Source organism: Alligator mississippiensis, chromosome 16, assembly GCF_030867095.1.
Source record: "Alligator mississippiensis isolate rAllMis1 chromosome 16, rAllMis1, whole genome shotgun sequence".
NCBI lineage: Eukaryota > Metazoa > Chordata > Crocodylia > Alligatoridae > Alligator > Alligator mississippiensis.
Genome location: NC_081839.1, coordinates 25,486,345 through 25,627,730, shown reverse-complemented (window position 1 = coordinate 25,627,730; position 141,386 = coordinate 25,486,345). Strand labels below are relative to the sequence as shown.

The window sequence follows — 141,386 nt, the reverse complement described above, 5'->3', positions numbered from 1 at the left end:
AATACAGCAGAATAATGGTAACCACAAGCCTTGATGGGACAAGAGGATCAAGGGTTTCATTCCTAAGTCACTGCTTGACAGACCGGATGGGGAGTGATGCCAAGACCAGTTCTGCAACTGGTCTAGTTACTGTTGCCAAAAGCCACCACCACTTTAGTCAATAATTAAGCCCTGCCCCTGCTGGGAGATCAGTGGGCCACAGAGACAAGACTCCCATCGTGCCCTTAGTGTTACTGCCCCTGGTTTAGAGTGGCAGCCTGTTGGCTGCAGTAGGGTAAATTTTCATCACCATTGCCTGTGCATATCTGTACTGTTGGCACCTGGAAAGCCTAAAGCCTAAGCCTCTAGGGCAGTCAGTTTAGCACCTTTCCCAGCACTATGAAGGCAGCAAAGGATTGGAAATAATTAACTTCAAAGGAAAGATCTGCAGCTCGGATTTCTGCTGGCTGCAACACAGGCCGTTTCTGATGCCACCAGAAGCTCAGGCTGGAATTATTTCTACATCATCGCTCCTACTGCAGGGGTGTGACAGCACAGCGGCTGGGTAAGAAATGACCAAACTAGATTGAAATGCTGTGGATCTGAATGATAAGCTTCCATAACACTGAGTCCTGGGGCTCAGCTGCTGCACTTCTTGCACCCAAGTCTTTCTCCCCTTTCATCTGCATGAAGGACTCAGCTGATACACATCCCTTTCGGCACCTGCTCTAGCCCCCGGTAGGTAGGACTTGGTGCTCTTTGCCTGCCCCATGGGTTACACCTCCTGGACAGAGCCATCCCCCATCACTCTCTCATTCTTAGACATGGCCTTGCACTCATGTTCACACGTGGAGAGGAAGCAAGGCTGGTTTAGTACGGGGCTGGGACTTTGGGTTAACTCCCAGTTTGGTTTTCCTGTGGAAACTTGGCCAAGTGCCTGAAACCATCCTCTGCCTCAGTTCTCCCACGGTAAAAGGAGGGTAGCACTTCCCTGCCTCCCCAGAGTTATGAGGCTTAAACCCACAGATGAGCGTGGGCCACTCGCATGCTGTGCTAATGGGACCGTTGGGTGGAGGGATGTTGTGTTTCTTCACTGGCTGGTGCGCGCCGAGGAACGCAGCCCGCTGCTGCTACCCGCTAGTGGCATTGCTCGGTTAGCTGAAATGCCAGAGACCTGGTTTGGAAGTTGAAGCCACCAGATTCAATCCCTAGTGAAAACTCATAGCAGGGCAGTTATTACGCTTGCAAACAAAAGCAGAAAATACAGTGATTTAAGACTTTGTTTATTGAACCACTTCTACATCAGTAAAGAAAGGCTGTAATCTAGTGATTAGGGGCCAGGGGCTGTTGGATCAGACCTGTGGCTCTGTCCTGATTCTGCTACCAACTGCCTGAGTGATGTTGAGTCAGGCAATCTGATTGTGCCTTGGTTTCTCCATCTTGCCTGTGGAGATAATACGTACCCACATTTGCTAAGCTTTCTGAGAGCCTCAGATGAAAGGCACAGCATAATGGCAAGGTATTCCATGCAGAATATTAAAGATGCATCTGCTCATTAACGAACATCCAACAGCCTCAGATACTCAGCTTATTTCACATGGGTGCTGCTCCATCTGGGGGTACGTATTCTGTTTCTTTGTAGCCAGACAGGCCCTGACAGGTACAGAGGAATGTACAGAAACACACTGTCCACGGATATGAGAACCATCTGCTCTTTCCAGATGTTCAGTCCTCTTAGCATTTGTTAAATTCCAGGACAGGAACCTCTTCCACTGTGCGAGACACTTGCTCTCCTGGGGTGTCCCTGGGGTGTTAAGGGTGGGGCTAGTCCTCTGACGTCGGCAAGAAATGGAAGCAGACCAAAAAGCTTCATACTTTCTGGAAAATAGCTGAAAGGAGTCAGAGCTATAGCTGGTCTGCTCCCATGTCATCCTGGTGCAGGAGTTGAGAATGAGGTTGGAAAGGGCTTTGGCTTGTTCAGGAGAACTTGGCAGCGTTGGGAGTGGGCAGATGGAAAAGGCCACTGCAGAATCCAGGGTTAAACTTTGTGCAGAATTTAGACCTAGTCCAGAGGCGCTTCCTCTGTCCTCCTTGCAAGTCAGTGCACGAGCTTCAGCCAGGCTTTAAACATGCTCCGTCACAGTGGTTAAGCTCAACGCTGAGGTCTGTGTTGAAAGGGCAGTAACCTTTAGCTGCTGTTGAAGTCTCTGCAGAAGCCTCCATGCCCCAGTGGAGATTGGCAGCACAAAGGACGTGGAGCGGTGTGCTCCAGGTATGTCACCTCCCGCTGACAGCAGCAAACACCAGCAAGGTGACCAGAGGGAACCAGCTCTCGGGAGCCTCCCGCTCACCTTTGCAAACTCAAGCGTGTTGGGTAGCTTGTGTGAACCAAACCCAGCGGTGTGCGGACTGGGAGCTTCATCCCTCCCCTGAGAGCTGTCATGGAGATGTCTGTAGTGGGAATCCGTTCATTTTAACTGCTGTGGTTGGGAAGCCAAATCGACTTTGCCAACATTAGGGGTGCCGTATCTGGGACTTGAGTTTGTCCCCTTGTAAGACGTAACCATCTGAATGTTTCTGTGCTCCAGGCTACAAAGCTCTGCGTTGCAAAGCTGGCTAAGACCTGGGATCCCTTCCCCACGACAGAGGGGGAAACTGAGCCACGCCGGGGTGAAACAACTTGTCCTCTGCTGCAGAACTGGGTGGGGAGCTCAGGCTCCAGCCCTCTACCCCACCCACCAGTCCATGATACATCCCTAATACCAGCAAAGCACCAATCCAGATCTTGGTCTAAACTACGGCACGGTGGGTGCAGATCTGGCTTTTCACTCTTGGCCCCATATGCGATTTGAAATGTTCCTACGTGAAGTAGACAAGCTGCTTGGGGAGCGCTGGTGTTTTCTTTCTTCGGAGTGGGTTCAGACATGCCTAGTACAGAGCAGAGACACGGAGGAGGTGGTGTACGAGGCCCAGAAAGAGCTGGCTCGAGATCCACCCCTCCCATACTTTCTCCGCTCAGGAAGAACATGTAGCCGCCAGCTCCCCGAGTTCCATGTCAAATCGTCACCAACCAAACGCAGCTTGATTAAAAAAGTCATTTTCAACTTAAGTGCTTAAATGTTTTGTTCCTTACAGTGAGTCAATGATTTTTCCAGTCCATCCCCCACAATAAACAAGTGCAGGCTGAGTGTGGTCCAGAGGAAAATGTGAGTTACACATGTCCTTGCCACATGCTTCCCCGGTACCAATGATAACCATATGGCTGTGCTCAGACCCCTCTTTCCAACCAGCAGAAGTGCTAGCAAGGATTAGCACAAGCACGTACAGAACAGACACTTAACCCAGCCCTGGCCGCAGCCGGCTATGCGCGCCCAGGAGCCGCAGGTCCAACCTGCCATGCAGTTACGTGGTGTGACCTTGTTCTGCGTGGGGTTGGGTTATTCATACCTGAATGGGAGGCTCCTAAAGGGAAAGCCGTGTGGCTGCAGACTATGGTCACCTCTAAGGACCGAGAGGTGTCCCCATTCAGTGCAAGGGCACGCCTGTGCCATTTTCGGAGCTGAGTAATTTTGACTGATGGGTAAGTGTAGATCGGGTTGTTCTTTTCTTTACGATGTCAGCTGCCCTTGCCATATCTGTAGGGACAATCCAAGACATGCAGTGTGTGTGGGTCTATCCTGCAAGGAATTCAAAAGGCCAAGCCTCTCTTGCACTGGACATAAAGCCTGGTCTGCCTGTGTTTTGCCAGCATCTAGCTGGCAAAGCTCAATACCCAGTATCTGAGCTGCTTTTCCTGGACATCCAGAAGCATCAAAGAGTTAGACTGGAATTTGCAAAAGCATCTAAAGCAGTTGCCTGGGGCCAGCAGAAATTCACGGGGGAATTTTTAAAAGCCCTTAAAGGTGTCACTGATTTTACAAGAGACCTGCGCTCCTAAATCCCAGACGTGCTTTTAAAAATCTCTACCCTAAGGGGTGGGCAGTAATGGCAGTTTTTTTCAACAGGGCCTAAATAACTGAAAGTCCCACCAAAAGTTCCCAAGACTTGGGCTCCTAAATCACATCACTGGGTTCGGGCGCCTCTTTCCTTTGTGACCCTGTTATACTTCCCAAGCTAAGCAGGGCTGGGCTGAGTCCGTACCTGAACCGGAGACTCTTGCCGGAGGAGTGACACCGCAGCAGGGAGCTGGACTCGCAGCCTTGCGGCCTGCCCCCTCTCATGCTTGTCAGCTTTCCCGCAGCCTCGCAAAACTCCACAAGTGCATCTTGGTTTTGGCCTTGTAAGTAATATAAAAAGTGTGTGGCTCATTTCAGTGCTCCTTATGGTGACGTGCTGTCAAGTGGCTTTTGCATCTGGGCTGTATGGTTCTTTTTTATGACAGGCTGTTTATCTTTATTTCACAGATGGGGAACCTGGGACTGATTACTGACCTGCCCATATTATCCCGTAACTCCTGCATGCCTTTCTGGCTGTCTCGGTCTGCTCTGAGGTGACTATAAAATCCACCCCACTCACAGTCTTAAGTGCTTTCCCCTTATATCAGCCCATGAGTTCCTGTGGTTATCTCCATTTTAGAAGTGGGAAACTGAGGCACAGAGGATGAGGGCCTGAAAGGTAAATGAGTTGAGTCTAAGTGACTTGCCCAGGGTCCCATGAGCAGTCTGTGGCAGAGCAGGGAACTGGCCACAGGTTTCCCAAGTCCCAGGCTAGTTGCCTAAGCATTGGACCATCCTTCCTCTCCGAGCCCTGTGCTAGCTCACTCAACCAGTTTGGGAAGGGCTGCTTCTATGGGGTGCCTTGCTCCACTTCTCCCTGTACGTGTCCCTCTCTGTATGTTTGCCTGGCTATTCTTTATTGTTTCTGGCTGACTCCAGGGGAACAAAGTGAAAAGGGATCGTTGATTTAGCCTTAACATCTTAGCTAGGTAACATTTATTTCAAACCGAGCTAAACATTCAGCTGGTGCAAGCTTTCTTCAGGCAGTGGCTCGCAGGGGCTTGGGAGAGGCCTGCCTGGGTTGCAGAATCCTTGTCCTCTCTGTAGATGAAAGCCCTGCAGAAGGAGTTTGTTTTTCAGACAGAAGGCAAGCCAAGTTGGTGATTTCATCCCAAGGCAGGCTGTGTCAAGCTGGTCCTATTCAAACACGCAGGAAATCAACCTTGGAGCTCGTTCAGAAAAGAAGATGAAGCGGGGGAGACATGGATTCCTAAACTGAGCTCCCAGCAAGCAGGAAAGATGCCTTCTGTCAGCATGGCGCTCTAGGGGCTGGTCCCTCGTCCTTTGAAGGATTAGCTGGCAGTGTTTCAAATAACACATCTTAATTCCTAGCTATTCTGAAGAGCAATTCGATCCCTGTCCTGCTGGAACCGGGTAGCATCGTTGATAAGAGGTCAGAGGGCTACCACAGGCAAAAGCAGATTTTCCCAAACGGCTGCAAATCCCATGCATTTTTTCTGGGTATAGCAATCGTTGCCTAATTAAACCAGATGATTTCTGGACTTTAATGGGGATTACTGAGGAGGAGAGGGAGAGAGTGTTTATGGACAAAGGAGAAGGGTGGAAGGAAGGGGATTGCATAGTTATAGAAATTAAACAGAGGAAAGAGTCCAGCGAAATAGTACCCCACAAGTCGTATGGACAGTCTTTGCTTATCGGCGCTTTCAAGAGTCTGTGATGCAGACTGTAAAAGGGAGCAGAGAGGGGAAGGGGGAGAGCAGGGCCACAGGAGCTCTTGGTTCAGATGTTGGCTCTGCCGCGGACTCGCTATGCGGCCTTGTGCGAGAGACAGTCTCTGCCCCAATCCCTTGCAAAGGAGGATAATGTTCCTCTCCGTCACAGTGAGTTTCTATGCATTATGTGAACAAATATGTCTTAGTGGCTGTTGGTGCCATGATGGCCTTGCTGCTCTGCTATTCCTTGCTCTGGAGAACAAAATTTGGTTTCCATCTTCTGCTCAGTGGTCTGTCTGCTGCCCCTCCTAACTGGTATCACTTAAGGTGTGAGCATTAGAAACTGGACTTGGAGTCCCCATCTTTTTTCCTTTAGTCAACCAAGGAGCCTGTAGTGTAGATAGTACTGAATGAGGATACCCACTGGACCCAGAAGATCAAAGGCTCCATATATCAAAACCCATGTCATGGATACGTCTGAGTCCCATTCCAGAAGGAACCACACCTGATGGCAGGGATCCATATGGAAATGTGTTATGACAATCTTGGCAAGAGTGGCCGGGGACAGAATTCATCTTTGCCTCCACAGGCCGAGGGACAAGAAACAGGACAGCTTGCTGCTCTCCGCTGCCCACTCTGTACTCTATCACAGATCAACCGAGCACTTCTGACTCCAGTCAGGCAGGTCCCAAGTGGGGGGACTTTTTATTGCTCTGCCCACGCCTCAGGACTTAAATAGGCCAGTGCTAAATGCCTCTAAAGTCCCTGTGCAGTGGAAGGCTATGTGATGTAAAGGAGCATGGAAAACTGCAAGGTAGCGGGCTGGGTGGAATCCTCAATAAGGCATGATTTTGTGCGCAGGGAAGTGCTGCTGGTTGTATTTGAACAGGTTAAAAATCATTGGTTAAACCAATGGGAATCCTTGTGTGGTCATACACATCGGTTCAAAACTGTATGGACTCTCCATCACTGGAGATCTTCAAGAAGAGGTTGGGAACATCTGCAGCTATGCCTGTTCTACTATGCTGCTCGGTGTTGCTGGTTGCTATATAGGGCTGGGAGGATTTCTGCCCCCCCATCCCGATTTCTGCTACGTATGTCAGGGAGGTTTTGTTTTTAAGCCTTCCTCAGAGGCATCGGGTGTTGGGTGCAGCCAAGGATGAGGATTTTGACTGGGGTGTGTGAATGCTCCTGCTGGGGATGCAGAGCCAGAGGTTCCTGGCTAGAGGGTCTTGCCCCTGCACTCAGGGTCAGACCAACCACCACATTTGGGGTCAGGAAGCAATTTCACCCCGTGGTCAGATTGGTACAGACTGTGGGGTTTTTGCCTCGCTCTGTAACGGGGGCACAGCCCTCTACCCGGGATCTCTTGAGCATGTATTAGCAAGCTCTGACAGAAGCAGGATGTTGCCTGCTGTGGTACCTCGCTCTACTGGTGGCAGGTTAGGGTGTTACAGCTTGCATTGCATCAGGGTTGATGGTAGGTTTCCTAAGAGGTCAGATTAGGGATTTGTATAGGGTGGTTTGAATAGTGATGATCCTTCCTCAGGCACGGGGTTAGACTAGATGACCTCCGAGGTCCCTTCCAGCACGACCCCTCTATGATTCTAGGAAAAGTGGGTGTTGTGGTTGAGCTTGTGCCCGTAACTGTACTCATGAAGCTAAACCACTAAAAGACGCATTGAAATCCACTTTAATTGCAAGCACTAGTGTGTAGCAGTTTAACTAAATGGCTCTGAATCACACCATTATTGAAACTTGTGCCATTTTGTGCATACACCAGCCCTGTAGCAGAGCATTAGCCAAATCACCACTCTCCAGTGCTCTCAACCTCGGGTTGCCTCACAGCTGGGACTAATTTTCCACTTTGTGGCCATTTCACCCAGGAAGACAAAGATCAAAAGGGTCTTGGTTGTTCGCACCACTGATTCGTTCAAAGGGTGAAGTTGTTCACTGTGCTTAACCTGGACTTGAGTCAACCCCACAGAAGGTGCATTGGCAAGCATTTTGATCTGGTGTTGGCTGAGGCTCCTGGGCTGTTCTGTGGCCAAAAAGAGGACACTGGTTACCAGAGAAGTCAGCTCAACAGCTTTCACGGACATGCAGGATTTAAAACAAAGTGAATCCCTGGTTCATCAGCATGAAAACCCTCTGGGTTCCTTATGTGTAGGTAAATCCTAGAGGAGGCAGGCAGAGTTTGCCAAGGACTTTTCTTGTTGCTGCTAGGAAAAGATCACATTTATTGCTTCACAGCTCTTATAGGACACGGAAGGATTTCAAGGAATCCAGACTCTCCTTTCTTGCTTTAAAAAAACCCAAGTTCTTTCTGTTGTGAATAATGCAGTCAAATTGTTTGCAACTTGGCCTGGAGAATGGGAAAAATGCAAGGACTCAGCGCCAAGGCAGTTTCTCAATGTCGACACTTGTTAGGTACTTTTTCACTCCGCGGCTGGAGATGGAATCTGCCCACGCAAGCTGGAGGCAGCGGGACTAGAGTATGAGCACATCTGCTTTGGGAGCTGCTGGCAGACGTGGGGAGCATCTTGTGGCCACGAGGGCTATTTGTGTCCAGGACGTGTTCCCACCAAGGAGGTTCTGTCTTCTTCCCTGCATTTTTATTTTTATGAAGTCCAATGTTTCCTGAGCAATAACTGCCCCTTGCACTTATATGGCACCCCTTAGCTTAGGGATCTCAAAGGCGGGGTGCATGCCCTCTGCGTCTGGAAAAGGAACTTTGCTACGTTGCAATGAATAGATTGCTCTGTGGAAGCATGTGATTCCAAGTTCAAAATGCCTCCTGGCTCATTCCCATTCTTCTTTTATGTATCTTTATCTTGTCAAGTCAAAACCACAAACCTTATTTGCCTGCTTCATGTTCATGTCTACAGTGGCTGCCAGTGGTCTACTCTACATGACCACTCTCTGGTGCTTGTTGGCACCTCCTCCCAGGGTGCCACATTTCCTAGTCTGACTCTCTGGTCCTTTTTATTCTACCAAAATTGACACCAGACTTTAGGCTCAGCCCAGGAAGATTTTCATGCTGTCTGGTCTGAAGTCTTTGAGCGGTCCTCTAACCATACAGATGCAGCAACAGGCACCTGCACACTTGCACTAACAAAACCAGGCCATGGAAGAGGCAGTCAGGGAGGAGATATTAAAAAATAGGAAAGCCCAGGGCTGTGACTCTGTTTTTCTTTTGGCTCCTTGCCTCTTCTGCAGAGGCAGCCTTCCTCACTCCTGGGGGAAAAGCCAGTGTGAAGGGCACCCCTCTTGGTTTGCCAGAGCTCAGATAGACCCAGAGGCTGAGATGTATCAAGAGGTGTCAGTAAGGGGCAGGGAAGGGGCTGAGAAACAGCTGGCCAGGGCAAGGGGCTGCATCCAAGCAACAGCCACACCAAAGTTTCTGTGCTGTAGCTGAGGGAACTGTACTGCATGTCTGAGCACCATGCACAGGGCAAAATGCCAGTGGATGGTGCCCCCTTTGTGCTGTATTTCTCACTTCATGGTCAGGCACATCCTCAAAAGGCAAGCAGACATCCCTAATCAAGCAGAATGAGACCAAAAAGGCTGCGTGAGGGACGCATTACATTAAGCAGGTGCTTGTGAGCATCACTGGCCTCCAATGCTGGTCTCTGCAGCTGAAATGTGTCACAATTGTAATAGGGGGTTCTGCTGTTCTTCTGACTTGGATTGCAGGGGTGTCACAATCCTAATGGAGGCGTTGTTCTAGCCACTGGCCCATATTACCTCCAATGTCACAGCAGCCGCACCTGCTAGTTTAATTGACAGTGGTATGAATAAACCTGCCTTGCTTTGAAAGATCCATGTGTTATTACTGGGAGCATATGCAAAAACAAATATGGAGAGAAATGGTTTCGTGAACTTAAAACAGATACTGAAATGAAAGCAAGTTTGGGGCTGGGGAGCAGCTGTTTGCTTTATTTTCATCCCAAGCATTAAGCAAATTATGAAGGAAGTCAAACTGACCAAAACCAGTACCAGCCAAAGGAGAGACCCAAGAGGTAAAGGAAGAAGAGGACTGTCTGCATAATTGAATGTAAATCAAGTCTGGCTGTGGGTTTTGCTGGGTTTTCTTTAAAGCTTAGCCTGCCCAGAAAACTTGCTCTCACTCAGCTGAAGTGTAGAGCAGCAGGAAGTGTTGGAGATGAATGAAAGGAGAGAGAAAAGATGAAAAATAAGCCTGTATCTTAAATTTTAAAAAAAGTTAAAAGAAGCAAATATTTTTTCAAAAATAGAGAGTTTTGTATTTTAGAAGCAAATGTTTGAAAGGGAAGAGAGGAAAAAAGCATTTGTCCTCATGCCGTAACCCTTTTTGTTAACACTGCAGATCAGTGGAGGCTGATCCTGGCTTCTGGTAACCTCATGGGCAGAGCCTCACACCTGTGATCACTCAGCAGCAAGCCTGGCTTTCTCCTTCTGAGTCTCCTGTAGTGTGGGCAGGGGGTCTGCTTATTCTTCCCTCACCCTGAAGACTGCCTGAGGTTTTGGTGGGGCAGTAATCTTGTCTGTCAGCCTCTTTATCCAAATGCAAGGTGCAGAGGGAGCAGCACGTGGTGAGCAATGCATAGTCCAGGTGATGAAGACAGTTAGTTCAACAGACAATGGCACAAGGTAGGGTTAAGGGCCTGTGCGTGCCTAAAGCTCTTTAAGTGCTTTGATGTTTATGCTGTTTGATCATGGTGGGGCTGGTTCATTCTTTGCACAGAGTGGCTTTATTGGTGCTGTGATTTGCATGTTTTTAATGTAATCACAGTGTATAAAAATCAGGACTCTGGTTCCATCAGTGGAGATGGAAGATGGCTTGTCTGGCACTATGAGCTTCAAATTTGTTTCCCTTATTTGGGATGCATGAAATTGTCTTGAAGTTGTAGGTTTTCCAAGCCCTTCCAGACACAGCTGTGCATCCCTTATTGTCAATTTGTGTGTGCATCTGCTGCTTTCAACCTCCACAAACCAAAATGCTCAGAGATGGCTGCTGTGTGATATCCTGCATGGGTGATGTGGAGGGCCTCGGTGTATGGGGTGGAGAGAGGAGATTTCTAGCAGTGGGTCTTGGAATAGGTTGGAAAACGATGGTTGAAGTCTCAAGCTCACGCACAATATAGGGACCAAAATGTTTGTGTGGGACACTGAAAAAACTGCTGCTAATTTAAACTCCTTGCAAAGGGGTAAGTGGAGGCTGGGGTGATGGGGATGACGCTGCATACCCCCTGTGCATACCTAGCAGGTCTGATTGAATTCAGGCACCTGTGATCCTTCACCTGGGGAATCTGCCACCAAACCAGCTTCTTAAAAGCAATGTGTTTAGAGGGAGACAGGATTTTAAAGCAACAAACAGGCTAAACTCCTCTGTTACAACTCTAAGCTTGCCGGTGCCTGACAATACCCTAGGTGAGTGCCTTTGTCTCATCATGTTCGCTCAAGCAACTCTTCCTTTTCCTGACCGAGACCCAGTTTAGTGACTTTTTGATCCTCTGGTTACCAGGCTGTCGCAGCCCTGCACATTTTCCTCAATAACCCTGGCTTTTGTGGAGAAGTGGCTTATTTTTGATCCTCGCTCTTTTTTCCCTTATTCCTCTACTGCACTAAACCAACAGAGTCCTACTGTAAACATCTCAATTAAAAGGTCGCCATGCAGCATTCATAAGCTGTTGCCAAGTGGCTCCAATTTCATCACAATAGTAATAAATACAGGGGTTATGCTTAAATAAGGAGGAATACTCCTATGTTTTCTGAATCCAAATCAGTACTTTTAGCTACAGAGGAGTCCAAACTGTGAGGTCATGTTTGAATCCAAACTTTCGCACAGTTCTTGAGTTCTTCGTTTCAGTGTGGTCCTGCCTCAGCAACTATGAAATTCAAGTGACAAGCAAATGAGTCTGATTTTTTTGAGCTGAGGTTTGCATCGTCTCTGGAAGTTGAACAGGCCTAACCGTCCTGGCTGCAGGAAGAAATGGGTCAGTATGATTTGCATTAAAGTCACAGGCAGAATGATTTGCTGCTGTCCCTTCTGTCATCACCCAAAATCCCCTTTGAGAAGGGGGATATTAAGTCTCAAAGGAAGCATGATGTCATGTTCCTCCTAACACAGTACATTTCTAAAATGTTTCAACCATTAATTAATACCTAAACCTGCAGCCCATTATGGGATTTTTGGCAACTTGTTGCATTGCATAACTCAACAACTGGGAGGCTGCCGGAGTGTATGAGTAGGTTAAATCCCAGAGCTGCAATGAAGGCAGCTATCTGGTGTTAAATAGTAATTTGCTCCTCCTACGCCTATTTAGACTATCTACAGGGTTCTCGGAGCTGGGCAGTTGCATTCACCATATATGGAAGTGCATCTTCAAACAGCAGGCTGAAGATGGGAGGAATCTCTGTTTTTGTAAATCTAAAAATATAATTATTTCCAAAAATCGGGAACACAGAAAAAAATCTCTTTACAGACTCAGCCAAATGTTGCATTCAATGTGTCCTAGCTTTACGGCTGGACTTGTGCCATTGCTGAGCCCTTGTAGCCCAAGCAGGAACCTCTGGTGTTTCTCAAGCTGGAAGGTCAGGTTGAATGAAAGGGTGACAGCACCTTGTCCTGGCTACCACACTTTCCCACTGCTTAGAAGATGGGGGCACAGAAGGGGTCTGGGATGTAAAGCGTAGGACTGGGAGCCTGGGTTCCTTGAACTCAGTTTTGGAGCGAGTTCAACTTCTGTTTCAGCACCAAAAGGAGGGCTAGCTGAGCAGAGGAGCAGCTGTTCCTTGTTCTCTGCCCGCCTACCACGCTGGGGTCCTGGGGCTGGGGAGTGGGTGGGGAGGATGGTTCCCACTGCTCCCCTTCTTGAGACCAGGAGCAGCTGCTTACTGCTTGCTCTCCTCCTGCAGCCCCCTACACCTTCTCCAGCCCAGGATCCCCCCAGCATGGTGAAGGCACAGAGCGGGGAGAAGGGGCAGCTCCAGCCTGAATGCCTGTGCCCCCTTTCTTAGAAATTTCCACCGGTAGAAATGAGCATCTGTTCTTGGCCACAAACACTGAAGTGCTTTAGCTCTCTGACTGTGTGGGACCTGGGCCATGACCCTTACTCTCTTTGCACCCCATTTGCCTACCTATTGAAGGAGGATAAAAATATTTCCTTTCTCCCACTGGTTGTCTTGTGTATTTTAAAATGCACTCACTTGATCATAGTCATGGTGGGGGCTATGACAGAGCACGGAAATAAACCCAGAGAGAAACAGCCCATCGCCTGAACTAAAGCCTGTCCTCCCTCGGCTATCTGGACATGCTTCGAAAGGATGCTTAAGGAAGGGTCATTTAAGATAGGAGGCAGGCCCTTTCCTGGCTCTGACCACGAGCAGCTCACTTCACCTTCCTGCCTTAGTCTTTGTGAAGTGAGGCCGAGCAATGCACGTGCGGGGGGCTGGACCCGATGATCTGTAAGTCCCTTCCAGCCCCTAACAACTAAGAAATACAAGGATCAGCCTTAGGGACCTGCAGCAAAAGGTGTCATAAAAGCAAAACCTATTAGTTATTTAATAATCATTAGTAGGGCAGTTATTATCTTAATAAAATGACTGATTATGATGTTAAAATTACATTGAGGTTTAACGGCTGTAACTGATCCATTGAATTATATGTTTGTTAATCCTTGGTGAGGGTGTTCTGTTTCTCTGGCTGTTATTTATTTAACATGTAATAAGTGTCTTAGTGAATCTCTATTAAATTCATATGTGGAAACCTTAATTTGAAGCATTACAGAAAAAAAAGTGACTCTGTTCAATTCATAAAATCCTATCTAAACAATCTGGGCTCCAAGTCCACTCAGTGCCAAAGCAAACGGTGTCATATAAACCTCATGCCAGATGTCTCATGGGGCATAGCGAAAGTCTAAAGAAAATAAGGCCTGAGGAGAACAGTTTGGCTATTGAATCGCCAATCCAGCCTCTATAAAGGGGTCTCGTTTCCATTCAGGAAACACAAAGCTCTTCTATGTGGGATTGTATTCAAACTGCGTGTGGAACAATTCTCCCCAGCCACAGCAGCAGCTCCAACACCTACGCTTGTGAGCAGGAACCAGAGCCTGTGGAAAGGTTTTGGAAGTATCCTGAACCTCCACACACCATAGGGAGATGTGAGGCCCTTAAAAAACCATCTAAGGATGTGCTCGGCAGCATTAAATAACTAGCCTCTGAGCTACCAGCAGTCCTGATCCAGCCATGCTAGATGCACTTGCCTTTCAGCCCCAAGTGCAGGAGCTTGAAGATCTGCATGCTATTTGTGGCTGTTTTCCTTCTCGCTGCCTTGACTTAGTCCCTCATCTTTAAAATTGGGATAATTTTTCCCTGGCTCAGCAGAATATTGTGAGCAAGTGCTAATCTTTATGCGATTGAGGGGATGGAGACCATATAAATACATGCTTAGATAATGCCAAGCTTTGCAGTTGGCCCATCTTTCTACAAGAGGCTGAGCCAAAATCCTGAGTCTTGAACACGTCTGGGTTTTGGGGAAGTTGTTATCCAAACCAGAACCTTTCAGGGCCCATAAATAGGGATGTACTCTGTGTTCCACCTCTACGTGAATAATCCCACTTGGAGTGGAGGAGGGCTAGGTAGTCCAGGCTCTTACAGCTGGCTAAGACGCACTTATTTTAAGTGAACAAAAATCCAGTAACTGGATGCAGAGACCAACACTTAGAGCTGGGGAGAGAACCCAAGAGCCCTGTCATGGGTTCACTTAGTGACCTTGGTAAAACACTTCACTTCTGTTTTAAAAGGAAGCTGCTGCTTGCGTCAGAGTTGCTGCGAAAGCTAATGCATGTTCTGTAAATCATGCTGATGTCTTCCAACATCAGAAAACCTCACCGTCTTTTAGCTGGGAATTCAGAAATGCTTTGCCAAAGTGGAAAAAGCAGAAGGGTGAATAGGGGGACACATGGGGCAAAGCAAGTTGCTTAAGGCCACACAGGGAGTCAGCGGCAGAGCGAAGAGAACCAGCCTCCTGATGCTCTGCCCAGCAGCCCTCCGCTCTCCTGGTGGAAGGGGCAATATAAGGAGGAAGGATGGTTATTTTTTATTCTTGAATTTATCATCCCTGTTGCCTGTTGTGTTGACTCCTCTTATGTGGCAGGATGTATTCCTTCCAGTTTGGGATTTCTCACTGGAAGCGTTTCCAGAGAGAGGCCGACCTCACTTTCCATACCTAGGGGCAGAGCCCAACATACCGTTGGCTTTACTCGAGGGTGATAGCCAGGGTTGTGTTCCTGGGTCTATCCCCATTTTCTCCCTGCTTTCTGATCAGTGTCTTCATGTCGTGGCCCCCTTTCTGTCCTGTGCTTAGTGCCCACAAAGTGTCTTCAACCTCATTCTGTGCTTGAAACATCTACCATAGCCCCTCTCTGTTAAGCCTTCCTTGTTTGAATCACTCCCAAGTGTTCTCCTGTGCAGGGAAGCCCAGCTGCGGTCACAAGCACACGCTGCTCTGAGACACTGGTTATGTCTGGTTAACTCGGGGCAAGAATTTTGTTTGGCTTTTTGCTGAGCAGATTCTACCTGGAGTGAAGGGGCAGACTTCTTCATCATTCTTCTTCTGGCAAAACTCCCCTCTTGCATTGCAAACTCTCTAGGGAGCACCTATGCACACTCCGGGGTCGTGTATAGGGTCTGCCACAATGGGTGACCAAGCCTGGGTGAGCTCCTGAGTGCTATCATCACAAATATGGAATAACTATTTTGAACGATAACTATGGTCTGCAGGACAGGAATAAGGCAGGAGTTGGCAGGTGGGGAGCAGACAACAGTTAGATAATACAATCCATTCCCTCAGCTATTGTTCTTGGTATTCCATTCTCCATTGTGCTCTCAAATGCAATTATAAATGTACCCAGTGGTGGAGATTCCATCTTTGCTCTTTACAACATCTTCCGCAACCTATTAGATCTCGCCATCCGGAGTTTTTCCTGAAATTCAGCCTAAGTTTTCCTTTTCGGAATATCGTACCATGACGTCTACTAACATCCACCCCCTTGTATTGTTCTAAATAGTTCCACTCTCCATAATATTTACATGCTTCATATATCTGTAGGCGTTATCATGTTCCATCTCTCGCCCTTCTTAGTCATTCTCTCCTAAATCAGTCCCTCCAAACTTGGAGCTATTTTTATGGTACTTCTCGAAACACCAGTTGATTGCAGTGCTGGGCTGATTACAATAGACATAACTCAGAGGTGGTGTGCAGGGGTGCAATGAGTTTTTTGTGGCTGTCGCAACGCCATTTGCAATGCACTGCATCGTCCCCACCCAGGGGACAGGTGTGCTGGCTCTCTTCTGTGGAATAGCAAGTACCTCCGATATACCCCCAGCAATAGGTCATGGAGTTGGCGTCCCTTTGAAAATATACATCTGGAGATCCACTTTCTAACCAGGTGTCCAGTTCAGCCTTGACATTTTCACATCAGGTAGATGCCCTAGTAGACCCCATGAATGGGGAGCTGGTGAACCCAGCCAGCCAGCATAACATTCAAACGTCCTATTTAATGTCTCATGTCTGAAAATTGGGCCTGCCCTGCACAATAAAGGTATTTAAATAGTTAAGAGATGCAGTGTAGGTCACGCTGCCCTAACTCTGTGAAGATCTATTGGTAATATTTGGCACCTGACTATCTACAGGGGGAGCTTGTTTTGCAAGCATTCATTCAGGCTCCAAAAGAAATTGAGATTCAGCTGTACTCCTGACCCCACTGTGCTCGCTTGCTGGAAGGTGGGAGTGAGTTTTCCTAGAGAAAATGCTTTATTAAGGATACTGAAGCAGTAAGTAGGCTATTACCTTTGCCTGTTGGCTGACTAATATAGTTTTTCTGTGCACCTGTGTCCATCTATCTGTTGTCTCTTCTCTGTAAACCTGGATGCAGGCCCTTGGAGATAGGGACATGCTGTCTGTTTGGGGCTTGTATAGCATCTAGTGCAGTGGGATCTATACATCAGGCTGCTGGGATCTACCACAACACACATGAATAAACATTTTCAGAATGAATCTCTCATTTTACAAAGTATATTATTTTGCTGCAGTGCTCACAGCACACACTGTATTTCATCTTGTGAGTCTTCACCGGGGATTAGAAACAACATCAGGTGACCTACATAATTAACCAATGCTGCATGGATTTTGAAAGTCCAGTATTGATAAACTGCTAGCGAACTGGAGTGTCAAGGGAGCGTGTCTGTGTTGTCCACTTATAAATGTCCTTGTGACTTGGTAAATGCACAGTTGCAATCCATCCTCCATAGTCAAGGGATCTTTAACATGGCTTCAAGCATTCAGTGTGACGCCTTTTGGCTTTGCAGGGAGGCTGTGACAAAGCGATGGGAAGGGGCTCTACCTTAGAGAAATGATAGATTTGCCACCAGCAGAGTCATTGAATTGGGATGAGTCTCTGTCCCAAGGCTGCTGATGAGTTTTGGGACAGGGCAGGAAAACTGGAGCCTGAAAATTTTCCCAGCAGATGCCCAGGGAGAGGAAAGGGAATAGGCTCTTCTGACGAGCGGAATTCCCTCTAAGCAAGGGCCACCGGGAACGAGATAGTCAGGCCAGGAAACTGGAAGGGTGGCCTAGCCAAAGGGCCTGGAGTCAAGTCCTTGGCTTGCAAGGTGAGGAGGACGAGAAGGGGGTTGTGTTCAGGCATTTGTTTCCATGGATCAGTAACACCCATGTGCTGGTGTAAGAGAGAGAGGCTTTCCTTTCCTTTGCTTGTTCCATTGCTCTGCTGCGATGCGAAGGGTGCAGCTAGGACACTGGAGCTCCTGCACACAGGTAACGTGGAATGTGTGGACAACTGGGGCGAGAGAAGGGTACAAGACAGTCTGCACCAGGGCACAGGCTTGAGCTACCAGGGATTATCTGGATCCAGGGTGTTCAGAAGCACTTGGGATTCTGTGTTTGTATCCAAACACGACAGATTGACGTCCATCCAGAGAATGAGACAGCGCCAAATGGTGACAGATGGCTATTCGTTTGGGGTGAACCTCAATAATGTCAAATTCGCAATCCCTCCACCTGCTAATGAAATGGGAAGTATATGCAAAATGTACTTGCTGGGGGAGCAAGTGTCTGAATGGACTGGGGGGGCAGGAGGGAACCAGAGGCCCTGCAATAATTTGGGCACAGGTCGAGCAGAAATCCAATACAAACGATACGTTGTGGGGTTATCTGATGGAGCGGGATGTGGCAGCATCTCAGATCATAGGTAAATGTGCTTTTACTTTGTGAGCACGAAAAGAGTGGGAGGAGTCCGTGTTAGTGTAGAAAATGAAGAATGGAAATACTTTACCTACCCTGGCCTCCAACCAAGTAGGAAGGGCCTATCTTTCTGAGGTGATGAGCTTCTACCTCACTTTCCTGCTCTCTCTTCCAACTCGAGCAGCTTTCCTGTTTGCCTTGTCTGCCCGGGGTGATTTTGTAAGATTAATTCAGTGTCTAATAGCCATAAGCCTGTTTTACTTCACTGAGGCTATAAATTATCTTGGAATCAGAATTCATCCCCCTCAATACCTTGTTTTAACAAGTAGGTTGGCGCTTTGATGAAGCTATAGCAGTAATAAATTCCTGGCTTCTTTGCAAAGTGCCTGTCATAGGGAAGTTATTGGGGCAGGACTTCTTGTATGGGCAATGCCCTTGTTACAAATAACCAGGCAGACGCTGGAGGCTGCGGTTAACATCCTCACTGTAAAATCTAACAGCCCATCTGCTTGGCACTTGCAATAAACTATTTTGCGGGGAGAGGATGCCCAGTGGTGGCGAATGAATCCATACAACGGGGGGTATCCAGGCAGAGAACTGTGCTGTGCTGTCCCTACCTTGGCCTGCCATGGTGGATGAGATGAGTGGTCCATCCAGTCCAGTATCCTGTTTATAGACTACCTGCCCCTTCTGTAGCTAAAGAAAGCCCTTGGTGCATGCATGCCTTCACTGCACCAGGCCGCAGCCCCTCTTCTGCCTCCTCAGGAACCTCTTACTGAGTTTCTGGCTGCACTTTTCCCTGCACCTTTTATTTTATGCACTTAACACTATTTCCTGCGTGAAGTGCAAATTCAAGGGTAAAACAGATTAACATCCAAGCTTTGTGCCCATAGAATTTGAATGCAAATTTAAGAACCAGCAAAACTGCATATCTGTGACAACCCAAGGCAGTGGCTTTCCCCCTTTCTGTGGACAAGAGATCAGCCACCTCTTATCCGATGAGCTCTGGGTTTTCTTAGTAGATACTGGTGTCTTGTATTTCTCTCTACTGATTTGGGCTGATACCTACCAGCAGCAGGAGCTGCTCCAGAGTTGGCAGAGACCTCTGGTCAGCAATGTCTGCGGGGTACGCCCACATGGGAAGTCAAGATGCTCATTTCCCTGTGTGGCTCAGTATCTCATATGGAGAATGGAGATCAAATATTGGTTACATGATAAGCTCCTCTGAACAAGGATTTTCTCTCTTGCCTGTGTACAGAGCCTAATGCAATGGGCCATGAATGCTACTGTAATCCAAATGTAGATAACCACAATCTCATACCAATCCTGGGCACGTGGAAACGTCCTTGTGAAGGCAGCTTTTAGAAGATGCTTTGAAGATAAAAATTCACATCAGTGAACCAGTATGGCTAACCCCTCACTCCCCATCAATTCTTTGATTTATTTCCCATTATAATGTAGGGCATTCCCCTTGTTTCCAGTTCTGTAATCTCCCCTTTATTCCTGCTTGCCTCTTTTGACTGGGATATGATCACAAGCTTACACCACCCAAAAGAGGGTTGTGGTTTTTGTCTTAAACATTTCCAGACTTTTTTAAATGCCAGCCAGGACTTGGTGCATGGGAGTACTCTCAGATGTATGCCACTTCCTGATGTTAAAGGACCACTGGCTGCCTAATTTCTTGCTCCTGTCCATGGTTCCTCTGCCCTTGTCAAGAATGCATCAAGCTTTATGCGCTGGCTGACTGGTTCAGGTCTGTTGTGGATGGACTAGCTGGTGTAAAGTGTTTTGAGATGTTGGGGGAGAAACGTGATGGAAGTACAGGAAAGTATGATCATATTTGAATTGTTACAACTTCTTCCATGAAACATCAGAGCAACAACAGACCAGATTGAGAATTTCTGCCTTGAGCTGTTCGTGGTCTGCAAGCCATCCATTCTTTTTTGGCCTGGGTAAATTCCTAGGATCAGGGAAATTAGTGATGGGAAAAAACCTATGAGGTCATCTAACTCCTTCACCCCCTACAGGTGCAGGTTTGTTCCCTCCACTAGATTTTCCTGTACTTTTTCCAGTTTTAAGTGACTCAAGCAATGGGGCTTCCATCACTTCCCTTGGGAGCTTCTTCCGCAGGCGGGCAAACTTCTCACCATTAGCAAAGATTTCCTAGTGTTTGAGCTACCCGTTCCATTTCTTTACTCCATCTCTAGCTGGAACAGCAAGGAATACAAAGCATCAACATCATCAGAGATTAACCCCGTGAGGTTTCAAGCCTCTGTTGCTCCGGGTGCCAGTCATGCAATCTTAATTTACCATCTCTCTGCCATGCGAGAGTGGGCCTTTTGATTAGAAAGCAGACACCTCAGAGACAAATCCTTCAATATTAGCATCCAGTTGAATGAAAGCCACATCCGTAGGATGTGAGCGAAGATGGGCAAGTATGTTCTCCCCTAGTCTTATCAATACAAAAATAATCACTGCAAACAAAAGGAGGTTTGTGCTAATCAAGGGTTTTATCTGGGGGACCAGGGTAAACCAGAGTAACAACATGGGAGCTTCCAGGCCCCTGGGCTGAGCAACTAGGGTTGACAGATGAGTGATCGCTTGAATGAGTTGGCAGTAAATTGTGAACGAGACGGGGGTACTCGCTGATAGACCAGTGAAAAGGCACTTGCAGTTCAATCCCTGTCGCTCGAATTGTCCTAGAGCCTTTCCCCAGCCTAAATCAAACTCCCTTGAGAGACAGAGGTGAACTCTAGGTCACTGCTCAGGTCTTTGGCAGGTGAATAGCCCTTAGGCTCCCAGGTATCTGCTAGCTGCCACTTCTGCCCTTTTCAACTGGTCCCAGTGTTTTCACACCACAGCACCAATAACTTGCGGATGGTGATGCCATAAGGCAGTGTTCCCCAACTTTTGCCAGCCCAAGGCACACCTGTTTGTATATTAATCAACGTTTTCCATGGCACACCTGTTAAGGCATTCCCCATCCTCATACCTATGGTAGCTCATTGCCATGGCAAAATCCCGCGGCGCGCCTGTTCATTTCTGACGGCACACTTTTGTGCCGCGGCACACTGGTTGGGAAACACTGCCATAAGGTATCCTTCGGGCCAAGTGGTTAGTAGGATTTAATAAAGGATAACGAGTCAAAAGATTGTTAGTACAGTTAAAGACTAAAAAACTTGAGTTTTAAAAAGCTGCCTGCCTCAGGGTCTGATCCAGTCCCTAAACACTGACAGTCAGGAAGATTTTCTCTGTGAGCAGGTTTCTCTTAGAGGTGATCAGGAATCTTTTAATGACATGGATTTTTCTTTAGAAAATGCTAATGTAGCAAATGAAATGTTTTGCAGAAAGGGTCTGCTTTGAACTGTTTTGACTCCATGCTTTTGCAAAAGGCCTTGAAAAGGTTTAAATAAAGTGTTGATGTTTTTCAGTGTGCAAAATCCCCATTGGCTAGTTCAAAATTACCTTTTCTAATTTTTAAAAGTTCTCATTTTAAAATGACTAATGATAGGAAAAACAAAAAAATACAGTTGGAATTGAAGCAATTAACTTGGATCATTTTGGGTATGTATAAAAATTGAGATGGTTGATTATTTTTTTGTCCCAAGGTGGGAAGGGAAAACTTTTTGAAACAGTGAAAACTGTTTCTTGCTATAACAGCACAGGGTTTCTTTCGCAACAACTCGAAGTGCATGTTGTTAGCACTTTGTAGAGTCAGTATGTTGAATCAGATGAGCAGGGACTGATGGTATAGTTTGGCAAGTCCTGTGTTTTGTTTGAGCTTTGCTTCTGCCCAAGATCCCATCAGGAAGCATGTGTCAACCTTACCCTCTTTTCAATACTCTTTAGTAAACTGCTGCATGTTTGTCTGAGGGCCTTTTTTCTTCTTATTTTAAAATGTTGTCTCCACAGACTGACTCGATGCCTCCATAGAACTACAATAGTGTAAAACACAGCCTACTACAGGGATCAGTCAATATAGGATAAGGCAAGTTCCCTGTATCCAGGATCTAACTTTCATTCATTCTCTTCTTTTCAAGATACAATCTGTTTTATTTGTGCATTACATGAGAAATTGCAGTGTAACTTTCAGAAAAGCAGCATGCTTGAGCTACACAAGCCAGTGCAAAAGGAAGTAAAAACAGTGCGAATTTAAATCAATGCACATATCAGTTGAGCAAGGGATGAAACCAGAAGAAATGGGTAAATGTTGTAAGGCCCAAACAAAGGGTACATAAGTAGTTAGATTCCAAAGGATTGAGGATTAGGCCATATTTCAGAAAACTTCCTTTTCAGACCATTGTCTAATCTCTGTTGGTGAGTAGTAGCACGTCCATCAGCAGGGTTATTTCTAAATCATACTGGAGGACATAAAACAGGGAATAGTTCTGCATCGAGCACGTGGGGTGAAGCAGATGTTCTAGCAGGTCTCTTTGGCATTGTCCTCTCTGGTTTCTGTAACTGTTCTGAGATGCCGCATGTGACCGAGCGAGTTGTTTCATTCCCGGCGTCCGAGAGGGAATCTTCTGTTCCATCAAGTATGATCACAATCCGCACGTCGGGAGACGAGGCCAATGTCCGTGACTAATGGGCTTCGCAAAATAAAGAGCTACCTTCCATAAGGACAGAGTGAATCAGACATCGGGCACATTCAGACTTTCCTGCAGGGCTGTTTGATAGTGCAGCGCACACAACTGAGATCACCCTTTTGGCAAGAGGCAGCTGCGGTATGAGACCCAGTCATCTGGCAGCACGTTGCTTACTGCTGTCTCCGAGGCAACACTCAATGCCTTTCTTCTCTGGAAGTTGTATGTGTTGGTAATGAAGTTGTCATCCCTTTTACTGTAACTACAGCAGATGGGAAGGGCTCTACCCATCCCAGTGAACCCAAGTCTGCAGGACACTTCTGTTCTGAGAAATGGAACCACCTGATTCAAAGGATTTGCAGCTAAGGCTAGAAGAGACCACGAAGACCCTCTCATCCTCCTGTGTGTCTCGGGCTTTAGCCCTGTTGACATGCTTGTTACTAACCAGAATGAAAAATAGAGTGAGCTGGAGTCTATTCCTGCCTATACATTGTCTGCAGAATTGCTTACCCAGCCCCAGTCTGCTATGTCCTTGCAAAGCCTTTGAAGATATTGGGCTGGCACAAGTGTCTCTGAGGGCACACGTAAGCTGCGGAACCCTTTATTAATGATGTTGAAGCATGAGATGGATAGAACCTGGTTTCAATGTCAGATCTCAGGGTGAATTTGTAAGGCCAGAATGAGAGAGAAATAACTGCTTGTCAAGCCAAGCACGTCTGGTACAGAAATAACAGAACTGACAAACGTGCAATGCCAAGTCACAATTTGTACAGCCACTTAACTGCACACAAGCATTAATGCCCGTCTGGGCTGCTTATGATTAGGACTGCCAGCTCTGCTCCTTCTATAATTGGGCTCATCATCACCAAAGACAAGGATAGGGACCCAGTATATAGCTCAGTGATGGTGAGGGCTGATATTCAGCCCCAGGTCCTTGGAAGTGGAGAATCTTGTTCATCAATCTCCTGCATCTGGCCACAGTGGAAATGGTGGGCTGTATGGTCAGCATAGGAAGCTTGGGCTTTATTCCCACAACTGTTTCGGGCTCAGGCAATCTCCTCTTTCTCTGTGTTAGTTTTCCTATCTGAATAAATGGATGTGAATTCCTATGCCTTGTCCTAGACTGATTGCTGCTGCTCTTGTGATGCCTGAGGCTTTTGAGGCAGAGCAGAAGGCAATGATTAAGTGGATCAGAATGGGCTTGATGTCTTGTCATCCAGCCAAGCAACCAGGAGGTGAGAAGCTGGAGGATAAGAGATTCACCTTTCCTTTGTCTTCATGGGACTGAGCTGAGAGTAGACAGCGCCTAAAATAGTGCACTGCTGTTACGTACAAAACCTCAGATCATGCTGCTGCTTTGCCACGAAACAGTTGAGATGCAAAGATCCTTTAGAAGGGCACTGTTCCCCAACCGCTGTGTGATGTAGCTCTCAAGGTCTCTGCTGGCACAGAAATGAGAATATCTTCTTCATGGGGTGCCGTGGAGCTTAACAAATGTTTGCAGAGTGCCTGACGCTCTGTGGCTGCGAGGCGCTGTAGGAGGGCAGATAACTAACCAAATTCCCACTACTGATTAATCGTTCAGGCATGCATTGTGCCCGGCTGAAGTGGGAAGAAAAATAATAGTGACCTTTTGCACCGAACTCATGAAGGGATCCCAGTCTCTTGACAGCATCAGTATAAATAGGTAGTTTCTATCTTTGAAGAGAGAGGCCCATCCACTGTATCTAAATGGGTTCTCTGGTATGACTATGTCCTCCCGTCCTGGCACAAGCTCAGTGCAGCCACACATACCATCTGCAAGACTTCCCATAATCACCCCCCTTGCTCAGTTTAAGTCTGAGCGTGGGGGTGGGAAGATTCAGCTCTCTGCTCCCTCCGGGATTAGAAAACAATCTGATATTAAGCCTTGCAGTATCTATTATTCGTGCCTGTCTGTGATGAGAAGGGCTGGGGAAGGCAGAGGTGGTGCAGGCAGGAATGCACCAGAAGAGCTTCTGTGCTTGACGGAGCCAGCCTGTAACCCCATCTCCCGCGCTGGGCTCCTAACAATGCCTGGCTGGATGCCACGGAAAATCAGTTGCACAAGAGAAAAAGAGAGGCTGTAAAAATTCTTACATCCAAGTTAGAATTACAGAAACACAGAAAATGAGGGTTGGACGGGACCTCAGGAGGGCATCTAGTCCAACCCCTGCTCAAAGCAGGACCAGCCCCAACTAGATCATCCCTACCAAGCTGAAGTTGAAGTCATCTGGAAATGATGGGCCCAATCCTTGTAGGGGGAGGAGGGTGGTGGAAAGAGGACCCTCTGCTCCTAGCAGCAGCTCAGCACCTCCCAGGCCTTGGCTACATGTGCTCTGCTAAGCTACAGCTCCCCCAGCCCTTTGTGAATCTCCCAACAGTGGACTTCTGGCCTAGTTTGAAGTTTTGTCCGTGAAAAGAGCCATTGGATTTCAGAACCTAACCAGAAAGCATCCTGGACTGGGCCTAACGTGGCACATCAGGTTACTAATGCTTTGGCTGGGATCTTTATGGGGGTACTTGCTGTGACCCTTCTGTCGGACTCCCCCTCCCCAGCAGCTTGGCAAGGGTCTGGCCGCTGTGGGCCAGATTCTGCTCCTTTCACGCATGTTTGCTGCCTGACTTCATCAACAGTCCTATTATAGTCAGGGCTAGAATCTGCTGCTGCCTTTCACATCTCCTGATCGTGATTTAGACGAAGTGTCTGGCCAAGAGAGTAAGGAACTCCCCTCCCCTGTTCTCTACTCTTACACTTGCTGCGTAGGTCTTGGGTTCAGGAGCAAGCAGGGCTGCAGGCTTCCCAACCCCTCAGAATACCCAGCAGGGAAGGGCTGGGGACAGGCCTAGTCTGGGCTCCACTCATTGTCCTGCACAGGCAATGGAAGGATTTGCCATTTGCACCTGGTATTGGGTAGCTGGTATACACACGCGCCTGTAAGTTTTGCCTATTTGCGTCAAGGAGCATCTTGCTTCTCACTGGTCCCAGTGGGACTTCTCAGAGGAAGGCACTGATTGGGGTGACTAAGGATGGCAGGGTCTTGGTTTTGCATCTTAAGCATGTGAATGAGGGTTTCTTCTTGGTGAGAACTGCAAAATTTGCCCTGAGGTTGCAAAAGCATCCTAATGTCCCTCCCAGGTGACAGCTGCTCTAAACATGCAAGTAGAAACCATTCACATTCCTCCCTATAAACAGAAAAAAACCTGGCCATATAGGACCAGAAGGGACCTCCCAGACCACTGTGTCCAGTCCCCTGTGATCACAGGGGGCAATGTCATATGTCTGTGAGCATCAGGGTGCACAAACCTGAGTTGGTTCATTTGCATAGCTGCACCTGTTTATCTGGTGTTATCCTTAATGACTGTAGCTAGGGAAATCCTATCTGGGAGGTACGAGCCCTACTGCCCACCAAACAGCCATGGCTGTTAATTAGCTCAGTCCTGCACTCTCTGCACATGGCGCTGCCAATGCACCTTGGACCTCATAGCAAACACAGCTTTTCTAGCCATTCTGAGTACAGTCTGCCACTGCCCAGCACCCAATATGAGACATACGTTCTCCAAGAATTAAGCAAATGCTACCTAGTTCAGTCGGTGACCCACAGACTTCCATGTGAACAGCTGGCGAAAATGAGTCAGTCTTCCCTAAGAGATAGGTGAGAGCCATACTGAAAGGACAGATGAGGATCTCTGCCCTCAGCGGAGTGAAAAGAAGTCTGGTCAAATCCTCAGATCCAGAGTGGACGTGGAACTGGGCTTGAGCTGTGCCCAGGTATAAAGCAATGCACCTGGGCATGTGCAAGAATTTTCTTTCAGGGACCGGACTCAGTGGCCCAGGAGGCCTTGTGAAACAGTCCTGTGAAACTGGTGCTCTGAGCAGGGACCATCCAGAAGTGCAGCTCTGTTTCCTTGGCAAGGTACAGACAGTCAGAGAGCCCAGGGCTGAATTGATTCAGTCTTTGCAGATTAGTCTAAACTGCACAGGTTAAATTGAAACAGAAGTGAACTGACATTTGCCTTTTGATTCAGGAAACACAGCCACATGCCTGCAGTGGCTCAAGTCAGAAGCCGGGGAGTGCTAGAGCATGGCTCTCTGGCTGTCTGTTCACTTCTTCTTCCTGCTACCCCCAAGGTCTCTCAGATTTGCAGTCCAGAATTACAGTAACAGGACTCTGCAGGTTTGCTCATCACTTCCTCTTCCTGCTTCCAGGTGCCTCTGGGATTTGTAGTCTACAGTTGCAGCCAGCAGTAAGATTGAGCTGAGGAAGGGATATTTAACCCCCACTCCCTGCCACGGTTTGCCTGGGGGAGGGACAGCCTCCCTGCAGATTGGGCTGCAACCCCAGCCAGACTTACCTCCCCACCTTGTCAGCCAGCCCTCACTGCTCCAGCTAAGAGAGCAGAGGAGCAGACACAGCCCTGCTTTCTGGAGCAGACAGCACAGCACAGCACAGCCCAGCCCAGGGCTGGAAAGCATGCTGGGATGCTGGGGGACTGTAACTTAACTTGAACCAGGAAGGGGTCTGGGACAGAAGTTTCATAAATTAGTTTGGCCCAAATCAGTTAAGTCTGATAACTACATTCAACCAGGTTTATCTTAAACTCGTTTCAGCCATTTTGAAACTGGTTTATGTGCACTGAGCTTCTGTTCTGTTACAGGCTTAAACCAGTTTCTGATCACTTAAACTGCTTTACATGTAACTTCTGTCCCTAGCCCTTGAGAACAGCATTATGCTCCACCCCTGGAGAGAGCCCCACTCCCGCAGATGAGAGATGGAGCCTGCCAGGAGAGGCCCAGGTGCATGTGTCTTGGGGAAGGTAGGGGTACCTGCCAGTCCCCTCCTCAGGAGCCATCATTTAGTGGTGTAGTCTGGGAGACTGTCACTGCATGGGGAAGCCACTTGGGGCTGAAGTATGCAGCATTTACCACAACCCCCCAGCCATGATAAGATAAGAGACTGAGTATGAAATTACAGCTCTGCCTGGAGGGTTGAGATCATTGTTTGTGAGGGGTGTTATGGTGATCATCCACTTACATCTTGGCTGCCAAGGTGGCTTTGTTGCACACCTCCCTGTCGGCGGGCAGGAGGACACGTTCAGGACGCAAATGGCTTTCAGCGAGGAGGCCAACAGACAGTGCCACGTGAAGTCATTTGTGCCTCATAGGCCTGTTCCCTGGAGCGATGGAACCAGAGATTCTAATGCCCGAGAGAATTCCCCACGGCCTTGTAAACCCCCAAAACAAATGGGAAAGATGTGGCCTCCAGGCTACTGCTTTGAGCAAGGGATGTGCTGAAATAAGAGCTTGTGGTTCCTGCATGTCCAGCTGCTGCTTCTGAGCTCAGCGGTGAAAGACAGGAAAGGGGCAGATGCTGTGGCACGCATGGCTCTTGACACAGATGGGTGCAGGGGTACCTAAGCTGTGGGATGGTATGGTTGTGGCTGGCCCACAGATAGGATAAGAGACGTATGTAAGAGGTGTACTCCACTCCCTTGCTGAGGTGGCTTCTCCTTAGCAGTGCAGGTCTTTACTGCAATAGCAGAAGAATTGCTGTCCTATGTCCTGCTGTTGCCATGAAGTTCCACATAGCTAGGAAGCGCAGCTCACCTGTTGCCTGCCACCCCAAATGTGGCCCTTTCCTAGGTAGTGGGTGAGAGAAAGGGAGAAGAAGAAGGAGGAGGTGCTGGCTTTCAGTCCAGGATTATGGTGTCCTGAGTTTATCTTGGCACAGTTACATGAGTACCTAAAACACCCGGTGTAAACAACGCTGAAGGTCCTGCATAAAGTGGGCAAGAAGAAAGCAAGGCAATAGGGAAAGGCTAGGTGAGGTTCACTTGCAGATGGGCAATCATCCACACTGTGCTTGGCATCCACAATAAGTCCCATGTGCAAATGAAGAATTGGGTAATGGGTGTAAGATGAGTTGGACAAGGAGGGGCAAAAGTGTTGAGTCCAAGCTAGCAGGTGGGGGCAGGAGGCACTGGAGCCAGGGCTAACTAAGAATGCAAGAGCAGAGGAGCCAGGGCGAGCTGAACTCAAAGGAGGCGTGTGTCTGGACAAGGAGCAGTCAAGCTAACGGGCTGCAGGCATCATGCCACTTGTCACTGTGTGAGCTGCTGCAGAGGCACACAGAGCAGTGGCACTACAGTCACCCTTCCTAGGACAGTTAAGTCAGGCAGGGCATGGAGATGTGGGGACAAGGCATCCTCCTACTGCTAACTCAGCTCCATGCAGGGGTGTTCTTTCAGTAAGTCCGGTGGCTTTTCCCAGAAGCTTCCCCTCCTCCTCACATGTTTCTCTTTGAATTCCTCCATGTGACTCTCATTGATTGTCTGAGAGCATCAGTTCTGGGAATTAATTGAACACCTTGCCCCTCAACGGTTCCAAAATCAAATTTAGTTGGGTCAAATTCAGCAAGGGACTGAGTGCTTGCAGTATCCATTGATTCCAGCTGGGCTTGTGTAACAGGGAGCCAGAAGGCTCCTGTTACTTAGGAGGAAATTGCAGCAGGGTGAGCTGGCTCAGAGAAAGCTAACAGCTAAAGAATTAGCTACTTGCTAGCTGAGGTTTAGCCAAAGGCCAGCAATAGCAGGCACAAGGGACAGACAACCAGGGTACTTGGTGGGCTAAGAGCTGCAAACAGCAGCTAAGCAACTGCAAGGGAAAGCAGACGGGTCCCTTGGGTCAGAATGAAGACACCTGTGATGGCTGCTGAGTCACCTGACTGGAAGGGGTAGGGCTTAGCACAAGGATGGGCAGCCTGTAAGCTGGATCTGGCATGCGGAGGGACTTTGCCTGGCCCATGGCAGGTCCCTCGGTCCCACCTGGCCCAGGTGCTGTCCAGCCGCCCCCTAGTCATGCAGCTGGACTGGAACGGCTCTGCAGCTGACTGCATTTCTAGGCATCCCAGGCAGTGGCAGCTCCGTCCGGCTACTGCCACTGCTGTCCCCAGCCCCGTGGTACTGTACAGTAACACCTGCAAGGCATAGGCATGGCTGTAGGGGTGGTTTGGAGGCTGTGAATAGACCTTAAGGCTGCAAGTATCCTGAGGGGCTCAAGCAGGCTGGGATGCAAAGTAGGACAAAGACCATCAGAGTCTGGGTGGGACCTGCCGGTGGCCAGAAGAATGGAGGGCTCTGCCTAGGACCCTTAGGCAGCCTCCTTTTGTAACAGCCTCCCTTCAGTGGTTACATCCAGAGGCAGACAAAGTTCTTTGGGTAAATCCAATATCTTTAATTAGACCAACTCAAATAATTACATCAAGGCATGGCAGGCAAGAAGAGAAGGGTACCCAGAGTCAGAGTAGGGCAAGGGTTGCATGGCCACCAGGGAGCGTCGCAGCCACCCCTGGAGCCTGAACATTGCCACAGCTTGCAAGTGCCCAGAGCCCCTGAGGACTTGGTTCTTAAAATAGTATACAGCAGGCACTGGTGACACTGCTGCATTATTCCACATGGAGCTGACATTTAACATCACATTGCAATGCTGTGTGAGGGTTCAGGACCAGAAATAAGGTGACAATGAATTCTGTACCCAGTTGTTGGGAGCACCAAACTTGCACATACACCTAGACTAACCTTGCAATGAACTCCTGTGCGATCATTCAGCCTGATCAGTCCAAGATATATGAAAATCATTTCCAAATGATCATGTATGTGTGGGCTGTTTTCCTCAGTTTGATTCATCATGTGTAATTTCTCCCAAAGCCCTGGCAGGCGTTCCTGACTGCTCACAATCTGCTTGCCGTTTGCTTGCTTTCAGGACGTGGCTGCCCCCAGGGAGTGTTGCTGTGGCTCGCAGCCAAAGGATGTTGCTATTTCCACCTACAGCCTGTAGGCCTAGATAGGTTCTCTTACAGCTCCTGGCAGCCTGAAATGTCATCAGCTCCCCATTCTCTGACCCTTTTGTTTGCATGGGTTTTGGGGGTCAGAGGTCACACTGCTGATTGTTTTGGGATCCTTGATCTCTTTACTTTTCTCACAGTTTCTAAGGCGACCAGTGCCATGAGCGACCAACGTCAATGCTTCTGTCTGATTCTCTGCTTCACCTCTGTGCCCTGTGTTACGGAAACCCCTTGTATTCATGTTTCTCTGTGCTACCACTAACTATCTCTAGTCCCGCACTTGGCAAAGAGTCATATGACTTTGAAATACAAAGTGGGGCCAGATCCGTGCTTATGTTGCTGCTGATTTTTTTTAAAGATTTTGCAAGTGGGGAAATGACCCCCTTGAACGGCTGCTCCTGGGGCTAAGCAGTTCCTTTGCTTTACTGCATTTTTGGATTCGGTTTAGGAGTGGTGAAAAATCCAGAAGTAACAGCCCCAAGGACTCTGGCCTTCTCCCTAGCCACAGAGCAAGGACAGAGAGTAGCAGCAAGGCAAGTGTCTCTTATGCTGCACCACCAACATGCTTAGTGGATCCATCTCCACAGTTGCAAGGGTTTCTATGTCTCAGGAATATGAAGTTCACCTGAATCACTTCAAAACCAGAGAAAAGTCAGGATTCACCTTCCCGGAATGATGGGAAATGGGAACATTTGGAAGGCAATGAAGTAAGGATGTCTTAAGAGGCTGGATATGATGCATTGCTCAGCCTCTTTTCTCCAGGCTCAGGTTCAGCACCTCTGCCCTTTCCTCCACAGGCCTGGGCTGTTCAGACCCAGAATCAGCTCTAGTGGAAATAGAGCAGGTCAAGGTTGGGAGTGAGACCTTCTGGAAATGGTGCATTTTGCAATTCCCCAAACCAACCATTTTTGTAACGTTTTGAGGTAGGTTTGTGAGGGGATTCTGGGCCTATTCACACCAACGAGAGGGGGTGGTTCTACTCTTCTCATAATCACTCACCCAAGGGTGCCCAGGGGAGTTCCCTGTGCACTGGGCTGAGACAAGCACTTCCTGTGATGGGACAAGCCCTTCCAGTAACACGTTGGTGGGTTTATACACTTTCTTCAGGTCAGCCCCAAGCAGAAATAGTTCAGAGATTTCAGCAACAACCTTTTTAACTTTTCAGAGCTGGGGGCAAGCTGGGCACATGAGCTGTTTGCATGGCTCGGTCTGTCAACACGTCCCATCAGTGTGAACCTTGATCCTGGGGGAAGGGACTTTCCAGGCTGATTCAGATCTGCCCCCTCCACTCCCCCATTTACCTAACAGCTGTGGGAGGCTGTTGCAAATGGCATGTGTCCTTCCACCATCCAGCACTGCCTAGGCTTGCTTCCTTGTGCATCCACTTGTCCTTCCTCTCTGCCTTGCCACTGCTGTCCCCTGTGGTGGTGCCAACCCACTTTGGCTTCACAGAGATGGGGGCCTGGACAGCAGGAGGAGCACCTGCACTTACTGTTCCTTCCCCCTTGTCTGCACCCACCCAGAAGATGCTGAGCAGACGCGGTGCCCGGACCGCTGGATAGCTTGGCAAAGAGAGACCTCTAGCGGGGGTTCAAGGACAGAAGTTTGTTCTCCCAAATGCGCGTGGAGCAGGTGATTTATTTGTGGCCGAGAGCACGTGTGCACATCTGCTTTTTGGGTAGCTCTTCCCTGGCTGGCTCTCCTGATGCCTGTATAGCAAGGACTCCTGATTGCTTAGTTTCACTCATCAGCCCGAGACAGATGCTCTGGTTCCCTTCATCATTACCTCATTTTACCACCACAAGGGAAAACCACATCGGGGCCCAGCTATGGTATGCAGCTCTGAAGGGACCAAGCTAGGACCTGCCTTCCATGCTGGGCACTGACTGTAACCTGAATGACCACCGCAGTGACCAAGGGCTGTTGTCCTGTGACGTCCCTGAGTCTTGAGCCTGAGACGATTGCTGTGTTCTCTCAATGAGTATTATACAAGGACTAGACATCAATGTGAGGACATGGTATCTATGTTGCCCTCAGCTGGGGTGAATGCTACAAGGCCACTGCCATAAACCAAGCCCAACTGGAGACAGGTGTGTCCTCCCCACAGCAGGGCACCACGTGCAGGGGCAGGTGGCTGCATCTTTCTCTGAAACATTTGGGATTTGCTGCTCTAGGACGCTGGCAGGCTAGCAGGGCCAGCTGGCTTCCCCAGTTTGGCAGTCTCATCTGCTCTCGGATCTGTCTCATCCAAGACTGATGGGTTGTTTGGTAATTTCAGTTCCTCCCATAGCGCCTGACCAGCCTTTGCTGTGGTTTCTGTAGAAGTGATTTGGCAGACATCTTTGTGGAAGGGGATGGAGAAGAATCCATCTGCAGCATTTAAAAGTAGCTTCTGATAGTGCCTTGGACCTGTCAGTCTGACTCCAGCACAGGCACAGACCTATAATCTCCTGGTTCCCCAAAGACAGAGCTAATCTTTGATTTAGTGTTTGGGTCTTGTTGAAATCCTGTTCTTAGCCCTGCTACCACTCTCTCTCACGGGTTGCACATAACTAGGCTGAAGTGTGCCAGAATACCATCAGGGAATAACTCATGTGAAGGAAAAGATTTCTCTGTTCTCCTGGGAGGCTTGAGCATGTACAGCATAAATAACTTGCTCTGAACCTGGCTTTTGGCTTGGTCCCATCACAGAAGTCTGGAGACTTTGCCCTCTGGGCCAGATGGTGGAGTGGTATGGGGTACATGTAAGAGAGAGAGAGGTATCATCACATAGAACAGGGGAGGGCAAAATGCGGCCCTGGGGCCAGATGCAGCCCACCAGACCATCCTATTTGGCCCACAGGGCCCCTAAAATATTTAGAAAATTAATATTTATCTGCCCCTGGCTGCCTGTCATGCGGCCTGCGATGGCTCGCCAAAACTCAGTAAGCGGCCCTCCGCCCAAAATAATTGCCTTAGAAGCTGCTGCTTTTATAGCAACCTCTTGGCAGCTGCTTCTTTTATAGCAACCCCTTGGCATCCTGATGGCAGCAAGGTCCCCTCGCACTACATACTGTACAAGTCCACGGTGTGTCACGGTACATAACCTAAGCAGACAGAGAGAAATGTTATCCCCCTTTTATGAAAAGAAGTGTGTGGCTCACAGATGAAGCAGCTGGGTGAATTTGTGGGAGTCAGGCATTGAACTCACTTCTCTTGATCCGAACCCAAAGCTTTGATCGTAAAACCATCCTTCTTCTCAGACCCCCGTCATTGGTCTCTGCGTACGAGAAGGTGATGCCTGGCTGTTGAGAGCAGAAGCTGTGTAGCTGTTCTTTGTACCTAATTAATTTGGTGTAACTGTCTGTTCACAGGACAAACCTGTTGCCTGAATTTCATGCTAAATGGGGTTGGCCTTGTTGGGATGTGGCCTTGTTTACTGTTGCGCCCACTTGGAGACCTGACATTTCAGCTTGGGGGATGTTGGGGGAAGGTGGTTGGCAACAGAGAGTGGGAAGAGCTGGGACAGGTGGGCTCAGACAGGCACAGCAGAGAGTGGAGGGGCCAAAACTGAGAGCGAGCCTTGGCAGAGGGAAGTGGTTTTGCTGCATTGGAGAAGGGCACTTTCACATGCACTTGCCAAAAACTGTTTTCCAATCCCTTTTTCCAAGCACTAGAGAGAGGATCACAACAAACTCTTCCTGTAGGCTCTGATGCTTCTAAGGGAACAGATTGGGCTGCGCAGTTCCCTTTAACATTAACAAAGAGCCTGGTACTTATGCCCCTGTGCCATGGGCCGAGGAAATGTTCTCCAGGGACTTTCCTCAATCCACTAGCCAAATGTTTGCCATATTGCGGGTTGTGGGGCCCAAGGTGACTGATATCAGTGAAGGGACCTGGGAGAGGACAGTGGCAGAGTCCCCGAGGCAGAAGAAAACACTTCAGAAGGAAAGAATGACATGAAATCCTCTGGTGAGAGGCTACTCTAGCAGCCGGCTCCGCTCGGTTCATACCTAACATCCAAAAATTGAGTTTTTGTGAGAGGGTGTTTTGTGTACACCGATCCATGCCTCACCGAGAGAGCAGGGACCCTACACTGAGCTGACGTTTGTGCTTTGGCTGGGATTGTCTCTCCCACCAAGATTAATGCTCCCTGAAATTTGTTAACACATTCACAGTTAATGGTCCACGGCCACCAAGAGTCTGGTGTCAAAAAAAAAAAAAAGGTAGTAGATAACTCCACTGCTTTAAAAGCAAGTCACTCTGGTACCATCTTGTGTGTGTCTCTCACTTGAGTTGTAGCCTCATGTTGGCACTGGCTCCACTGGCAGCCTTGGAAACACAAGGTGTTTGGAGCCCCGTACTCAGGCACTCATCTGTTGTGCTAGGGCGATGGTGCATGTATGTTTGGTGCACAAAAAGCCTTTGACCTACACCAGTGTAGAGGCTGTGGGACTCAACACAGCATGAGAGACCCTTATAATGGCCCAGGGAGCACATTAGGACGGACAGACGTCTACACACGCACAAAATGGAAAGTCTAACCCGGGGGTGGGCAATTATTTGGGCTGGTGGGCCACTTAATGAGTTTTGGTGATGTGTTAAGGGCCACACCTCTCTCTCTTTCTTCTGCACCCCTATCCCCCCCCCCCTCCCAGGGCTGCAATCAGCGTGGAAGCCTGAACCCACCCACAGCTTTAGCATGTCCCAGCCCCCACAGCCAGAGTCTACCCACCCACACCTTTAGCACACCCCACCATCCTCCCCCCCACCCATGTCCAGACCCAGCAGCTGCCCAAATGCAGCCAGCTGCCTCCAGGTCAGGACTCCAGGCATGGGGGGAGCATGCTACAGCTGCAGGTAGGTTCACGCTTCCACTTCCACACTAGCGGCAGCCCCAGCCCAGAGAGACAGAGAGCTCCCAGCACCATGCGGCTGCTGGAGCTGGCTCCTGCCCGTGTGCAGACCAGATCCATTCACTTGGCAGGCACCCGCCTGCAGGCTACATTCAATCAGTCGGTGGGCCAGATTCAGCCCACAGGCTGTATTTTGCCCACCCTTGATCTAACCTTACCCCCTTCCTGGAGTTGGGTTTTACAAGTAAGGAACTGACAGCGGTCCCTGGTTCTGGCTGCTGCACTCACTTGCACTCACTGCCCCCCTTCCATGCTGCTCAGCATGCAGCTATGACCCTCTCTCTTAAGCCCACTCCCAGCTTCCTTGGGCCTAAGCTAAGGAACAAGTCAGCATCAGCCTCTTCCCTCTTTCCCAGGAGATTAACTGCTGCTGCTGGGGTGGCTATTACACTGCATGGCAAGAACCACTTCACTTGATAATGCACTGGGTGCTCTAGTTGGAGCTCTAGGCAAGGATCTGTGCAGCATCCAAGTAACTAGAGTCTATAAATGGGGCTTGGGTACCCCAGGGTGTGTGTACATTGTTTCTGTGGCACTCCTCAGAAGCAGCTGAGGACATCCCTCTGCCACAATGAGCATGCTGGAGGAAGCTTTCAACAGCCATGGCAGGGGCCACAGCAGGGCAGCTTCACCACCTCATTCCCAGGGCTGGTGTGTATGGAGCAGGAATGGATGGCTGGGGCTCCCAGGAGCCCTGTGGAAGGGTTATGGACATATCTGAATCACATGGGTGTTTCTGAATATCTTACTTATCACTCCCCACGCCCCTGGCTGCAGCACCAAGCAAATCATCCTTAGGCATCAAAGTGCACTTGGCCATTTCGTCTCTTATTAAAACCATTGATGACAGCCCCATTCAAGCCACAGCAATCTTTTGAAGAGGCCTGTTTAGTGCCAAGATGTCATATCAGAAACCACAGGACGGTCTGTCAATGACTAGCTCAGACTAAGGGCTTGTCCTGGAGAAGACCATCATGGGGGAGGGAAGACAAGTCTCCTCCTCTGTAACTTGGGATGGGATCTGAGCAATTCAGTTCTTATCTGTCCTGGATTAATTTGAGGAGGGGGATTTCTTAAAAGCCTTTTTGGCTCTGGGTCATGTTTATTCTTCCCATTGCCAACAGGTTGCCTTTGTGCTCTGAAAGCTTACGTGACTAAGATCGTATCATCCATGATGTGCGGTAGGAGACACACAGTGGGAAGGAGGTCTCTGTCTGTTCTTGATGATTAGAAGTTCCCTCTTTCCACTCTTTGCGGGCTTGCAATGCCATCCAAGTTACAACAGGGCTATTGTGAGTCTTGCGTAACATCATTTGCTATACAAGAGAAGTCAGAGAAGCAGAAACTCTCTGTTTGTTCTTGGCACTGCTTAGTACACATGCTTATTGTGTCTGTAACTCAAGAGGAGCTGGGTTTGGAACGGATTTCTGTGGGTTAGGGTTTGCCACAGTTGAGCTCTCCAGAGTTGTTCGGAGATGGGCTGAGAACATTTGAGGAGGAAAAGGGCAGCCGGCTGCAAACGCTGATATCACGTTAGGCCAGTTAGTAAATGACCAGGAATATTTGTGTGGTCTAGGAGACCTGGGGTGTTGCTACAAGTGTGATCTCTCACAAGCTTGCAAGGACAGGACCAAAGGGAAATGCTCTGTGAGCTGACACTGCTTTAAACAGCATTGTTAGTGCCTTGGGTTCTTCCTTTTGTTGCCACTGCATTTATGACCCAGATACGTTGTTTCGAGTGAACCCAAACCCTCAGACCAACCACTACCTCTCCATTCAATAATAGGTGAATTTTATTGATACACAGCAATAGCAGATAAGAATAATGCAAACAATTCTATATCTACCAGTCCTAGAGCTGTCATCAGAGGGAAGGTACATCTGGCCAGTATGCAAGCTTCACCCTGAATGTCAGATGTCAGCATCCTGGAGGTTGGAGGCCAAGGCCCACTCCCCCCAAGTGACTTGGGTGAGATGGGCTGGTGGTATGCCCTCTGTCCATGGTGGCCTCGGGTTCCCCTCTTGGACCCTTTTCTGCTCTGCAATCCCTCCATTTGTATTCTTTTCTCCTCCGGATGACTCTTCATCTTTGGGCATTGCTTGTTGGTCTCTCTGTAGTTGTCATACTGTCCACATTCTGTCCTATCAGCATATTCCTTTGTTTCACAAGCCTATCACATGCCCACGTCCTAATTTGGTCCTTTCCAGGTCTTCTCTTAAATTGGTTTATTCCCCCAAACCAGAAAGCCCAAGGCCCTGCAGTTGGACACTGTGACCTGGTGCCACTTTACCTCATGTTATGGAACAGTGTGGAACATGTCTTCAGTTTCCCAGCCTGTGTGCCCGTTTTCTTCTTGCCTGTCAGAAGCAGTGAGCCTTGCAGAAACTGTCATACACAGGCTCTTTAGAAATCAATAAACCCTTGTTGTTGCCCTGGACCATTATGCTAATATTTATCTACTTTACCTATAAGCCTATTTCCAAAAGTAAACCTCTAAATACCATTTTGTAGCCATCACCTCTCGCTTCAATTCCAGCCTGATTTGAGTATGCACTATCTCTGTACCTGCCTGTATCAGCCCAGTAGGTGGTGTATAGGTCGGGACTGCTCTGCGCAGGCTTGACCTTCTGTCTCCACTAGCACCCTGGTACATCAAACATTTCCCCTAAGGTGACCTCTCTCTGATCACCTGCCATGCCTTGACATTAATGGAAAGAAAAAGGCAGGCAGAAAGCCCCTGGCAATATGGAGGCAGGCAGCTCTGGGGAGTGGGATGCAGCCACATCCTGGCTGAGGATAGTGAACATATAAGCTGGGCAGAACCTGTGGAAGCTGAGATCCCAGCTTCCATTTGTTCATGTGCCATTGCGTTGTCCAGAGCACAGCCCAATTCATCCCTGCTGTGAATATGTTGACTCACAGGCAAGGCAGATTTAGTCCTGCGGGCTAACTTTCTGCACCAGTGGAGCGAGCAAAATGAATAAGCCCGTAGTCTGTGATAGCTCAAAGTGAAGGGAGCCAGTCGCTCTTGGTCATAGCAGCCTCTGCACTGATGCACACCACATTTGCTCCTCTCACATGCTGTATCTCTGATGCCAGCTTCTCCCAAGCTTGGCAACATCAAGGTTCCAGTGAACTATTTATGATTAGGGATGTGTCTCCACAGAACATGAATAACCTGTCTGGCATGTCCAGGTATTGGCTGGAGCCTGGCACTGACCCTCCCTGCCCCGCTCCGCTCCGCTCCCCACCTTTGTTCCTATCCCCAGCAATCCCTGCTTGGGAGCACAGGAACACCTCTGTGTCTTCTTACCCACCTTGCAATGCCTTGTGCCATTTCTTCTCTCTAGAAAAGACCATTGGGGGCTTCTGACCTGTTAAAGCATCTGCTTCAGGCCGATGAAAGGCTTCTTGTCCCCTCCTGATGGAGGTGACAGGGACCTGCATCCAAGGGAGTAGACAGAAGGCTTTGGGTGGGCCTGTAGTGCTTTCCAGATAGGCAGGGGAAAGCAGAGCTTGGGGCCGATTCTGCAGGGCCAGACTGCCAGTCACCATGGGGCTGGGTGGGGCTGTGGGCAGGCTGAGGGGTGAGAAGAGAGACAAGTGTGTTGGGTGTCAGCCTGGTTGCTATTCTCTTGGCAGCCAATCCAGGCCTTTGAAGCCTACAGGTGTCCTGGGGGCTACCTTGTCTGCACACACAACCTGTGTCTGCGCAGGGGGAAAACGGGTGCATTGGGTTATTTGCACTCCCTGATCAAGGCGTTGCCTGTCCATCTGTGGCCTGGGGTTCAGGGAATGATGGTGCATCCTTTCTGCTGACCTGGGAGCACTCTGTCAAGCACCTTTAGCCATTAATTACAGAGAACAGGACCTGAAACCAGTTGGAAACAGAGCTCCAAAATTGCTCAGGCTTCCTGGCAGCTCAGTTCTGGGAAGGGACTAAGCCTGACAAGTGAGAACACGGCTTCTGTGGGTGGTACCCCGTCCCCATCTGGAAGTGCTGAAGCCAACGGGAGCTGTGTAGTTGCGAAAGTCTTGGAGGTTTCTAACTCATTTGGCTGTTCCTCCATGTCAGAGAGGGAGACAGACAGGCAGGCAGACACGCAGGTCCAGACCCCAAGACTTGGGCTGGAGCAGAAAACTTCCTAGGAGGCAACAGGGTGGTTGTGCAGTATCTCCGGAGGGGCACTGTGCTAATAACAGGCCTGGTATAAGGCAGGAGTCCCCAGGGCAGGATTCTGCTCTCGCAGGAACTCAGGATCAAGCCCCAAAGTGAGTGGATCTGTGAGGAACGTGACCAAGAGCTTTGTCAGGGAAGGATTAACAGAGCCAGTAACAAGCCCAGGTACATGTGGGTGGCTGTCGCTGGGGGCTGAACAGTCTGCGTGTCAGACGTGATGAGGATGATCACACTCCAGCATATGTTGGGAGCTGTCTAAGTGGGGAGAAGGGATTGCTTTAGCAACCCCCAAATAATCATAAGTAACTAAATCAAAATGTTAAGTGCATAGTCAGCTCTTTATTATGTAGCTCCACTATGCTGGGTGGGGAGCGGCATTCATGGGAATTAATTGATATGTTTAGGAAGTTGTATATGTACATGCTGAAAGACAGTCTCTGACCCGAGGAGCTTATGTGCTAGAGACCCAATCGGCTTGCACTGGGCAGGTGACTGTACATAATGTGCCTCTTGTAGTGGTTTCTCAACATTTCCTGTAGTGCTATTCTCCTCCTGTAGCCCCTTTCCACAAGGGTCACGGCCTCCATATCTGCATGGAGCATTATTCCAGACCGGCTCTCATCACGGACTGTGACTTTTCTTATTCCACTGTAGATGTCTGACCAGGGAGTCCATCACGCTTGGTTATCCTACCTAGTTGGCATGAGCTTCCCTTGTGTAGAGAGCCATCCGCTGCCTCTAGGGCAGGGGTAAAAGTCTCCATTGCACAAATGGCATAACAGAGTCCTAGACTAGAGGGACCTGTTCCAAGTGGTTGTCCTCCTGCGACACCCTGTGCTGCGTACCAGCTGGACCACAGCCGCTTGCTGGTACAATAGTGACATCTACTGGAAAAACTCTTGTACTTTGGGCTTTACATTCGGTGAGGAGAGGCTGGGCAAGTGCAGCAACACCCCCACCTTGCATGGTGCAGGCCTGGCCCTGTTACCCTACTCTGTGCATCGCACACCAAGCTCTGTCCAGTTTGAATCTGACTGTCTAACCAATTGAAGGGGGCCCAGGCTGAACTCCTCAGACTTCAGGGTGTTTGGGTTCAAGAGCTAAACCTCCAGGTGAGGTCTATTCCTATCACGGGCACCCTGGTGTTCTGGAGACAGTGGTGTCCTGGGAAGGCTTTTGCAGGTTGGGCTCAGCTCTAACTACCCATAGGAAGCAGGAGTGGTGCTTGTACAAGAGAGAACAGCAGCAGGGCAAGCATCCTCATCCGGTGTATCCCACCAGGGCTCCTACCTACAGGTGAAGGAGGCATTGCCTCCCTGCCAGAGGCAAAGACTACTCCCCTTGGCTCATTTCATCCTTGGTGTCTCAGCCAAGTGTAGGGGCCAGTCCACTATGATGCTCCAGTCTCAGAATTGCTTTTCCTTGCCTGTAAGATTCACACCAAACCCAGGCTCCATCTCTCGAGAGCCTCACGCAGACCCCTGCTAGCAGCCAGGACTCTGATGGTGCCAGTTACTTTGGTGGGTTGTGACCATAGCTTGCTGAATAGGATCAACTTTTGAGAGGGCCCAAGAAGGTTATGGGGAAGACAGGCCAGGGTGTGGTCAGGATGGTGAGACCACGGCATGCTTCCTGCTTAGAAAGGAGCAGAGCTCAGCTGACCTGTGAGCTCCTTTAGCAATGGTTGTGTTGCACACTCAGATGCTACCTATAAAATCTCCACCCCAGGGGAGACCACTAACACACAGTGAATGCAAAGACAGTCCTGAAACAGAACAACCATAGGAAAAGCTGTGTAAAAGCTAGTATTGCCAGCATGGTGATAGTTTATCACTGGATCTGTCACTGGATCTTTTCTTGGGGGTTCCCAGACAAATGGTCTTTATTAATGCTTTTGTATCTGTTTCCTTTAGTGACACTAGTGATGACTTCAGGTTGCCCTAGCAATGTCCAGGAGCTCTTTGAGGGTGACTTGCTTCCTGGCACTGACAGCCCACCTCAAAGCTGCATTCAACTGAGGCACAATCAGGGGTAGGCATAATATGGCCCGTGGGTCGGATCCCGACCAGGTGATTTTATCTGGCCTGTGGTGGGTCCCTCGGCACCACCTAGCCCAGGTGTGGGAGGCAGCTTAGGCCATGGTTTGTGCACCTGGCCCTGCCATCCCCAATGTGGAAGTGCCACCTGGCTCAAACGGCTCTCAGGCATGCTGGGAGCAGTAGTCTGGGGGGCCACGTGGCATGGCAGCAGAGCAGGGGAGGCAGGGTGGTTGGACATGGCTTCCTGGCAAACCCCATGACAGCAGCTCTCTGCCCTCATGCTTTGGGCTGCTGCTGCCAGTGTCTCTGCCACTGCTGCCAACCCCAGCCCCACTGCCTGGACATCCCAACCCATCTGCCCTGCGCCCACTGCCAGAGGCGCTGGATGGAGCGGGCAGGCAGGCAAGTCCATGGAAACTGGCCTGGGACCCCTGTGGGCAGGGCATGCTCGTCCAGGCAGATGGGATGGGGCTGCGGATGGGTGGGGAGCAGATTATGGCTCTAGTCTGGACCCAGCCCCACGCTGTCACTGCCCTGCGATCCCAGCCCCACCTGCCCATCCTGCTCCCTGCCTGCCCCTTGCATGCCTGCTTCCCAGACTGCCAGTGGCCAAAAAGCCCCTTCCAGCATCTTCTCCACCAGTGGCTTATCCTCCAATGGATGGCTGAATAGGAGAGATCTCCCTGCAGCAGATCTCTCCTGCCAGCACTCATCTACCCTTGTACTCTGCTTCAGCAGCACATATTCAGAGCCGCTCGCCGCACATAGCAACATGTGTCCAAGCTGCAAGTCTGTCGATCCCAGATGAGCCTTATCAGCCATCTTCGGCCCCACAGATAAGACAATCGTCTTCGCCTGCGAGGGCTTGCTGATGTTGATGATGGTACCCAGGGGTCTGGACTTCTGTTTTGACGCTGTCCCCCATCCTGTGTGACTCCAGGCCCCTTACTCCCCCTTTCCTTATCCTCCTTGGTGAAGACACTGGGAGACTGCCACCACGACAGCACTGCCACCACTAAGTACTGGGTACCAAAATATCAAATGGAGGGAGGGCTATGGGGGCAAAGAGTTTCCTGTACGGGCCAGTAAACCTCCGTGCATGCTTCCTTTGTGAGTACCAAATATTTGCTCAACCGTTAACACCACAAGTCCGAGCTGCAGGGACCGGTTTGGGATGCCTGGAGACAGCGGTCGTGTGCTGCAGCCAGGTGTGTGCCCACAACCCACGCTGCATGGCTGCCTGTGTTTGCAGAGAGTGAGGGGAGGCCTCACTTGACTTTCAGACCAACTACAAAGCAGCTCCCGGTACGTAATGAAGGTTGAGCTCGCCTCACCACTGTTCATGCCTAGGCAGCTGCCTCGTTCAATCCCCTTCTGTCTCTCTCTTTCTCCCTTAATTTATTCATCTCGTCTGCATGTTTAACAGCCACTCGGAGAGAGGAAACAATAATCCTCAGTCTACAATGGGAGCTTGTGACTCTCACTCTCCTAATGGGCTGCTCTTTGGACCCCTTACAGTTCAGGGGTTGAAAAGAGGAAAAGCCCTGGTGTTGAAAGTGCAAAAAAACCCGCTGCTGCTCAAGCCGGGGCTCACATGCCTTTCCCCCCCCCGCACACCCTTGACTGGGCTCGCACAGGAGCTGGGACCCCGCGGTGGTCCCTGCTGAGCAGCCGGGGAAAACCGGTCCCTGCAGTTGGGGGGGGGCGGCGGTGGCGTGCATGTTGGCTTTCTCCACACAGCTCCCCGCGGCTGGAAACAAAGGCAGACCTCCTGGCCTCCAGCTCGACCTCTCCGGACTCAAGAGGAAGGGCAGCTGAAACAAGTCCTCTCCAGCACTGCAAATATGATGGCCCTTGGCCTGCAGCGGCTGGGCAAGCACCGCTGGGGGAAGCAAGAGTGAAAGCTGGGCCCGGAGGATGCTGGCCCTGTGCAGAGTTAAACCCACAAGCCCTGCCTGAAAGGACAAGGCCTTGACCACCAGGTCATGCGGTTGGCTGGTGCCACAGCCTTCCCGAAGCTCCCCTTGTAGGGGAGCCAGTGCACGTCTGCATGGAAAGTATCAAGGGGCCCAGAAGTGGGGCTTGAGTCAGCTGGGCCCTGTGGTGCATGGTGCAGGGCCCTCCCTATGTGGGTCCTGAGGTCCTGGGTTCAAGTCCTGGCCTCTCCCTGTTTTGCGGGGAGGCACTTTCCTCTTTCAGTGGCGGGGCCCGGGTGCTGTGCCTCAAGGGGCCCATGGCCAGAAGAGCTCTCAGCCTTCCTCAGTAGTCTGGTGGTAAGGGTGCTACCCTAGGTGGCAAAGGTGCTGGGTTCAATCCCTGCCCTGGCTGGAGCCCTCAGGCCCCTTGCTCCTCGGTGAGTTCCTTGTACCCTGGTGCCTGTGACCAGGTGTCCCCAAGGAGGCTGGGCTGGGGTGTGGGGAGGTCAGTGGGGGAAGGCTGGGGTGGGGAGGGGGCCTGGCAGAGAAGCTGAACTGAACCCCTGATTGAGGAGGGGGGGGGGGGGTTTTTGCACTTTGAAGCCCAGGGTTTTCCTGGCTTCTGGCCCTGCGCCCCAAAATCAAGGCAAAAAAAAACCCGGCAAGCCACCGGGTGGTTCAGGACATTCTTCCAACTGAGCTGCACATTCAAGTTCCCTCCGTCTTGCAACTGCGATCACCCCTGAGCTCCAGCTAGTAGGCAAGCGCCGGAGGGGGAAACGGTTGCGTAGTAGATGGTGACCAGGGGACTCAAGCCATCGGGGACTTGAACCTGCAGCCCCTGCCACCGCTGACAGTGTCCCGAACCACCCTGCCAAAGGGCCAACCTGACAGCACCCCTTCCCGCTGGTCTCTTGACTCGCCTCGCCATCCGCCCTGCAGGCAAACAGTCACCAGGGGCCTGCCCCGCAGCTTAAAAGCAATGTGCTGCTGGCACCGGGACTTGAACCTACAACTCCGAAGCAGGCAAGGCTCCACCACCCTGCGCCACCAGCCAGCTCTGCTAGCCCCTCTCCACCCGGCCCCTTGACCCACCAGCTGCACTGTGCACTGGACCCATAACAAAGAAGCCCCAGGGCAGCTGCTCCCCCATGCCTCAGGGCCCAAGGCAGTGGTCCAAGGGCAGTGGTTTGACCCCCCCTCCCCGAGTACAGCCTCTCCACCTCCTGTGTCGGGTGCTGTGGTGGGCTTCACTGCATGGGTGGGCTCTCCCCTCCTCTTGCCTGCCTGGGCAGGGCCCTCCATGCAAAAACTGCAGCAACAAGCCTTTGCAACCAATGTTGCCTGGCTGAGCCTGAGCCCGGCTGGTGGCAAAAAAGGGACTGCCAGGGTAGGCGACCGCCCTGTGCTCACCCTCTCTGGTGTGTCCTGGGGTAGACATTTATGTAGTGGGGAACAGCAGCCCTCTGCACATTCCCAGCATCATCCACAGCCGCAGGGCTGGGGAAAGACCACCTAGCTGGGTCCATGAAGGCACTTTTCCTTAAGCTCTCCAGGCAATAACTGTCCTTCTGGTGTGGTTTAGCACCTGCCCAGGTGATGGAGCTTAAAGCCCACTGTATGGAAATGGGAGGCTCCTCCCTAGCTTCCTCCTGGGGCATTTAAAAATGCCTTTTCAATAAAAACAAGAGAGAGTTATCGTCTAGCCCAGCTAAGGGCTTACCTTCTCCTTACTCTAAACCCTCCTGCCTTGATGAGCGCGCAGACCCCCGGGGCGTCTCCCCCCTGGCAGGCAGTAACACGGCTCGTGCTCACAGCCAGGCTTCTGGCAAGTGAGCCTCTTGCTCCTGTCCTGCCCCCCCGGCACGAGGCGATTGCCTGCCGACCTGCCTAACCCCCGCTCGGCTTGAGGCCGCCTGGCAAGCCCAACCCACGTGGGGCACGGAGCCGAAGCCGGCCCCGGCCCCGGCCCTCCCCCGGGGCAGCAGGACGCGGCTGCGGGCGGGCTGGGGGCGCTCCCGGCCCGGCCCGGCCCGGCCCCGCACGCCTGCCTGCAGCGCGGGCTGCACCTGCCGCTTGTTACGACCCGGGAGCAGCTCCTCCCAGCAATCACGGCTGCAGGGGCCGGGCCTCATTAGCACTGTTTGGGCTCAAGCCCCGGGCGGAGCCGGGCTCCGGGCCGCTCCTGCTCCGCCTGCATCCCGGCCGTGCCGGGGAGCCCGGGGCAGCGCCGGGCGGGCGGAGGCTCCGGGCCGTGCGACGCCCCGGGCCCTCGGGGCTGCCGGGCTGCACTGGGTCCTGCGAGGTCCTGCTGCGCCGGGGCTCGGGGCGGTGCCCGGGCGGGGGAGCGGGGAGCCCTGCCGGTGCCCAAGCAGCCCCCGGAGCCCGGGCAGCGGGCGGGTTGGTCAGGGGGCTGTTAGGCAGGTCGGCAGGCAATCGCCTCGTGCCGGGGGGGGGCAGGACAGGAGCAAGAGGCTCATTTGGCAAAAGCCTGGCTGTGAGCACGAGCTGTGTTGCTGCCTGCCAGGGGGAGACGCCCCGGGGCTCTGCGCAGCCTTCAAGGCAGGAGGGTTGGAGTCAGGAGAAGGCAAACCCTCGGCTGGGCTGGACTATGGCTATGGGACCTGAGAGCCCAGCGGGTGTGGAGGATGCTGTGAATGTGCAGAGGGGATGCTGTTCCCAGGACATAAATGCTGGTGAGGACAGGGCAGCTGCCTGCCTTGGCAGCCCCTTTTGTTACCCCCAGCCAGGCTCAGGCACCAGGGGCTGCACGTTGGTTGCAGTCGTTTTTGCTGCAAGATTTAGCAGCCAAAGCCACCTCATTGAATCGAGTGGCAGAAAAAAAGGGCCCTGCCCAGGCAGGCGAGGAGAAGAGGGGAGAGCCCACCCGTGCAGTGAAGCCCACCACAGCAGCCGACTCAGGAGGTGGAGAGGCTGTACTCTGGGGGGGGGGGGGTCAAACCACTGCCTTGGGCCCTGAGGCATGGGGGAGCAGCTGCCACGGGGCTCCCTTGTTTTGGGTCTGGTGCACGGTGAAGCCGGTGGGTCAAGGGGCCGGGTGGAGAGGGGCTGGCAGAGCTGGCTGGTGGCACAGGGTGGTGGAGCCGTGCCTGCCTCAGGGTTGTGGGTTCAAGTCCCGGTGCCAGCAGCACATTGCTTTTAAGCCACGGGGCAGGCCCCTGGTGACTGTTTGCCTGCAGGGCGGATGGCGAGGCGAGTCAAGAGACCAGCGGGAAGAGGTGCAGCCAGGTTGGCCCTTTGGCAGGGTGGTTCGGGACACTGTCAGCGGTGGCAGGGGCTGCAGGTTCAAGTCCCCGACGGCTTGAGTCCCCTGGTCACCATCTACTACGCAACCGTTTCCCCCTCCGGCGCTTGCCTACTAGCTGGAGCTCAGGGGTGATCGCAGTTGCAAGACGGAGGGGACTTGAATGTGCAGCTCAGTTGGAAGAATGTCCTGAACCACCCGGTGGCTTGCCGGGTTTTTTTTTGCCTTGATTTTGGGGCGCAGGGCCAGAACCCAGGAAAACCCTGGGCTTCAAAGTGCAAAAAAAACCCCCCCTCTGCTCAGTCAGGGGTACAATTAACTTCTCTGCCAGGCCCCCTCCCCACCCCAGCCTTCCCCCACTGACCTCCCCACACCCCAGCCTCCTTGGGGACACCTGGCCACAGGCACCAGGGTACAAGGGACTCACTGAGGAGCGAGGGGCCCCAGCCAAGGCAGGGATTGAACCCAGCACCTTTGCCACCTAGGGTAGCACCCTTACCACCAGACTACTGGGGAAGGCTGAGAGCTATTCCGGCCGTGGGCCCCTTGAGGCGCAGCAGCCAGGCCCCTCCATTGAGAGAGGAAGGAGCCTCCCTGCAAAACAAGGAGAGGCCAGGACCAGAACTCAGGACCTCAGCACCCACAGGGGGAGGCCCAGCACCATGCACCACAGGACTTGGCTGGCTAGGGATCTGATTTCTGGGCCCCTTGGCTCTTTCTGTGTGGCCACACACTGGCTCCACTATAAAGGAAGGCCCCAGCCCCTGCTTGCCATGTGGCTAAGGCCTCATTCTTTCAGGCAGGGCCTGTGGGTTTGACTCTGTACAGTGCTGGCATCCTCTGGCCCCAGCTTTCACTCTTGCTTTCCCCACTGCGGGCCAAGGGGAATCATGTTTGCAGTGCTGGAGAGGACTTGTTCCATCCACCTGTGCTCGAGTTTGGAGACCTCTGTCTGGTGGCCGGGAGGTCTGCCTTTGTTTCTGGGCCATAGGAGCTGCCTGGAGAGAGGAAAGCTGCACATGTCCCCCTGGGGTACGGGGACCAGCCTTCTCCAGCTGCTCAGCAGGGATCACTGTGGGATCCCTGCTCCTGCACGAGCCCAGCCAAGGGGGTGCAGAGAAGGGGGGCTCAGAGGCCTCCAGCCACAAGGAGGCCCATGCCCCAGCCCCCAGGCAAGACCTGGGCTTGGGGGGCAGCAGTGGCCCCAGGCTGCCCTCTGGGAGCTGAACAGGACCCCCCTCAGGAAAGGCCACCTGCCTAAATACCCTCTCCTAAGGCCTGGTTCAGACTAAGTTTGAGCTGCGGAGGTGCCTCTGGGGCCCTCAAAAGGCAAAGGCCACTGGGCAAAACCCAGACCAGCACCCCAGGGCCTGTCTTTGGAGAAGGGTCACAATGCTGTGCCAGGAGGCCACTCAGCACCCCAACGAGCTTCTCCCTTTGACCCTCCTGGCAGGTCCCTTGCCCTGTGCTAGATCACGACCACACATGGCTGTAGGCTGAAGACAGATCCGCTTGCAACACTACCTCTTCCAGACCCTTGTATCCTCACCCACATGAGACTTTATACCACAAATATAATTATGTGGGGGGGGGGGGAAAAATCACCCCTGTACCAAACAGCATGATAGCAGCATGATTACTCCAGTGCAGAGAGCTCCTCAGAGCCAGCTGCAATGAAACACTGGGGATCTCTTTAGTGTATACTTAACAACCTGTTACAGCAGCAGGACACCCGTGGCTGTAGTCCTCCTGTTTTACCTGTAGCAGGTTTGGATGTGATGTGTTGTGGCAGGGTTGATGGCAGATTGTGGATTTGTATGGGATGGTTTGGAGATGATCCTACCTCAGGCAAGGGGTTGCACCAGGTGTGACTGCTGGAGGTCCCTTCCCTATGATTTCTGTGCTCACAAACAGCCCTGACAGCCCCTTTGCTCTCCCTCAGCATATGCCCCATACAAAGCAGGCGCTCCTGGGGCAATGGCCATGCCAGCAGCACGATGCCACAGGTCTGCTACAACAAAGGAAATTTATTGAAAAAGAAAACTTTGTCTTGGTTTTCTGACCGACACAGATGCATGAATAGGAAACAAAAGAGGTCCTTAGTGGCTGCGTATGGGAATGACACAAATTAATAAATAACATTAGTATAACCTCTAAACATTAACAAAGCCTTTGCAAAAAAAAAAAACAAAAAACCAACCAAACAAACAAAAAAACCAAAATGGAGACTTTAACCCAAATGAATCTTAAAGCTCAGCTACTCTCTGTAAGAAAATTTACCTTCTGTTTTCCTTATTCTTTACAGGTTTGCAAGGATTAAATACTGCTAATATAATTCTTTTATATTAATGACGCTATTATACTTTGCTTTTTTTAAAATAGTTTGTGAAAATCTCAACATTTTAACACTGATATCATACAAATTGGTTTTCGTCATTCAAGAGAAATAAAGCTACTGTTCCTCCCCCACCACAGTCTCCCCAGTGGGTTTATATTAGGAAGTTTAAAAACAAGTTTCCTTAATTCCCCTTCCGATTTGCCACTGGGGCCCACTGAGGAAGAAACGCCACGGGAACTACATTTCCCTGACCCAGCTGAACGCATGTGTGCAGGAACGACTCCACCCCCAGCTTAGCTCCAACCACCGGACAGGCCTACTCCAGAAAGCCAGCTGTTCCCCACACCTCTGCAGCACCCCTGGAGTGGAGGCCGCAGCTCAGCACCCCTGGAGTGGGGGCGGCAGCCAGGGACTGGCAGAGAAAGCTGTGTCTACAAAGAAGCAAGCTCACCAAAGCCAGCAGAGAAGCCCGGGATGCGTAATGCTTAGATCTGTGGCACGGCAGAAGAACAAGACAAGAGCAGGTCAGCAGGCCGACACGCCCGCAGAGGGAACGGCTACCTCCAGCCTCCAGGGTCTCGTTCTGATTCTGGTCTGCCAGGTGGTGGGAGAGTTGATGAATGCACCCAGGTGGCTGGAAGGGGCAGGGACTGCCAGTTCACGCAGCTGCCTGGCAAGTCTCAGAGAAACCCCCGGGGCCCAGGCCTGTAGCGCCCTTCTCCGCCTGTACCGGGTGTTTTGCCTCCTTCGCGTCCTGGGGTGGGAGGTGGGGGACAAACAGCATTTTTATGACCAGAACTCTGCTTGGTTTTGTTAAAAGCACGAAGAATCCTGTGTTACAATTCTACCGTCGTCACAGCGAGCGTGTTACAGCACCAGTCCAGACAAGTCACTGTTAGTAACAGATAAGGTAGGAAAACCTCCACAATTGAAATGCTACAAAACACAGTGTCATCCTTGAAGTGACAGCTGCCCCCTCTCTCTCTCCTGCTCACTTCCAAAGCAGCCCAGCAGCCAGGCAGCTGCACGGCTAGTCCAGGGAGTACACAGAGCCAGCCTAGAGATGCAGCATCCCCCTTCAGAAAGGCACGAGACATTTGGCTTTTTTTTCTGTAAGAAGTGAAATCAAGTTAACCTTTTTGAATAAAGACACTGAGGGGGAGAGGGGGGATCATCAGCCACCCCAAGGAAAGCAGCAAGGGGAACACTGCGAAGGGCTCAGTTCATCCACAGCACATGACCTTGGGGTGCCCTGCTGTGGCCAAGCTACACGTGCTGACAGTAACAGACATTCACATCTTCAAGGTGGAAAAGCCACTTGTCTCTCCCAAATCAGCTTAAGATGCAGCCCAGTGGACGAGGAAGGGCACATGCAGGGAAGGGAAGTTGGAGAGACACATGCCACAAAACTGTGCTCTTCACCACTTGGAATGACTCCCGCAGGCTGTGAGCCTCCGTGTCTGAACCCTGAAAAGTATGGGTACGTAACTGGCAACCGGAGGAGCCTGGGAAAAAGGGCTGGCAGGAAAGAACAGGAAGTGGTTGCCCGGAGCACCCGCTCTGCAGCGGGACAATGACTGAAGCTCCTTATTGAATTCCCATGGCAGCAGCCCCAACGCCCTGGGGGAAATCCAGCCCTGCTGCCCTGCACACCGTGCAGAGAAGATGAGAAGCACCCTGGCTCCCAAAGCAACCCACAGCTAGCTGCAGCCTTCAAGAAAGAATCACAGAATCATAGAAGTCGGGTCGGAAGGGACCTTGCAGATCTTCAGCTCCGACCCCCTGCCTGGGCAGGAAGAAAACTGGGCTCAAATGACCCCAGCCAGGTAGGCATCGAGCCACTTCTCAAAGCCCCCCAGGGTAGGAGCCAGCACCACTTCCCTTGGAAGCTGGTTCCAGATCCTAGCCGCCCTGACTGTGAAGTAGTTCTTATGGATGTCTGATCTAAACCTACTCTCCAACAACTTGTGGCCGTTATTCCTTGTTATCCCGGGGGGGTGCTAGGGGAAACAAGGTCTCCCCCAAACCCTTCTGGTCCCCCCTAGTGAGTTTATAGACGGTCACCAGGTCCCCCCTCAGCCTTTTCTTGTGAAGGCGGAACAGGTTCAGGTCCCGTAACCTCTCGTTGTAGGGTCTGCCCTGCAGTCCCCGGATCATGCAGGTGGCCCTCCTGAGGGCTAAGATGCAAAAGAGGGGGTGTTGAAGAGGGGCGATTGCTAGCAGCGGGGCCTCCAGCACGCTCTGGAAAAGCACAGAGCAGGAACCGATTCTCAGATGTGAGGAACTGCTGGGTCAGGGTCACAACTGCTACTGCATCCTGCAGATGTACTGAGAGAGCAGGCAGACCTGCCCTTGTGCCGGCTTCTCCTCTCGCAAGGCTCTGGAAGATGTGCTGACCAGGGCTGGCAATGGACTGGAGTCCCAGCATGCCATGCCACACTGGCAGGACTTGGCCACTGTCACAGGCCCGGCTGCAGGAGCAGGAGAAAGAGCTTGCTTCATGGAGCAGGGGGGCATTCACTTCAACCACCCCTCTCCTTTAGCAGGGCTCGAGTCTACCCCTGACTATGCGTGAGGAAGCTGGGTCATACTACCTGGATCCCACGCGGCAGCAACAACAACCAGGCTGCAGGTTTGGAAAGAAACTTGTTCCACATCAAGTGAGAACCTAGTGCCATGTCCTCCTCTGGACCATTTGCTCATGCTCTGAATTCTCTCTGGATCAGGCTTGTGCTCTGATCTGAGATGAGGAACCGGGTAACCGAGTCTGCAAAATGGCTGAACTGCACAAAGCAGCCTCGCATCATCCTCAGGTTACTTCAAACCACAGTATTTCACTTTGTGGCAACTGCTACTCCGGCACAGGACACCACAGAGAACCAACCGATGCAAGGCAAGACCTGAAAGGCTCATGTCCGCTGACCCCAGGCTGCAATATGTTCATTTGTCAGCTTAGCAGGGCTGAATCCTCCACGTCTCTGAAGGGACCAATTACTTACCAGAAACACATGATGTGAAAGGGATTAAGCTGGATAAGAAGCAAGTCAGGTTTGTCCACAAGCGATAGTTCAACGCTGACATTTAAAGTCCCGTTTGATTCTTGCGTAAATGCCCCATTTCTCTGCATCATCTGCCTGACAAGCTCGGGCAACGCCTTGGTGTAGCAAAGAGAGAGGTCCCCTATGCTGTGGGGGACAGACAGACGTGCAGAGAACCATCGCGTTCGTACTGCAAAGCGGAGAAGGTGCTGAAGAACACAAGTGCCAAGCCCACGAACACCCAGGCACACGGATGTCGGGCTCGCACAGAAGCTCTCGAAGGAGAGGATGGAATGTGTGTGAAGAGCACTGGTCTGCTACAGCTGCCATGCAGTTAAGAGCAATAAAACACTGTTTACCAGATGCGACGTTCCTATACGTGAGGGTGTGCGGGAGCAACCAGGGGGGCTGTGTGAGTCCAGCCCAGCTGCGATCAAGTCTAAGTGTTTCTGCAGAAATGCTCGGGGTTAAAAGGATAAGCAGCAGGCAGTGTGCTGCCCCTCCCCAGCCCCGAAAAACATGCACACAAAGTTCAACGGATCCAACTCCCTGGAATCTGGTGCAGCCAGCCCCTGCCAGCAGAAGGAGAGAGAGATCGGGAGAAGTTCAACTCCCAGCGCTAAGCAGCTAAAGATGCCTGGCTGCAGCTAGTCGCACAGTATCCGGGTTAAAGAGGATTTCTATTGTGAGCAATAAACACCGTTCTGGGCCTGGGGGGGAACGCCGCAATAAATGGAAGAAATGCAGAGGTTTCTTCCAAGCTCTCCTATTTATTCCCAGCAGAAGGCCACCTACCGACTGCTCTAGAAAGCCTGAGCCAAACACACAGCAGTGAACAGATCCAAATCTAGTACCATGAGCCACAGGACACACCACAGCAACCCGGAGATGCTTTCAGAGCACTCCGCTAGAATTCACAGCACAAAGCACTGCCCTGCCCCCAGGCACCGGCTCCAGAATCACCTGTCGTGACCCCTTCGTCTACCAGCGCCCTGGGAAACAAATCTGTACTCTCGCACAAGAGGCAGGGGAAGGACTCCAAAAAGGATGCCAAGACACACACTGTATAAAACACCAATCTGCTCCATTTCACTCCATTGCTTTGAAATCTGGAACCACATAAACCTGTTAACTGATTCGCTTCAGAGGCAAGGCTGAGTCCAGCAGGAAGCCCGAAAAGGAACTCCCTTCCCCCTTGTGAGCGCAGCTGGGCTACAGGCTGCCCAGGCAGTTGGTCCACACAAGCTGTAGGCATGGAGGGGATGTGCTATGTGGCCACGTGTGCAGGGGAGGAAATGGAGACAAACTCCCGGAGAATATTCTTGGCCATTTCGATATTGTTATGTGCGATGACCAGTGCTTTCTGAATGTCCTGATATGAGTATCCTTGGCTCATAAGGTTCTCGATCTCACTGGAGAGCTGAGGTGGGGTGCTAGGCCCCGGCTGGCAGCTGCCGGCCTTTCGTTCGGAGTTTATCCTCCGCGGCAAAGGCTTCGGTGGCCGCTCTGGAACCTGAGTGCCATCAGAGAAACCTGGAAGGAAAAACAGGTGCGTGTTACTGTGGGGAGGGGACAAGCTCCTGCATTCACCTGCGGCCTCATGACAAGGCAGCAGTGGTACTGGCATGCTTCTCACTGCCCTTCTGGCATTGGAAAGCCTCCACAGACACGAGGCCACACTGGCCCACCCCTCAGCACTGCTGGTTGCTATACATTGCTGGTTGAGGCTAGGAATGAAGCAAGCACAAGGCTGAACCTAGTTATCCAAAGAACCCATTCAATTCTGCTCCCCAAACCAGGGTTGTTCCTCCCCCTCTGCACTAACACCCGGTGCCAGTGCAACAGTTCCAGGGGAGGCTCAGGGTCCAAATGCCCAAGCTGCCAGTCGGAAAGAGGGAGCTGCGCAGCCTGGTACCAGGAAGGAAGTGGTTAGCATGACAAAGGCTTTTGAACCACCGCATGTCCAAAGTGTTAAGACAAAGAGGGCTCTAGAGGAAGAGCATTCTCTGGAGCTGCCTCACCCACCACGAGGCGAGGCGGCCCGGCTCCTCAATCATCAAAGGAAAACAAAGGGCTTAGATATAAAATCCTTTTATACAGTTGAGAGAATAAGAGCTCCCTCCCCAACAGCATGAACTGAAGCAAATCTCAAAGACTGCACGTCAGCTTAAGAGGGGCCACTGGTATGTTACTGAGAGGGGAAGAAAGATGCCCTGTGTGGAACAGCACGCAACCACAGAGCTACCACAATAGACCGCACCACAGAGCCAGCTCACTTAGCACCCAGTGTCTGGGAGCAGCCAATACTCAGTGACTCAGGGGATGACAAAACCTCCTCAAGGTAATGCTTACTGAGCCCTCCTAAAGCACTGCTCCATCCACAGGGCTCAAAGCATTTCGCAATGGTGGGGCAGCTTCATCAGCCTCTTCACACAGTTGTGGAAACTGGGGCACAGGGAAAGGAAGGCGCTTAGCCCTATGGTTACTCAGAGCTAATGGCATAACTGGGAACATAAAGATACCAAGTGCTTGATCCTTTTTCAGTGGGGTACGGGGCAGGTGACAATGTTGCTAAGCTCCGCTGCTGTTCTCAGAGCTGGAGGGGAAGAGTGGGAGCTGGAGGCAAAGGAGTTGGCTCCACGGATGAGTCTGCAGCAGGGAAAACTACAACCTGAAACTTTCAGGTTGGGGTTTTGCAGCAAAGTGACCAAGACAAGAAAGAGTCCATTTGGCCTGGAGACCCTGGACAGAAAGGTACTGCTCTGTTCTGCCCCTTCCCTCACCCCTAAGTCATGTAAGGTCTAGGAGATAATCCCTCTGAGACCCCTTTGGGGGGGGGGAGAAATTTATGGGGGTCACTTTCAAGGGCTTGTGCCACAGCTGCCCCATCCTTTTGCTCTCTGGTGGGTTCGGCAAGAGTCAGCCACAATGACCCTCCTCCGGAGAGTAACCTTGTAATTACGGTGCAAAATTAATCACCGGAAGGTTGGCGGTGCTTCCCTCAAAAGCAGCTGGACAGCGGAGAGAGGAGGAGCTCAGGCAGATGAGCAGATTTCTGGGCAGCTAAAACCTGTTTACTCTCAGAAAAAGTCATGCCACCCAGAAGGACAGGCGGCGTGACCTTGGGAAGCCAGCCAGCACCACTGAGCAGGGGTTGAGATCCCTGGAAGATAAGCTAGCTCCATCTGCTGGTAAAGAACCACCCCCAGTAGCCTGAACCAGCACAGATGATCAGAGAGAGAGGAGCACACAGGGTCATCGCTCATCCCTGTTCTCTTTGTGCAGTTACAAGTGTCTGTACTAAATACAACTATAGCGTGCATTCAACTTCCTCTCTCAGCGAGTACAACAGATTGACCTGAGTGCCAGAAGGTGACCTGGGTACCTTGAAGATTAGGTGAATGAAACAAATATAAACCCAAATATGCAAATATGCAGTGTTTTGATTGCACTCAAAGGCTTACTCCATCTTCACCCATAAGGACTACAGGACCTCTGTAGCGCAGGATCAAGCCTGTAGCCTACACAGGAGGTCAATGAGATGCTCCCAAGAGGTGTGACACACTGTCAGACCCTGCTGCGAGCTCCTGCAGTAAGGGCACTCACCTGTTGTAGGATCCCCATCCAGAGACATCCGGCTGAAGGCAGACGTGGCATTGGAGATGTCGGACAGTGTGCGACATGCAAGGGCGATGGGCAAAGGCGGCTTAGGGATGTCGTAGCCATCTTCTTCATTTTCAGAGTCCTCGGGGCCGTTACTGGCAGCAGCTGCAGCCAGATCCCTCTCATCTAGGAGAGCCCACAGGCAGTCAGCTCAGACCTATATAGCTCAGAGCCTTTCCAAAACAGATTGTACACGCCTTGCTCGGTCCTGCAAGTAGCTGTGTTGAGCTCTGCTGTCAAAACCCTATGTCAAGAGAGGTAAAATCCTTTCATAGGGCCTACCCATCCCTCTTTAATACTTTGTCCTACATGCACACACACCTTTAGCTTTGCAGCTTACATAGCCAGGCACATCCCTCCCTGCTCAAACCCACAGCAGAAAGCCAAAAAAAGGGACAGGAGAGATACCACACACTTGTTTTGAGTGTAACTCCTTTAGTCAGGTCCCTGGGTGTAGCTGCAAGTTATTCGTGACCTCTCTAGTGCACCCAATTAACGGGTTCTCTACAGGGACATTTAATGCATTGATCTCAATAGTAAGCAGGGTGTCATGTTCACACATGGAATTCATCGACTTTCTCAAGAAAAGGACACACTCACCAGCCCTCCTCACAATGATCTCACTTGGGCAGACTCATTTTTGGTGACTGCCTTCCAAGAAACCAGTCTAGTCATCTTGACTAAGCAGAAGGGCTGTGACAAGAGACTGAATTCGCCTCAGTTTCCAAAAGGATCAAGATGTGAGTTCATTCTGATCCCTAGGGATAGAAGCCTCCACAGCTTTGAAAATGTTCAGTGAGAATGCCTGGACCACTCCCAAAAATATTCTGCCCTGAGGATGGTCAGCTGTAATTGCCAGCTGGAATTACTGGGGCTAACTGGGGCACAAGCCTGTTCTTAGCCTGTGCAAATCAGCACCTTGACATGGATTCACAGTAGGAGGAGGAGTGGCAGGCTTGGGAATGAGGAATTTCAAAATTTAGGTAGAACAATAACCCATGAATTAAAACGAACAGCTGGGGACAGACAACACATCTGAGCTGATGATTTCACGGCAGCCCAGCTCCCTACTGTGAATAAGCCTAGAAGACAAAACCCTCATAATACTGAACTTTCTAAGTCACCATTGGTTATCTATAAAAAAAAAAATCTTACTGCTTCTCTTCCTCACTTTGAGTAGGTTTTGTAACTAAGATCCCTCTTTGCAGTCTGCACTCCACAATGACAAAACAGTCATGCTGACGTCTAACTATTTACCCTCAAAAGCAAGTCATGCTTCTATCACATTACCTTTAAAGACTATTTCAACTTGGATTCTCATCACTTCGCTCCTCCATGGTTTCTTTCAAGGTTGCTTTATAATATGCATGGCTGCCTACTTACCAAAAATGTTTGTGATCTCTAAGCTAGAGGATGCTGCCTGCGACTGAAAGTTGTACATCGCTTCATACGTGCAGCCATCAGCTTGCCGGTCACGCTCCAACACTCTGCAAGAAAGAGGAGTTAAAAAAGTTTCCCACCAGGAAAGAAACTGTTGTTTCCTCAGCACTTTAGCCCATGCTACAGATCCTTCTTGACTGCTTGCCCTGACAGGCAGCACATTGCTTTCACTGCAATACAACAGATCAGTTCAGAAGAACGTTAACTGGCAGAACTGGAAAACGAGGCGGCAAAGGTGTGAATGGAGTTTTGCATTTCCATGCCAGCTGATGTCAAAAGCCTAACGGAAATGGACGGGGGTGATAAAACAATGCCATGTATGCCTAACATTGGGACTCTAAGAAAGAGCACTGTTCACAGTTTGTTTCCTTCGCTGCTCTAGTCTATATCTGGTCAGCATCAGTGGGGAAAAGGCAGCAGACAGAGCAGCTGGGTAAAATCTCAGCCACAATGGACAAACATGTTCCTTTGGCCCAGTGTGGTTTTGCAAGCACTGTGGAGACAACAGGAGTCTCACCGTAAACTCTGGGTCATTTCCAAAGGCAGCTTGAGCTCTGGTTTTTGTCCAGCTGGACCTGGCGGCACCACAGGCAGAGAGGACGGCGACATGTATTCAGTGTCTTCATCACTTTCAGACTGTTCCCCCGGCCGCAGTTTTGGTACAGGCAGTGGTCTGGGGCAGACGGAAGAGGATCAAAAGCAGGTGGAAAGTAGTGAAAATTCAGTTAATGACAAAATAGTGACATTGTCTCTAACTCTCAAAGCCACAGCAAGACTTTCAAATTGATTCTGGCTTTCTGGAATTCTGAGCCATCTGGCTGCAAGACTCCATTAAACCCGTTAACAAAAGTCTTGTCCAAGCTACATGGTGACTGTGCCAGATACATATTTCCCAGGCAGGGTTCAATTTCATGCCTTGGGCCATGTCTCTCTGCAATAAAAAGGTGCAGCCTTACACTGAGATATGTACTGCGGTATCTAATGTTTCTGGGACTGAAATTATACACCAGGCTGTCTAAGAATGCACCAAGTGCTGGGCAATTCCCATTTGGTTTGAAGTTCCTATTGGTAGATCTACACCTGAAGATCTCTACACATCTCTGCCAAGGGGGTCTGCTGTACACGTGCTTTCATATTCTTTCAGAGATTGAATCCCCTGCTTATGCCATCGGAGCAGTGTTGAATTCTAACTCTTGCACTGATGAGTACTGAGATGTGAAGAGACCCACAATTACATTTGTGCCCCAAATACAGCCTCCACTGAAAAGCAACACACCTGGCAGCTAGAGCGTAAATGGCATTGGCAGATGAAGAAGGTTTTATCTTGGGGTGCTCACACTCTGAGTTTGCTGGAGGTCCGCTGTTCAAGTTCTGCAACGTGAAATTTAGGTTACAAACCCGTGAAGTCAGCAGATTCAGACAGACATGAATGGCTCATCATCTCCTAGTAGGTACTCCAAAACACTGATTTCAAGAAACCTTGTCTCTGCAAGCGGATTTGTTGACAGCTAGAAGTAATTAATTTGCTTTAAACCTCTGAGACAGAGGAAGGAAACAATCAAGGAGAGCGAGCCAAAGGAATTAAGACAGTCTGGGTAGCATTTCTTTTTGACAGAAGCATATGGCACCAGTGTAAGTGAAATAATACAGTACAGTGGTGGAAATAAGAGTCTCCAAATACAGACTCCAAATGTCCACTGGCATTTCTTACACATTGCATGGGATACATACATTTTAAAAACCACAAATGTGCATTCCCCTCCACCCCCAACCATCTCCTAATACAATCTTGCTTAAAACACAACTGGCCTCAAAGGAGTGACCACAGCACAATGGCTATTTAATGGCAGCTCAGAGGCAACTCTGCCTTACTCCCCTTCCTATCCAGCAGGTAATATGCATACACATTTTAAATAATGACTGTTCAGCTCTGTAAGAGCTCAAGTCTGGCATAAGTAGTATCCCCTCCCTCTTCACTCAGATGGGGAAGCACTGCCCAAGTGGCCTTACCGTCGTAGTATCCAGGCTGAGTGTACTGCCATGCCTATGTACGTCAGGTCTAGAGTCCATCAGAGAGGGCAAGGAGAATGGGAGCAAATGGCGGTTTGTCAGTTCTCTACCAGCCCACGGGTCATTAGGGCTGAGAGCTACGGAAGGTGCTTTTGGAACGGGCCGTGATGCCCAGGGCTCCCCTTGACGGTTGGAGGGCACTGGTGGTAATTTGTCTCTGACAGGACAATCTCCTGGCGTACAGGGTAAAGGGCGTCTCTGAGGTCGGCTCTCCGCCCCAGTGGAATGTGGCCTGTCTGGAGGAGGCGGAGGCGGGAGATCTCTCAGTGTCGGAGGTATCAGCAAAGGTTTATCCTTGTGAAGAGAACTGGGAACAACCTGTGAGACAGCAGAAGCCACTTGAAAATGCAGCTTAAAAAGCAGAAGGCCTAGTCCTCTCCCATACCCCAGTTAGGAGCTCATCTATGAGATACTAATTCTAGACTCACTGTGTAAAACCCCCAAATGCCCTCCTTAGACTTTTAGAAACAAGGAATTTGCATTAAACCCCTAGGTTTGCCTTGCTGGAAATCCTTCCTCTCGTCTTTAGGAAAGGGAAAGGAAAGAAGCCTTTACCTTAGATGTGGTTCCTGGGCTGGAAGCCCCAGAGGGGTTGGATACTCGTTGCTGCAGAAGGTCTAGCCTTGGGGGCACCGGGGGCAGTGAGGCCTGCGGAGTCATCGAGAATGGAGAGGGAGGGCGCTCCACCTGCAAAGAGAAAGTCAAGAAAATGACCCGGTGTTGAGTCCTTGAGAAGCTGCCCCGGCACAGCAGCAGGCTCCTCATGCTTTCATGCTCCACTTTGGTACCGCACCCCGAACACATCAGCATATCTATACTGCGTGTGCAAGGAAAGGTGACGCATGTTCTGACTGCAGCATGTTGGGGACAAACCCTGTTAAGTCAGCAGGACGCCCCAAGCTGGCACTCTACCCTACAAGCACGCATCCAACCCACCTCTCAAACACTGGCGCCGTTTTTCTGGACCAACTGCTTCCCGTTTTTTGTGTGCATTTTTGAAGCAAGCACATACTGTGTTCACCACCAGAGGGCACGCTCCACTGTATCAGCAGACAGGGAGCGGGATTACATCTGAGAGGTGTACAAGATGCCCCTCTCCCAAAATCAGCGTTCACTGGCACAAGAGGGTCTCAAAGCCTTCATCCTTCTCCTTGGATAAAGTGTTTCACCACCTGGCACATGGGAAAAGTGCCCCCTTTTTTCCTTACCCTTACAAAAATCACTTGATGACAGAGGATGGCACTCTGTGACGCTGAGACACTGGGCACAGCTTTTACATGACTGGCAGATTCCAGACCACTTGTCTACTGCAAACCACAATCAGGAGTCACCCCGCATCAAGAGAGTCAAATTTTGACTCCCACGGTGGACAATGAGGGCACCCATGTCCAAGACAACAACACTGAACTTTACATGAGCAATTGTACTGAGAAGGAACCAGTGTGAAAGTCAAAGGGGATTCTGATCATTATTCAGAAGGTTTCTTTAAATGAGAGGAATCACCCTTTTATAAAAAGATGATACTGATTATTGAAAACTAGCCAGGTTCGATCTCTTTCCCCCATGCACCAGAGCAGCTCCAGCTGCTGACTGGTGAGTGGCAACAATGAGCTGACAGGAAAAAAAAAATCTGCACAGCAATCCATAAAGGATGCAGCCTTTGCATGCATCTCCCCGGCAGGAAGCAGCACTGATGGCCAACAGTCATCCCATCTTTATTACACAGATTAATCAGGCAGCGTATTAAAAGATGACAGTCAAATCGACTTCCTCAGCAAAACGGCCTGCCCGGTACCCAGTTCAGTCATCAGCACCTTGGAAAGACTCCGTTTCTCGCTGGCTGCTTCTGCCCATCGCAATGGAAAATGGCTCAATTTCTGCTGATAATGCTGATTGCAGATAATAAATCAAAAAGCAGCATTGCTCAGCATGCAGAGAAGTGTTAGAAATCTAGGTTTTACATTCTGGTAGATCAACACAGCTATTTTGTTCTCCTAATGGCCTGGACGGTGCCCCACTTTCCATGACAACATAATGTCACAGCATCTGATGAAGCAAGCCTGCTGTTTATGGAAGCTTATGCTATGCATCTCCGCTTTAGTCAGTCTATAAGGTACAAATCTACCCTGACTTCAGACTAATACAGCTAACTACCTCTCTCAACATATAGAAAGTCAGAGATATGGCATGTGGCCAGTAGCGCTGGGCTGGACCTCAGTTGCTGTACGGCCACATTCACCATCTCTGTGTTGACCATGAACCTGGGCTACAGACTGCCATTTCTGCCCAGGGACTCGGCAAATTGAACGGACCTAGGTGAGCAAGACAAGAGACAGCCCAGAGTCTTCACCTCCATGATACCACTGTCTCCAGCAGCACATGCCCTGCGGCACGTTTACCTTTGCTCCAGCCAATTCTTTCATTATGAAGAGGGAATCATCAGCTCTGTCATCATCATCATCATCATAATTGGGTGAAGGAGTTCCTTCTGCACCTTGCCGCAACAGCCCTCCTCCTCCTCTAGGATCGAACGGGTCAACTACGATGGGCTCCGTGCCTTTGATTTCACAACGGCAGAACGGACAGCCCTGACCTTCCGATTCCTGTGAAGGAAGGCAAAAAACATGAAGTGATTTTCCACAGCCACTGTTATGACAGAAACCAAACCCAGGGACTAGAACCTATATACAAAAAAATTGAAGCCTTTCATCTGTAACATCTTTTTGGCAAATGCACTTTGGTGACGGGGATGAGGGACAGGCAAATTAAAAATGTGCTATAAATACAGCAATGAACTTCTCTGGAGGCAACAGAGAGACAGTGAAGTCTAATGGGTAGAATCAGTTTTGGACAGAATTCCAGCCTCTATATCCCGTGGGGAAAAGTCTCTGGCAAGCTTCATTCTTGTGCTTCCTTTGCAGCCAGGCACTCTGGAATTCCCAGTTTGCAGATTCTTTAATATGCATTTGAGGCTGTACCTTTAGCGCCCTCCTTAATTCTCGGTACCTGCAAGGATCTAAGTGGGACAGAAGATATACCATCTCCCAGGAAGATCAATCACAGCTTGGCTTTCCTCACCTGCCATGAAGTGAGACAGGAAGTGCACATCAGATGGCCACATGGCTCAATCTTCACATCCTTGTCATTTTCCGCACAAATTTTATACAGCTGGAACGTGGAGCCCATCTCACAGTACAATTCATATTGTTCCTGGTGGGAAGACAGACAGGCGTAACTGATTCTGGAAAATAACATGCCTTGTCGGTCAGAGCTATAAGAAATCCAAACCGGGAGACACAGAAAAGAATCATAACATCCAAACCCCAAACCAAAGCCCAACAGCAAGAGACACTTTCAGAGACTCCACTGTAATGCTGGCCCTACTTCAGTCAGGCTCTGAAAAAATGGGACTTGAAGCTGTCCTAAAAAGCCCTGGAAGCCTTTCTGACACCACAGCAAGCCAGAGACAGCACCCAAGGAGAAAGGAAAACATCTAACCAAGAGCAGGTGCAAGAACCTCTCGCAGCCCAATTTCTCCGGACAAGGACCTTAAAACCCATCAGCTCTAGATCAAGGCGAAACTTTGTTTGATGTTTGCAAGCCTTCCGGCCCACTCCAACCATATGAAGAGTTTTAGATCTCTTACCAGATCCATTACAGTTGCCTTAGAAGTGACTGCTAGTGTATGATCTCCTTGGTAACAGAAGGGGTGCGTTGTAGACTAGAGCGTACGAGGCCAGGAGGTTGTGAGAAAGCAGAATCCCCTGCTCACCTGTGTAACTTTGATGTGGTCCTGAGGCGTGGGCTCACACAGACCAGTCAGGTCAGGGTTCTGATTCCGACCGTCAGGGAACAGATAACTAGGGGGAGCAAAACACAACGTGCAATTTCTTTGAGGGAAAATGCCCGTGGAAATCCAAGTTCTTTCCTGGTTTCACTTTTGCTAATGAACAAATCATTCTGCTTTTTCAAAAAAATAAAAAAATTTGGCACTTGCAGGTTCCCAGCCTTCTCTTCCTATACTGTCCTTTAGTAAAGCCTCAGAGATAAAATTAACACCCAAAAAAGAACAGATGTCACAGTGCTAGTTTTGGTGTCATCAGAGTGGCATCAAGGCTCAAGAAGCAAGACTGATACCCAAGGTAGTCACCAACTTCTAACAGAGATGAAGGGAAGTCAGATAAGCAAGGGGAAAGAGAGCTTTCTGTAAGAACACTCTTGAGAGTCAAAGTCCCTCCTCTGGATCCCAATGCAGTAAGTTATTAGGCGTCTGAGTCACTCCATTGACATCATGGGAATTACTCACATCAATGCAATGTTTTGCCGAATCAGGGCCTAAATAAAAAGGAAGGTAGGTACTTTCTCACAGGAGCTCAGCAAGTGCTTACTGCCAACTTGACCTCAGCAGGATGTTGCCTGTACCAACAGGCAGAATGGCATGTGACTGAATCCACCAGACACGGTCGAAAACCCATCTGCTTCCAACAGGGCAGAGACGGCACTCTGACAGGGAAAGGGGAGAGCCCCCAGCAAACGTTGCATTGCAGACACACCTCAACTTGCAAAAGGCAGAAAACATCACAGTGAAGTACTTACAAGCCTTCCCCGAAGCCATCGATCAGTGCTTGAAAGAGAGGTTTGTTGTGGGGGATAGTCTGCAGGATGTTCCCATCTGCGGTGACATAGCCGATGGCCCACTGACCAAGGCGGGTACAGCTCAATCGGAAAATGTAACTGGACAGAGAGAAAGGAACACAGCCGTCAGTTTGGCACAGGTCGGCCAAAACGATTAAGTGCCCAGGAAACAGCTCTGTTGGGCTCACTCATGATGGAGATAAAGAAAAGCAGGAAGAATGGAAGAGTTACACCAACTTTTGCCCCTTCACCCCCCTGCCAATCCAGAGAATGCTGCGATCTGATCCAAGTGGATGAAACATCGAAATACTCGTATCAGGGTAAACTTAATCCTTTGCTGCAATGATAATTAGCATCCTCGCACACATTCATTCCCATCCTTTTTTCTTTTTCTTTAAAGAAAAGTTTTGTGTTCCAAGCTAAATCAGTCAAATCAAGTCCAAATCCTTAAGTCAGTCCAGAACCATAAGTGGCCCTACAACTGGCAAACATCCTCCATCCCCACCAGGGGCTTCATTTATTTCCAACATCTTTTGGCAGGCATCCTATGTGCAGGCCCAAGCCCGGAGCCTTGGGGTACAGATGCCCCCAAGTTTCGCCTGCTCTCAGCCCTACGACCGCAGGAGCAGGCTAGGGAGGAGCCTTCTATTTCCATAAAAATGAGCAGGCAGCCCCAGCCCAGTGTGCCGTCCCCATGGGGGTCCCAGGCTAGTCTCTATGGAAGCACTGCCCACCCAACCCATCTGGTGCACCCAGCAGTGGGTGATGGATGGACCCAGGGCCAGATAGGATCAATTGGCATCTCCCCGGCCCCCCGACACCACACCAGGTGGTGTAAACAGTCATGATAGCACCCAAGGCCAGATCAGCACCTCTCCCCCTCCCCACAAACTCTCAACAGCTCATCAAAACTATCTAAGTGGCCCTCCAGCCCAAATAATTGCCCACCCCTGCTCTAAATATAGCAGCTAGCCATTCCTGTGGCCACCACGAGGTGGTGCGATGGAGATGGGTTTAAATCCTTGGCCTCTGCTTTATGCAGGGACTGGGTTGCACAGCCACGTAACAGCGTGGAAACCTGTGCCCATGAATTCTCCCAGGTTGATGGGGCTCCAAGGCTGCTTCCTTTGCAGCCTCCACATGGCACCGCTTTGCCCACAGGAAGGAAGAGCGATGCCATGCCATTTAATGTGTGTTACTATCACATAAATAGCCTGGAAGAGGAGGTGTGCATTGACAACACCTCTGGGCAAAGCAAAGGTGGGTGTGGGCTCTTCCACAGTGCTCTCACCTGTACAGGAGCTTGGTATCGCTGCTCCATGTCATAGCTGGGGTGAGGAACAAAGGTGAAGTGACTGGACCAAGCCCCCCTGTGGCAGAGACAGGAAAGACCCCGGTCTCCTGATTGCCAGGGCAGTGCATACAGCGGGAGCACCGTGCACAGGAGTCATACTTAAGCGTGCGTGTGAGAGTCTGGGGGACCGAGGCCGCGGCCAGTAGCACCAGTCGTAGGGCACGACTGTCTCTGCCTTTGCAAAGCACGTCTGCCTTGTGCTCATGCAGCTCTTCGGAGGTCGGCTAGCAGAACGGGAACTGCTGGTGGCCCAGGCTCAGGGAGGCTCTGCCAGGTGCTGATGGCTTCCCTGAGGATCACAGGCTTGTGAGGGGCCTGAAAAAGCCCTTCTGCCCTGGGCTCACCCCGCTGGGGCCTCTGAGATGATGCCCTTCACCTCGGACCACATGTGAGCGCCCACCAGCGTGGGACAGGTGGTTGGCTGGCCCGGCAGTGGACTTTGGGCCCTTGGGCCAAGCGGGGGCTAAAAACAGTGGGGTGGGTTCTGCTAGCACAAGTCACCCGGGGGAGCTGGGGGGTCCCAGGGGTCTGTAGGAGGAGTTGGGAGGGTCCCAGGGGGGTCTGTGTGTGTGGGAGGGTTTGGGGGGATCCCAGGTGGTCTGGGGGGGTCTGCGTGTGTGAGGAGGTTAATGGGGATCCCAGGGGTGTGTGTCAGGGGGTCTTTGGGGGGACCCCAGGTGCTCTCTGGGGGGGTCTGCATGTGTGGGGAGGTCACAAGGGGTCTGTGGGGGGGAGTTGGGGGGTCCCAGGGGGTATGTGCAGGGGGTGTTTGGGGGTATCCCAGGTGGTCTGTGGGAGTCTGCATGTGGAGACGCTTATGTGGGTCCCAAGGGGTCTGTGGAAGGGGTTTGGGGGTCCCAGGGGGTCCCAGGGGGAGTTGGGTCCCAAGGGGTCTGTGTGTGTGTGGGGGGGGGGTTGGGGGCAATCCCTGGTGGTCTATGGGGGTCTGCATGTGGGGAGGTTTGTGGGGGGTCCCAAGGGGCCTATGAGGAGCAGTTTGGGGGTCCCAGGGGGTCTATTGGGGGAGTTGGGGGGGTCCCAAGGGGTCTGTGTGTGGGGGGGGTTGGGGCAATCCCTGGTGGTCTATGGGGGTCTGCATGTGGGGAGGTTTGTGGGGGGGTCCCAAGGGGCCTATGAGGAGCGGTTTGGGGGTCCCAGGGGGTCTATTGGGGGAGTTGGGGGGTCCCAAGGGGTCTGTGTGTGTGGGGGGGGGGTGTTTGGGGCAATCCCCGGTGGTCTATGGGGGTCTGCATGTGGGGAGGTTTGTGGGGGGGTCCCAAGGGCCCTATGAGGAGCGGTTTGGGGGTCCCAGGGGGTCTATTGGGGGAGTTGGGGGGTCCCAAGGGGTCTGTGTGTGTGGGGGGGGGTGTTTGGGGCAATCCCCGGTGGTCTATGGGGGTCTGCATGTGGGGAGGTTTGTGGGGGGTCCCAAGGGGCCTATGAGGAGCGGTTTGGGGGTCCCAGGAGGTCTATTGGGGGAGTTGGGGGGGTCCCAAGGGGTCTGTGTGTGTGTTGGGGGGTGTTTGGGGCAATCCCCGGTGGTCTATGGGGGTCTGCATGTGGGGAGGTTTGTGGGGGGTCCCAAGGGGTCTGTGGAAGGGGTTTGGGGGTCCCAGGGGGTCTGTCGGGGGAGTCGGGAGGGATCCCAGGTTGCACGTGGGGAGGTTCCGGGCAGTGCGAGCCCGGGAGAGGAGGGGCTCGGTTTGGCCCCGCGCGGGGCGGTGCCCGCCGCTCGGCCCGGCCTTACCGCCCGCGCCCGCGCCCGCACCCGCACCGCCGCCGCTCGCCCCTCGCCGCCCGCCATGGACGTGGAGAGCCGCGTGCCCTACGCGCCGCTGGAGCAGCCGCCCGTGCGCAGCTACAAGTGGTGGTCCATCGGCAACATCCTGTGCTGCTGCCTCCCGCTCGGCCTGGTCGCCGTGTACTACTCGGGACAGGTAGGCGGCCCCGCGGGCGGGCGGGAGGCGCCGGGGCTGGAGCGGGTTGATGCTGCCTCGGGCGGGGGCTCCAGCCCCGCTGCCCGGCGACCTGGGAAAGCGGGGCATGGTCAGACACGCCACCCCGCTGAGTTTCCCGTGGGTAAAAGGAGACTAGGAGCTGCAGGGTAAGGCTGAGGCGGTGCGCGGACTGGTGTGCCAGACCGCCCGCTGCTGTCGCTGGTGGCACGCCCTGCGCCGCCAGGTGCGGGGACCCGCAGTCCTGGACGCAGCAGCTCCGCTGGGCAGGGAGCTTGGGTTCAAGGCAGCCTGAGCCGTGTTTGCTTCACGCCAAAACTCGCACTTTCTTGCTTAGAGACCTGCTTTCTGCTGCTGTGCTCGCTGCCTGGGACTTCTCCCTGCAGCCGTGGTGCCCCCGCGGACCTGGTCTGCCAAGCTAAGTGTAAGCGGTGCCTCCTGAGCGCCAGGTAAAGAAGGGGTTCGGCTCTCCCCTCTTGCCATTCTCTAGGCGTGTGTCCCCATCTCTGGGCCAGGTGTGGAGGTGTCTGGTGGGTCAGGAGTTGGGGTGCTCTGTGGCGACACCCCACTTTCCACAGTGAACAGAGGCAAGGGACATCTGATACCTGGCTTCCCTTGACTCACATCCAAGCTCTCACGTGCCACAGGACTCTTGCACAAGACTGTCCCACTTCCCCCCCCTCCAGAGAAGGTGCGCTGAGCTCCCCAGCCCTCCTTTCCCGTAACAAGCCCCAAGGGAGCAGCCATCGCCCCCTGCTTCCTTTCATATGCCTCATTCTGGCAGAAAAGCAGCCCCGGGGTTTGCTTGCAGCAGCTTGCTCCGGCCCTGGCATGAACATCGGGATCTGCCCTGAACAAACAATATTGTTTCCCAGGTGCACTGTCAAAGGGTGCAGGCTCTGGGATCCCCCCTGGGGTCTCAGCAGGGTCTGGCCTGATGGCACTTTGCTTTCCTCTTGGAACTGGCCCCAGGGCTTTGTGTGATATGCCAGCACTCGGAGCTTCAGCAAGGTCTAGGCCATGCGTGTCTCCCCATTAACACCTGACATTGGGCTTTCCACCCATCGGTGAATAGATGTGTATGGACACAAGTGTAGGCCGGGGGGATTTAGCTGGACATACGCTGCTCTGGAGTGGCTGGATGCGGTACTCCCTCCAGCACCTGGGTAACCCAGTGCCTCCATGTATCTGAGTTGCAAACTGCCCCTCTGGCTGGCAAGTATTAGCCCATGAGCTCCCTATCATTTTCCTGACAGTTAAGACCCTGGATCTCTGGGATCTGTCCCTTCAAAGAGAGCATGGGCTGGCCCCCAACTCTCTTTTTGGGTATCCCACGTGCTTCCTTGCACCAGTGACCTGCTCCTGCTCAGCAGGCTGTTTCTCCTCGTACTGGGCTCCAGTTCTCATGCAGAACTTTTTTCTACTCCAGCTGCGTCTTCTGCCTCCCAGGACCCGCAGCTGCTAAAAAAAACAGCACTGCAGTATTGCTAAGAACGCTGCTGGCAGCCTCACGGACAAACTCCTGTTGTTTTAAGTGCTGTGCTATTTAGCCTTGTTCAGGGCAGGCCGAATTAAGACAAAGGGGAATCATTGTGCCCTAGAGCCCCATTTTTCTAGAGGTAGTACACACGCAGGGTAAGAGGGCAGTTGCTGCCAACCCTATTCTTTCATCATAAACCAGGATTCCTGGAGCAGCACCCGTGTGTGGGCGGTGGGGCGCAAGCATGTATTCTTTCCCACATCTATTTTCCCAAATGCCAGCAGCTTCTGGCCTCGTCCTGCATGCAAATATGTTAAGGCAGGGCCTCACCATGACTCTGCTTGCTGAAGGTTGACTGTAAAACCAAGAAACAGGACAGGCAAGTTGAAGGGAAGCTGCTCAGTGCAGCTTTATTAAGGTGGTGGGGGAAACCCTCTAACTGAGCGCGTGGGCAAGTTAAACACTAGCCCTGATACCAGCATAACCTAGTGCACAGGGGCAAGGGATTGGGACTCTGGGGCAGAGGTCTTGGGTTTCCAAGCACTTGCCCTCAGTGGCCCCCAAGACTCACTCTAATACCGTGCACCGTGAAATTGGGTCTGGAGATGGGCTGTTCTGGTCTCTTCAAGGTCTCGCCCCAATGGTCAGGTTAAAAGTCACTAATGGCAGATTAATAACAAGGAGAAGGCGGTAACGACCAGTTGTAAGTGTGCCATGCGGTACTGTTGCAGGTTGATCCTTTTTATGATACTCTAATTTACACCCTTTTATAAGCCCAGCTCTGAAAGGGTCATTTGTATTCAGTACAAAGGTCGAGAACATCAAGCAGTGCAGCGTAGAATAAAACAGTCAAGAAGACGCTTGTTCCAAAATCTCCCTCTTCCTCCTAGTATTTTGTGCCAGGAGCCAGCACCTCCAGCAGGAGCTGATTTTGGGAAGTGCTGGCAGGTGCTAGTGGCACCTTCAGTCTCCAAGTCAAATGATCACTGATAAACCGCCCTGGCTATCACAGAGCTTTGTAGCTTCCTCAAACAGCACAAATAACTGAGGTTGCTGCCCTGTTTGTAAAATGTCCCCTTATCGGCATGTTTGCTTGGATTCTGTGCTGAATGAAACCAGGCAACCTCTACCCCTACCAAGCACTGTTTTTAAGCCATCTGCTTAATGAGATGTTTGAATACTTCCCCATATGATTGCTTGACTGTAATGTGAAATTATAGGGGTGTAGCTGTGTTGGTCTAAGGACATAGGCAGACACGGTTCTTTGGGTAAATATGATATCTTTATCAGCCTGACAAAGGGCATTTGTGCCTGAAAGCTCACTAAGAAGAACCTTGTCTGTCAAATTATCTTTATAGCACTGAACTGCTGCCTTTCATTTACTGGGCACATCTACACATGCATTAATGTGCCATAATTACAGCGCATTAAGTTTAGTACCTGATAACAGGTGCTAACTTAATGCACCATAATCGGAGCTACCGTGCAGTAGTGCCAGCAGGGATGTGTTTGGTAGCCATGTGGGTCCGAGACAAAAAAATGCAAAAATCTAAAACTCTTGGTTCATAGATGGCACCTGGTATTAGACCAACTGAGAAATTGCAAAAAAAAAAAATCTTTTTCTGCAAGCTTTCGGACTTGTACACCCTTCCCCAGGCTCAGAGAATGTTAAAGATGGTAAAAAGCCCCCAGTAGGTAGGAAATAAACTTCATTTTTGCACAGAGGAAGAAGCTGGAAATCTGTTCCTCTGGGTCCCTGAGAGTGCCTTTGTGGGGTTGCTCTTTGTTGTACAGATCAAGCAGGATTCCTTCCCTGTGGGTGTTAGATGGTAGGCAGGGAGGTGTAGAAATCTTTCTTGTTGTTTAGCAGTGAAGTTTATGATCCAAAATTGGCTAAAATTTGGCACCTTCCATGTTTCAGGGATGTATTTGGCAGCTGTGTTGGTCTGAGACAAAAAAAATGCAAAAAATCTAGAACTCTTGGTTCTGAGATGATACCTTTTATTAGACCAATTGAGAAATTGCAAAATAATTATCTTTTTCTGTAGTACCAGCACACACTTTTTAATTATACTAATGCACAGTAGACTAATTCTATTGTGCATTAGCATGGGTTTTGCCTGCCATGCTAATGCTACAAGTACAGTAGACTAATTCAAATGTGCATCTCATGCTCACGGCATACAGTAAAGGATGCTGTAGCACTGGTTTTGGTCCTGATTCAGAGAAGGGTTTTAACCTCCACTTCTGAAACAAGACCTGGAGCTCTGGTCCTTGTGACTGATTTTGGTTACAGTCTATGCCTATAATCAGAAGGAGGAAATCTGTAACTATTAGGGTTAGGGTAAGTATTCTTAGGGGGAGGGAAGAAACCAAAGAAGTTCACCACATTGGCATTGAACTTTAGAATGGGAAATTACAAAAAAAAGAGGAAGTTGGTTAGAAAGAAGTTAAAAGGAGCAGTTAAGAATGTAAAAGGCCTGCATGTAACCTGGGAGCTGTTTTAAAACATCATATTAGAGGCTCAGAAAAAGCCTCTCGATTTGCCTTTTGATTTGCATATATGTCAAATCTTTGACCTTCTGCTTCTTGCCCTGTGCTGGAAGACATTTGTGGCATCCAAGGTTGTATCTTCATTGTCAGCCCCGGTGAGAGCAGCAAAGACCCATGTTATCCCTGAAGCTTTTCTAGAGCTGGGCTAAAGCTGGAAAGCCCCTTTGCAGAAGTGAAGCCTGCCTGTGAGCAAGACAGGTAGAAAGGTGGTTTTTGCATGTTTCAAAAAAAAAAAACAGTTGTGTGGGATGCCATTAATGCAGGTAGCTAAGTATGCCTTAAAAGGGCAAAGATTTCATGTTGGAGCAAAGTGACAGTTCCCTGAGGACCAGCCCCTCTGTGCTAGTAAAGCTTTAATTGTCTGTCTTCACCTGGATGTATTGAAGCAGCCAGACAGGCTCTGCTGACTGCTTCACAGAGACAGCTTAACAAAATCAAGGCAAATCTGGTGCCTCTTCTTGGGACCACATGATCTTTAATGTGCTTGTAAAGGTCAGACAAAAGATGATGCATTTAAATGCATCGTTTCCATTTGACAAAGGGCTGGTGTCGACGCATAAAAAATGTAGAGGGGTCCCAGCTGCCCCAGGAGAACCTATCCTCTGCTAACTTCATTTTGAAGGGGCATGTGTCCATTTTGAAGCCAAGTATTTCCTAGAATAAATGAAAAGCAAAATCGTGCCTCTGAATCCGAATTCAATTCACGGTGGCAGCAGTTAGCCTGAGGCTCAAGAGAGAGAACTCATGGGTTCTTTTTCCACCGCTGCCACGGATTTGGGAACCATCAGCAGCTGGTCTCCCTTCCCTCTAAAATGAGAATGTGATGCACACTATCTGTGAGTGTTTGGAAAGTGTTTGGAGAGCCTTAGTTAAAAGATGTTAAGAGAGTGTAAAGTCATTATATTGAGCCTTTCTCTGTATTTGAGTTCCTTGCTCAAATCTTATACAAAAAACTAGAACTCTTGGTTCCAAAATGATACCTTTTATTAGACCAACTTGAAAATGGCAAGAAAATTTTCCTTTTCTGCAAGCTTTTGGGATCAAAGTCCCTTCGTCAGGCTCTGGGAAAAGTGTAGCTGGTACAAGATGGTAAAAAGTCCCCATAGGTAGGAAATAAACTTCATTTTTGCACAGAGGGAGCTGAAGATGGAAATCTGTCCCTCTGGGTCCATGAGTGTCTTTGTGAGCTGTTTTTCTTGCCATTTTCCAGTTGGTCTAATAAAAGGTATCGTTTTGGAACCAAGAGTTCTAGCTTTTTGTGTGTCTTTTTGTCTCAGACCAACACGGCTACCAAGTACACCCTTGCTCAAATCTTTGAATTTAGAAAGAGGGACTCTAGTAAAGAGTCCTAAGAGATCTCCACAGTTGCTGACACTCCTGTCCTGTCACCTGCTTTTAAATACCACTCACTAATATGCAAGTGAGTTTTTCCAGAACAGGGAGTATTTCAGCCTGAATAAAGGCAACACTCCCCCACTACTGTGGGTTTAGAGCCTTAAATGTTACTCTCCTAAATACTCCCTGCAGCATCCAAGGTATTAGGGTGACCAAAAAAGAGATGCTACAGAGACAATGCAAGAAAATACTGGATCCAGGATTCTCCTAAGGGCCAGACCTTGTGGGCAAACACAAGTCACAGCTGGAACTTATTGCACTGACTGATTGATCCAAACTGAGGATACGATTTACACTCACTCAAAGGATCAGAACTTGGTGTTGCTGCTTTTAACACTCCTGTAAAATAAATCCGCTCTCTCCCCCTTCCCCAGCCCCATTTGTACATTGCTTTTGGCAGCAGTTCCCAACCTTGGGGTTGCAATGATAAAAAATGGAATGGCAAAGACGCTCCACCGTCTCGACCGAATATGATGAATATGCTTCCTGTTTATTAACAAGCAACTCCCACACATGGCAGTTATTTGTCCACGGATGGGAGTTGCAGCTCCTACGCAAAGCACTTGGGATGTTATGGGAAGCTGATGTCATTTTGGGGTTGCAGTAAATTTCCAGTGTTTAAACGGGGTCATGCTGAGGGGAAGGTTGGGAAGCCCTGGCTTTTGGGTTCCTCCAGCAAAGTGCCAATACTGATCGGCCCATGCCTTTGCCCGCAGGTGGAGGAGTGTCTAGCACGGAGAGACATCGCCGGAGCAAAGAAGGCCTCCGATACTGCCAAAACCATCAATATCCTTGCCCTGGTGATCGGGCTGGCGTGCATCGGCTTTATGATATTCTACATGGTGCGCAACGCTCAGCTGATCAAATCCATGGCAACCCAAACCATCAAGCCCCCCTACTAGCATCACAGCACAGGAGTTTGGGGAAAACAAAACCACCATCGGAGCCTGTCTTTATAGTCTACTCTGTTTAGGTGCTCGTGTGCTCTCTCTTTCCCCTTGCCCCAGTATATCTTATCGGTAGCCAGTAAGTCCCTTTCCACCTGGTGCCACAATAATGTATTAGTCTTACAATTCTAAGCTGCCAAATCTTGCATAAGAAACTTCTTTCTCCTTAGCCAGTAACACTGCCAGCTTGCTTAAGTGCTGAGGGGGAGAAGTCAGTTCCTTTCAATAGGACAGGAAGCACCACCATTGCAGAACATGGCTTCCACTGTTCTGCAATAAAGGAGGTGACCTAGCAAGCGGTCCCACCCTACGCCAGGCCAACAGCAGCATGCAAACTTATTCTCATCTAATGGGGAACATTTTTGATTAGCTAAGCATTGGCTCTTCCATTCTTCTCCTCCTCATTGTATTAGGGCAGCAATCTTGTTTCGAGCCATTCAACCAAGCTTACCCCAGTACCAGTACCTCCCTGTTAGCCCAAGCAAAATTAATAGATCATTCAGAGGTGGGCCCAGCTGTCATAACTCCTCCGACTCCTAGACAAAGTGGGATCTGTAGGAGGGTAGTTAGCTTTAACACTTCTGTCCAAAATGTGTGCCAACAAGTTCCCAATGTTGCAGATAAGAACTAGCTGACAGCAGGGGTGAAACAGGGCAGTGACCACCAGTTTTATAGGTCCCCTGATTTATAAGTCTTTCATACAAACACAAGAAAAAACAGAGAAGATGATCAAGAATTAAGAAAGCAAGTGTGGAGACCAGCCCACCTTCCCATTTACCTCCTACAAGGCTGCGTAAGAGCGTCAGACATGCTGGAAGAAGAAACTGGACTGGAAGAAAGGAGTCCTGCCTTGTGCATGGAGGGTTGATGTCCTTGTCAGTTAGAACATACCATTGTGGGAGAGCCAATCTCCAAATAAAGAGCTTGCTGATAGAGCTGTGTTTCTGGGTTTTTATGGGTGATCCACCAGCTTTGCTTTAAAGAAAAGGCAGTTGGTGCTGGTGAAATATAACATTCTGGCTGGCAAAAGGAAAACTTCTCCACGGTGCGTGCAGTTGACTAGCTTGGCAAATGGCATTCATTTCCATGTGGCACTGAAAAGATGCAAGTGCAAGCACTGTCAATGGTTGTCAGCGAATGTCACTGAATATTCCTCTTCCCTCTGGGAGCAGCCACACACCATTCAACCAGTCTATTTCTGACCCCTCTGCACTAAGGTCCTCCAACTCACTTCACATGAGCCAGCCATCTGTAATATAGGGTGGCCAGTAGCCATGGTGCCTCCCTACCAACCTGAGCTGGAATCAGACCAGTGACAGACTGAGAGGCAAAAGGTTTGCAGTTGTGAACCAGCTATACTCAGATGTCCTCTACTTCCCCACCAGACACTTTTCCATACTGCACTGGGTGCAGCCATGGAAGCAAAGACATAGAGCTATTGAGGCTGTTAGCTGGAAACAGCTACTCCATCAAGACACAAGACTAAAGGCTCGGATCTCAGCTCTTTGGTTCTCCTTTGACGTCTTTGCATTTAGGTCAAACTGAGACATTTCAACTGCACATTGGCCTTTTCTCCCCAGATGCTTGAGCCTGATTTAAAACTGCACTTCACCTTCATGCTAGCCAGTGTGGTGGGTGCCTGTTGCTGGGTATGAAATGTTCAGTCTTGGTGATGAACAGCAAACGTGCGCCTGCTTTTGCTACTGACAGGTGCAAGGGAGTAGAGGAGTCAGGTCTGAAGGTATTCACCCGATTTCCTAGACCCTTGCTTATTTGAAATGAGTTCATTTCAGTGAATTCAAGAAGACCATTGCTGCTGAGGCTATTCACATCACAAAAAAGCTACAGACAAACCTAGTCACGGCTTGCTTCAGGCCTGGTGGTAGCATCAGGCTCTTGCCTTGAGTTAGGTGGAAGAAAGGGGTTCAATATTCAAATTTATAATTGTCTGAGTACCTGCAGATAACAGCAAAAAGCTGACCCCAGCCTGCAAAGCTTGGGCTGCAAACTCTCTTGAGGTCAGGGACTTTAGGAACTGGCATCCAATGTGGATGTGGACTTGGCCAAAGACCCACAGGGAGGCAGCTTCATTTCTATTGATGGCTGCAGGAGGTGAGCTAGGCTTTTCCTGCCTGGTGCTGAAACAAAAAGGGGAGCAGCTCTGCGAGAAGAGGAGGTCGCGCCGTTCACAAGCCTGTCTGCACTGTGCTAGAACAGGAGACCATCCCCCGAGCAGCCATACCCAACAGGCAGCCTCTCCTGCTCTGCAGCCCTTAGCACACCACTCAGGACTCTCAAAGTCCAGCTAGACAGAGCTGCTAACCAGAAATGCTGTTGTGCAACAGCTGCCCATAACTACACTCACAGCCTTCTGGCAGCTATTCCCATCCGTTTCCCCATGTAAACAAGCCTGATGGGAAAGGCAAACGGAGCGTCCCAGAATTCATTACAATGCCCCTTTCAACCTATTGGGTCAGTGAACACTTGGCTCCTCAACCCCCACAGCCAGCTATACACAGGCATTGTCTTGTGCGCACACCATTTACAGGCAGGGCTCTCACGTCATCTGCTTTGTGCACAGTGTCCAAGAGTTTAATGAACCACCACCCCCAACCCCACAGAGGCAGTAGGGCAGGTTGGGGCTGTGCTTGATACCACTGTAACAGCCAGCCAGCGGGGTGACATCTCCTTAGTGAGTGACTCTTGGAGACCTGGTGAGCGACAGCCCCCTGGCTGGATGAACTGCACTGGAAAACCAAAGTTTGTGCCTTGGGGTAGGAAGGAACAAACCAAAGTGTTTCCCAGGGCTGCACAGTTTCCCAATAGGGGAGGAAAGAAGCTAGGCTCTGGAACAAGCGCTGCGCTGGATGCCAATAATGGCAAATGCACATTGAGAAAGCGAACTCACCTCAGGCTTATCCCAACTTCCTCTGTAGGATAAGTGGATGCTTTCAGACCCTGCCTCTTCCCCTTTTCTGTGGGCTGCTGCCATTTCTGGAGACATTTACTTCCTCACTCAGGGACATATCTAGACAGGTCTGGATGGGAGCCCATTGCTAGGGTGGGAATGGGTTCTAGAGAGCAGCAAGTGGTTTTGCAAAGAGGGGAAACCCAGTCCTTGAGCTACGGTAAATAGGCAGCAGCGACTGACGTCAGCAACAGGCAGGCAGCTTCCTGGGCTGGGATAACAATGGTATTAAGTGTGACTAGGCTGAGGCCCAGGGGAGGGGTGGCAGGCTGGAGGTCAGCCAGAGCCTGGAGGTTATGGCCTGATGAATTTGCAGTGACAGTTGCAGGCTGCAAACATCCCTGTGATCTGGGGGAGCCCGGCTCCAGGAGCACACCGTGCAGCTGAAACCCCTGCCTGCACCCAGCTCTCCATGCAGGTGTAAATGGTGCAAGCGCCCCTTAGCTATAGGTGGACCTGCGCCCCCAGGACTGAATGGCCTACACTTCAGAAAAGACAGGAGCTGGGTCTGAGGGCAGCAACCCAAACCCTGTGCAACTTGACAACTAAGAAGCATCTCTCAAAGAGCATTGCACTTACACTGACCTGCCCACTGAGCGTGCCTTGCCCACAGTTGTAGCCATGATCAAGGCACTGTCCCGCCAATAAAGCAACAAGCTCTCCACATGGGCCAGGCTCCAAAAATAAACCCAGGATTTTAGTGGCATTTCACTCATTTCCTGGGTGGACCAAGAATCAAAGGGGGATGCGATTGTATCCCCCCCCACATCCATTCCTGGTTGCATCTCCTCTTGGTGCATTACTGACTCATTGCTATGTTGGGTCCCTTCAGACCATCCAGCCCAGGATCCTCTGCTCCCCACTTCTTGATATTGTCTCAGTTCCAGGGCTTGATTTGCTGCTTCCAACCAACCTCACAAATTACCGTGACAAGACACAAAAATAAAAGTGCTGCCCATCTCAGAGAGCTACCCCGATCCTACAGCAGCCGGTCCAAAGGGATTTCACTCTCCCAGCACTTGAGGTGGCCGTGTCCCAGGAAGAGGAGGAGATGGCCTAGGATTAAGTGATGTGCCCAGGGCCAGGCAGAGGTTGCGGCAAAACCAGCAATTGATTCCAAGTCCCGTGCCCTATCCACCGAGGGCACATGCACGCACACTCACTCTCTCTCTAAATATGCTGCCCTGCTACAGGCTCTTCCATCCATGGATCCCAACACACTTCATGCCGAGCGTATTCAAGACATAAGCCCTAGTCAGACATAGGGGAAACAGAGGTGCAGACAGCTGAAGGGTCTTGCTTAAGTCACACAGTAAGTCAGTGAAACTAGTTTCCTGCTCACAGGTCCATAGCTCAAAGTACCAGACCACACGTGAGTTTAGACCCCACTCGTCGCTCTGGCAGGCCCCACTGGGGGTATGGCACAGCTAAGGGGCAGAACAGCCTGCAATTTAGGGCCGGTGTCCCACAAGCAGCTCTGGAGCAGGAAGCTGGCATAGAAACCACACCAGGCTGCCATGCAAAACCAGCTGGCAGGCTACACAGGCATGTCAGTGCCCGCAGCAGCTTTATATACAAGCCGTTTTACTGTCTCTTGCAGCAGCATCTGGCCAGCAGGCAATGGAGTGAGCCCGGCTGCTTGCAGAGGGTCAAAGCCAGCAGCTGAGAGCAGAGACAGAGCGGAGAGCCCACTGGCTGTCCTGAAAACATTAGGGCAGGAGAGGGCACCATTCAGTGCCAGCGATGCCTCAGATTCGTGGGGCACATTACGTAGACCTGTATCTATGATGTGCACCCTGCCAGGCCCCTGCTGAGTGCAGCCATCTCAGAGCGAGGCACCCAGGAGCAAACCCGCCTGCCTCCCCCCGTAAGCCCCTTCTTCTGCAATCTCTCTGGCTGGAGCCTCTGGGCATTGTTTGTCCCCTGCCGTGGGTATCCCCTGGCCTGAGCGCAGTGGATGGCACTTGCCTGTGAAGCCAGCACACACCTGTCTTCTCCCATCTCGGTTGCTGCGGCTGGTCCACCTGCTGCCCTGCACATGGGATATAGTTTCCTTGTTGCATCTGTAAAGACTATGCCACGTGGTGTCAATGGAGAAGCCTCGTGGTGCAAGGTCCCAGCTGGAGCCCTGCTCCAATGGGCAGAGGCCAGGAATCTGCATCATTTTCCAGCCTCGTGTTTCAGGCTTGGGACGGGGGAGACAGGACCAGGGCCACTGTGGAAGGAAGGAAAGAGTGAGAACCTGAGGAGTACCTGGGGAAGCTTTCCACATAAAGGGCCTGGGGAAAGGCAGAGGTGGGATTGGGCAGGTCCTGAGCATGGGGGGTGGCACTGGCAGAGTCAACTCCTTGCAAAGTTTCCCTTCACAATCACAGCTCCCTTGGTCTCGGTTCCTCCTGGGTCCCCCATGCAGCTGTGCCCTCAGTCCTGGCTTTCCTCCCACAGAGAAATGCCAGTGCCCCACCATCCTGGGGCTAACCTCACAGCTGCACTGAGGTCTAATTTCTGTTTCTCCACTGGATACTCCCCGTCGCAGCCTGGCCCTGTTCTCCCCAACCCACCTTCCCATGGATGGACGGACAATACTCTGCAGGCAGGGAGGGGACAGACTGGTAAGGGCAGACCTGCCCCGCTACCTGGTGCCCAGGGCAGGCGGTGCAATGCCACATTACCCGTGGGCTTGCACTGCCATCTAACGACCACAGCACCTCATTGCAGAAACGCTTCCAGTTAAGAGCCTGGATCTCAGTCCAATTGCAACAGGCTGCAGAAGACAAGGCACTCTTCTACCTGGGGAAGCAGAGCAACTCCATGGGGCATCTGCACCCCCCGCAGCGTGGGCGTGCACATCACAACTGTTCATGCAAGGCATGCATCCCAAAGAGCTATGTTCCCTTCCTGCTCCCTCATTGTCCCCAAACTGCACCTCTTTGACCAACAAAGTGTTTCCTTCCCTTCCCAGCTCCACTTCCTGACATTGTCTTGAACAAGGACACGGGCCAAATTGCCTACTTACTGGAAAGCCCCAGCCAGAAGCATGAAAAAAGCACTAGCCAGGGAAAGGAGTAGCACAGGCCCCATCCTGGGGCCAGAGAGCCCCAGGAGCAACTTCAGGATGAGCACAGATAAGGAAGAGCCATTCGGGGCAAGATCCAAACGGGACTGGGAAGAGCATGGCCCAGTGAGTGGAGTCAGGAGACCCAGGGTTTCTCTCCCACGGACCTGCTGTGCAACTCTGGGTGCATCATGCTCTATCAGCACCCAGCCCAGCACCCTGCGCAGCCCCATCTGGCTAGGCCAGACACCCTTAGAGCAGAGGCTCTCTGCCTTTGTGCAGAGCAGTAAGGCCCTGATCAAGGTAGCAAAGCCAGTCACCCATGGCCACCAGGGGATACCAATGTCACTCACCTCGTTTTCTCTGTGGCCCAAGCCACACACGTCCCAGCTGGAAGGGCCAGCAGTGCCGGTGCAGGAGATGGGATGCGGGTGCCCTATGCTTCCACTGGGAGTCTAGCAGGAATCTCCACAGTGCTGCCATGGATTGTGAGAAAGCTTTTCCTAATATCTAACCTAAACTTCCCTTGCTGCAACTTGTCACCATTGCTTCTTGGTTTGTCATCTGCCACCATTGAGAACAGCCCAGCTCCATCCTCTTTGGACCCCCCTGCAGGTAGTTGAAGGCTGTTATGCAATCCCCCCTCAGTCTTCTCTTCTGCAGACTAAATAAAACCAGTTCCCTCAGCCTCTCCTCATATGTCATATTCCCCAGGCCCCCAACTATTTTCACTGCCCTCCACTGGATGCCATTAGCCGTCTTCGCAACAAGGGCACACTGCTGGCTCATATTCAGTTTATTATCCACAACAACCCCCAGGTCCTTTTCTGCAGAGCTGCTGCTTAGCCAGTTGGCCCCCAGCCTGTACCGGTGCATGGGATTGTTCTGTCCTAAGTGCAGGGTTTTACACTTCTCCTTGTTGAACTTCATGCCATTTCTTTTGGTCCAATTTGCTCCAATTTATTGAGGTCTCTCTAAACCCTAGCCCTACACTTACCCTTTGCACCAGTTCCCGTGCACTACTTAGAACTGAAAAATGGCCTTTCCTCTGGTAGGTTCCAGGACTAACTATTGCAGGAAGCAGCCTTTTATAGCTTCATGAAATTTGGTCTCTGCATCCCAGCCTGATGTTAGTTAGATTGACTCAGCCTTTTTGTGGATAACTGAAATCAGCCACTATTACTGCGTTTTCTGCTGTTGCAGCCTTTCATCTCCCTTAGCGTTTCTAACTCACTGCTGCCATCCTGGTTTCAAGGGAGGGGGGAGGAAAGGGAGGGGAGGGGAGGCCGATAGTCTGTCCCCAGATATACTTTTTTTCTATTGAAACCTGGAATTTCTATCCACAGAGACTCCTTACCAGCTGGAAAATCTACCTTATTTGATTCGATGGAGTCTTTTATATCAAGTGCCGCTCCTCCACCAGTATGAGCTCTAGAAGAACTTGTACAATCTTTGCAATCTTCTATGCCTGATGAAGGGTGCCTGTGCCCGAAGGCTTGCAAATAAAGATATACTTTTTTGCAACCATCTAGTTGCTTTAATAAAAGATATCACCTCTGCCATGAGTTTTGATTCCTTTTGTCTCTAAACCAATACAGCTACAGCCTGGATATCTGACACATGGAAGATATTGTTATTTAATGCTAAGCATTCAAGTTCCTCTACTTTTGACCTTAGGCTTCTAGCATTAGTATAAAAGCAGGTATACTTTTTATTGTTGCCTGTTTGATTTTTTAATCATTAAAAGGTATTTATTTGCTTGTGCTCGTCTTCTCCCTGTTTCTCATCCCCATTTTTTATGGTTTCACTCCACAGGGTGTGCTATGTGCTGTTCTGCACCTTTGTACTTTCAAACTAAAAATGGCAAAGCTGAATGTGAGAGGCTAGAGGCAGAGTATTATCAAAATTCCCAGTTTAATCCAGATTGACAGCGGCATCTCCATTGCGTTCAGACCTCTACAAAAATTATTTCACAACAGGGAAGGGTTCAGACAAACAGATCACTGGGCCTTGTCATCCCGACATCTACACAGCAAAGCCAAAGGGAGCAACAGATAGAGACGTGAATGGGATCAAATAGATAAAAATCACAACATAACATTTATTTAAAAACCAAGAAAATGGATAAAAAGCTACTGAGCTCTGCCCCTAGCCCAGCCCCCACCTAGGTCCTCTCAAGATGCCTAGCCTGAGACATCCCCTGCAGGGAGATGTCCTCCACAGGCTGTGACAGGTCACCCAAGCAAGCAAAGGAGGTTAGCATGTTTATAAGCCCCTCACCCTCCTTGCAGAGAGATCTGCAAGGGCCATTTGCAGGGCTCTGCTCTCACTCCAATGACATAACAGCTTCCCGTAACACCTCTATTGCCTGGGTTCGCATTCACACACACACACACACACACACACACACACACACACACCAGACATCCCATAGGATCCTTGGATCCAGACCCTGACTATGCTCTGTTTAAAGGCATTAAAAGATCTCACCTAAGGATGCAGCTTCACACAATGACTAAAGAAGAGCCAGCTACAGGAGGCACTTGTATCACAGAGATGAGTTCCACAGCTGGCTGTGTTACAGCTCATTCCTAATAAGGCACATTGTGGCAATGCCAATCTGACCCACGTGCAGGTCAGAAAATAGGTACCGTGCACATGCACATGCACGCACACAAACACACGCACGCACGCACACACGCACGCTGCTCTAGGGGCTACATCTAAAGCACTTGTGTGAAAAGCAAGGTCAACCAAAGTGCAGCCTGAGCTCTAATGTGAATGGTCCACATGGAGGTCTATGACAAGCCCAAGCATGGATTCGTGCACGCTCCTGGACAAGATGCTCCGAGTCCCAGAATGTGGCACTCTGCACACATCCTACAGGACTGCGAAACCTATGGTTCAAACCCCATCTGAATTCAGACTTCTCCAGCCTGTCTAGGAGATGCAGGTTTTCTGGGGCTGTCTCCAAGCTGAGGTCTCAACAAAGGACCTGAGTGCAATGAGCTAATGAGAACTTGGGGATGGTAGGGCAGTGGGGCTGAGACTGTGCCCTTGCTCATGTGGGCTGGTCAACTTGGATTCACCATCCCAATAGCCTTGCTAGTAAGGGAAGCCACCAGCTCAGACCAGGACCCTTCCCTTGTGGCTCACCTCCTTGACTCACTCCTCACGATCTGCTGCTAGGGTACCTCCAATGGTCTCAGCTTCTTCCAAAACAAATCAGGTAAACTAGTTTGCAAGCAGAGGCATCTCCTACAGCCACCCCATCTCCATCACCCCTAGCAGATGCCTGCAGAGGGCAACAAGGATGCTGGAGCCATGCAGAGCCCTGCAGCCATCACCTTGACCCAATAAGGAAAGGACCAAGGAGCAGAGCAAGCTGGGTACCAACAGGAGGGATGAGGGGTCAGGCTAGGAGGAGGGATCAGACCCAGCAGCCATAGATCACACAGCATTTACCCCTGGACACCTGGGGGGCTGGGAGGGGGAAAGAAGTTCTCCTTATCTATTCTGCTCCTTCATTTGTGATTCTCAGCTGTAAAAGCCATTTCTACAACATCAGACAGACATGAATAAAAACCTCCCCAAGCCAAGCTACCCCAGGCCAGGCTGGTGGCAAGGCCTTGAAGGGAGCTGCTCCCGGGAAGGCTCCCTGGGGGCCAGGAACCTGCACTTTCCCCATACCATTAAACCAGGTGCTGGCAACAAGGGGGACACGGGGCAGAGCAACTCACAGACATTATTTTAAAACCAGTTTTCAGTTCCATTGATTTCAGGAAGGGGCCAAAGGGTTAATCTAAAAACCACATCTGGCATCACTCACTACATGCCCAGCAGGTCCAGTCCTGCCTCTGGAGCTGCACACATGAGCACAGACACCCTCCCCCCACCCGCCCCGCTTTAAATGCAGCCAGTCCTATCTTCTGCAGTGTCCTGCTGGGCAACTGCTGCACCGCAGTCCTAGGCTTTTGAAACAGGAGTGGAGGCTTCCCTGGAGCTCCTTTGGCCCAGGTATTGCAGTCCATGCCAAGGTAGGGAGTGGAGAGGAGGGCTCCAGGCTCTTCCCCAAAGAGTCCTGCTCAGCTGAGGTAGAGGGGTACGTTAGGGCAGCTCCTGGAGATGAGGTCCCAGCTGCCCACAGCTCACCCCATGTGTGCCCACTGGCCAGGCCAGGCCCCTCACTGGTCCAGCAGTGTGGGAGAGCAGAGGAAACGACACACACGCACAGGATTCCCTTCATATCAGCTGGGAGCGTCTTCAATCGCCGGCTCAAAAGAGACCCAGAGTCGAGTTCGAGAGGTGCTGCGAGCCCATGCGGAGCCCGGCACCCCACTGCGGAGCTCCTATACCCCACTGTGCTGCTTGATCCAGTCCCGCAGATGGGTGACCCGCGTGTAGACCCCTGGCTTGTTCCGTCGCGCGCAGCCGTCTCCCCAGCTCACCACGCCGGCCAGGAACATCCTGCTGCTGGTCTCCACGCTGGCCAGTGGCCCACCGGAGTCTCCCTGCACGGGGCAGAAATGCCGGTTACACAAGGACTGTCTCCCTTCCCCACGACTCCAACGAGTAGGGCTGGGAGGAGGCCAAATTAGCTTGTCCACTCCCGTTCCACAGTGGAAGGGGCCTCTACTGACTCCCTGGAGGACAGACAGCTTGATGGTTTTAAGCCACTGAAGGCAGGGCGGTGAGAGACCAGGGTTCAATCTCCACTGGTGCCACACACCGAGTGTATGAGCAGTCCTGGTCAGACGGCTCCCCCTTGCTACGACTGTCCCTGTCCCTGCTGAAGTACCTGGCAGGCGTCGATGCCTCCCGTCAGGATCCCCACACACATCATGCGTGGTGTCATCTGGTTGGCCAGCAGGCTGTTGCACTGGGTCTGGTTGATTATCCGAATTTCTGCCTTCTGCAAGATGGTGGCACCGCTACCTGCAGGGAGCCGAGACAAGCGGTGTGTTAGCAGGGCCAGACACTCCTCCTCACCCAGAGCACTTGGGTTGCAGAACATGCTCCAGCCCCCAACATCCATCAGCACAACCTCTCCCCAGACTCATTCTGCCCTCTGATTCAATCCCTCATGCTGAGCACCAGGCAGTTCCTATCCCCCTCACCCATCAGCCAGGCACCAAACTCTCCCCAAGGTCTGGGGATGAGCCCATGTACTCCCAGCCAGAATATGATAGTCCAGCTGCAGGGATAGGGGCAGCCTGTGGAGCCCAGGCTGGGGGCTTATGGCAGCAGAATCGGGACGCAGTCAGTAGAGTCCCAAACCTCCTGCACCTGCCTTTGAGTCCCAGCACTGACCTTCATCAGTGGCCACCCAAGCAGGCTAGCAAGCACCAGAAGGCCTAGGGAAGAAGCTTCCACCACGGTGCAATTCTCACAAGACCCCATGGCCTCCCTTCACACCTCTTGAACAACTACATAGCCACCAAGGCAGGCACTGCACCCGACTCTCTCACCCCTTGCCCACAAACACACACACGGCTCACTCACCCCCTTCAGAGGTGGCTCCCCACCCGGTCACCCACAGGTCCTTGCCAGAGGGAAAGTCATGTGTGGGGTCGGGCAGGCAGATGGGCCGGACAACTTTGCTGAAGGTGACCGGGCTCTGCAGCTCCAGCACAGCAATGTCGTAATCGTAGGTGAAGTCGTTGAAGTTGGGGTGGGTGATGATGCGCTCGATCTTCCGCTTTTGGATGTTCTCATGAGTCCGCTGGCTCTGGTCGTGGAGGCCTAGGAAGGCCGTCCATAGCTTGGAATCTGAGTACCTGCACAAAGACACATCATGTGGTGATGCAGGGGGGACTGGAGACTGTTTTAGGGTAAGGCAAGGGTGGAGAAAAACTTGTTTTGACAAAAAGGTGTTTTTTAAACTAACATTTTTTCTTAAAATGTGCTCTCCAGGGGAAAGGTAGATAGTTCTGGTCAGAAAACTGAACTACTGGTATTTAGCAAACTGCTGAGGGACCTCATGGGACCTGTAGCACAGGTGCCTGCTGTTCCCATTCCTTTCTAGGGGCCAGACTGTCTACCCAGACCATCTCCCATGATGTACCACAGTCTGGGGCTCCCACGAGGCAACTGGCTCCAGTCCCTGCAAGGGAGGACCGGGATGCACAGCAGAGATGCCATCTGACACTATGCCTGGCTAGGAGACAGCACTGCATGCTGCAGTGGCATTTCTAAAGAGAAAATACAGCTCTTGGTTTTTTCACTGAAAAGCTGAATTCCCCCAAGGATGGAAAGCTGACTTCTCCCCATAGCCAGGTTTTCCTTCGGACACCAGATCTCCCTATGCTCCTTTCAGATGTTGCTCAGGGCTCTGCTAGACTACGCAGCTGCTGCAGTGCCCTCAGCTGGACAGTGTGCTATACAACACCACGACCAGCCCAGCCACAGCTAGAATCTCTCACCGGGAGACGGATGGTGTCCTGACTCCCAGCTCCTTGGCAGGACTAAAGCTCACCCTCTACTTGCTGCTGTATGAGGCACTGCAGCACCTACCACAAGCCACGCAGGGAGGTAAGGCCCAGATGCTGTTTGAACCATTGTGAACAGGGCACAAAACCAAGATAATAAACCTATGGGTTCTCATTTCCCTAAATATGGCTACATCCCCCACCTGCCTGGAGGCGCAGCAGCCCCCCAGGGACACTGTCGGATTCTGACCAGGCTCAGGAAGGAATTTTACCCCATGATCAGACTGGTATGGACAGTGGGGGGCAGGGGGTTGCCTTCCTCTGTAGTGGGGGCATTGCATTGCCCTCTACCCAGGATCTCTTGAGCATATATTGACAACATTTCAGAAGCAGGACATTAGCTGCTGTGGTCCCCTTGTTTTACCTGTGGCAGACTAGGATATCAGGTCTGTGTTGTGTCAAGGTTGACAACAGTCTTATGTCAAATTTAGATTAGGGATTGTATAGGGTGGTTTGGATAGGGATGATCCTGCCTCCAGCAGGGGGTTGGACTAGATGACCTGTCCTTCCAGCTCTACTTCTCTCTGATTCATCTCAATAAGCCAGAGCATTGGCGACATAGGATCTCCACACACCAGCCCCAGGCAAGAAAGGCTTCTGTCTTATACCAAAGAGGCTGGAGCTATGACCTGGGCTTGAGAAACACAGCAAACTTGCTTCTGGGGAGAACTTCCCAGGAGGGTCCAGCATTCTCCACTGCAAGGCACAGCCATGTTGGCTATACTTTCCCCTGAAGCAGTTGGGACTGGCTGCCAAAGATGGAGGGACACTGGACTAGCGCTGGGCTGATGTCCTGGCCATTCCTGGAGGTGTGTGCACAGGTCTAACATCTCACTGACCCCACCCAAGACTGGAGAGCAGCTGAGACCCAGTCCCATGGCAGCACCCACCTGATCCGCATCTCATCCTGGAAGCAGTGCGCTGCTGACACCAACCACTTGTTTGATACCAGCGAGGCCCCACAGATGTGCCCCTGGCCTTCCACATGCAGGCTGACCTGCCACGGCCACTCGCCCACCTCCGAGTCCAGCCCGCCGACAATCCGCGACTGCTTGCTGTACGAGCGGATCCCGCAGTCTGCAAGGGGAGGGGGAAAAGGACCAAGAAGAAGCATGAGGCTCCTGTTAGTTACCTGCTGCAAATCTCATGGGATCCCCCCGGGGAGTCAGAGATCTCCCACCATTTCTGCAGTTCATTGCTGGTGCTATCAGCACAGCAGTGGGAGCAGAGTTTGCTAACAGGAATGGCGGAGCCAACAGAGTATGCAGAAGAGCAGAAACTATTTATTGGTCCTAAATAAATGTCATAGTGCAAATAACCTTCACTGTTTAATGATGTTACAACCCATGCAGACAGCAACTGTCACAAGGTCCCTCCTGGAGCCTGAATGACCAGATACTCCCCTCATGCCTAAGTGTCCTGATTTGGGGACAGATCCTAGAAAAAACCTGGCCTTGGCCCCACCCTTTCCCTGCACCGCTCACCGCAGTTCTCCTCGTCTGAGTTGTCGGCACAGTCCGGCGTCCCGTCGCACTCTGGGTTCTTCTTGCTCACACACACGTTGCTGCGGCACTTGTAGGTGTACTCACTGCAGGAGACAGCCTTGGCTGCTGAAAGGCAAAAGCAGAGGGTTTAGCCCCATTTTGCACCCAGTAGAAGAGCCCCTGAGGAGGATGCTGGGTGGGAGGTGTTGCCTGAGATCACATTTTGGGCTCTCACTGGGGAGAACAGCCAAGTCCCATGGGTGGAAAGGAGTTTCAGCTCCATGGCAATGCCTTGCATGCCACACTGATGAAACGTGGATCCCACAGGAATCCTACTCTTGGCACTGTGACCCCCCTCCCTCTACAGGATCCTACTTGTGCCCACAGCTCTCCTGACTGGTTTCTCAGGCCATCAGTGGAGACCCTGCTTGTGGTACCTGCCTGGAGCTTGCAGGGTCTCCCACAACAAGCTCTGAGAGACCATACCCAGATGTGCCCCTTCCCTCAGAGCCACATGGTCCTCCTGAGCCCTTCCTCACCCCCGACGCAGTCGTTTTCATCACTTCCGTCCCCACAGTCATCCTTGCCATTGCACTTCTGGTCTTCAGGGATGCATTTCCCATTGCGGCACTTCAAGTTCTTATCTGGACACTCTGGAAAGGAGAGGAAACAGCTGCAAGTCAGACCCAGCAAGCAGGGGACAGAGCCCCAAGGACCCTGCTTTAATCTGCCCTTGTGACGGAGGGGATGAGACTGGGCTTTCAGGAGACAGCTGGGCCCAGACAGACCCTGCAGTTCTCCAGCCCTTGAGCTCTCTGTCCATCTTCTTTCAGAAACCCCTTCCCTTTTCAGCCACTTATCTTGTCCCCTTTTCCACCAAACATTGTGTTATTTTTAATAAAGCCTCTTATATAAGTCTCCTGTGTGACTATAGCCCACATCTGGGGACTTTCCATGCACACTGCAAAGGGCACCAGTTAAAAGGGATCTTCAGAGACAGAGATAAGTTTGCTCCCTCGAAGGAATAAGTGACTGGCCAGCAGAATTCCTATAGAGCTGATTTCAATGCTACCAAAACTTAATTTGATTTTACTTACTGTATGATTAATGATTAGGCTACCTAGAGTCTGTGATAAGCATTTTTGGAAATCTAAATAAGGAGCATATAACAAGACTCTGGGGTCTTTTGTGAGAAGACTAAGACTGCCCACGCTAACCTAGGAGCTTTCTGGTCACTTCTGTTCTTTGGGTTTCTGCTGGACAAGCCAATCCTCTCTGTCTGCTCAAATCAGTTCAGATTAAATCCAGGGTTTTGACAGTTTTAGGTAGCACAGGTTGGATCACATCTAGGTCTCATTACAGTGGCTCACGGCTTTCCCTGCATTCATATGTGGGTCCTGCAGCATGTCAGGTCTCATGGTTGGATGGAGTGCTGGACCCATTACTTACTGCACTGCTCCTCGTCGCTGTTGTCTCCGCAGTCGTTCACACCGTCACAGACCCACATGAGCGACTTGCACCACCCGTTGCTGCATCTGAACTGCTCCTTGGTACAGTCTATGGGAAGGAAGAGGGAAGCGTGAGAAGATGCAAGAGTACTGTGAAATCATCTGCGTGGCCAGAGGGCAACAGGGCCGTGAAGTACCACGACACTGGGACATGGTGGGTGGCACAGACCAGTGAGTTAGAGACTTGCAGTGAGAACATCTCACCCTGCCCCTGCAGCATACCAAGGACCTCCTGAAGCCCCCTGAGCACTCAGCACCCTCACAAGCTGCAGCCCTGCCTGAGAAGGCAAAACAGCTGGGTCAGACAAGGCAACGGCTCGGAGAACTCGCTCATACCGGGGAAGGCTCCGGAGGATCTTACACACGGAAGAGAACTGGGAACCACACTACCATAAAATGGCGACTGATGTTCAGTCCTGCAGATCCCAGATGAATGAACATCAGGACTCATGGCATTTGGATGAGAAGGAAACTTGGGAAACAACAACCCTTCCAGGCTCCCAGGCCAACTCTACGGGTCACCAGCCAGCTCCACTCTTGGCTTTGCTTCCTGTGCCTGGTGCCCCACGCATCAGCCTGTTAGCATAGCCATGTCTCGTCTTTGTAACAGGTTCATGACTGACATGGCTGACTCGTGTCCAGACGGCAGCTTTTCTTATAAGCCAGCCAATTCTGTGCACGTGCATCAGCTGTGGGGAGTCTGAGCAGCAGTCCCATCGAGGGCTTGAGCACCCAGAGAACATAGATTTGGGGATATGCTATAAGAGCTGACAGCAAGTCAGTCATGTGCCAGCCTCGGTAAAATAGCTCCCAGCAGTAACTGTGCTGTACTTGAATGCATTTGTAACTGAGCTTAACCAGCCAGGGCAGAGTCAGAGGTTACAATAGAGCCAGAGAGGAATCATGGAAAAAAATTCTAATTACATGAAAAATTCAGTCAAAAAGTGGCAGACTCCTAGGATGCCACAGGACATCTCTGAGCTGACAAGAGAGAGCCCTTGCCACCTGTAGCAGCTACCCCAGTCCCAGCAAATACAGTCTGTTCAGCACAGTAAAGTCCTGAACTGGAGGCTCCACTCTCCTCTGATGGACTTTAGGCCCCCACTAAAGACATTACTAGGGGGATTTGTGTATTAATCCTGGAGGAAAAGGTTAATTTACAACAACACACACACCGATTCCCAAGCTCAGCTCAGGAAGAAGCCACAAACAGTACCTTGTGCTTCTGCTAGAGATACTGAAATGCATGCCTGCCCTTAGGCCAACCCCGCAGCTTACACCAGAGCCTTGGGGTTCAGATGAAGCAAACATCAGCAAGAAGGATTAAATGGAAGGAACAATATCCCAGCAGGTGGGTGGGATAATGACTCAAGTCAGTGACCTGGCATTGGCTGTCGGCAGAGAGATTAATGGTAACGAAAACCCAGGCCCACAGACTCAAAGGGGATTCTGGAGCCGATCACCATGGAACCGGTGGTTAAGGGAGGTCTTTCCAGGGATAATTTGCTGCTAGACACGTGCGATTCCCCAAACTGGAGTCTGGCTCTTTTCTATGGAAGTGGAAAGAGCAGCCAGATTCATAGCACTTAAAAGACAGGAGCCAAACTAAGTCCTGGAGTTGGACAGCCCCCAGCTGTGGAAATGTCCCTGTCCCCAAACTTCAAGCAGTTCAGACCAACCCAACTGCCTGGCTAGTGGGATGAAGATAACTGTTCAAAGGTACATTTTTGCCCCTGTCCCTCTGCAATACAGCAACAACAACAGCCACAGCACTGATGCCACACATGCAGAGATGAGGTAGCCTCCACATGTCGCACACCACAGAGCCATCGCTCAATAACCTGGCAAGCCAGCTGGCAGAATCAGCACTGTTGCACACTAGAGATCACAAAGTTACAGAGCCAGGCAAGCAAGCGTTAGATTGGCACCCAGGCCTGAATCAAGCTCCAACAATTTGGCAGCTTGGAAAGCTCCTGGATGGACCACCTGGGCCAGAAGCAGGCAACAAAGACCTTTGCTTCACTGTGGCTTCTCTCCCTTGTGGTTCAGGGGACACCTCCCTTGTCTAACTAACTGCCAGCCCGGACCGCTATCTAGAAGCCTCCTGCATTGCCTGACCCTGCAGACGTGAGCAAGCCAGGAGTTCACTTCTCACTCGCTGTGTTCAGCAGGGATCTTCCCAACCCACCACAAGCAAGCACCAGTTGAAGGCACAACTTACTGCAGGAGCGCTCATCACTGGCATCTGAGCAGTCCATCCAGCCATCACAGCGCAGGGCTTTGTCGATGCAGCGGCCAGTCTTGCAGGTGAATCTGCCAGGACAGGCTGTGGACAATGAGGGAAACGGGACATGCATGAGCTTCTAAGTGACCATCCTGTCCTCTTGCCTTCACCCGTTCACCATTTCTTTGCCCACACCCACTACATAGAGGATCCAGGAGGTCTGTGCTGACACAGACACATGCCCCTGTTGGCAGCCTGGGCTATATGTGAGTGCAGTGGATTTTCCAGGGAAAGTCATTGGTGCCCCATGTTGCTGGGCCTAGGATTAGCTGCTCCATCCTGTGCTTTCCTTCACAGGAGCCATTTTTCCTGCATTTGTCAGAAGACACCAACAGGAGATATTACACCAAAATGAACAGGCTGGAGCTCCAGAGTCTGGACATGGATTTCCCAGAGTGCATCCATCTTCCTCATAGGATCGGGGAGCATGAGGCTTAGGGATTCGGCTGGAGAATTTGTAGGGCAGCTGCATCTGGCCAGCCATCAGCAGGATTGTGTGCACCCATCTCACCTGCAACCCCACTGCTCTGCACTCACAACTTACTCCTTTGCCCTCCTGCAAGGTTGGCGCCCTCAGTTTGACTTACGGTCGCTGGAATCGTAGGACAGGAACTCTGCCGAGAAGCCAGTGTCAGTGTACGACTGGTCGGAGTGGAACTGGACTGTTATTCTGTTGGTATTACTTGCCACCACAAACCGGGGACGCTCTCCACAGTACCTGGAGGGGGACACAGCACAGGATTTATTACCTGCTGCAGAGTTACAGTGGAAGAGGCTAATGGAGAAAAGCACAAACTCTGGGCTCCTCACACAAAGTGGTCTAAAAACCACTAGGTTTCTTATTGCTCAGACCATCTAAAACACTGACCAAGTCCAGCACAGCTGGCAGAGGTGGCAATGGCCCCACAAATAGGTGCCTCAGACTCAGCTGCATCTCCCAGCATAATAGAGCTGCAAAGTTTAGTGCTGCATTTCAACCCCTGGTCAGTGCGATCCAGCCAACAATAAAGGGAAAAGCTATAAAACCCTGGGCAATGGCTTGATGCTGGTAAGCTGAGCCGATGCGCCTGCCATGCTGACCAGTTGTGCCTCTCTGCTACCTTGTGCTCTCTTGATTGTGTCCACCTCTTGCCTCTTATTTAGACTGGAGCCTCTTTGGGCAGGAATCATCTGCTTTTCTCTGTACAGCACCTAACACTTTGGAAGCATGGGTCCACAGCTATTGTTCCCAAGAGCTGCTGCTAATAAGAAGAGCTGGTTGCAAAATGCAGAATGAGGTTCACAACCTGAACTCCCACATGTTTGAGAGGGTCAGATCTCCTGCTAGTCAGTGCCAGAATTTTTAAAATAATAGAGCTCATTTCAGCTTAGCGCAAGGTACCTATCATTTCAAACCAAGTAGATAGCTCAGCTAGAGCTGCTAAGCAATGACCTCTAATGAGAGAGAGCTAGCCAGATTCTCACTGCCACTGCACTAATACTGAAACCCTGCCCTTCTCCATGGGAGCTGCCAGAGGGGAACGGCTCCCCTTCCAGTTCAAGATCTCATCTCGGCTACACGTATTTGGCTTTACTGGATGAATGTCTGGTGACAGATAGCTCACTGCCAAGCTATGAGTGTTGCTCACATGTACATTAGTGGCAGTTCTACTCAGCAGCTCCCCAGTAGAGTAGTTTCATAGTAGCTAGGGTCAGGAGGGACCTGAACAGATCATCTAGCCTGACCCCCTGCCACAGGCAGGAATGAATGCTGGGTTCACAAGACCCCAGACAGGTGATCGTCCAACCTCCTCTTGAATTTGCCCAAGGTAGGGGCGAGGACCACCTCCCTGGGAAGCTGGTTCCAGATTTTGGCCACCCTAACTGTAAAATATTGCCTTCTGATCTCCAACCTAAACCTATTCTCCATCAGCTTATGAGTATACAGTGCACCCAGGGATAGTCCTGGCTGCTGAAGGGACTGAGGCAGCTAGCAGGTTCAGACGCTCTGCACAAGCCAGGGGAACACTTCAGGGCAGATCAGACTTGGCAGGGGCAGGGGCCAGCACCAGATGCCTCAAAGAAAGCAGCAGGACTCCACAGAAGGCTGCTTCAAAGCAATCAACCTACTTCCCCCAACAACCTCTTCCTAATTTCTCAGTTGCGACCTGATACACGAGATTTTAGATCCCTTCAAGTCCCTTCCATTTGGTTCTGCATGTTCTTTCTAGCCACACCAATGCCCAAGGCCTTAGATACAGGAAATTCCTTGGTCTCAACAAAGCTGTGGAAGTGACTTCCAGAGTCACATGAAAAGACACTTCCTCAGATTAATTTTCACTCTGCCTCAGGGTCAGAATCAGGCCACAGAGCCCAGTGCTGGGTGCCCAGCACTTACTTCGTATTGCTGACTTCTACATAATCCTTGGTGCAGGTGGCAATGGGGACGCCGGGCTCCAGCACGTAGAACAGGTTGAAACGCACCTTCACGTTCTTGTTACTAGGCACCTGGAAGGACAAGGAGGCAGTGGGGTTAGGAGCAGAGACTCTGTTTTCCTCCTATCTCCTCTGTGACCAACTCTGACGGGAGGTGGGGGAAATTGGGAGCAGAGCACAACTCCATAACGAAAAGGAAAAGGCAGTTATTTTGTATTATCTGTCACTCTCTGCCTTGGTAGGAGCTTCTTAACAAAACTAAGACAATCTCTGGAAATAGCAGGAATCAGATTATCTCTTTCAAGCCAGTGTGGAAAGGGGTTTAAGACGGAGCCCCACCAACAGGCTGCAAGTGTGAGAATGACACAGGAGAATGGGCAGACAACAGCCCAGGAAGGGACACAAGAGCAGACCCGGGCTACAAGAAACTCCTCTCCCTGCCCCAAGTAAGCACTCCTGGATTCATTAGGAGACAATAAGAGTCTAAGATACATTTACAGCCAGAAAAGGCAGAGGGATCAGGCAAAGCTCTATCAAACCTGACTCCTGGCGAGGGCTAAGCCAGGGCAATAATCTACCACCTGCAGTTTACTCCAGACAGCTCCATGGGTTGCCAGAATAGCTCAAGCTTAGTCCCAGTGATCAAGCAAGGTAGTGATACAGGTGCCAACCGTCACCTTGCCAGCCCAGTTGACTTCAGAAGAAAGTCAGGGAAAGGTCCTGGCCAGTGAGGTCTATTTGGGTGTCGAATAACCTCCCCAAGGGAAGGGAAAGCAGCAGGTCCTAGTCAGAACCAGGACTGGATACAGCTGCATAGGGGACTTCCAGAGAAGGGAAAGGAATGGAGAAGCTGGTCAACTGAGTTGCAGCAGAGCCCATCTAGCCTAGCACCCCATCTCCTACCCAACGGCAGATGCTTCAGAGGCCACATCAGAAGCCTTAAAGCTCTTAAATGGAATAGCTCCCAAGGGAAATTTGTTCCCCCCTTCAGCCCGGTCACTTAGGGGTCCATCTGTGCCCTCAGGTACAACCGTTTATCCTGTTGCTTTACACAAAGTAATGGCTGATGCTGTTGTCCACATGGCCTATGGACGGAGGTGACGGTGGGAATCAGGTGTGCACCTGCACATTTTTCCTGCCCTTGACACTTCCCCTCCAGTCCCCGTCTGAATTCTGCTAATCTCTCAGCCTCGGTGACCACCTGCACATCTTGCCACCAAGAGATAATTGTGCTGTGTAACATGAAACATGAGCCAGTTCAAACTACAGACTCGCTTGCCCAGACAGATGGGCCTCAATTTGCCCACAGCTTCTCAGACTCCCTGAGAGCAAAGCTCATTTGACCTTCTCACCTCAATGTCCCACGTACAGTCCAAGTTCGGGGGGTAGTGTGCTGGGTAGAAAGGAGTGGTAAAAGTCCCAGTGGTTCCCTTCAATGTCCCACCACAGCCTAGAAGACGAGCATAATGAAGAAGCTGGGTTAGGACTTGGAGCTACTTGGCCTGTCAAAAGCAGCAATGGCAAGACATTCAAAGCTGCCTTTAACGAGGTTAAGCCGATCTCTGGAGATACCAATTCCAGTCGAAGGCTTGGATTGAACCCGGGAGACCAATTAGGTGGTTCCTGCCAACAACAATCTTCATGTGTAATCCCACATAATTCCTCCCACGCACTCCTTAAGGGGCATCATTAAAGCAGATAGACACACTATGGGTAAGATGAGCTCTTCTGAGAGCTAGGACAAGGGCAGCTTCCAGGGGTCTCTCAACCAGCCTGCAGCATCCTTGCCAAGCTGATGTCAACAGCACAGGCTGTCCCTCCCCTCTCCCGCCCATGACACAAGAAGGCTTCTTCTGCTCACTTTTTATCTTCGGGAGCTGGAAGAATTCGGCCCTGAAGCCAGGACGCCTGCCTTCGGCATTGGTGACCAGCGTGACCAACATGACGTTCTTGGAGGACAGGAAGGTCAAGTTGTAGGATGGGGGATAGCTGCCACACAGCCTGGGAGGAGGGAAGCACAGAGACTGTCAGACCGCTCAGTGCAGAGCATCCTGCAGTGCAACGCGGCAGCTCCCAGCACAGGCACGAACGTGCTCACTGGGTCCTAGCCTCTACTTCATAGACAGGCCCCGCTACGCAGACTCCCAACCCTGTCCCTGCCTCTGCACAAATCCTAGGATTAAAGCAACCGTTTCAGCTGACTTCTGCTCCAGTGTTTCCTGAGCTAGGGAGCAGGCATTGCTGTGGGGGCCTGGGCAGAGTCGGTTCTTCCTCTTGTGTTGCTGAACTGCTTTGGAAGCCACTAAACACTCTCTCTTACAGGTTCCCCTATATTTAGGGCGGCTTTCCTTTCACTCAGCATCATCGCATTACTCCTAGCAATGACCCCTTGAACCAGCCTGGACAGCTGCTCTCCCTCCCTTGTGTTTCTTTTGCTTTGAGGCCTGTAGATAAGGAAGAGGAATGCGATACCCATTTCCCCACTTAACAGAAATGATCAGAATGCAAGAAGTCAGCCAGGCAGCAGCACTCACGTCACAAGGGCATGGGGCTCCACGGGACTCAGGGAGTTGTAGACCTTGATGTAGTCGTTGCCCTCACTGCAGGGCTCCACATCAAATGTCTTGAAAGTCAGGCTGATAATGGAATCAGCGTCAGCCCTCAGGACCCACTGGCAGCGAGCGTTGTTGGGGTATGGGCTGTTGGGGAAGCCTGGTGTGGTAAAGCTGGTGATCTCGCCCTCCTTGGCATGCAGAGAAAAACTGCAACTATCTGCACAGGACAGAAGGGGTGGGGGGACAGGGGTGCAGAGATGGGTTGGATGTCAGAGAACACGCCACAGAAGGGAAAGCAGATAGATGCTGCAAGCAGGTAGCACTCGATTTAAATGGAGAAAAGCATTGCAGTATATCATCCCACGTTCTGCCTCCCCATAAGCCCAGATGTGCTGTATGGAGCAAAGAAATTGTAATGGCATTTGGTTTTCTGCACCTTTAAATTCCCCAGACCTATCCCTGTGTGCAGAGTTCAGCCACCATGCAGACTGTTACAGAGATGCATGGGTTGTGCTCTCTCTTGCTTGTTATCACTTTCCTGGGAAAGCTGCACTACATGTGGCAAAACATCACTAAGAGACAGGCCCATCTGATCCCACAGGTGATCTTGGGGCTCCAGCGAGGATCATGCACTGTTTAGTTTGCAACGAATGCAAATCCTCCCTCCCTGCAAGAGGGAACAGCCTCCTACAGAGACGTGCCCCGCTGGAAGGAAACTCCCATATGCCGGGGCTCTCGTTGGAAACGAGCAATCCACCCCGTGCCCCACTGCAGGGAGATGCACTATAAACAAAGCTGGAGGAGCAATACTCACTGTTCCGGGAAGCCTGGACGATACTGGGATCGGCGGCTATAAGAGAAACAAGCATGCATTCATTAGTGATGAGGTAAGGCCCTGCGCGCTGCCCGAGAGCTGCCGGCTGGCCTCATTCCACAGGGACATCCTCCCTGCAGGCTGCAGCCTGGATGGCCTTCTCCCTTCCCCCAGCATGCCAGCCTGATCCGTGGAGCACCGGACTGAGGGCTCAGAAGCCTGCAGACTTCTGAACGGGAGCGAGCGAGCTGCAGTAAGGAGCTGTCCGACAAGGAGGGAGCTCTGGGCAGCCCCCACCGTGTTTGGACAGGATACGGGATGCATTTGAGCAAGTGGGAAAGCAGAGCGCCATTTGGACCCTCCTCCCCCAGGCAGGCTGGCAGGTGCCGGCGCTCATCCTCAGGGAGGATCTCGCTGCTCTGCAAAAGCAGCACAAAAAGCTCTGGGATTTCCCAGCCTCCGCCTGCCTCCACCCAAGGATCCCCGGGGCCTTAACACAGCAGGTAAGTCTAAGGGATGTGCTCCTCACAACCTCCAGTGTCCCAGGCGCTGAGAGATTCTCCTCTCTCCCACACGAAGCCTCCCAAGCCAAAGGAACAAAGTCCTCCTTCCTCCCCAGGCCTCACCCCCAAAGCCCTTTAGGACTGCTACTCTCCCACAACACGGCTCCCACACAGACCATGTCAGCTCTCCCACGCAGCAAGGGCGGCCACCCCCTGATCGGTAGCACTCTGCCTCTAGAAACCTTCCTTCCAAGGTCCTGCAGGGTTTGCCTAATCATGGACCTTTGCCCCTTGCAAAGCAGAAGCCATCTCCGTCTTGCACATGCCCCCACACCGAAGCAGCAAAGAATGCTGGGACTCACGGAAAGCAACCACCGACTCCACTTTTAGCGCCGGATTTCGTGATTTCAAGGTCAACATTTGCATCAGGCTCTGCTTGTTAGCCATGGCTCTGTCCAGTGCCTCTGCCTTGTGTTTTGGAACCATGAACTCCGACCAGTAATAGGCAATGACGCTGCCTTCACTGCAAGGAAAAAGGGGGATGCATGGTATCAGCATGCAGGCCATGGGAAGGAGAGCAAACAGCAGGATGGTGGAGAACAAGGACATTGTCCTCAACTGATCAGTGGGTCCACTGATCAGTCCAGCTCTGGAGAGGAGGTCTTGGATCAGCTAAGCAAGTAAGCTGACCGTGCACAGCTGGAGCTGTCATCAGGGAAGGTCTCTGCCACACTGAGCTCTCTGGAGACCTTGCTGCCTCTCTCCGCACCCAGGGTCTTTAGGCAAGAGCAATGCTGATAGCAAGAGAGCACTGAGCAAGTCTGTTGCTGCTCTGTGAGTCTGATAGAGTAAGCTACCATTGTGTTTCCATTCTCATGTAGCATGTAACGAAGGAGACATATGCACGGTGCTCTCTCTTCTAGACTACACAGTGTTCTCTCTTACTGCTTTTCCATGATCTAAAATACAGGGGCGTTTCACTGGGGGTTTTCCCCGAGTATGGGAAAATAAAAGGCTACTGCAGCAACAGCTGTGACTTTTCCATGTACAGCTATGGAGATAAATGTGCCCTATGACAACCCAGGAGAGTGACTATTAACTCCTCCTTTCAAGAGGGACCAAACTTCGTGTTCCCATGCACCCACCCGTAGGCTCAGGGCACAGCACCCACCTGAATGCAGTTATTTCTGTCTCCTTGTGATAAGGACCGATATTTTCATTGCTCCTGTAGATCTCCTCAACCTAAGCAATGTAATAGAAACACACTCAAATATGCAGAAAAGCAGCTTTAAAAAAAAGCATGAATGGGTCAATTCCCAAAAAGCTTGGATATTAAAGGCACAGTCAGGCTAACAGGCTTCAGAGCATGTGTGCTTAAAGGCAGGCCCTTGAGTCGGTATTTAGAGCTCTAAAAAGCAGTCAGGGGATGAAGGCAGCTGTTTGAGGCATTTGCAAGGACCAGAGGTTTGGAAGGGCATCCTGTAAACATCTCAAGAGAAACAGACCCATTGCCCTTTCCACATTTCTGAGCTTGGCGTGGGTGGTACCAGGACTTCAGCATAAGACTGAAGATCTCAGGGGAGAAAATGACAAAAGGACAACGTAGAGGACACAATCCCAGCGGCAGTGACAACAGAGCCTCCCCCCAGTCCTGGGGCAGCCCCAGAGGAAGGAGGCAGTGCCTTACCGTGCTCTTCACCTTCTTGGAGAGCATGGCGAACTGGGAGCTGCTGGAGTCCTCATAGGCATCGAGGAAATTCCAGTTCAGAATCCGGAGGTGGCCGTTGTAAACCTTCTGGACGGGCACGTTTCGATCTGGAAGATGCCAGTGGAGAAAGAGAGAGGATGTCAGGTGGCAATTAGGCCCTGACCTGCATGCTGATGGCAGTGTGAGAGCTGGAGCTAGGGGCACGGCGTTCCCTGCTTCCTGTCCCTTCAGCTCCGGTACTGAGTTAATGTCATTTTCCTAAGCAAAATCCTTGGTTCGGGCCCAGATTTTAGAGCAGGTTTTACAAAAGGCCAATAGCAGAGCTGGGAAGAGTACCCAGGCATCTTGGTCCCCAACCTCCTGCTCTAACCACAGATAGTCCTACCCTTTTCCCACCCACACCACTTGATAGCTCAGCTACAAAGCCTCCCACTGCACAGGTACTGCTACCACCCTGCCCCAGAGAGAGCTACAACAGAGCTACAACCACTCTGCTCACAGAGGAATACAGATCCCTAAAGGAGCTCAAACTGCAAGCTCTCTGGGGAGAAGTCGGCTCTCACGCTGCATTGTACAACAGAGCCCTGGTCTAGGCTGGAGCCACAGCTTCCACTAGGTGCAACCTAAGTGCTCCCAGACGTGGAGGCATCAGGGGCCATGGGAGAACCTGCACTGTAGGGGCCCGATGTAGGACATGCGGTCTTCCTCTGGTGCTAGGATGGGAAGTGTTACACTCACATTTGAAGTGCCAAACCAGCAGGCCAACCAGGAGGGAGAAGAGAAAGATGGCAATGAGCACAACGGTGACCACCACCCATCGTTTCGGGCCACGCTTCTCCACTGTCTTCGGATTCATGGTGGGGAGGAACTCAACCCCTTCCTCCAGGCCGTTCATTTCCTAGAGGGGAGATTGAAACACTGAGCAGGGAAGCTCATTCCTACAGCAAGTGCATGAGAAAAGGGGGATGTCAGGGCCAGCAAAGCCACGGGGCTGAAATTTGGAACATACAAGGTCAAAGCTTGGCTTTGCTGCCAACTCACACAACCTCACTCACTGCACGTTGGTGCCCACCGCCCAGGGTGTGTTTAACTGCCCTTCTCTCCTTACATCAACAGCCCCCTGTGCAATGTTAAAGCAATATCTGAAAAGTAAAGAAAGCAAGTGCTCTCTTACCACTAATCTCTAGAGTCAAAATACCAACAGGGAGCTTTAAGTCATTGCATCATTAAAGACAAGACCAAATCTTGCAAGGACCCTTGTCTGCAAAATACAGATATCACAACTCTTGGCTAATAATCACGCACATGCACACCGAGAAGGTCCCTGCTCAATGAGATGAGCTCTGCCAGGGGACCGGGGAGACACTCAGCCCAGCAGGAAGAAGCACTGCCAGGAATACAGACCACAACTATTCCAAGAACATTGTCTTCAATCTGATAAAACTGGAACAGAAAGTCAACCGAGGAAAACATACGTCACTCCTATGCGTCACTCCCAGCCTGGAATACAGACACGCTGAGCTATAAATAACTTTCTAGTAATCAGGCGAATCAGCCAACTTCCCCAACAGGAACTCGAGCAGCTCTGACATGACCTGGAAAGGGCAAGTTGGTCCAATGCCAGCAAAAGGAAATGATGGGCTAAGTGTGTGCAAAACTGATTCTTGAAGAGATGAAGCCAAGGAGGATGAGGAGATCCATTTTGGGCAAGGCCTGGCTATTATATTGGTCCATGGACGAGGGACGCAAGAACGAGGAGACAAGACACCTGGGTCCCATCTCCACTGCACCTGGTGACTCTGGGCAGGGCAGTCGCTCTCTCAGGAGCACAGGGACATTTCGATGTCAGAGGCTTAACGCAATGACAGCTGCAGCGTGAGGGTAGGCTCTGTCCCTGCCACGGCTTCCAGCGTCTGACACGAATCCAGGTACATGAATCCAGGGTCCTCCCCAGCTCCTGCTCTGGTGCCAGGAGCACGTCTTCCACCTGCCTTCACCAACGTGAGCAGAGTAGCACGTACAGGTAAAAATAAAGCGCTACTCGCAGAGCACAATTCTGCCCAGGGGAAAGGACAATGGAGAAGCTGAATAACACACAACAGAAGCTGGCCGTGTCGCTCAGGGCAGTGCTGAAGGGGTTCAGAGCAGTGCAAGGCCTGTAGAGAAAAGCACCAGATGTATCCAGGGGCACTCGTGAGGCTTCAGTCTTAGACACAAAGGCAGGCAAGTGTCAGCCTCTTCTACAGATGGAGAAAGGGCGGCACCAGGAAGACTTGCCTACAGTCGCAGCCAGCGAGAGGAGGGACGGACCCACGGCTCCGAGTTCCTGCTCTCAGGTGTGCCCAAGACAAAGACGCCGGGAGCCAAGCTGCAGCCTTAGCCAGGCTTCGGTCAGGCAGACTGGAGTTGGCACGCAGCAGGCGCCAAGCTCCGAGCAGACGCGCCTTCCCAGCAAGCGCAGCACCCGAACCACGCTGCTCGATCACGCGGGGAACGAACATCGCTCCTTAGGCGCTGGGACATGGTCACAAAGGAGCTTCAGGGCCTGACTCACCGGCAGCCTGAACAGCCAGAAACCGAGGGCGTGGGGGAGAGGCACGCAGCTCGGCGCTGCGCACAGCAGAGCTTCAGCCACATGCAGTTTCATTTTCTCACGGCCCTGCTCCTAGCTTCACCAATGCCTGCCCACCGCCACCCCACCCTCCACCCCCGAGCAGGCTCGTCTGGCCCTGAGGAACCAGGAACAACCTGTGCATTTCCCTCCCAGACAGATACTCAAGGAGTCTCATGCTTTCGGGGCTGCCTCTTGCACAGCAAGGTCTCCTGAAAGACAGCAAGGGTCTCAATGCTAGGAGGGGGCATTCAAAATCTCAGGGCATCTTTCAGAAGGGCCAGACTTTGGGGCTGCAGTTCTACTGCTGAATTGCTAGTCCCCAGCAGAGACCTGTGCACTGACAGCTCATCAAAAATGGGCTGCAAGTCTGTGCTGAAGGCATGTGATCTGAGAAGAGCTGCCAGGTTGAAGGTACCAACTAACCCATCTTGCTTACCATCTCCTTTTGCACATCTGGATCACCCTTTACTGCAGTCATTGTAAGCTCCTCCTGCCTGTCTGCCCTGCTTCTCGCTTCTGCAGACTCAGAATATAGCCGTCAACCCCACTTCCCTGTCCGGCTGTGTCGCCCACACACAAAGTTACCGCATCAGACAAAAGCACCTCCCCTTTGAAGCACCCTACACAACCTCTTCCCCCCTCCCCCAGGCCTACACAGGGGCTCTCAGGCAAGGAAGGGCAAATCAACTAAAGGGCAAGTCAAGGCACATAATCCTGTTTAAACCCCTGTGTGGCTGCTCCCGGCTCCAGAGTGAAGGGGCTGTAGTTTAACCTTTCTCTACATATACATTAAGAGTGTCCCCTTGCAAACAAGCCCTATGTATCTGCACTTGGTAACTCTTCATAATGCTCTTGCTCCCTGCTTCACTTACCAAACAGCCACCAGTCTCTGCTTCCTGAGCTCTCGCCTCCCCATTCCCAGGATTTTCTTACTTTCCATTCTGCCCTGGCAATCTCCAGAAGCCCTCTCTCCTACACCACTGCCTTGTCTACCTTCCAGCATAAACCGCCCCGGTCAAGGAACAGGTCTTACTCCGGATCTGTTGAGAACAGGTTGTAAGCGCTTATTAAAATGGTCGCTTGAAAACCATCGCCATCCTCTAGCACCGTTAATGTCCTCATCAGGTGCTGCCAGACTAGACAGTCCCAGCATCAGATGCACGTAATTAATAGAAAGCTGTAAGAGTCTGATCTAACCGATGGCACCTCCATCAGTTCTCAGAAATGGTTGCAATAGCCCTGGCCTGGGCACCCCTTCGGCTGCGAATTTTTTATCATAGTGGTACTCACCAAAGCACAGAGAGGAGCAGAAGAATCACAAAAGCATTGCCATCCAGCACTGCTATACCCAGACAAAAAGAAACGTGAAGACAGACCTAACTATCACCAAAGGAGCTAGTATAATGGGCAAATGAGTAAGGCTGGACAAACCCCGCCCATAAACCAACACTTCTTGCCTGTTCCAAAAAAATATATATTAAAAAAAAACAAACCACTCTTTATTGTCCATTTCTGGCTATGATCAAGAGAAATGCAGCAAAGAAAAATGTCATCCTTACAGGGCTGATGCACAACCAAAAGGGATGACAAAACTGTTGTTTTGTTACCTATTGTTTTTGCTAAAGCCTCCACCGCTGCAGCTGTATTATAGGCAGTCTGAGTTGTCATCTAAATGCAACGAATTATCCAGCCTGCAGAGAAGAGTTGTGAAACGCAGGCCCAGAACACAAACACAACTCACTCAAAAGTTACTTTTTTTTTAAAAAAAGCAAAAATCTCATGATTGTAAAACCAGTTTCGAGAGTGCTTGGGGCCTGATTCATGATCTTTAAGTGCTTTGGGAAGGCAACACTATTCTATTGGGATTCTCAAAAATCTCCCAAGAAACCCTGTTCTCCTGAGCCTGCCAGCCCAGCTCTCTTTGAACTCCCCACCAAAACTAGCTCTAGTACAGCACAGGATGCTGCCCACAAAAGCCTTATTTAAACGACACATCCCAGATTACCAAGAGGAAAATGCATTTGACCCATTGCTAACTTTGTCAAGAGCTCTGTGGAAGAAATTATATTCCTCTTGTGCCTCTCAACATTTCCTAGTGCTCCTGGTTACAGCAAAGAACATGCTAGTGGGGCTCATAGATGGGGAGGGGAGTTTACACACTTGCTTTGAAAACACGAGATCTGGGCATAACCTGCTGTGTCGCAGCCCTTCAAATGTCCACTTAACTCTGCTGAACAAGGCTAATTCCCCCTAGGAGAGCCCTGCTCTCCCTGCAGGGCAGGTATCACAGTAAAGGGCTCCGACCAAAGGTGGCCCAGGGGCACCGGACCCAGGCTCCATAGGCACTCCCAGCCTCTCCTTGCCTTGGGACACTGAGCCCTGGGGAAGACCAGCAGCAATACCAGAGGTCTGCCAATCTTCCTCCCCTGGAAGGATCACCAGCAAGTTATCGCAGTAATTACTTCAAAGCCTCCAGCACAGACCAAGACCCCACAAGGATCTCAGCTGTAGTAATGCATTAGAGTATAATCCAAACAATGACCCTGGAGATAAAATAATTAGACACAGAGCTTGTACCTTAAAGGATACAGGGCATGCCATAATTGCTGCTGAGCTGGATCCAGAAGTTAATAAAATGTGTGAAGAAATCAAGGAAGCAAAAAGAAAAAATAAGCTCATTGGTAACAGCAAAGCAAATAAATTCTCACAGTTCCACTGGATGGAAAACAGAAACTAGAATTGAAAAGGCAAACAGAGGAAGTGCCAAGGCAGTTTGACATAATTCTGCAAATAAATGTGCATTTTGAATACGAAGGACATCAAGATGGCGTGATCAATGGGGCAAAGGAACTATCGAGAAAAGAAAAGTCAACAATTTGAAGAAAGATGAAGATGATGCAAAGCTCGCTGCTGCTGCTGCTGGCCCCTGCCCCAAAGACCTTACAGTCTAAATGCATCACTCCGGACTAGATCTGCCCTGCCTTCCTGCTGAGCGTGGGACTGCTGCTGAGGAAATACGGCCCAGCCAACTGCTCCCCCTGCCCCACACCCAAGCCCAAGCAATGGGGCGCATGGTCAGCATTGCTCCATGCCACATTTGCTGCTTATGTGAGAAGCAGGAGCAAGTGAACAGGGATTATTTCCTTGGCACCAGTCCTGGGATTGTCAAGGAAGCAGCACTGACCTGGCCAAAGGGGCAGCCTTAGGAGTGAGGTCCAGGTTGGAATGAGGCGAATGGGCAAAGCCCCCCTCCCTGGGGGTAGCTGCCTGGCAGGGAAGCTGGCATTGCTGCTGCCTGTGCCATACCCAGGCCGCAGTCACACAGGCGTCTCCTGTCCCCAGGGCTGTCAAAGCAGTGCTTTTGGCCAGCCAGGGTGTTCTTAAGCAGGCTTTTTATTAAAAGCCTGGTAACAGCGAGGATTCAAATCATTCAGAGTCAGTCCAGTCCTCTGCTCCTGGAAACGCATTCCCCTGCATGGGTTATTGCTGTACACTTCTCCGCCTGTCCTGCTGCAAGCCAGCTGTTGCATAACCCGTGGGCTGGTTTCCTCCGTTCTACCTCACTGAATGTCCTGGCAACTCAGCTTCAAGCTGCATGACAGAAACCTGCTGCTGGCTGTGTCACAGCTGGTGTGTTTGCTCATCGGTGAGGAGTCACAGTCAGTCAGCGGGTTACCAGAGAGAGAGCCAGACCCTGCTCACTTGTCACGCTGCCCCGGACACGCGAGGCCACTGGGAACTTCGACCCATACACCCGGCTTCCACCAGCTTGCCTGGGCACCAGTGCCACTGCCTCCTCTGTAGGTGCCGGTGATTAAACAGGAAGGAAAAGGCCACATGCAAATGGCAACGTGACAGAGGAAAAACGAGACTAGAAAACCCACAAACCAAACAATTTGCAGTTACAGTAAAGTTCCTCTCCCCTCATCCTGTTTTCAGTCCTTGATCTTACTTGCTAGTGGGTCCAGAGCCCACAGATCTGATCTCAAGCTAGTATCTGCATAACGCGAGGTTTAAAATATATGGCACATGACGTCCCTAGCAAGCTAGAGGATTTTAATGAGATTTTTCTACCCCTCTCTCTGGGCAGAAGCCTCACTAATTCATGCCAGGTGCTGGCAGAGGTAGGCTTCAATCAAAGCCCGGCAGTCAAACTCACCCTCCTCATCAGAGCTCTGGCAGAGACTGGATCAGATCACACAGCCTACTCTCAGGTTTGCATTCACAGAGCCTTGGTAGGCTGTCTCCCAAGGGTGTGCTGTCATTCATAGGGGCCTGCTCCCTCTGAAGTAGCCCCTTCAACACACTGACCCCCACTCCCCAAAGCAGAACTAGGCAGAATTCAGCAGCTCCTAATGGTACAGCACATTGCTGAGCATAAGAGTCCCAGGATGACAAAAATTAGACACCTAGATCTCATCTCCACACTTACAATCATGCAAAATGACATACACGGTCGGGAACAATCTTCCCTTTGCCACTAGCACCCGTCACTGCAGCAGAGACACTTCTCCCTCGTCCTGGAGGTCATATTGGCATTACAAACATCACAGATGATTTCAGACTGTCTCCTGTACCTGCTTTTTACCCAGATTCTCCAGGATTGTGTGTCCAGTATTGAAGTGTTACAAATCTCCCATCGGGGAAACTGTTCCAATACAATTCCCTAATCAGAAGCTGCCCTTGATGCCCTGCCTGGATTTGACTCATTTGCTTCCAGTTTCTCCTTGTCCCCCTCACATCACCCTAGAGACTTCCTCTGGGTCCCAGTAGCAGCAGGCTTCAAACTGGTGCATTAACCCATCCAGTTAGGCTGCAGCAGTCTGTGACAGGGTGGGAGCAAACAAGCAAATGATTTAAGGGGCAGCAATCATCTGATGGAGAAATCAGGTCTCAGCCCAGGGGACACTGCATGTCCCGACTAGAGGGAGAGCCATCGCTTGGCTCAGCAAGGAACCGTGCTGCGTTTCCCAGACACTGATCCCCAGGCACAGAACACAAATGCACTGTCTCAGCCTCACTCCTCAAGTCCCGTTTTACTCTCCTGCACTCTTTCATTCTTTCGTTTTACTCTTTTTGCCCTGCACTGCTTTCATTCAGGAGTCTCAGTCTTTACAAAAACAGCCTAAAGGGATTAGGAGCGAGGCACCTGGCTCTGTTGGGCTGCTCAGAAAATCCCACTCTTATTGCTCTCTGTGGCAGAGGGGATTATTCTTGTTTCACAAATGGGGAAACCAAAGGAAAGGGAGCAAGTGATTGTGCAATCCCCATGATTCTGCAATTCTTGTGACAGATGGAGACAAGGGCCGAGTCCAGCAGGCAGGGCACTAGCCAGGGACTCAGGAGACAGATGTTCGATCCCCTGCTCCATCACAGTGGCCATGGCCTCAAGCAGGTCAACCTCTGGGGCTCACCCCCATTAGGACCAGCAGGCCGAAGCACTGCCCTGCTTCACAGTGGCAGTATGAGGACGTGTGCGTTAATGACGGAGATGCTCAGATCCTGCTGTACAATAAAACAGAGAGAGGGAAAGAGAAGCCAGCTTCCCCAAATCCCAGTCCCCTGCAGGAACTGAACAATCCTGCCTTCCCCTTTACAGACAGACGCCAACCACCACCAAGGCAGACCTACAGATGCTGCTGGCTGAAGACAGGGACTCCTGGCTGGCTCTGGGATGCACAGTGATCCTAGAGCCCTCCTGAGTGATCAGCAGCCTGCGTGGAAGGGGCTCTAGATTTGGTTCATCCATTACAAGAGCACCCATCCACACAGCCAGTCGTGGTAGCAACACATGCACCTTCCTGTGTCCTTCATCCATCCCTAGTGATAATCTTTATGGCAAGTGAGTGTTACCTAATAGTACTAGAGAGGGGGACACTGCAGGCTGTACTGGCCGGAGCAGAGAGGACTGAGAGCCCTGACCCTGGGTGCCGGTCCCAGCTCTGGCAGGGGACAGGGGGCTTTGTGGTACTGAGCAGGGAAGCCAGGAGCTGGGCTATGATTTCTCTGCCCGGCCCAGTGGACATCACTCAAGCAGGCAGCATGCTAGGGAGCCGCACGGCTTTCCCACTTCTGCGTGCTGATAAGACAGCTGAGGCCAGAGCAAGGCTGCACACACCATGCGCCAGCAGCACCCCAGCTCCTGCTGCCCAGCACTCAAGAGTGAAACAGCCATGGGGCAGTTGCTTCTCCCCTGGGGGTGGCTGCTCACTTCCCTGCAGTGTCTGGCATGGAGGAAGTGGGTGGCTGTCAGAGTGAAGAGCCTCCCTCCTGGGAGCCAGCAGCTTGATGTGATTCTTGTCTAAAAATACAATCTGGTCAAACTGGATGGTGCAGCAGTGACTAACGCTGCCAGCCATGAACCCAGGAGCACGTGGGGCATGTGGGAGAGGCAGGCATGGCAGGTCCTTGCCCTGGGAGGCATGCACTGAGAAGTGGAGGTATCAGACTGCAGAGGGGAGTGGATGGGGTTCCCCCTTCCCGCTGACAGCTGGTGCTGCGTGCGGAGCATGGTGTGGCATCACTATGGTGACTCAGATGTGCAGAGGATCACGGGCACTTGCTTCACCACCCGGCAGGAGCATTGTGGGCAGGGCAACACAGCAGAGCTCCGCCCACAGGCACCATCCTCTCCTCCCCAAAAGGTTGGGTGACTACAAGCCCAGGTAGCCCCTGCTCGACTAGCACATCTACCCCCACCAGGGGCGACAGGAATGAATTGCCTGGCACACATGTATGCACCTCTGTCCTCTCCTGCACAGGATTAGAAAGGCTCAGCTACATGTCATGGGCCCTATACTGCTAGCAGCAAACGGCAAGAGTCCTTCAGTGCAAGTGGTACGGGGCTGTGCTTTTGGAGCGGGGGAATCAGAGGCTGTCCTACCCCTGCTGTCCTCATACTGCTCCGAGTGGCCAAACGGCAACATCCAGAGCTGGAAACCAGACAGTGAGCACCCCAGGCAGGAGGTGTGTGCGAAGCTGCGCAGGTCCCAGGCTGCCAGTGGGTCTTCCCGCACACCTGACCCACCCCCAGCTCAGGTGACAGGAGCAGAGTGCAACTTTGCTCTCCGCCCCTTCCTCTGCTGCTTTTCAGTAAAAAGCACAAAAACTCTTTAGTGTGACAATACTGGCAAGCTGCTGCCCTACCCCCAGCCAGGATTCAAACCTGCAGCCCTACACAGGAAGATCCTGTCTCCAGCTCCTCTACCAGCACAGCACTTTGGTACCGTCCCAATCAGGCAGACACCAGGGACCAGAAGCAAAGGGTGGGAAGGAGAGATGGGGGACTGAGTCCCAGCAAGGTAGGAAAGCCCAAACTCAGCTACAGGCAGACTCGAGTGGCAGGAGGCAAGGCTAGAGCAGCAGTTATCCTCCAGCACATTCATCCTGCAGACACTGGAAAAGCCACCCATCGGTGAGGAAGGCTTGGGCCAATGCTTATTGCTTGGCTTCTCCCATCACCCAGTGCCCCCACAGCACCCTCACCCAAATCACTGGGCGCTCCATGCTAAAAGCCATGTTGTGGCATTATGCTGCTGCTGTCACTATGTTACTCCACCCAAGGTCTGCACCCACCCCCAGGACACCCATTCCTGAACCCCAGAAAGGGCTCAGCCCCCCCCAATCCATTCGTGGTGGGAATCCAAAGTACCCTGGAGAAGGGTTAGTTTGCACCTCTCCAGACCTGGCCATGTGTGGGACCAGCACCTCAGATCAGCCTGCAGGTTCGGGCTTGTTTGGCTGCTGCACCACAGACACTGCAGGACAGGAGGCGATCAGGAAGAGCGAGCCAGGAAGTGAATGAAAGTGGGGCTCGAAAGTCAGTTCAGCTTGGGGACAGCGTCAGGCATCCGAACCCACATCTTGGTGCCTCCCATTGCTCATGCAGATGGGCGCTGGGCTCTGTGCCTGTACAACACTGGCACTGGGGGGTCCTGTGCCATGACTGAGGCTCCAAGGTGCTACATCACCATGAGACACTTCCCAGCAGTCTCACCTGGAGATCTCGGTCTAGCACCAGGTGCCCGAAGGAGGACAGCACCATGGGGGTGTGGCGGGGAGGGGAGGGAAGGGGATTGCCGCCACAGCAGCTCTTAACTCCTTTTTCTGAACTGATGCTAAACACAATTTGGTGCTTGGTTTCCTGCTATCAGGCCATATACAACTGCATCCCATTAGCAACAATGGGTTTTTTCTCCCGTGCTGGCCAAGCTGTGGCACCTAACAGAGCTACCCTTAGGCTTTGTCACCTCTGTCACAGCACTGCCACCGGCTAAGCCAGCGCTTCTCAACTTTGTTTGATTCAAAGCATCAATTGGAAAATGCCAGCTCTTTTCATTCATTTTTTGACTACAGAAAAATAGCAGCATGGACTCCTATTTGAAATCCCTGGGTTAATCTTGTGAATCATGCTTGCATACCTAAGTGCCGACTGTGTGGTGACAACACCGCTCTAGAAAGGATCTCAAAGCAGCTCAAGGTGCCGCGGCACTCTGGCTCAGGATCACTGGACTAAGCAATGCGGGAGCTGGAGGAAACGCACACCAGGTATGAAGCCAGCATGGTCTGTGCCAGCCTAGCAATCCCCAGGGTTCAAAGGTCCGTTCCCATTGAGGCCTAGGTGTTGCTAACGTCTCTTCCCTCCATTTCTTATCTGAATAGACTCACAAGAACCAGAGATGCAAGTTACCCAAGTAGCAAGATGAAACGCTGCAGCAGGAAGGAAGAGTCGGCACTGGCACCTAGCAAATGTGGGAAGGCCAAGGAGAGAACGAGGGAGCTCCCGTCTGGTTGAGCGAGGTTGCTGGACTGACGCTGACTTTTGAATCTGACTAAAGGCTCCCACTGCCAGCCTGTGCATCCAGGAGCCTGCAGCCCAGCCACGCCTTGGGTTTCATAAGCAGCTGTAAAATGTCACATGTGCACTTAGGATGTGAGTGCCAGCACAGGGAGGAGCAACAAAGGCATCACCTCGGTCAACCCTTCGCTTCTCAGAGCCTGGATGAGCCGGTCCTGTGAGCACACGGATTGAGCTTTTAGCACGCGCGCGCGCACGCACGCACGCACGCGCGCACACGCACACACACACGACTAACTGAAGCACAAAGAGATGACATCCAGCTCTGTACTTGAGATCTAAGCCTGCCAGCAACTTGAGCAGAAGCAATGGCAAACCCCCCTTGATTTTAACAGACAGCAGAGATAAGACCAGAGGCCTTGCCTTGTCAAATCAAAACAGGAACAGGTTTTAAAGCAGCCTTTCCACAGAAGTACTTCTAAGATTTTCAGAGTTTCGACCAGTGACGACACACGCTGCTTTTGGATTAATAACTCGGTGAGGGCCGTGTTTCAAAATAACCACTCATTTCATTTCAATGGCAACTGTGCAGCCCAATCCCGCAAGCTGTTCTGGAAGAGATCTCACCCGAAATACTTCCCCGTAACATCCATATGCCAGGCGGGGAATCAGGATGTCATATCCGAGCATTAGAAAGTAGCTACTAACTAAATCTGAACTGAATTATCGCTTTTCATTGTCTCAGCACTGAAACCCCCAATGATACCGCATTACAGCTTAAAGATCAGACTGGCATTTTCATAAAAAACAGAAAAGTTGGGCTGGAAGGAATTTCTTTAGGTCATCCAACCCACTGCCTGAGGCAGGATCATCGTTATCTAAACCATTTTACACATAATCCACTAATAAAACTAGAGTCAACCCTGACACCTGACCATAAGGCATAGCACCCGAACCTGCCAGAGGTAAAACGGGAACAACAGTGGCCAACGTCCTGCTGCTGTGAGGATTGTTAAAATATACTCAAGAGATACAAGGAAGAGGGGCATGACCCATGCTACAGAGGAAGACAAAACCCCTACAGTCCTTACCAATCTGACGATGGGGTAAAATTAATTCCAGATACCGAATACAGTGATCAATCTGCACTGAGTGGAGGGGGAAGACCCTCTAGCCAGGAGCCTCCAGGTTTTAGTCCCAGCAGGAGCACTGGCACGTCCCAATCTAAATGCCCAGCCTTGGCTGCAGCCAACACCAAATGCTTCTGAGAAAGGCAAACTCCCCCGCCACCCTTGCTCTCCTCCCACAAAAAACAAAAAACCCCAAAAACTCCTGATGCACGCAGCAAGAGGAAAACAAATCCTTCCTGGCCCCATGTGGCAACCAGAAAAGCAAGGGAAATACCCATAGCAGAGCATAGGCCCAGTTATTCCTAGATCATCCCTGACCAATGTCCATGCAACCTCGCCTTGAAGACCCCAAATGATGGAGATTCCACAACTTCCCTGGCCAGTTTTTTCCATTGTCTCCTGATACCGACCTAAACTTCCTTCACTGCGACTTCAAGTGATTTGTCTGTACCCTGTTTGCTGAAACAAGAGAAAAAGCTGTTCTCCTTTATGGCAGTCCTTCAGATGCTTGAAGGAAGCTATCATGTCCCCTCTTCTGCACATTTTCCACCAGTTGAACATACCTATTTCCCTCAACCTCTCCTCATATTACTTACCTGCCAGACCCTTTATCCTTTTTGCTGCCCACCTCCAGACTCTCTCTTACTTCTCCATGTCTTTTGAAAAATGTGGAGCCCAGAACTTCACACATTACTCTAGATAAGGCCTCCCCAGTGCCAAGGAAAGAGGCACTGTCATTTCCCGTGTCTTGCACCCAATGCTTCTGTTAATGCACCCCAAAACTGCTTTTGCCTTTTGTGCAGCTACATCACACTGTAGGCTCATACTGAGTTTGTGATCCACCAAGACTCCTGGATCCTTTTCTGTAGGGCTGCCATCCAGCCAGGTATAACCCATTTTGTATGTTTGATTATTCTTCCCAAGGTGTAGCATGATGTATCTGATAGCACTGAACCTCATCTTTTCCAAGCTTTCCAATCTGCTAAGATCCTTCTGAATTGCACCCCTGTCCTCCAGTGTGTTCACAATCCTTCCCAGTTTCATGTTGTTTGCAAATCTGCTCAAGAAGCTTTCTATGCCAACACCCAAATCATCAATAAATATACTGAACACCACTGGGCCCAGGGCAGGCCCCAGTAGGACATACATTAAAATCTATCATTCTGACATGCATCTAGTTATAATTACACTTTGCTTGAGACTATTGAGCCAGTTGTCTATCCACTTTATAGTAGTTTTGCCTAGCCCATATTTTCAAATTTGTTTGAGACGGTCATGTCAAAAGCACTGCTGAAGTCCAGATACACTATCTACTGCTGTCCCTTCATCCACTCAACTAGTTATCTTAGCAAATTTGGACAACACATTTGTTTAGCTCAATTTGTTCTTGTTCCATGCTGCCTGCTTGTGATCAGCCTTTTCTCTTCCAACTGCTTGCAAATGGACTTAACTTCCCAGGTATCAAGGTGAGGCTGACTAGTTTATAGCTCCTGGGTCTTCCTTTTTGTCTTTTTTAAAGAGGAGCACTACACTGGCCCTTTTCCAATCCTCTGGCACCTCACCTGTCTCCCCCAACTTCACAAATATTATGGCCAAGTCTCAATTATGTAACGTGTAACAAAGGACATATGAACTATCTAATACATTTTAAGCAAAATTCCATAAACAATTCAACTTAAAAAGTCAAGCTTCCCAAAATCGTGACATTTATGTTTGGCCTATTCAGTGTGGGGGACCACCTTTCCAAGCTCTGCTCTGAAACCAAGAGGCCTAGGAGCTTAGTCTTTATTTTTATATACCCTGAATCCTTTGCCATCACATGACTGCAGGAACTGGGGTGTCTAGGGAAGCAGACATATCACAAGGCTCAAGAGAAAAATCTTGAGTTGGCAGCACTTCACACAGGGCCTACATCTTATTCCACTTTAACGCACCCAAGTGATACTTATAAAGCCATGTCATTTTTGGCAGTTAATGCACAGCTTGAACTAAATGGAGCTACACTTCTGTGCTCAATAGAATCACCCAGGCAGGCATATAACTTTGAATACTTCTGGACATTTCTGCCACACAGGAACCACAACTAACGGGCATTTGACCTGGTGTTTAAGAGCACGCCACTGCAAACAGAAGAAGCAGGTTCAAATCCATCTATGTGAGGGGGCCTGGGACGTGGGTCTCTCCACCCCTGGGCAAGTGCCCCAACCACTACACTTGTGGGCCAAGAAGCAGAGGAGTCTGGGCCCTTGTCCTCCTCCTCCGTTTTACTTCAGACAACCGCGTGAACAAAGAGACCCCACTCCCCATGGGTGGGAACAAAATCCAAGATGCCTGTAAGTGGCAACAACTGCCATTACGTGGCTCTGCAAGTCCCACTACGTGCACAACGATGAAACGAGATTTAGCCCTTGGAATGTAGAAAAGGATCCACTAATCCAAAAGCCAATTAAATCTGTATATTCAACGTTTGCTTGAAACAACTTGACCTCATTTGACTCAAAAGACTTTACATGAAAGCCAAAGTGCTGATGCTGACTCTCAGTTTCACGTAGGGCAGTGATTTTCAACCTGGGGGTCTGCAGACTGTCTAAGGGGTCCACAAAAGATGACTATGATCAACCAAAAGTATGCAAATATCCACACTTACAATTCAAAGGGATCCTCACCTCCACTCAAAATTTCCAAAGGGGTCTACGCCACGGCCCCATTCAAAATGTTTTAGGGGTCCACAAATGAAAAAAAAGGATGAAAACCACTGGTGTGGGTAATTCAAGAATTTAAGACAAGACAAGGGATGGGGCTGGTGGTTCTACAGCATAAGGCGCATAGAAAGGTATACAGCCAGCGGGGCACCAGAGCTGCTCAACCTAATTAACTCGATAACAGTGTAGTGCCCAGATCCTGCATAAACACTGCCCAAACTACTATCAGAGGCTGCTGCAAGGGGTTATCACTGTTTCATTTACATTGGACTAGGATAAACTTTTCATAAGCTTTCGATAAGAACAACTGCATTTGGAGATGCAATGTCTGAGGATAAACATCCCTGGTGTGTGCCCGCACTGCTCAGAGCCAGCACAAAGTAACTCTGGCAGCGCCTAGTTTACTAGCAGTAATTTATTTCTTTCCAAGTTCCTTATTAGAGGGCAATTCTGTTATAAAACAGAGGAGCTAACCAAAGGAGTTGCAGGAAATGAGAGACAAAAGGGTCTTTGCTGGCATGACAAGGACGAGCTACAGGACTCAGTACAGGTCTGGCAGGGACATCTAAACACACCATACAGAGTCCAGGGTTCAATTCCTCCCAGAGCCAAGTCTTCTTGCTACCATTTTCATTCAAGACATGAACCCAATCCCATCCCATTTACTGCGGAGGATTTTTCTGGAGGAAGCTGTGAAGACAAGACCCTGACTGTTCTGCATGGATAGCAAGGATATGACCCAGCATCCCAGACCAATGCTCCTATCCATCCAACTGGCCTTCTGTTTTCACACTGGCTGCCTCCTCTCTGCCCCACAACTGAATGCAATGGAAACATGGTTGGACTTTTCCATAAGAAACTTTACAGTTCTTGGCAATAAAATTTACTTTTTGACCCTGACGATCCCTCTCATATCAGTGACGTTCCTTTTATAGCTGCATCTCCACATGCACAAAAGAGCACCGGGCCTAGAGATAAACATGAACTTATTGAAAACATGTATTGTAGAAAACCCTACAAACCCTCAAAGGGCAAATGCTCTTCTGTGCTCCAGTACAGCCACACAACTGATCTGGCTCCACAATCCCAATGGCCTATAACCTGCCAAACTATTCATACTTATAGTTTCAAGATGCAAGAGCAAATTAGTGTTTCTTGGGAAGGGAGATCAACCCATGGCATCTGAACACTTGGAGCTGGCAAAATCCCAAAGGAGACAAATCCTGACTGCCATCCCACAAAACTTTCTGCCAGTGCAAAGTGCTGACAGTGGCTGCTTCGGCAGGGTTTGCAGTGAAAGGGGTCATGGCGTTCAGTTGTAAGAATGAAAAGTTCCTTTGTGCCTCTCTGCATGTTGAGCTGTCCCCATGCATTGCTCACACAGGGCGTTTTCACGGTCATGTTTAACAAGTTTGTCATTTCAGGCAGGAGTCGGGTGGAAAGGAGTCTTGTTAACTAAAACTAGTCTTACTCCCTAGAAAACATAGGGCTTGCTGCTTTGTTAGGCCCTAATCCTTGCTCTGTGAAAAGCAAGTGATTCTTCCTTTTGGCAGAGCCTGCCTTGGATTGCTACCAGGCACCACCTTCAGCAAACACCAAAGTCTAATTAAAACGATTGCTGTTCTCTATCCCCCAGCCTAAATCCCAGCGCTGCAGTGTGTGGGTATGTGTATGCATGAGGGCAGACACGCCACATACACAGATGGGTGTGGATCTGGGCAAGCCCTTCCCTATACTACTTCTAGGTTAAGCCACCCTGCTTTGTCACCGGCTGATGCCTTGACTCTCGTATTCCAGCTACCTGCTCTTGGCTCTGGTGTCCATATTATGGTCCAAGGTTTCAGCAAAGAGGCTGCACTGTGCGCAGAAACACTGCATTTCCTGGATCTGGGCTAATACGTGGTCGTAATGGTGAACATTTGATCTAAGAGAACCGGTGCAGCCACTTTGATGCAACTCACAACAGTTCACATTCATTTCCCAAGTGACAGTTGAACACAATAGCTGTTTGCAGAGCAAAGGTCTCAAATACTTGCGCTCAGATCTGTTCCAAGTGCCTATTTTACAATCACTTGGATGTATCCTTCCTCCTTGGGGCCGACTGCAAACCCTGCCGGCTGAACTGGCCCTGGACGCACTTTCTCCCTGGTCACAACGGCAGGGGAAAGGCCTCGGCGCCAGCGCTGCTGTCACCACCGGGAACGTGCCGCAGACGAAAGGAGCTCTGCGCGGAAAGAGCGGCAACACCTGTGATCCAACACGGAGAGCTGGAGCAGCTTACCAAGGGAAGGCTGCACCGCAGCAGCACCGCGCACGGCTCTGCCACCTGCAAACCAGCCTTGCCTTCCTACCTGCTCCATCAGCCTGAACCCCGGGGGTGCCCCAATGGCTGCTTTTGTCCAAGGGCCCGTTTGCACACCCCACGGGCCAAAGGATGGGCACAGACCCGGGTCCAGACGGTCCCCAGCGCGCCTGTCTCCGTGCGCAGCACCCGGCCCCGGCCCCGGCCCAGCGCCGCACGGGGCAAGGCAGGGCACGGACCCGCACGCACCCGCAGCCGCAGCCGCAGCCGGGGCAGGCGCGGCACCCACCTGTGCGGCGCGGCTGTACTTGAGGCTGGCGCGGCTGTCCGGCAGCGACCAGCCCGGGGGCGGCGGGCGGCGGGCCATGGCCGCGGGCTCCGCAGCTCGGCTCGGCGCGGCCCCCGGCCCAGGGCTGAAACCCGGCAGCTCGCCCCGCCTCGCAGGTAGTTTCAAGGTGTGGCCGCCCCTGCGCGATCGCACGGGCCCGCCCCGCCCCCGGCCCGGGCAGGCTCCCCCCCACCGCCCTTGCTGTCCCCACCCCGGCCTGGCTTTCAGACACGGCGTCACAGCGAGGGCTGGCAGGGGCACGCGTCCTTCCCGGCTCGGGTACCTGCTCCAGCGCTTTACTGCCCTCCTCGTGAGAAAATTCTTCCTAATATCTCACCTAAACCTCCCTTGCTGCAACTTGAGACCGTAGCTCATTGTCCAGTAATCTGCCCCCACTGAGAGCGATCCAGCTCCATCCTCTTTTGAACCCCCTTGCAGGTAGCTGAAGGCTGCTATTAAATCCCCCCTCAGTCTCCTCTTCTCTAGATTAAATCAGCCCAGTTCCCTCAGCCTGTCCTCATAAGTCATGTCCCCCAACCCCCAACCATTTTCATTGCCCTCCACTAGACTCCCAATTTGTCCACATCCTTTCTACAGTGCGGGGCCCAAAACTGAACACAGCACTCCAGATGTGGCCTCACCAGTGCCGAAGAGAGGGGAAGAATCACTTCCCTCAATTTGCTGGCAACACGCCTACCAATGCAGCCCAGGATGCCATTAGCCTTCCTGGCAACAAGGACACACTCTTGGCTCATATTCAGCGTACTGTCCACTGTCCCCCCAGGTCCTTTTCTGCAGAGCTGCTGTCCAGCCAGTCAGCCCCAGCCTGCACCGGGCATGGGATTGTTCTGTCCTAAGGGCTTTGCACTTGTCCTTGTTGAACCTCATGAGATTCCTTTTGGTCCAATCCTCCTATTTGTCTGGGTCACTCTGAATCCTAGCCCTACCCTCCAGCATATCCACTACCCCCCCCCAAGCTTAATGTCATCTGCAAACTTGCTGAGGGTGTGCTCTGTGCCATCTTCCAGGTCGGTGATGACATTGAACAAAACTGACCCCTGGGCAGAGCCGACCGGGGCAGAGTGCAGGGCCTGGGGCAAATCAGCCCATGCGGGCCCCTGACCCCACTCCGATCCCAGTAGCATGGTAGCGAGCAGATGGACTTAAAGCAAGTAACTGTGGTGCAGAGTCGCCATGGCTTCTCCACCCAGCTTTGCGGGGCCCCCCAAAGTGCAGGGCCCATGGCAATTGCCCCAATTCACACCCCTAGGGACAGCCCTGCCCCTGGGGCACTCCACTTGATACCAGCTGCCAACTAGACATTGAGCCATTGATTACTATCCTCTGAACCCGATGCTCCAGCCAGTTTTCTATTCACCTTACAGTCCACTCATCCAGCCCGTACTTCCTTAACCTGCCTGCAAGCATGTTGTGGGAGACTGTACCAAAAGCCTTGCTAAAATCAAGGTATGCCATATCCACTGGTCTCACATCCACGGAGTCAGTCATCTCTGCAACATTTCACAGAGCTGTGACAGTGGCTTTCCACACTGGGACTTTACATTTCTAGGTGTCTACTTTGTGTGCAGCAAAGCTGCCCTTGTGTCCTTCCAGCACGGCAGTTTGTGACAGGGGACACGCACACTGTGCTGCTTTTCCCTGCTCTCACTCACTGCCTAGCCCCTGAACCACTGCTTCCTGGCACTCATTCCAGTGGTCTGGCTGAGAAGAACTGGTCCCAGGTTCTGCCCCTGTGATTTTTAATTTGTTTCCATGAAAAAAACAGCCCAGGTCCTGCCCCAGCACTGAACCGATACTGTACACCATCCCCCCCGCCCCCCCCCGCCGCAGCTCCCACCTGTGCCCCTGCAATCCCTTTCACTTCCTGAACACAGCACACCAGGAAGTATCGCTGCGTAAAGCTGTGCCCGGTGTTGTTAGTCAGCCGGCTGAAACTAGTGAGCTGCCTCTCTCGGGAGCAGGTGGAAACTCAGGTGCAAAGGACAGTATCACAGAGGTGCTGGATGAGAGCCAGCTGTACTTCAACCAGATTTCCCATCTTCTGAGCCACTCTGTGGCCAGCTGCCAGGCAGCTCTATCACAGTGGGGCATGCACTAGAGTACATCTCCTTAGGCAAGTCCCTGCAAATCCCTTCTCTTCCTGAACCCAGTTAATTGACTCAACCTGGTGAGAAAGGGACTCTGCGCCCTGTAACTGGCTCCTCTGCCAGCATTTATGCTTTTCTAAGGAAGCTTATTCATTTCATCAGTGCTAAGTACTTCTGCAACTCAGGTGTCTACTAGTTCTTACAAGCTAAAGCATCAGTGAGAGGAGCTCTTGGTGTAAGGAGCAGCAATCCGAAGTGTCTGGGGAGAAGATAAAAAGCAGATGACGATGTAAACTAAGGGCGCATCTACGTCGCTGTAGGGACACACGCCGGTGATGTAGCTTCCGTAGATGTCTACGTGTGACCAGCAGCTACTTCACCGTAGTGGCATGCTCTCCTGTTATAGTGCACTGCTACAGCAAAGTTGCTACTAAAAATAACCATGTGCCACACGTACAGCAAAGTATGGGTGGTTCCTGCACTACGCTTTAGTACTTCTAAAAGGAAATACTAACACACAACGCAGTAACATGTAGACATGCCCTAAGTGAATAAAGAGAGTGACTGGGAAACTCTGTACAAGGGTTTCTCTTAGCTTTCCAGCTCCAAAGCTTGTCTGCTCCATATTTCACTATAGTCATATTTTTTATGGCTTGTATGAAGTTGTGCCTCATTGGACCAGTAGTACACTGTGCCAGGTGAAGTACAAACACAGAACGCAAAGATGGCCACTTCCCTGATAGATCATAAAATCATAGAAAAGCAGGGCTGGAAGGGACCTCAGGAGGTCACATCTAGTCCAACCCCCTGCTCAAAGCAGGGCCATCCTCAGCTAGATTATCCCAGCCAAGGCTTTGTGTAACTGGGTCTTAAAAACCTCCAAGGACCGAGATCCCTCCACCTCTCTGGGTAACCTGTCCCAGTGCTTCACCACCCTCTCGTAAGAATTTTTTCCTAATATCCAACCTAAACCTCCCTTGCTGCAACTTGTCACCATTGCTTCTTGTTCTGTCATCTGCCACCGCTGAGAACAGTCCAGCTCCATCCTCTTTGGAGCCACCTTTCAGGTAGTTGAAGGCTGCTATTAAATCCCCCCTCAGTCTTGTCCTCTGCAGACTAAATAAGCCCAATTCCCTCAGCCTCTCAGAAGGCACGTGCCCCAGACCCCAAAACAATTTTCGTTGCCCTCCACTGGACTCTCTCCAGCTTGGCCACATATTCCAGAAATATGTTTGTTGAATATATTTCCTACGCAGCCTTGACATCTGCCATGTGCTTTTCAACACCTAGGACCCCACGCAGCCACAGGTCCCCGCTTGAACACACTGGATGCCCTATGAGACCGAGACTGTGTACTTCAAGCCCCATTTAAACCCCATGGTCCCAAATCCATCCTTGGTATCATTCCATTAAAGCCATCAGAGGTCAACTGGGGTTGAGGTTGGCTCCCAGTAAAGGTTTGGCTCCTCTGTACTGCAATGGTGAATGCATTCAGGTATAAAGCAGTCAAAGAATCCAATGGAAAGAGGACTTACCAAGAGAGGGCAGTGGGTCTGTTCAGGGAAGCTGCTCCTTGCCTGTGGACATGTGCTCTAGAGTCTAGTGCATGCCCCAGTGTGACAGAAACAGAGCTGCCTGGCAACTGGCTGTGGAAGGAGTGGCTCAGAGGACAGAAAATCTGGTTGAAATGTAGTCCTGTATTGCGACAGCTGGCTGTCATCCAACCCCTCCACGATACTGTACATTGCACCTGACTAACAACGCCGGGTACAGCTTTCTGCAGCAATACTTCCTGCTGTGCCGTGTTCAGGAAGTGAAAGGGATTGCAGGGGCACAGGTGGGAGCTGGGATACAGTATCGGGGAAGTGCTGGGGCAGGACCTGGGCTGTCTTTTTCATGGGAACAAAGAACAAATCTCGGGGGCAGAACCCGGGAGCAGTTCTTCTCGGCCAGGCCACTGGAGTGGGTGCCGGGAAGCAGCGGTTCGGGGGCTAGGCAGTGAGCGAGAGCGGGGAAAAAGAGCACAGTGTGCTCGTCCCCTGTCACAAGCTGCAGTGCTGGAAGGACAACGAATGCAAGCCCTCCGGCCCCTACATCATTTACTCGGCAGGCTATCCATTTGACATGACCTAGTGCTAAGGCAGCTGCCCCCACATGCTGTATTCAGGTATTCAGGTGCACAAAGCATTCCACTGCAATAAAGTTGTGTGAGTTTGGGTCATGAGGTCTGCTGTCTGCCAAGTCTGTGGTATTATTCATAGCTCCATGGGAGACCACAACAACATCCCCATACCCATCAAACAGAGTTCAAGTGCTTTAGTGGCAGTCAGTGCTTTCTAAGCAAGCTGTTTGGAGGTCAGGACCTCAGTCCAGAATCCACCAGGTTCTCAGATACATTCCCTGCAGCCAGGGTCCTGCGAGGCAGTATTGGAGAAAGCGTCCATGTGCATTGCACAAAGCAGGTTGAATCCAAGGTCTGGCCATCTATAGGTATGTAAGGGGTGAATATAGGGAGTTGGGAGAAAAACTGTGGACAGATGCCTTGCTGGGATCATTTGATCTCAGCAATATTCCTGCCCAGAGCAGGGGCATGGGTGACTGGTAGGGGGAGCATGGGGGGAGGGGACCGCAGCACATGCTCCCCCAACAGGGCCGTCCCTGCCACCAACGCCGCTGGCGGCATCTGTGGGTGCTTGCCATCTCCGTGCCCGCTGCTGATGCCGCCGGTGGCATCTGCGGGTGCTCGCCAGCCCCGTCCCCGCCACCAACGCTGGCTTCTGCAGGTGCCCCCCCAGACTCAGGAGGCACCAGTTACTCATGAGAGGAGGGGTTAGACTGGATGATCTTTCGAGGTCCCTTTCAGCCCTTAATTTCTATGATTCTACGACCTAGTCTGGCTGCTTGAGCGGTGAGAGAAGCAGGCTCGGGAGAGGGAAACTGGGCCTGCATTCCAGCCAGGTGTCCTGTTACTTGCACTTCCAAGGAGCGATTAAAGGTTGACTCACAGGGTGGAACCAGAGAGAGAGGAGTGAGGGGAAGCTGTGTCCTCCAGCCCCATTGCAGTGTCTCCCTCAGCTGAGCGACACACATTAAGGTATGTGTCACAGGAGGAGGAGAAAGGAGGAGAAAGGTCAAACAGTAAGAGCAGGGGACTGGGGATCTATGCCTGAGTGGTACAACACAGGAACCTTCTGTGCTCTATTCTTGGGTCTGTTGTTGAATTGTTGTGTGACCTGGGGTCTCTTTAAGCCTCAGTTTCCCCACTTGCTGTATGAGGAAGATAGTTGTCTAGCCTGGAAAACAGGACCTACCAAAGCACAAAGTGTTGTCTTAAGAGTCATGCTGCACTATGATGTATTTCATAGTTTCATAGATTCTAGGGTCAGAAGGGACCTCGGTGGGCCATCTAGTCCAACCCCCGTGCCCCTGGCAGGCAAGAAAAGGGTCACCAAACCTGGTGATGTGATCCCATTCAGATGCCTACCCAGTGTCCTCTTAAAGACCCCCCCAGGACAGGGCAAGCACCACCTCCCTTGGAAGCCCATTGCAGATCCTGGCAACCCTGACCATGAAGAACTCTTTTCTGATGTCCAATCTAAAGCTACTCTCCGATAGCTTATGGCCATTGTTCCTTGTTGTTCCAGGGGGTGCCCTGGTATACAGATTATTGCCTACTTCGTGTTGCTCTCCCCTTGTGAATCTGTACACTGACACAAGGTCCCCTCTCAGCCTACTCTTGGAGAGGCTGAAGAGGTTAAGGTCCCTTAGCCTTTCCTCATAGGGCCTAACCCTGCAAGCCTCCACTCAGACGAGTGGCTCTTCTTTAGACCCTCTCCAAGTTGTCCACATCTCGCTTGAATTGCGGCGTCCAGAGCTGGACACAGTACTCCCGCTGCACCCTGACCAGTGCCGTGTAGAGAGGGAGAATCACCTCCCTGGACCTGTTTGTGAAGCACCTACAGATGCACGACAAAGTGCGATTGGCTCTGCTGACTACTTCATCGCATTGGCAGCTCATGTTCATCCTGGAGTCAACGGTGACTCCAAGATCTCTTTCTGCCTTAATGGTGCTGCGAAGGTCGCCCCCCAGCCTTGAGTAGCCAAGGCTGGGGATTTTGATTAGGATGTGCCAGTGCTCCTGCCGGGACTAAAACCTGGAGGTTCCTGGTTAGAGGCTCAGAGTTAGATCGATCACCATATTCCTGGAAAACTTTGCTGTACATTCATCCCCCTTCTCCCCTCCACCCAACCTGTCTCTCACCCACTGACTCTTCAATTTACATCTTCACTGACTGCCTGTCTTGCATGCATACAAACCTCTGGCTTCTTTACTATTCATTCCATCCAAGAAGAGCACACACCAACTGCAGAGGCTTCCTCAGCCTGACGAAAGGTATTTAAACCCAAAAGCTTGCTAAAAAATTTTTTTTTTCCAACTATTTAAGTTGGTCTAATAAAAGATATCAGATTCACCCAAAAAACCTGGAGTCAGGGAGGAATTTAACCCCCTGGTCAGACTGGTAAGGACTGTGGAAGTTTTGTCTTCCTTTGTAGCATGGGTCATGGACCTCTTGCTTGGATCTCTCAAGTATATTTTAACAACCCTTGCAGCGGCAGGACATTGGCCATCATTGGGCACATCTACACTTCACACTGCATCACTGTAGCTATGTGCTACCTCACCATAGCACCACACTATGGTGACACAGCAATCACATGCATCTACATGTCACCATAAACTACTTCACCACAGCAGTGCGCTCCCCATTTTAGCACGCTGCTACAGTGAAGTAGCGCCTAAAAATAACCATGCACAGTGCATGCAGTGCAGTACAGTACAGGCAGTTCCTGCACCATGCCTTAGTACTTCCAGTACTTCCTTTTGGAAGTACTGAGGCACGATACAGTAACAATGTCACCGCAGGGTGACGTGTAGACGTGCCCACTGTCCCTCTGCTTTGCCTGTGGCAGGTTAGGGTGCTATGCCGTGTGTCAGGGTGGACCATGTTTTACTAGTAGGTTAGGCAAGGGTTTATATAAAATGATTTGGATGGTGATGATCCGGCCACTGGCAGGGGTTTGCATTAAGTGACTTTCAGAGGTCCCTCCCAAGCCTACGTTTGTATGATTTTATAAGCCGATGTGCACCACTGCTTTCAGAAAGCTGTTTGGTGATGGCATTGTAAAATGAATGGCAGTCTGCACAATGACACCAGCTGCATCCCCTGCCAGCACATTGGAATGAAAGCCCTTCTTTCCAAACATCTGCTTGACTGTGATCATGCTTGCCTTTGCACTAGCATCAGCCAGCTCCATCTGTAGTGACAACAATGGGAACACCTGTATAGGCAAAACACTGTGTTTTCAGTCACATGCCCTAGAGCCCTGCTCATAGCAGGACTGGATCACCTAGTAGCTAGGGTTAACATCAAATCACAGTGGCACATCCACCTTGGGGGAGCACAGGTGTAGTGAAGGTGTCTGTTAATCAGAGAAGATGCAATGAAATTCAAATGGCTAGCTTCCAACTGGGTCCCTGGTGCTGAGCCTGGGCAGGCTCCTCCAGCTGGCTCCCCCACCTGCTTCACTGTGGTCACCCAAGGTCCCGGCCACAGCCTCCGGGGCCTCCTACTGCTGTGGCTGGCCTACAGCTGAGGCTGGGTGGCTCAGTCTCTGGGACATGGGCACAACTGACTTATATGCCCATTGCAAGGCAGTCCAGCTGGCCCTGTGTGCCTGTCTGGGCCCAGGACAGGCCCTGGGTACCAGGCAGGGTCCAGAGCAGGCTGCCGCAAGCGCTGCTCTGCTCTGCTCTTATTTGCTCAGCACATCATGCTGGAGCAACAGGTGGATGCAGTAGCCACAGAGACACTCTGGCTGACAGCCAGAGCATGTCCCTGGGGGACTCAGCTTCCAGTTGCTCAGCACATGCTCCTGGAACATGCGTTGTGTTGGGTTGGTTTTTTTGCTGCAGCATTTTTTGATACCAGGGGCTCTCAGTATCCAATTTTGGCACCGTGCTGCAAATTTGCAGTGCAGTGAATCGTTGCATATGTGCCGCGTGTGGTTTGTGGTGCCTTAGACAGCTTTGAGGTACTGCAAACCAACCGCACATGCACGCTCATCTGGGCATGCCCTAAATCTATTTCTTAAATCTTTTAAGGAGGCTTCAGATGATGCAAATCCCCCCTCCTGTGGGTGAACGTGGTATTGCAAACATCCACGGACAGTTGGAACCAGCCAGGATTTTTAATTCAGCAGACTGCTGCCACCCCAGCAACATTGAGCAGGGGGTCTGAAGAGCTGTGATGCCTGATTGACATAGCTGTGCCAGCACCAGCCCCTAATCCAGATGCCTTTTTAAAAGGATAGCTTGCTTTGCTTGTGCAGGATAGTTTCCCGTACCAGGATAGGGGCACTCACAGTAGGAGTGCTTTGCTGGTGTGTCAGCCCAGTGGTTTTTGTCACGGCAAAGTGCTACTCCTGTAACATGATTAGAGAATGACAAAGCGACTGTGTCTGTGTTACTGATGCAAAAATCTAGAACTCCTGGTTCCGAAGTGATGCTTTTTATTAGACCAATTAGGAAATCACAAAAAAATTATCTTTTTCTGCAAGCTTTCAGGCTCAAAGGCCCTTCTTCAGGCTCAGGGAAAATTACAGATGGTAAAAAGTCCCCATATGTAGGAAGTAAACTTAGGTTTGGTACAGAGGAAGCTGGAGATGGAAATCTGTCCCTCTGGGTCCATAAGAGTGTCTTTGTGAGTTGTTCTGAGTTGCTCTTTGTTGTGCAGATCAGGCAGGATTCCTTCCCTGGAGGTGTCAGATAACAAGCAGGGAAGTGAAGAAATCTTTCTTGTTCTTTCAGCAATGAAGTTTCAAAACCAAAAATTGGCTAAAATTTGTAACCTTCCATGTTTCAGGGATGCATCTAGTATCCGTGTTGGTCCGAGATAAAAAGAAATGCAAAAATCTAGAACTCTCGGTTCAGAAATGATACCTTTTATTAGGCCACCTAGGAAATCGCAAAAAACAAATCTTTTTCTGCAAGCTTTTTTATTTATTTATTGAGTTGCAATTTCCTAGTCATCTAGTCCATTCCCCTCCTCAAGGCAGGATATATACATGCAAACAACAGGGTATGAGGAAGATGAGCAGAAAACAGCCTGAATTCCTCAATATAACCAGACCTGAGGTTGTTGACAGCTTTAATAGCATGCAGCTAAACTAGGATGAGAGGAAAATCTATGTGATTGTCTTGCAGAAGTTTGCAGAATACTGCATACCAAAAACAAGTGAAACATTTGAGAGATACAGGTTTCACAAAAGAGTGCAAAAAAGAGGGTGAATCTTTTGAGGAATTCCTAACAGACCTGAAGTTGATGAGCCAGGACTGCAGTTTTGGGCAGCTAACTGAGTCTATCGTATAGGATCAGACAGTAATAGGCATTGGAGATTTGAAACTACAGAAAAAGCTCTTGGAGGATGCGAGTTTGACTTTAGACAAAGCAGTGAGAGTGTGCCAGGCAGCAGTAGTTACTCTCCATAGTCTACAAATAATGCAGGGAAAAATCAGAAACAGCTACAATAGACCGAGTCAACAGCAAGCAAAGGGACAATCGAAGACCAGTTACAACATGCAAACTAATGCAGTATATCAAGACAACACTGATGAAAGCACAGAAGAGAAATTCTATGTGAGGACTGACTGCAGAGACAGGAGATGACTGGATTGTTGCACTAGAAACTAACTGAAGGGTCATTAATTGCAAAATGGACACAGGTGCATAGGTAAATATGTTTCCAGAACTAATTGTTAATAAATTAAAACAAAAACCAAACTGGATCAAGGGTGAAAATGTAAAACTAAGAGCTTACAATGGGGAGATGATTCCCACCAAAGGAACATGTGAGCTAGAGGTAAAAGTTAAGGATCAAGTTGGACTAATAACTTTTGTAACAGCCACAGGAAATACTATGCAAATACTGGGGCTAAAAACTAGGGTCTTGCGAAGCTTCGGTTGGCAGAGATTCGGCCCGATTTGGTGGCCAAATCTCCAAATCAAAATCAGAGGACCTTATAATCTCTCCAAATAGTATTGGAACCCTTCCGGGTCTGCTGGGGAGCAGCGGGGCCCCAGAAGTGCTTCTGGTCCACTTCTGGGTCTGCTGCCAAGCACGCTGGGGAGCCCCCCGCGCTCCTGTGGGACACTCCATCAGCCCCAGCATTGCAGTGTTCACAAGTTGCCTGCTACCTCGAGGTATGTAGAAAAAAACATTTAAAGCTGTGTCTACGTCCAAGTCTCCAAATCCTTCCGAATCGACTCAGAGGGTTCCAATTCGATTCAGAGAAATTAAAGGGTCCTCCGATTTGATTTGGAGTCAGAGATTCAGCCACCGAATCAGGCCAAATCTCCTCCAAATCGAATCGGGGACCGATGCTTCACACAGCCCTACTAGCTAATATACCTCCCAGACTACAGAGACTTTTTTTCAGTTACAATTATATGATTTGAGATTAGACTATAAGCCAGGCAAAGAACTAGTGATTGCAGACACTTGGTGTAGGGCGGTTGACAACACTGTTGACGATGCTGAAATAGAATCTGACACTGTGCATGTCAATGGGATAAGAAGATATTACCCAGTATCAGAAGAGACGTGGCAAAACTTCATAGAGGCTACAGCACAGGATGGCACACTGTGTTGGCTACAAAGGACCAACTCACAGGATCATAATAAATTCTATTCATTGTACGGGATGTGAAGTTACCAATAAAATGATAAATGTAAACTTCGAGTTATGCGGGGTACTGGCCACCTTAACACACACGACTGCTGCAATAGTAGTGTATCACCGATGTTGGCTTATACCTATCTGAGGCACTGGAGTCTGTTGTCAGTGGTCAGCTTCCTCCAGGGTGATGTCTTCTCCAGAAGGGGGTCACCTGCTTGTCCTTCTGTCTCAGTAGGTCAGGTGTGGATGAGAGGGCACCACTGAGGGTCAAGCTTCATTGCCTTTTATCCCTTTCTGGCAGACTTGCATGATCCCCCAGCATCATCTTGGCTGCCCAATCCCTGGAGGGTCTTGAGTAGTGCATGACAGCTGTTAGTCACAGTCACTGGGGGTTTTGCCTGATGGTGCAGTTTTGGGAATCCACCCTTGACTTGATTGATTCAATGGCTGCAGGTTCCAGGTGGCTTGATTAGCTTAAAATAGCTTGTAGAATAGAGTTTTGTGATGGTAAAAGTTCCTCTGGCTAGGCTATTGTCAATTAACAGCCAGAGGCTCTTGCTTTGTCATTCAATTATCTACTGATTCATGCATACTTGCATTCAATCAGGGGGACCAGCCCAGTACAGCAATACAATTCCAGTGCTCACAAGTGCAATGCAGTCTTATAATAATATAGTTCTAGTAATACAAGGTCTGACTTTACTTTAAAGAAAAATACAATTGTTAAAAGTTAAAAGGTATCAAATATAAAATACAGACTGCCAGGGTAAAGACAAGACAGATGAAATATAAAAAGAAAATATACCTCAGTCAATAAATGCAAATGTAAAGTAGTGAGGATCAAACTCTGGGGACAGTAAGCGAGTTAGGTTAGATGCAGTAGACTGATTTAGCATAAACTTTAGACAGATATGGGAAGTTTTCTTTGAGAAATAGGTTTTAATAAAAGGGGGAATGTATTCACCAGGATATATTTACAGTCATGTTTTCAATGCAACTTGGCATGTGTTGTCTGTTAAAGGCTTTGCTTTAAAGTGGATATTTTAGTTCTTTTATTTAGTGACACTTAGCTCAATTGATATGTAGATGTAGTTTGTAGGGTTCTCCTACAGAAAGCCACTTGAGCTTTCTGGCTTGCTCAGAGCCTTGCCACACCCATGCCATGAGTGTGCTAGATCTCTGCCAATACTCAAAAGGAAAAAAAAAAATGTGTAAAATGGGGGGTGCAGGCAAGAGGGGGCTTTTTGTTACAACTGCAGAAGGTTATTAAAGCCATCACCACTGGATGGCCTGGTCATTGTATACCATGTCCATATTTTCAGTTTAAAGAAGAGCTCTCAGTGATTGATGGTGTTTTGTTCAAGGGTCACAGGATGGTAGTACGTAAAGCACTACAAGCAGATATGATTAAAAGAAAACATGAGGGTCATCTGGGCATTGAAAAATGCAAAAGGAGAGCCAGGGAGGCATTATATTGGCCACTCATGAATAGGCAGATAGAAAATGCTGTACATAAGTGTGACGTATGCCCAAAATACTAGCCTAAGAATAAGAAGGAACCAACATGGATAGACGATGATATTCAAGAGTCATGGTACGAAGTAGGCATTGACTTGTTTCCACTAGCTGGCAACAATTGTCTGTTGGTTTTAGATGATTTTTTCTCACTATCCTGAAGTCGCTTTACTGGCCGGTATGACTGCACAGCTGATTATTCTGCGCCTTAAATCAGTTTTTTCCAGACATGGAATTCCGCATAGGGTTATGTCTGGAAATGGTGCCCAATTTTCAGGGCACAAATTTTAAAAAATTGCATGGGACTATGGTTTTCAGCATGTTACATCAAGCCTGAGATACCCACAGTCTAATGAGCTTGTGGAAAATGGTGTTAAGATAATAAAGTGAGTATTAAAGAAAGCCAGTGATTCAGGTGGTGATCCATATCTATCGATTTTCAATTACAGATCAGCTCCTCTAGCACATGGCCTGTCACCTGCTGAGATTTTATTTAACAGAAAGAGAACTAGGTTACCCAGATTGGCAGTAACAAATCACAGGACTGACGCTGACTTGCACAGGTATAAGCAAAAGGCTAAAGCTAAACACAAATTGCACTATGACCGAGGGTCACGGGCATTGCAGGCACTATAGCCCCATGATGCAGTTTGTCTTTATAATGGTGAAAGCTGGGAACAGAAAGCGCAGGTTGTTCAGCTGGCTGCTCCCCAATTTTATGACATATTGACTCAGGATGGACAGTCTTTTCGACATAATGGGAGACACTTGCAACACATTCCTGAACAAGGGGAGGAGGATAGGAGGAGTGAACAGCTGGAGACTACTACACACAGGCAGACCTAGGAAAGGTGCTCAGAGATGACAGCGGCACAAGAACAGACACACTTCACTTACTGAGGAAGCCGAAGCAGCACCACGCAGATCAAACAGACTACATGCTGAGCACCACAAAGACCTATTGAACAATGTTAATGTTATAATGTAGTTTCTTTAACAAAGAGGAAAAAAAAGGGTTATTAAAGGTGTGTTTTAGTTAGAAAGCTAGATGTTTAAAAAGGGGAGACATGGGAATAGTACAGGGTCTCTTTACGAGAAGCTGCTGGAAATGGAAACAGAGAGCACGTTTGGTGATCCAGTAAAGATCAGAGAGTGCTACTGGTTGTTGTACAGAGTTGTCTGCAAAACACTGATAGATTTTTTTCATGAAGATAATAAACAAGATTTGCATTTATCACAAAGGTATACTTCTTTAACAGCACTCATTATTACAATATATCAGTTGAACACAATGTTTTATTGATATACTTGCAATTTTCAAGCAATTTGGAAGCCTACCAGTGCCACAATCAGTATAATAAAATTAATTCCTATATATTTTGGCAGTTGATTTTGGTTTTTTAATCATGGAAAAATCAGAGCTCCCCCTGCCCTCTCTGCTCACTAAGGCACTGGTCCATCTGCAGGTGTCCCCACATTGCTTTGTGGCTCTGAGCAGCCCTGTTATGCTGGTGCCCTGCCCCTGCCCCTGCCCCTCACTCCTGACCCACAGCTCCCTGGCCCTGTCAGTGCCCCTCACTCCCAACCCACAGCCCCTGGCCCCAGCCCCCCAGTGTGTGTGGAAGGGGGTGGGTGTGCGGGGAAGAGGAGTGTGGGCACAGGTAACGTGGTGGAGGGGTGGGGTGGGCACATGTCCCCTGAGATTTCTGCGCCCACAGCGGGGTGCAGGGCTGCAGCGTGGCTGGACCAGCTCTGGACACAAGCCACCTCTGCAGCCCAGCAGGTGGGAGCCAGTGCAGAAGGGAGTGCTGTGATACCATGACCGCCAAAGTGAGGTGTGGCAGCAGCGGCACAAAGTTGTGCCCCCCACTGCTGCCAGGCAGGCAGGGGGCATCTGACCTTGGCAGCGCAGTTCTCCCTCCCACACTGGGTCCCTCCCCTTGGGCTGCAGAGGTGGCTCCTACTTGAAGCTACCCAGCCCGCTGTAGCCCTGCATCCCGCTGTGGGCACTGAAGTCCTGCGGGGCATGTGCTCCCTGCTGCTCCCCCCTCCACATTGCCTTTAAAGGAGAAAATCTGTATTTTTCTCCATTTAAAAAAGGGAAGATCTATGTTTTTCCACAAATGGAAAACCCAGATCCCTGCTTGTAAGCATAGGTGATGCATAGGGGGGATACGGGTGGCACGTGCCCCCCCTGAGACTGACTGTTGCCAAAGCTGCTGCTGGTTTCTGCGGGTGGGTGCAGCTCGCCACCTACCCCCAACTCCCCGCCCCCCTTTGCTGCCAACACCAGCACCTGCGGGTGATCACCGCTCTCCGCCAATGCCATTGCCAGCGTCTGCAGGCGGTCCCCGCTCACCCCTTGCCACCCTCCCCAACCACCAACACTGCTGCTGGCATCCACAAGCAGTCCCCACTCACCGTCACTGACACCACCTACTAATGGTGCTCCCCCAGTTTCAGGAGGCACCAGTCATTCACACTTGTAAGTTTTGTCTTGTGAACATTTTTGTTGTTGTGTTGAACCCTTTCCAAGTTGTCCATATCCTTCTTGAGGTGTGGGGCCCAAAACTAGACATGGTGCTCCAGGTGACGCATCACCAGTGCTAAATACAGCCGAAGAATCACTTCCCTTGGTTTGCAAAAGACACTGCTGTTAATATAACCCAGTCTGCTGTTGTAACAAGAGCACACTGCTGGCTCAGATTCAGCTTATGGTCTACTGTAACCCCTAGGTCAGGGGCAGGCAGTTATTTCGGGTGGAGGGCCACACACACTGAGTTTTGGCAAGCCATCAAGGGTTGCATGACAGGCAGCCAGGGGCAGATAAATATTAATTTTCTAAATTTTGTAGGGGTCCCGTGGGCTGGATAGAATGGGCTGGTGGGCCACATCTGGACTGCAGGCCGCATTTTGCCCACCCCTGCCCTAGGTCCTTCTCTGCAGTACTATAACACAGCCAGTCATTCCCCACTCTACTTGAAATACGGATCTCAACCAGCAGAGCTAGTAGCCAGTTGCTGTTTGCAGGAGATGGACAGGTATACAAAAATGAAACTGTGCCCTCCTGCTTCCGGACAAGAGAGGGCAGTAATGCAACCCACATCATTCTACTACTGGCACCACCTGATGGAAGAGGTAGAGGCCTGTTTCTTCTTCAGTGGAAATACCCATGATTAGGGAAAAAAAACAAAGAGGTGAGTTTGCTTAGGAGAGTCAGCTACAAAGAGGCAGTGGTTATGAAAGCTGGTTAGATAGGATTTTCTCAAGGCTGCAGTGTCTGGGGATGGAGAATCCTGCCTGGGTGACAAGGGCTGTCACAGTCAGGTGGGAAGCCAGGAGGCAGAGCAGGTGGAAAATGCTTGGGAGGTGCAGCCTGCATGCCCCTTGCAGTCTGGAGAAAGGGCATGCGCCCATGCCAGACAAGATCCCTCTCCTGTGGCAGCAGCAATCATTCCTTACTGGGAGCTACATCTCAAGACAGTTTCTTGACAGTGTCTAGGGAATTTTGCCTAAGAACAAAGCAAGAGTCTTGATGCAAAAACTAATGTGTCTTGATGCAAAGAGGGCCCAGCAGCATCAGTGGCAGCAGCAGCTTTCATAGTAAAGCCAGCAGGGCAAACACACTGCTGGTAGCTACTATACAGTGTGACGTGTGATGAGCTGACCCACCAACATGGAGGCATGTGCTATGTTTTTTACTTCTTCATGACACCAAGGGCTAGCTGGGTTTACATCAAAAACAACTTGTTCTACCCAGTTTTCTTTTAAAAACTCTCTGGGCAAATATAGAACTAATAGGATTATGGCATTAAAAGACATCATGAATGAAATCCTGGGTCCAGAGAAGATGGAGTTTTGCCACAGATTTAAATAAAGCAAAAATATCACCTTCTGCATTTAAATCCAAATTAAGTGGGGCTTATGCATTCTGACATTTATTAAACAGTTTTCTTTAACTCAAACATCTGAAGAACACTTAAGATGAAAGATAGCTCTACTACAGTCACACTCCCATCTTTCAGTTTAGGGAATAGACACTAGCAAATCCTCTTGAGTCAGTGAGGGGAAACCAGAGTTAATGTTCTTGATATTTTGAAGATTTACGAGGGGAGGAAAATTGCAGGTTTTCTACTCAGATCAGTAGACGGCAGGCTGATTTTTATTCTTTTTAAAGGTACCTTAATGAGACAGAGCATGCTGGAGTGCAGAGAACAAGCCAGTGACATTTGTACCCGTCAGAGAGCCAGGCTAATTGTGATGCATAAGGGTGAAGGAGCATGACATGCATAGTGTCATGTGAACAATGGAATAGCTTCATCAGAAAGGGAAAGGACAAAAGGACATGACAGTCTGAAACTCAAAGTGACTGAATGGGTGTACCAGGGTGTGGTATAGCCATAACCCTTACCCTGCTCCAGGGTGCCCTCCCCTTCTTACTCCCCCCTCCCACCCCGCCACCTTTGATGCGATTGTTTAATGGAAGGGAGGCTGCTTAAGGATCCTAGAATGAACCCGTCTACTAGCCACCAGCAGGTCCCTCCCAGACCCTACTCCCAACCTATTAGGACCTCCAAAACCACCCCTCTCAGCCCCATCCAAACCACCAGTGAAAACAATAAGTTATATCCCACTGCTTTGCAGCAAGGCTTCCTTTTACCTGAGGTTGTGTTCTTTCACAAGGCACTTGTATTGTACTGGCAATCCTTAAAGCGGCTTTGGGGTCAACCCGGCATCCCCCTGCAGTCTTCCTGGCTAGGAGCTCTTCATCCTATGGCTTGCAGGGCTAGACTGCCTAGCTTGACTCAGCCCCAGGCTTATATGCCATCTCCCATAAGCCCTTTAAATTGGAGAAGTGCTTATTGCTAGTGTTTATTCCCTAAACTGAAAGATGGGAGTGAGACTCTAACAGAGAAATCTTTGATCCCATAACACACTCACAGCCCATCTTCAGCAGGCAGGCCCCCTGCTCGGCTCTTTTCCCATCAGCTTTCAGAGCCAAACTATTTGCTCTGGTTCTGGCCAGGGTTTATATGCCCAGAGCCCTGCCCCCTTCCGGTCATCCTGGGCAGCCTGCAGGGTGGCCTATAGCAGCAGAGCTAGCACTGCAGTTATTCACTTGCTACTTCCCCAGTAGCACAGCAATCAGCATTTCTCCAATTTAAAGGGGTCAGGCTGCCTATCATGCTATGGCTGGCCCCTTCTTGATTGCCTGAGTGCAGTTTGCCTCCCTTTCCCCATCTCTTAGTAACAGGAACCATGGGTTGTGAAACTTGTGTCATGGGTGCTTGTGCAACCGACTGTGTTGGTCGGGGGGGGGGGGGGGGGGTGGCACGTGGAGGGGAGACACTACTGCAGGTCTGGCTGCTACCGTACTGTGTTACCAGTTAGCAATCAATCATGATTCAATCAGGGACCAGCTGAATACACAGTAGCTAGCTAATGTAGCCAGTTAATTGGCAACAATTAACACCTACAAAACCACAGACTGAGGAGATGAAATAATCAAGGCAGATAATCAACTGCCCCAAGAAAGAGACAGTCAGCTGCACAAGTACCCATGGCATGGGTTTTGTCTGTCGACAGCTAGAGGTCAGTTCCCCCCCAAACCCCTGCACCTATCTTTTTGAAACCTGGCAGGCTTTGTGGCCCCACCAGGGGCCACTACCCCTGCAAGTATCATCCAAATCAGACAAAAAACAACAAAGTTATAGATATTTCATTGATTCCCCATTATACCCTATGGCCGGATCTCCGAAGCGGCTCCGAAGCTTTGGAGCTGCTTCGGCCGGATCAAAGCGGGAACCCGGTCCGGAGCTCCAGATCGGATCCCTGGCATCCGAAGCGGCCAGATCCAAAGCCAGATCGAATAGCTGCCTACTCGCGCAGGCCTACTAGACTCCAGCTCAGTGCATTAGTCATGCAAGATTAGCAGAAATAAAAAGCTGTCCAAAACTACAGAGGTGTGGTTATTTTTACAGGGGTAACTTTCAAAGGAAAATAATGAAACTTCAAAACAGCCATGGTTTGCTTCTCTCAAACTAAAATGAGGTTGATTTCAGTTAGTGGATCCTGCCTTGCCTTTGCCTGCCTTGTACTGCCAAGAGCCAGCAATGGTATTTGTCCGTTTTCATCCTCTTCTCCTTGCAGGTGTGGTGTACTTATGACTTTGCCAAGTGCATGTAATAAGGACAGGCCTTAGCGTGTAAAGCGTAGAACAATGCTATTATTAAGTCATGGTGTTATACTAATCGCTCATTAGCTTACTGTAACACAGTAAGCAAGTTAGCACAAGCAGAAATATGACTACACCTGCCCCTACAAATAAAACTGCGTGGCTGGCTTTTATAGAGAAGTGCTGGTAATGAAAATACACAAAGAGCACGTCTGGACATTCATGAATGTGCAATAGTTACTGGCAGGCCAGCTTCTTTGGTTAGGTGTGATATCTTTTATTAGACTAACTGAGTAGTTGAAAAAAAGGTCTTTGAAAGCTTTTGGGCACAAGCACCCTTCTTCAGGCATAGGGAGTCTCTGCTGTATTGAGATCTCCAAGGAATGAAAGAAGCTAAAAGTGTGACAAAAATGTCTGTGCATTTTAGTACTTGCTTAACAAAGTACTAACTAAATGCACAGTAACTAGAATTACTGCACAGTTGCTTAATACTGCGTGGTAGTGTATCGGCACTGTCTGTGCTGTGACATGCTACTGAGCATTAAACGTCTCGTGTAGACGTGCCCAGAGTGTCACAAACCTACCCCCAAAATAGGAACGATTCGGGGGTTCATAGTGCCTCATGCAGAGGTATTTGTTCCAACTTTGATTACCTTAACCTCAGGTCTGGTCTCTGTCAAAAGCTAATGATATATTCGTTTGTATCACTTCTATCCCCACATGGATTATGTGATGCTGTGTCTATGTGTTGTTCCAATTTTGTCATGGGTTAATCGAGCAGTTATAGCCAGGTCTCTAGTGAAGGGCTGTTGTTGGGATGGACACCCTGAATACTGGGGCATTGATCTGTCCATAAGGAGAATCATCAGCCCCTAAATAACAGGTATGGTCCATTAACTGGGGGACTTCCAGGTTCCCCAGGCAGGAGGGAAGTTTCTGGAGGACCCTCAGACTCTTCAGCAAATAGAACAATACTGATGGGGGAAGCAACAGCCTTGAAGGTACTTAGAAGTTGTCTGTTAAGTAATGGTGGTCTTTGGAGGGAGGGAATCCTGTTTCCCAGGAGAAAGAGCTGGCAAAGTGAGGAGGAAGGTTTGAAATCTCTGACAGGACTCTGATGGATTATGTGGTAATCAGGAAAGAAGGTAAGAAACTTTTTTTTGGTTTTTTTTCCACTGTCTCCAAACTATGGGGTCAGTTTTTTCTGTATAATTCTTTTCTTCTATGTAATCAGTCCTTTTTTGCTGCTTTGTTACCTTATTGATTGCCTGTGGCAAAATGTGATCTTGGAGCAACTGATAGTTCAGGGCTGCCTCTTCTACAGAGGATGAGAGCCTATAAAATTTGCACAACCCAAGGGGAAACCACCAGATGCTGGCAAAATGACCAAAGAAATGTCATGCTCCATATGTTTTTGGTGATGTTTTATAGCTGTTCTCCATGTCGTAGCCATGAACTTCAGCCTCGTTCATTTGCACCTAGTGGAGCCATATGGAAGCAGGACAGGAGACAGGTTTATATCCATGAACTACCTATAATATGTACAGAGTATTTAAATTTCATAACACGAAGTTTACTTGTGATGAGATGTGAATACAACACTACATATTTCTATCTAGTAAATTGAGACATGCTGGTCTCTAGTATCTGACAAGGCGTTACTCGCTGCTAATGTGTTTGTTCTAGAAGACAGCTCAGTTAGGACATTGCTCTCTTACCCTCTGAACAAACCAGTTTTGATCGTGCAGGTGAAGGGCCCCAATTTGGCTTATAAGTGCAAATGCATTTGTTCCACTTAACATGCAAACATGGGTGTTTATTCACATGCTCCAGAAGGTGGGGGAGAGGAGTGCTTTAGAGCAGCGTCTCCATGCTGAAAAATGCCGGTGGGGGTGCTTTAACTAAAGCTTGTTGAGCCAACTTTAGTTAAAGTGCCCCCGTTGCTATTTTTCAATGCGGGGATGCTGATACATGAGATGCTGGAGTCTGGAGTGTGGTAATTACTATGCTCCAACACACTGCAATTACAGCGCGTTGGACCAGTCTCAGTGTATGTGTATAGGTGCCCATGGTGGCTGGAAAAGCTACTTCACTGCATTGCAAGGGATATCTACCTTGTTGGTAACCTTGATGGCATGGTCCCCAGCAAGGATAGGCAGCAGATTTTGAACCTGAGACTTCGGGTTCCACAGCATGGACCTCCACCATTTGAGCTATAGAAGTAACTTTGTAAGCAGGTAGGAGAAGTATAGTTTTTTCCAATATTAAGCCAGCCACAAGAGGAGGAGACATGTCATATATATGGCTAACTAATGTGTCATAACAGTGCCCTGATTTTATTCATCCCTGAACTAGGTTACCATTTGCTTTTACCAATGCCTGCTAATGTTCATTACTGCAGCAAGAAGTGCAAGACGGACTTCAAAGACATGCCAGAGTTCATGCCATCACTTGCGTGCAGTGCCCTTCTGCTGTCAACATAGGTGACATGTGGGGGAGGCACGGGGAGCACATCCCCCCACCCTGGATTCTGCGCTGACAGTGGGGCATGGGGCACAGGGCTGCAGCCCACCCAGAGCCAGGGCCCAGCAGCAGCGGGGGTGGCAGCAGCATGATTCCTGTGCTGTGGGCAGGGTGTGAGGCATGGGGCTGCAACTTAGCAGGAGCTAGTGCCCAGCAGCAGTGGGGGCAGAGGCAGGAGCAGGGGTGGCAGCGGCGCAGAGTTGTGCCCCGCCACTGCCAACACGTAAGTGTCGTCTATGGCTGTCTGCACTGGACAGACATAGCAATCCATATGTGAAAGACTGAACGGACACCAATCCTGACATCAGGTCCAGAAAGACACACAAGCCTGTGGCAGAATACATTAACTCCCCTGGATATTCCCACTGACCTCAGAGTAGCTCTTATACAATAAAACTTTTTTAAAAAACAATGAATTTTGTTGTTCTTAAAGGCTGAATTGTGAAGTGTGATTGTAAGAGAGATTATGAACTCTTATCCCGTTATCTGGACTAGTTTTTATAACCTTATGTCTTATAACCCCTTCCTAACCCTTTCCCTATCCTTTGTATTTAAATCATCTTTTTCCTTTTTAATTATGTCCACTGCTCTCTGTAAGTCCTTTCATAGAATATGGTGAAGTAGGCTATAACCTATGTACGCTCTTGCTTCTCTTAACAAATTGGTCTTAAGGTGCCTCCCTACTTTGCCTTCTGCCAGAGTTCAGAGATCCAAGAACCAAAGATTATTGGAAACTGATGATGAAACATCATGATTAAAGAACTAATGATGAAAGCGGCCTCTATAAAACATTACTTAAATGGACAATTACAAACCTGTGGTTTTACAAATCACATTGCGCTAACAAAAATAAAACAAAATCTGCAAATTCCACCTCTCTACCTTCTCCCGATGTGATTTCCACAAAAAAGAAAGTACAAAACCTGAAAAGGCCTTTTTCCCCCAACACAAGCTTCATTTAGGCATCATTATAAAAAATAAATAGGACAGGAAATTCATTTAAAAAAAAAAAAAACCTCTCTGAGGGTGACTTTTAGGGAAATGAAGCCATGTGGGAAGGTGTCAGTAGTAGTGCAAAGACCATCCATCTGAAGGAACAGATCTTAGAAGACTTTGCAAAAAAACTGAGATAAAATGTTTTTAAAAGAAAGGAACACTTCAGGGCTGTGATGTGTCATGCATGGAGGCTTATGCCTGTGAGTTGCATCATGCTTTCCTCATGCCCCTACTTGAAGTGTAATCCAATCCTGAATCTGCCGCAGCTCATATAGCTTCACTGGTCAGAGGGAAAAGATAAATCTTACTTTATGCACCAGGTGAGACAGAAAGCGAGACGAGCAGTCCAAGAAACAGGTAAATCTCTTCTCTTCATCCTGCAAAAGCACGTTAGGGTCTCAGGGCTTTCTCACAGCTGATTCAGGCCTGAATATGGTCCAGCTGAGGCCAATGAGGCAATGGCTAGTTTGGCTGGCCGCGAAAGAGCTGTGTTTGGGTAAGTTACCATGGAGGGTGGGAAGCTGGACTTGGGCGGCTCAACACGTATTCGTTCTGGTGTCTAATACATAGCTCGTCTCCCTGTTCTCGATGTTTGGCTTAGCTTTCCTACTATTGCTATTGGTACTCTGGCCTCCTGCTTTGCCTCTTCAACCTGGCCTTTGTCCAAATCTCCGTTATAATTGGTCCCAAGCCTTCAATCTCAGGCTCAGCATTAACCAAGAGCCTTAATCACCTCCATGCTGGCCTCTCGTTATATGGATATAATTGAATTAGTTGTGTACTGCTCTTCTCTCCCCACAAACTTTCCAAATTCCCTTGGTGCTTCCTTTCCCAACCCTGAGCAAAAGCACAGGAGTAAAGAGGGGAAAAAAGAATGCATATGGCTCCTCAGGTTTCCTGTGGTTGAGAAACAGTGCAACTCCCTAGTCTCCAACAAAATTCTGAATCTAAACCTCTTTCTGCCCCAGGCTAATACAGATGACTAAAAAAAGAAATTCTATTTAAGTTAGAAGCCCTGGGAGAAATGTCAGTATGTGACTAGAGTCTCCTACAGCATCCCTGCAATACAAAGCCTTGTTAATGGCTTAATTGAACTTGGAGTAGAAGACAGAAGAGGGTCCAAGTTAGAGGTAGGGAAATCACAGGGGCAAGCTGCTGGAGAACCACAGAAAGGAAGAAGTTCATTTTTTCTTAGAACTAAAATTAACAAATTATAGGTTTCCCTCGCTTTATGTTGTACCTGTGTTCCTGGAAAATGGTGCATAACGCAAATTTGCATAAAGGGAACCCACTTTACAATGTAACAAACAGGGATACATTCCAAGACCTGGACTGTGCTGAGCCCCAGACCCATTTCTACCACTTTTACAAGACAGTTTTGGTACCCACCAACAGCAGACAGTATCGTGTTGCTGCCGGGTGGCTTCATGGCTCACAGCTCCCAGGACGCCATGCTGAGGCTGGACCAGGCCGGGCTGCAGGAGCCGGCGCTGCAGAGGAGAGGGGTTGTCTGCGTCTTTGGCTTGTGTGTCTTGTAGTTGTGAGACAGGATTATCTATACTTTCTGGAATCTGTTAGGTGAGCACTTTTATGGGATGACTTGGGTAGGGATGCTTCTGCTTGGAGCATGGGGATGGACTAAATTATCCCTTGAGTTTCCTTCCAGCTCTATTTCTCTATGCTTATAAGGAGGGACCTACTGAAATCACAATTGTGCAATTTTCATGGAAACAGCCATTTTGGGCAGATTCCAGGCTTTTGGTGGGCTCACTGCAAAATAAATAAATAAATAAATAAAACTTACCAGCAAGCAGAGAAGCCCTGCAGTCTTGGGGCATGGGGGGGAAGGCAGAGGGGGTGGGGGGGGGCGAAGCAGAGGGGGGAAAAGAGAGGGGGAAGGGGGCAGCACAGAGGGAGGTGGGGTGGGGCTGCTCCAGGGCCACAGACCACGTACAGAGTATTCACTATGATGAACCAGCAGTGCATCATTGAATAAAACCCATCACCGGGCAAGAGGCTGTCACTACCTGGGAAGGGAGGAAAGGTAAGGAGGGCAGTGAGTCAGGCACGGCCTGCAAACTGCCAACCCTTCATAACTTTACTGGGCTCACCGCCGCATGTTCACTATAGCGAATGCTTTGTACGTGGTGTGTGGCCCCAGGGTGGGACTGCTC

The 141,386-nt window shown here is 50.5% G+C and overlaps 3 protein-coding genes and 2 long non-coding RNA genes across 9 annotated transcripts; 2 read left to right on the top strand and 3 right to left on the bottom strand.

The window, feature by feature from the left end:
• Nucleotides 1-9,711: 9,711 nt before the first annotated feature.
• Nucleotides 9,712-43,081, top strand: LOC132246542 (uncharacterized). The gene is made up of 3 exons (XR_009457878.1): nucleotides 9,712-10,279; nucleotides 41,329-41,446; nucleotides 42,190-43,081. It is a non-coding gene; the product is annotated as an uncharacterized LOC132246542 (long non-coding RNA).
• A 5,561-nt stretch (nucleotides 43,082-48,642) lies between these two features.
• Nucleotides 48,643-66,977, bottom strand: LOC132246617 (E3 ubiquitin-protein ligase CBL-like). The gene is made up of 13 exons (XM_059719948.1): nucleotides 66,921-66,977; nucleotides 65,111-65,397; nucleotides 63,781-63,918; nucleotides 62,957-63,044; nucleotides 62,263-62,394; nucleotides 61,584-61,787; nucleotides 59,740-59,871; nucleotides 59,125-59,502; nucleotides 58,391-58,485; nucleotides 57,632-57,787; nucleotides 57,058-57,161; nucleotides 55,618-55,800; nucleotides 48,643-53,544 (listed from the first exon to the last, which is right to left on the bottom strand). The coding sequence occupies exons 1-13, from the start codon at nucleotides 66,975-66,977 to the stop codon at nucleotides 53,279-53,281; spliced, it is 2,220 nt and encodes a 739-aa protein (XP_059575931.1). The 3' UTR covers nucleotides 48,643-53,278.
• On the top strand, nucleotides 66,911-74,436 carry LOC102566967 (proline rich transmembrane protein 1B). The gene is made up of 2 exons (XM_006277861.4): nucleotides 66,911-67,110; nucleotides 73,273-74,436. The coding sequence occupies exons 1-2, from the start codon at nucleotides 66,976-66,978 to the stop codon at nucleotides 73,456-73,458; spliced, it is 321 nt and encodes a 106-aa protein (XP_006277923.1). The 5' UTR covers nucleotides 66,911-66,975; the 3' UTR covers nucleotides 73,459-74,436.
• Nucleotides 74,151-76,672, bottom strand: LOC109283770 (uncharacterized). Its single transcript, XR_002091045.2, has 2 exons — nucleotides 76,412-76,672; nucleotides 74,151-74,597 (listed from the first exon to the last, which is right to left on the bottom strand). It is a non-coding gene; the product is annotated as an uncharacterized LOC109283770 (long non-coding RNA).
• A 4,749-nt stretch (nucleotides 76,673-81,421) lies between these two features.
• On the bottom strand, nucleotides 81,422-139,603 carry ST14 (ST14 transmembrane serine protease matriptase). Of its 5 annotated transcripts, none has more exons than XM_019490176.2 (19): nucleotides 139,521-139,603; nucleotides 100,024-100,183; nucleotides 99,265-99,392; nucleotides 98,749-98,819; nucleotides 97,940-98,100; nucleotides 97,075-97,110; nucleotides 96,240-96,477; nucleotides 95,567-95,706; nucleotides 95,058-95,155; nucleotides 93,668-93,777; nucleotides 91,878-92,008; nucleotides 91,228-91,332; nucleotides 88,948-89,055; nucleotides 88,038-88,151; nucleotides 87,499-87,624; nucleotides 86,905-87,091; nucleotides 85,029-85,303; nucleotides 84,325-84,461; nucleotides 81,422-84,037 (listed from the first exon to the last, which is right to left on the bottom strand). In XM_019490176.2, exons 2-19 carry the CDS (start codon nucleotides 100,178-100,180, stop codon nucleotides 83,876-83,878), a joined length of 2,484 nt encoding a protein of 827 aa, XP_019345721.1. In that variant the 5' UTR covers nucleotides 100,181-100,183; nucleotides 139,521-139,603; the 3' UTR covers nucleotides 81,422-83,875. The 5 variants fall into 5 exon arrangements, with proteins under 5 accessions (XP_019345721.1, XP_059576040.1, XP_019345719.1 ...); XM_059720057.1 differs by lacking the exon at nucleotides 139,521-139,603 and adding an exon at nucleotides 134,179-134,517; XM_019490174.2 differs by lacking the exon at nucleotides 139,521-139,603 and adding an exon at nucleotides 120,802-121,023.
• Between the last annotated feature and the right edge of the window lie 1,783 nt (nucleotides 139,604-141,386).

Bases quoted from the DNA above. Each gene is read 5' to 3' on its own strand.
- LOC102566967 (XM_006277861.4), top strand. From the start codon at position 66,976: ATGGACGTGGAGAGCCGCGTGCCCTACGCGCCGCTGGAGCAGCCGCCC. The intron at 67,111-73,272 runs GTAGGCGGCCCC...CTTTGCCCGCAG, and splicing joins CCGTGTACTACTCGGGACAG to GTGGAGGAGTGTCTAGCACG.
- LOC132246617 (XM_059719948.1), bottom strand. From the start codon at position 66,977: ATGGCGGGCGGCGAGGGGCGAGCGGCGGCGGTGCGGGTGCGGGCGCGG. The intron at 65,398-66,920 runs GTAAGGCCGGGC...CCGTTCTGCTAG, and splicing joins TGCGGGCGCGGGCGCGGGCG to CCGACCTCCGAAGAGCTGCA. The intron at 63,045-63,780 runs GTAAGTACTTCA...TGCTCCCCCTAG, and splicing joins GATGGCTTCGGGGAAGGCTT to TTATCTGTTCCCTGACGGTC.
- ST14 (XM_019490171.2), bottom strand. From the start codon at position 117,197: ATGGCCCGCCGCCCGCCGCCCCCGGGCTGGTCGCTGCCGGACAGCCGC. The intron at 92,009-93,667 runs GTAAGTGCTGGG...GTCCCCCTCCAG, and splicing joins GTAGAAGTCAGCAATACGAA to GTACTGTGGAGAGCGTCCCC. The intron at 87,625-88,037 runs GTGAGGAAGGGC...TTTGCCTTTCAG, and splicing joins TGAAAACGACTGCGTCGGGG to CAGCCAAGGCTGTCTCCTGC.